The 144179-nt window shown below is 40.2% G+C and overlaps 1 protein-coding gene, 1 long non-coding RNA gene and 1 pseudogene across 3 annotated transcripts; all 3 read right to left on the reverse strand.

The window, feature by feature from the left end:
* Positions 1–2476: 2476 nt before the first annotated feature.
* Positions 2477–63715, reverse strand: LOC309807242. Its single transcript, XR_014294534.1, has 3 exons — positions 63235–63715; positions 57093–57265; positions 2477–2723 (listed from the first exon to the last, which is right to left on the reverse strand). It is a non-coding gene; the product is annotated as an uncharacterized lncRNA (long non-coding RNA).
* On the reverse strand, positions 30547–35516 carry LOC309808085 (3-hydroxyisobutyrate dehydrogenase, mitochondrial-like; annotated as a pseudogene). Its single transcript has 2 exons — positions 35505–35516; positions 30547–32466 (listed from the first exon to the last, which is right to left on the reverse strand). The product of its transcript is annotated as a 3-hydroxyisobutyrate dehydrogenase, mitochondrial-like (transcript).
* A 55756-nt stretch (positions 63716–119471) lies between the features above and the next one.
* On the reverse strand, positions 119472–124172 carry LOC309807224 (UDP-N-acetylglucosamine--peptide N-acetylglucosaminyltransferase 110 kDa subunit-like). Its single transcript, XM_082626569.1, has 2 exons — positions 120622–124172; positions 119472–119891 (listed from the first exon to the last, which is right to left on the reverse strand). The coding sequence occupies exon 1, from the start codon at positions 124001–124003 to the stop codon at positions 120863–120865; it is 3141 nt and encodes a 1046-aa protein (XP_082482695.1). The 5' UTR covers positions 124004–124172; the 3' UTR covers positions 119472–119891; positions 120622–120862.
* Between the last annotated feature and the right edge of the window lie 20007 nt (positions 124173–144179).

Raw genomic sequence — 144179 nt, forward strand, 5'->3', positions numbered from 1 at the left:
TATCTATTTTTGGCTGCGCTGGGTGTTTGATATTGCTCACGGGCTTTCTCTGCTTGCGTCGAGCAGAGCACGGGCTCTAGGTGCACAGGCTTCAGTAGTTGTGGCACGCGGGCTCAGTAGTTGTGACTCGGGGGCTCTAGAGCATAGGCTCAGTAGTCGTGGCGCACGGGCTTAGTTGCTCGGAGGCACATGGGATCTCTCCGGACCAGGGCTCGAACCCGTGTCCCCTGCACTGGCAGGCGGATTCTTAACCACTGCGCCATCAGGGAAGCCCCCTCTTAGGGTTTTGATGATTAGATTATTTAATGCCCAGGGAACTCCAGGAACAGTGCTTGACTGTAAATTGCTTTAAAAGTGATTACTCTTGGGGCTTCCCTGGTGGCGCAGTGTTTGAGAGTCCGCCTGCCGATGCAGGGGACATGGGTTCGTGCCCCGGTCCGGGAAGATCCCACATGCCGCGGAGTGGCTGGGCCCGTGAGCCGTGGCCGCTGAGCCTGCGCGTCCGGAGCCTGTGCTCCGCAACGGGAGAGGCCACAACAGTGAGAGGCCCGTGTACCACAAAAAAAGAAAAAAAAAAAAAGAAATGCAAATAGGGGAGCCTGCTTTGGTAGAGTGGGGAGCCCATTATAAAACAGTAACCTGTAGACAGAGTAATTAGTAGGTACAGTTTTTTGTAAAGACTAAATTGAAGGCAATTTTCATTGAAAATATTCGGGAATGGATAAGAATTTTCCTCTCATTTATTTTGCTGTTTTGGTAAGTTTGAATTGAAGTTATTTTTGTCTTAGACATAAAAATTATTATTAATCTTCAGGGAAGATATAGGTCAGTGGTTCTCAACTGCGAGCAATTTTGCTGAAAGAGGGAAGTGGAGATGGATAGTTGATGGAGTGGTGTTTTGTCAGTGAATGAGTTGGTATTGGGAAGGAAGGAACAAACACATTCTTGGAAACTGGAGGAAAGGTGGTAAAGAAGTGTGGGAATGGAGGTGTGACAGGCAGTGGACAGGGTGCATGGTACATATTGAAGCTGATAGTGAGACAGTGGGATGTCTCCTAGAGGATGAATCTGGAAAGGGCTGAGAATTTGGGGGAGAGAGAGGCTTGTAGTCTGGAGTAGGATGTTGACTTTTAAGATTTTAGAAGTATTTCATGACTGTAGCTCTGGGGAAATCTAAACTGCTCTTCTGTGATTCTAATAACCTTTGTCTTTTCTCCTTTCCTCCTCTGGGCCAGGCTTGGGCAGTTGGCCACAATGGCTGGTATAGATCAGTCAGATTTTCATTTACTAGGTCGTCCCCAGATGAATTATACTGTTAGTAGTCCACCTAAAGAAGGAAAGAAGGCACCTGAAGAGGAAAAATCAGAATCAAAGCAGAGTGCCCCAGGACCTACGCAAAATGTCCAAGTAAGTGGAGAGGACAGCACTTAATGATTCTAAGAGTGATTAGCAAAAAGGAAATGATCAAGTCAGAGAGAAAATAATAATGGTCAGTCTCTAATAGTTCACATGCTTGGGAGCTAGAAGACTCTGGAGTCCTCTCCAAATCTGAGATTAGTAAATGTGGGCCCATTTCATGATACTGTATTGTTGTACATAAGAAAACTGGAAGTTCTTTAGAAAATGTATGAGTTAAAGCAAACTCTCCTTAATGAAGAAAGAAAACATTACAGAAAATATTCCAAATTTTAAATTGTATAAATGTCTGTTCTATTCATATTTTATCTAGGTTTCTATTTGTATGAAGTCAGCTTACAATGAAGGAACACTAATGAAGGTACACATACTGATATAATTTTTTTTTTTTTTTTTGCGGTACGTGGGCCTCTCACTGTTGTGGCCTCTCCCGTTGCGGAGCACAGGCTCCGGACGCGCAGGCTCAGCGGCCATGGCTCACGGGCCCAGCCGCTCCGCGGCATGTGGGATCTTCCCAGACCGGGGCACGAACCCGTGTCCCCTGCATCGGCAGGCGGACTCTCAACCACTGCGCCACCAGGGAAGCCCTGATATAATTTTTAAAATAAGTAATCTTGACATAGCTGATACGTAAGATATTATAGTGACTCAACTGGTCAGGGGAATGGGAGGGGAAACCTGTCAGCTTTTCCTCCAGCCTCACTTGGAGCCCCCTTCGCCCAGCTCAGCCAGTCTCAGACTGGTCTTGGGAACTGACAGCTTGAGAACACAGTCTGGTCACAAACTATATACTGTTTACTTGTGCCTGGAGGATAGAAAAGAAATTAATCATCCTACAGAATAGGGTTTCATTTTAGAGAGGGAAAGGAAATGGGTAATAACTACCCCAATCACCAAAGTCTGAATATGTAGCGGACATAGCCTTGGATATAGCTAGGTTAAGCTGAGAATCACTTGGCAGGATATAATTAGAAAAAAACTGGCTCTGAAATCTTTTGAATAATCAATTGACTGTGTTAATAATAAGATCACAGAGTAACACTGAAGTTTTGAACTCTACTTTTTAATGGCTGGCTTTGTTCATCACTGAATTTTTGTCTTTTGTCTTCCCCTCCAGTTTCAGAAAATTACAGGTGATGCTGGGATTCCTTTGCCTGTCGACTCCTTCCATGTCCCAGTCTCTACTCAGGAGGCCTAAGAAACTTCCAAAGACAACCTGGGGGTCGCAGTCACAGAGTAGCGGCAGGAGTCTTTTGAAGATTTCATTGCTAGAACATGTTCTCCTTCAGCAGACGTCATTTCTGGAACTGGAAGTCAAAGAAAAGAAGAGGAATTATCTAGAAATAGCAGGTCTCCTTCAGAGAAAATGACCAAAGCATAATATACCAAAAACTACTCTGCTAAGAAACAACCTGGGAAGGACCTGCATTCCTGCTCTGACTCACCTGTAAAGCAGAAAAGCAAAGGAATTGGGCAAAATAATTCTTTGCTTATTGAACCAATTAGAAGTGAGTCTTCAAAAAAACACATTTCTGTTAAGAAAGAGAGTACAATAGTGACTGTTTCATCAAAGACAACTAAAAGTAAACTCAGTCTACTAGAACATTCTGAAAGTGAGACTCTTGGATCTGATTGTGAATTTCCAGAAAGCATCCATATTCCATCACGCCTAACATAGGTCTACATCTTTTAAAATCTTTTAAAATTATGTTTTTGCCTTCAAATTTTAATAAATTACTTATGTTTTTATTATAGCATATGGTGTTTTGAAATACTTGACTGGAAGACATTTGAGAAAGATTTATCTATACTTTTTTATTATAATGAAAGTTTTGGTGTATTTTTCCTTGTGACAGTTTGCACCATTCATTCAGCTAGTGTTTACTGAGGGCTTCATATGTACAGTACTTTTCTGGGTGCTATAGCTTTCATCAGTGAACAAAATAAAGCCTTTACTCTCCTGGAACTAACACTCTGTGGTGGGAGAAAACGTAAACAACAAAACAGGGTAAGGGGTAAAAAGAGATGGGAATAATAAATGGAATCGTTTTACCATTTGGTTAACTGTCAAACTATTATAAATCGTATGGCCAGAAGCCACTGACATATTTTAATTCACAATAACCAGAGAGCATCAAACATTTACAAAGGCACTTAACCGTGTTTATGGATTACAGCAACACTATGAGGTAGGGAACTATTACCATCCCCATTTTATAGATGAGGAGTCTGAGGAGACATTATGTGAGTTGCCCAGAATTACACAGCTATAACTAAGTGGGAAGCTGGGATGTGACCAGAACAGAACCCATGCTCTTTTTTTTTAATGTATGGACTTTATTATGTTTCATTTGTTTCTGATTTATGTGATTTTTTTAAGACTTTTTTTGATGTCGACTATTTTTAAAGTCTTTATGGAATTTGTTACAGTATTGCTTCTGTTTTATGTTTTGGTTTTTTGGCCGCAAGGCATGTGGGATCTTAGCTCCCCGACCAGGGATCGAACCCTCACCCCCTCCATTGGAAGGCAAAGTCTTAACCACTGGACCACCAGGGAAGTTCCCCTTATGTGATGATTTTTATGGCAGTTTTTTAAAATTTTATTTTTTTATTGACGTACACTTGAATTACAGTGTTGTGTTAATTACTGCTGCACAGGATAGTGACTCAGTTATACATTTATATACATTCTTTTTCATATTCTTTTCCATTATGGTTTATCACAGGATATTGAATATAGTTCCCTGTGCTATACAGTAGGACCTTTTTAAAATATATCCACTTTTTAAAAATAAATGTATTTATTTATTTTATTTTTGGCTGCGTTGGGTCTTCGTTGCTACACGCGGCCTTTCTGTAGTTGTGGTGAGCGGGGGCTACTCTTCTTTGCGGTGTGCAGGCTTCTCACCGTGGTGGCTTCTCTTGTTGCAGCGCACGGGCTCTAGTGCATGGACTTCAGTAGCTGTGGCACACAGGCTTCAGTAGTTGTGACTCGCAGGCTCTAGAGCGCAGGCCCAGTAGTTGTGGCGCACGGGCTTAGCTGCTCCACGGCATGTGGGATCTTCCTGGACCAGGGCTCAAACCCGTGTCCCCTGCATTGGCAGGCATATGCTTAACCACTGTGCCACCAGGGAAGTCGCATGTAGGACCTTTTTGTTTATACATCCTGTATATACACCAGTTTGCATCTGCTAATCCCAAACTCCCAATCCAACCCTCTCCCACCCCCTCCTCCTTGGCAACCGCCAGTCTATTCTCTATGTCCTTGGCTATGTTTCTGTTCACACATAGGCTGTAACCAGGCTCTTAATTACTTTGTTATCCTGTTTCCTTGTTAAGAGAAGAAGGGTTTAAGGAAGGCACTGAGAGAAGCCAGTGACCAGTAGAAGTGCAAAAACAGTGGGGCTGTCAGAAAGCACACCTGTCTCCTTCCCCCATCGTGAGCAGAATTTTTAAACGGCAGAGTATGTAAGAGTATGTGATGACACATCTCTGGATTAAATGATGTCTCCCTGGTAAAACATGTACAGATAAGTCTTTAGTTCAGTCAGAGTGAAAGGTGAGATCAGAGAAAAGCTGGAGTGTCAGATTTCTGGTAGAAGGTCCTGCCTGATTGTTACTAAGAGGGCTACTACAGTACTAGTTAGTTCCTTAGTCATGGGTTGAGTGTTAGAGGAGTGAAACAACGAGCAAGATGTAGTGTTGGCCCTTTAGCAGTGGAGTGAGAGGGGAAGACGCACAGCAGATGTCTCATCCTGCACATGACATGCTGTGACGGGCATATTCAGGGCGTTTAGTCAGTGTTTGTGGAAGAAGAGGGGGAGCCATGAGGCAAAGAAAAGTCATCAAAAGAGGCAGTCCCTAAGCTAAGTCTTAAAGGACTCGTGAGAAACTGGTGAGTCAGCCGGTGAAAGGCAAGGATACTCAAGGCAGAGTGGACAGCGGAAGTCCAGAGCCGTGAGTGTGCGAGGGGTGTGTCACAGAGCCACAGGCACAGGCTCTGGAGGATCAGTGCAGTGTCCCCAGGCAGCGGCAAGTGCCCCTAAAGGAGGCAGCGAGGAGGAGGAGAGCAGGTCTTAACCACACATGTGCGGGGAGCTGGTTTCCTCAGAAAATAGCTAAGAATGGAAAGGACAAGTTCAGGTGGCATTTTAGACCACTGACGTCAGTATGGATGAGGACTCTGAAGAAGCCTGGAGATAATTATGCCCCACTCTTCTGAGGAGCAGTGCTTTATATTTTCAAGTGGGATTTTCACGCTGCCACCTCCTCTCCTGTCCCTACTGAAAGGTTTATAGGCCGGCAGAAGGGAGAACCTGGCTTAAGTAAAGTTAATCAGGTTCCTTTACTGTACAGCTTCTCGGGGCTGCTGTAGGCTAATGTTCATTCTGGATCGTCACAGCAGGCGTATGGTACACAGCCATCCTCAAAGCTATTTGACCCTAGAGTCCTTTTCTAATAGAATGTCTAACAACTGGTTCCACCAAACAGCAATTTCGTAACTTCTAGACCAGGTAACGGCAAGAAGAAAGGGGTCTGAAATAAGGTATAGATGAAGGGAGGAAATAAGTTCTAATTGTATTTAGGAAATTACCAGCAAGACTTGACCTTGGGAAGTAAGGAAGAAGTAGGAGGCGGAGGCTGAACCCCCATCTGTGTGACTAAGGTTGGGTGGTGGTATCATTGAGTTTGGAAATAGGGGATAAAGAACTGAAGTGGGGAAAAGACTTGAGTTCTGGACATGTAGAATTTGAAAGCACCTGTAGAATTCCGAAGACAAACTGGTAGATAACTGGACATGCACGTGAAGACATGGAAAGATAAAAATTTGAATGTCATCAGCACATATCAGCAGTCATTAAAATCATGAAAATGGATGAGATTTCAGAGAATTGTGAGTACCGACAACGTTTAAGTAATAAGCAGAGAAAGAATTCTGGGAAGGAGAGAGGTGATAGAGTTTCAAGAAGGAGGAAGTAGATGACAGTGTCATCCTTCAGAGAATGTGAGCGTCCATTGGATTTGGGCAGTTAGGTCCCCAGTGACCTTAGAGCAGTTCAGTGAAGTGGTGGACAAGAAAGCCAGACTGCAATACATTGAGGGCATAGGGCTGCCTGTCGGGGCCAGGCGGGGCTAGTGAAACAGTGGGAATAGGCTACTCTCAAGGAGTTTGGATGAAAAGAGAAAATAATTAGCAATAAAGAATTTTTTAGAATGAGAAGGACTTCTATTTTATATGTTGAAATGGAGGAACTGATAAAGGAGATCCTGAAGATGTAGACAATAATTTAGAGAACTGGGGAAACACGGACATATGAATAAGAAACAAACCTTACAAAGTATATAAAAATCACTTGTATCCTTCAAGTTGGATGGATACTGGTAAGTTTGGGAGGAAATAAAGGTAAGAAGAGATAGAAGTTAAGTAAGTTTATACTGATAGCCCCAGTTTTCTTTGACCCAGATTTTTCAGAGACACATATATACACATACATAATTACAGTTTTAAAATTCTTTCGTAGTTACATGTTTTATTAATCACGTCTGAGAAAAGTCATTGATTTTCATTTTCTACAGCATTATCTTGTAAGGACAAGATACAGTGACAACTTCCAAGCCTTTTGCCTATCAGAGCTGAAACTGAAAGTATCTCCATAATTGAATGTTCACTTCTTATTTGTAATAAGTTTATCCTTAGAAGGATACTTTATAGTGTTTGATCACAGATGAGTTTGGGCATTGCTATCACTCAATAATGTTAAGCATCTGTCAGGTTCTCTCCTACGCTTTATATTAATTTTTTCTCCTTTAAGCAAATATTTATTGGCGGCCTGTGGGAATAAGATACACCTAGGTCTTCTTTCCTTGGTATATTCACAAAAGGCTCTGAAACTAAATTTCCAAGTCAGGCCATAGTAAGGCCTGGCATAATACGTTTTCATTGTTAACAGATTTTTTGTGTTTGTGGTTTTCTTTCCTTTTCTTTTTTTTTTTTTGTTGAAGCAAAGATAAGATAACTCAGTAGTTGTCCATTGATTAATAAGTCAAAGAAGACATTGATGAAGCATGGTATTTTGTATATCCTTTCCACAGAATAGGTAATGGATCGTCCTGAAACTCTGGTGAGATGCTTATCATTTTCAGATTTTGGAGTGGCAGAGAAAACCCTATTACACCTTGAATTATCACTAGAAACATGAATTCAGCCAAATAAAAACAGTGCCTCTGCCTACTGAGGTTGTCAATTTCCATCTTAACAAAAGTGAACATTTCCCCTTTAGATTAAAGTCAAGAAAATCCTCTCTGTCCAGGATGCAATAATGGGGTGCCAGAAAGAGGAAAACTGAAGGTATTCCCTCTTGACACCTGAACAGTGAATTCATTCTGATATCAACTATTTGTTATGATTCTACTATGACCAGGTGCTTTATTGTGTTTAGAGATCAAGTTACTGTTCATTCTTGGTAAGTAAGAAAAATCCATGTTTTAGGACTCTGAATAGTAACTTTATATATTTTATATATATATTTAAAATAAATATATATATATTATATATAATATATATTTCACCTATTCAACAAAACTGTAATTTTCATCATCTCTTACGAATGAACTGTATTTCCTCTTTGGAAAGGGCTTATAGTGAATTAAAGTCTCCATATACTTTTTATATAAGACCATGGAAACCAAATTCTCAATTGGGAGCAAACTTAGCTTTTGCTATGAAGGTTAATGCTTGCCTGGCCTTAGAGTGGTAGGCCAGGAACCCAAGTTGGAGTTTTTTTCCCTCTAAGTTACTTTCATTGATGCCACCCTGAAAAAATTTGGAGGGAGTATTCTTTGAAATAGCTTTATCTCAGTAACCCTTTAAATATGCTTCAAGGTATGGGGAACATAACTGTCAAAATGTTCAAGCAACTCTTGTTGATTTAAGTATAACTGATCAGGAGCAATACAGGAAAGAGCTAGGTACAAAAGACAAAAGGCGCGAGGCTATTTCATGTATTGTTTTTGGCTCATTGTACAGAACAGAGAAAGTCTCATACACTCACACAGCCAAGGTCCCCTGCTGTTCTCTCCTTTTAGTAGAAATAAAAGAGAGCTAGTTTCTCAGTAGCATCATTCTATCCTTAAGTGGGTACACAGTGATATTCTAATGGTCTCTGGAGCAGAGAATAATTCTGTGGCAGCTCTGACCTCCAGTCACCGGGTTCTCTGTAACTTAGTCTTTCATGGCCAATGACTATAATCATTATTTCGATTTATATTTAGCATCTCAAAATGGAAAGGATTCCATGGACAACAAAACAGGAAGTGATTTCATGAAGTGTTTTAGTATGGATAAAACAATAAACTATAAAAATACAAATCATCAGTAAAGCTTTTTCTTTCCGGAGAACTATATTCAGAAATTAATGTAAGCATATAAGGTGCACATGTGTGTTTTTTCACCCTTGATCATGTCTGTGTGTGTGTGTGTGTGTGCGCATTCCACTGCTACAGGAGACATGCAAAATAATATCAGATTTGCTACTATATGAAGTACTGGTTTCTCCCAAGAACTATGTGCTCGCAGGGTTCGTTCAGGAAGGTGAGTGCCCTACCACATCGCAGTCGTATCTCATCACCTTCGGCGGGAATAGTTTACACTTTAACCTCACATGCAGGCTTATTAAATTAGTATTATTCATCAGAACTTGCTTGTTAATAAAACAAGCTGAATTAGCCACTGCAGAATCATATTTGGAAATTCAATGACAATTTTACATTTTTAATAAAGGCTCAGAAATATTATTGCAGAGCAGGTGGTACAGAAAACTGTGGTCAAATTTGACATTCATTAATCATTGAAGTGTCGAACGTGACAGGTGAAAATTGATATTGAATTCTTTCCTCTAATATTTGGAAGAGTTCTAACAGGTAAATCAAATGAGATAACAAGACATATCAAGTCTCACTCATTTCTTTGATCACCTCTTCCCCACATATCACTCCTTCGCCTGCCATGTTTTGAATAATTCAATGCCCATAGTCTTTCCACTTCAGTGCATTATAAAACACACTCAAGCTGGGTTTCAATCATATTAGACTGAAAGCTGAACATTTTATGGAGGATTATTTAAAACAAAATGCGACTTGAGCCCAACAGCGTTTGAAACCAAACAATCCTGGGAGTTCAGTAAGGACATGTCAACACTGTGGAGAACTTTTGGATTCAGAAAATTCAGTAATCCTATTTGATGTATGTTAACCTTATCAATATTAACAACCTTCTGCTGGATTTCAGCACTGATTTGAGAGCTGAGTTACTACTGGTCTTATATTTTAACTAGTTGTGAAAGCACTCAGAGAGTTGTTCTTGGGTTGAACTTGACTTGCCCCTGGGAATGCTCTCTGTTCTATCCATCTTGAAAAGTTTATTCAAGTGCATTTCTCTGCCTTCCCTATTCTCATCTGTACCCCTTGGGAAAACGAAAGATGCTCAAATATAGATGTGAACACTGCAGATGCTCTGCTTGGCAATGGCGTCTTTCAGCTTCCCAATAAAAAATTATATTGCTGACCACCCATTTGACTGAAAAGTGACTCATTTTACTGACAGATATCTGGATTGAGATGCCAAAAGAAATAGGTCATTTCACATTTCCTTTTGAAGTCATAGCTTTGCGTTGCCACACTACTTGTTCAAAAGTTAGATCATGAAGGTTCCTTCCTATGACCTCCAAGTAATTAATCAAAATATTCTTCAATAGGCTATATAAAAAGCAAGCAGAATATTCCTACTTATCAATATTTCTCTTGAGTCATATAGTTCTTGTAATTTCAAGGAAGAGAAACTCAAATGGAAAGTGTTACAATAGCCAAGCATACCAGCACTGTTATCTAACCATTCAGCAATTTTCTCTGCCAAGTAACTCTGAATCTTAGACTACTGAGAATGTCTTTTTAATTAATTAAGATTCTCTTTTGAGTTAAAAAATGGTCACAATTTTATAAGTAAAATTAAAACACAAATAGACCATCTGAGATATTTCCATTAGGCATTATATATATATATATATATATATATAATTTTAATATATATACATATATAAATGCATTGGGATAAATCTCCATCTTCTGTGTCAGTCGGACATAGGTCCATTTTCTTAGGAATAGGGAACTCCTTTCACAATGGAAGTGGGGAAATTTGTTAAACCATCCTTCTAGAAAATAATTCCATGAAGCCACCATTTAAGGTTGTCTGGATCTTGGTTCCTTCTAGCAATCTACTACTCCAACAGTGTGTAGTTCATCAAATTCAGGTCTTTCTGAAGCCAGGCTAGAAAAACAGAGTGAGCTGGACGACTGAGGTAACTGACCAAACAGGAGGAGGAAGAGGAGCAAAACACTTTCCCAATTTCATTCTTTCCCAGATTCTCTGTGCTTGACAAGGGAAAAAATATTCGGGTCTGAGTGCCTTTCATTCTTAGCCATTGTTGGTTCAAAGTCAGAGAAAATAAAAGAGGTAAAAACGAAAATATGGAGTCCAGAATTCCGTTAGCTCTCTTGCATGCAATGTCACAACATCAAAGGCCTTCCCAAATGAAGGGATAAACTTTTAAAAATATAGCCCAGGGCTTCCCTGGTGGCACAGTGGTTAAGAATCCGCCTGCCAATGCAGGGGACACGGGTTCGTGCCCTGGTCCAGGAAGATCCCACATGCCACGGAGTGGCTGGGCCCATGAACCATGGCCACTGAGCCTGCGGGTCCGGAGCCTGTGCCCTGCAAGGGAGAGGCCATAACAGTGAGAGGCCCATGTACCGAAAAAAAAAAATATATATATATATATATATATTTATAATAAATATATATATATATATATATATATATATATATAGCCCAATGCTTTCAATCTAAACAAGTAAACACTAAAAATATATTTTAGAAATCCAGCAAACACACTAACCACACTCAAAGCAAAGGAAGGCTTATGGCTTACCAAATGACAGCTGCTGTCTATGAGAGAGAGAAAGAGAATACTCCAAAATTCTATCTGACCTCGCAAAGCTCAGCACAGCAACTATTCTTCTTTCCTAACATCATGGCATAACGAATTTGAATAAAACTTGCCAAAATGTCATCCGCTGCCTCCAGAAGCAGATTAAACTACGGAGTGTCCAGAAATCCAGATGAAGAAAACTGTTTAGAGAAGACCCTTCTCCTATTAGTGGACCACCAGGGTTTATCTGGGTAATAAAATGATAATAGGCCTTTTTGTCATCTTCTTTTTATAATTTATACGTTTAAATTTCAGTTAACATTTTAAAAATATCCAATCAGAATGACAGGCATTTCCAGAAGTATCAGTTATTTTCATCCATTAAACGAATGTCCCAACTTTGCTTTTTCAGGGTCGGCAACAGGGAGTTCCCTCTTCCCTCCTAAAGAAGGTTCTCTCTCATTGCCACACTATCAAGGCTGCACCAAATGTGGTTGCTTCCTGTGGGCCTGATCAGGCTAAGGGCAGATTTGACTCTTTCCTTCTCTGAGTCGGACTAAATCGTCTTAGTAACATCTCTCCACACTGTTGACCATGTTTTTCACGGGGGCTGCTGCTGAGCCTTTATCTCATCCTTTCATGGTGGAGAGAGAGAGGATTCTAATGACTTTTACTTCTAGGGGAGAGGGGACTGTAGTGATTATGTTGTCATTTTGTATTATGTCCTTTTGTCATGAATTTGTTTTCCATTTCATGTTCAAATGGGCCCACCATTCCCACTTTGTGAGGTCATTCAGCACCCTCATTTTGCACCTTTAACATCTCTCTCAGTATCACTTGGAAATGTTTGAAATGGCATGAGCTTGTCCTTATATTCCTATCAGCTGTAAACCCGGAGCCCCAACATGAACCTAACCATTGAGCAGAACACCTCTCCACTACCTGTGTAACACTGTGTAGGCTCCTTAACCTCTTGGTTTTTTTAAGTCCTCAGTTGTAGAAAATTTCAGGGTGCTATGAAATTATATTTGGGGCAGGACAAGGTTGAGAAGAGTGTGTCTTTGCTTTTATTCTTCCAAACTGGAATGTCTTTCCTCTCTTCCCCATGGGTCCAAATCTCACTTGTCCTTCAGGCCCACTGCAAAGGAACCTTCCCTGATTCCCCAGTCCACACAAATCTCTGCCTCTTAGGGTCAGTGCCATACAACCTAGCTGTCTCTTATGTTAATCTTGCCTCTCAAGCCAATCTCAGAATGTGGCTCTCTCTTGCCCTCCTGGGGCCCCTGGGGATGGGCCCGCCCACCAGCATGGCCCACGTGGGGTGTCTAGTAGACTAGGGCATTGGTGGGAAGACCCAGGTGTGAGGGGTCAGGCAGAGTACCTCTGCCTCCACCCTGCTCTCCTCCACAAAACTGCCCCTCATCCTGAAGCCTGCCCCTCAAGTCACAGGTTCCTCATATGACTTCACTGGGTAGTGATGCCCTCACAGACCTTCTCACAGTTTCCATGGCAGGGTAACTATGCAAAAGTGCTGCCCTCAGAGAAACTTCCCTACCCGGGAGGGAACTTCTTTCCTTGGAGAAAGTTCTCCACCACATAGCAATCTCTTTGGTTGTCTGAGAGAGAATGTCTGACCAGATCTTCTATATTTACTCTAACCTGTCCTTTGTTCCCCGGGAGGGCAGTGCAGCAGGTACACCGAGACCGGGCATCTGTACAAGAGGCATGGTGTACACACAACCTCCCCTGGCTGCCACATGTTCCTGAGGGGCTTGAACACCACATACACCTCAGCACTCTCCCAGCTCTAAAGAATACCAATGACCTGGGACACCTTCAGTGCCCACAGGGCTCACTGCTGAGGACAAGTGAAAGGTAATCCCTGGACAAGTGTGCAGGAAGTTTCTGATCTTTGTAAATGTAGCCTTCCTCTTTGGGCTACAGGATGCTTGCATTCAGACCCTTTCCTGATTGGCCTCTTAGCAAAAGACAAGTGCATTTTTGTTGGCAAAAGGTAAATGGAGCAGTTTGAGGAAGACGGCCACTCTTGAAGCGCACTTTCAAACCTAGGCACCTCTGTGCTGTCATGCAGACATCTCTATCGGTCCCCTCAGACACATCCCATACTGAGTTGCTGAGTACTCGGGGAGAGGGTGGTGCCATATTGATGGGAAGACCGGAAGAATGAAGGGGGGTGATGAAATGCTAGTGAGACTGGAGGGCTGAGGAGATGGTGTCCCAGGAGGCTGGGTTGATGTGAGCCTAGACTTGGTACCCAGACCCCGGTTCTTAGTCTCCTGATCACTCTGCCTCAGTATTTCGCCCTGTTCTAATCTAGATAAAAGTATCAGAGGGCTCGAGTTCAGTGTGGCTGAAACAGGCCGTATAAATGGGGCCCAAGAGGGGTTGCCAAAGTGGGAGGGGATCTTAACCAATTTATACTAGATTATTTCTTTCCAAAACGTGAAAGACATTTCCATTAAAGCCTCAGAAGTGACAGACTGCAAGAAATGTTTCCTCTCTTGTGGAAGGGAGAGATGGGGAGGATCATGATTGCAATTTTTTTCGGGTTCTAGTGTTTTCCCTGGAAACGGTGAAGAGACTTCCTCATCTGCTACAGCCGTAGGCCCTGGGGATTGCTTTTGCAGCCAGTGTCCCTTCTCTAGGGACTCATAGAGGTGATGGGCCAAGGCTGTGTTCTGGGTATCAAGTAGATTAAAGGTCTTCAGCCAGAAACTGGGAGAGACAGGAAACTGGGAAATTCTGGCAGGAGACTGTGCACAGCAGAAGTGACTGATCAGTTCTGAATTTCTCCTTTGGCCCCGCCAGCAAAGGTGGAAGCAGAGAAGCCAGTCCTCAGATGTGCTCTGAAAAGAAAGCACTCTCCGGAAATGTCGGACAAAGACCTGGGTAGCCCCAGACCACAAATCCGGCGATTGTAGCATGATGCCAGGAGGCAGACCCCACAGAACCTTGCAGGTGAGACATCCTCAAGAGAGGGCAATGCTTTAACTGCGTAAGGCAGCGAATGCCTCTTCCTGCAGTGACCCCCCACCCCACCCCAGTGCCCACGGCCACAGACTAGAACCTGCATCGTTCTGTCTGAGCCTTCCCCAGCCAGGAGCCTCCTTCCACACTAAATGGCCATAAGCCAGAAGCCTCAGAAACTGAGGTTTGTAATGAGAGTCTGCCCTGAACATCCCAGGGCAGAAGCTGGCCTGGAAGAAAACCTGACGCTCATCTCCTCAATCCTCAGGGGCCCCGTTGTGAGCTGAAGAAAGAAAAGTCTACACTCGGTGAGCCAAGGAGGATGCAGGAGCAGAGACAGGGTGCAGAGAAGCCTTAACTGTCTACACATGGGCTCCTGCCCTGAGCCATTGTCAGCGGCCACCACCACAAACCAGGGGGGAGCTGGGCTTTTTGAAAGGGAAATCCTGCCTGGGGTCTCAGGAGGCAGGATAGAGAGACACAGGTGGACCTGCTCCCTGAAGCAAGAACAGGATGGAGAGTCAAGCAGCACGCACCCTGCCCCGAGGGTCACATGCTCCTTTATTGCCAGCCCTTTCTGTCCCCAGTGGGGTCCCTTACTGCTCAATAAAATGTTTTGGTATAATATTTCTAGGGTCGCCAGTGCTCAGACTTAGGTCACTACCCCTGTGCTAGGCACTCCTGCCACCTGGGAAAGGTTCCAAAGCTGGAACAGCTCCAGGGGGTGCCAGGGATCAGAGCAAAAACTTGAGAGGCCGGGGATGAAGGAGTTTGGGCACAGTCCCTAAAGCATCTCTGTGGTTGAGCTTCTGTGAGAAGGCACATCGTGTGTGTGTGTGTGTGTGTGTGTGTGTGTGTGTGTGTGTGTGTGTGTGTGTGTGTGTGTGTGTGTGTGTGTGTGTGTGTGTGTGTGTGTGTGTGTGTGTGTGTGTGTGTGTGTGTGTGTGTGTGTGTGTTGAGGAGACGGGGTCTCTAGAGGAGGCAGCTAGGGGGAGGGCCTGAGGCTGGAAATGGGGAATGGCGTGCGGCCTCTGAGTAAGCACAGGCACTTAAGCCCTTGAGGTTTCTGGGAAAGCTAGAGCCACAAGGGCCACGAGATAAGGCAAGTGTAGCAGCAGAACCCAGGTGCCAGGTCTTTCCTCAGAACCTAGACTTCTCCACGAGGCCGGGCCTTCCACGCTGAGGTAGGAGGGATCCTGGCCAGAAGGTCAGCCAGGAGCTCTGGGAGGAAGGTTGCTGCGGTGGGGGCTCTGCTACCATGGAAATCACTTCATTTCCTTCCACTCAAATAGCCTGCTGACTGGGTTCCTGCTCTGTTGAGTAAAAGGGTCGCTGACTCTCCCCAGAAGGTCGTTCAGTTCACATCCCAAAAGTCCCTCTATTCAGGCCCTGGGGAGGTGTAGCGACTCCTGAGGGCGCTCTTTCCTGAGGCTGGCTGACAGAAGTGGGGGAGGTTCCTGAGAGTTCCCAGGCGCTGGTTGAAGTCCCCAGAGAATGGTCACGCAGGTTTGGGAGTCAAGTAGGTGGAGAGAGACGGTCGGGGGCAGAGGGCCCCTTCCGGAATCCAGAGCTCACATGGTTACTCCCCCCCATTTCCAGAAACTATCTCTTCCCCCACACCAGCCCCCATGGCCCAGTCCCGGGAATCCGGGAGCCCAGAGCACTTGTGGCCACAGAGTCACTGGCACGCAGCCCTCGGGGTGGGCGGGGCCGGCTGCAGGCAGATGGGGACGAGGTGTGCTCCCGGGAGGCCTCGGGCTGAAGGTGGCCCTCTGAGAGAAGCACCCCAGCTTGGACAGGAAGGTTACAGGCGGGGGAGAGCAACCTAGGGCGCCCCCTCGGAGCAGTGGGAGTGGGAAGAGGGGCAGGGGTGGAGGGACCCCGCGATGGGAGGCGAGTGGGCTCTCCGCAGAGGCCAGCTTAGCCCGCGGGAGCTGCCTGTGAGCAGGGGGCGGGAGGGCACTGCCGCCCGGTGGCTGCTGGGCTTCCCGGATCGCGGCTCTGCACACGAGTCACAGGGTCCTGTGACTCTGTATCCCTCCCTCAAACCGCCCCCCTCGTGAGGCCCCGCCGCTGGGTGGCCTGTGTCGACAGGCCCACTGGGGATTCAGTCTTGTTCTGAGAACCTCCATTCCCCTCCCGACCCCAGGTTCAGGGGTCGACAGGCCCACTGCCCGCCCCTCTCAGACCCGCCTCTGCCCGCCTGCCTGGCCCTGCGCAGCTTGTGGCCCGGGGGCCTCGAATGTCCCCGCACACTCAGCCAGCGGCCTCTGCTGTGTCTGCTCCTCCTGCTGGGTCTTCTGCTGCGGCCGGTAACCGTGAAGACCACGCCGGGCACCTCCAGCACCCCAAGTCTGCGGGAGCGCTCGCGGGCCCTGATGCGGGACTTCCCATTGGGGATGGGTGGCTGCAGTGTGTGCGGGCTGCTGGGGGCCGCTCGGGGCCTAGCCTGGCCCCGGGCAGGGGAAGAGGTCCGGAGCATGCAGAGCTAGTGGGGAGGCTCCCTCACACCACCCCTGGATGTCCTCTCCATCATCTATGGATGCCCTTCCCCTTCTCTGTCATCCCCTCCCTGGTGGGAACCCCTAAGCCCAGGCCTCAGCTGCTCCTAGTACAGTCTGTGTGACAGTGTGAGGTGGGGGACCCACAGGCTGGCCCAGGCCAGGCAATGTGTCCTGCCTGATCCCAAGACCTAAGGAGCCCACCTATTTGCCTTGACCTCCCTCCAGCCACAACGACATGCCCCTGGTCCTGAGGCAGTTTTACCACCACGGGCTACAGGATGTTAATCTGCGCAATTTCAGTCATGGCCAGGCCAGCTTGGACAGGCTGAAAAATGATCTCGTGGGTGCCCAGGTACCAAAGGGACACACAAGGTGCCACCATGGCTGCTGGGGAATGTGGGGCAGTTTGGGGGCCTCAGAGACCACAGGTGAGTCACATTGGAACTAAGTTACCATAGTGACCTAGAAAGTGCCATGCCATGGATGCTGGGGGCTACAGGGGTCACAGTGAGCCAACCTGACGGGCATCCACGTACCACAGAAAAAGCAACGCATTACATGTGACTTCTGGGCACAGTGAGTGCTGTGCCAGCTGAGGAGGCTATGAGAAGCCCAAGGAGCTCCAAAGCCCAAACTAAGCCCTTGCCTTCCCTCAGTTCTGGTGAGCCTACGTCCCATGCCGGACCCACGAACGCGATGCTGTGCGCCTCACCCTGGAGCAAGTTCACCTCATCTGCCTCATGTGTGCCTCCTATTCTGAGCTGGAGCTTGTGACCTCAGTTAAAGGTAGACGGGGGAATTCCCGGGTAGTCCAGAGGTGAAGACTCCATGCTTCCACTGCAGGGGGCTCGGGTTTGATCCCCGGTGGGGGAACTAAGAGCCCTCATGCTGTGCGGCACAGCCAAAAAAACAAAAAAAAATGGTCAACAGACTGGTGGTGGTAGGTGTTAGGAACTTCAGTTAGCTACCCCTGCCTCTGAAAATGATCATCTGACCTACCTGCTCCCAGCTCTCAACAATACTCAGAAGCTGGCTAGCCTCATTGGTGTGGAGGGCGGCCACTCACTGGACAGGAGCCTCTCCATCTTGCGTACCTTCTATGCGCTGGGTGTGCGCTACGTGACACTCACCCAGACCTGCAACACGCCCTGGTGAGCACAGTGCAGGTGGTAAGGGCCCAGTGAGGCAGGGATCTGCCCAAGATCACGCTGGGGCCCAAAGCAAGTTTATCCCTGGGATCCAGCCCTGAACCTGGGGTCGGGAGGGGAATGGAGGTTCGCAGAACAAGACTGAATCCCCAGAAGGGCCCTCCTACTGCCAGGCACAGCCCAGTTTGGGTCCCTCCTCTTGCACCAGGGAGTTGCAGGTGTAGACGGTTCGACAGAACCTCTTTCTACGCTCTTGTAGCCAAGTCATGGCCACCAGTCAGACTGCCTCCTGGCCATCCTGCAGGGCACAGAGCTCAGCAAAGGGTATCCACCCCTTCTACAGCAATGTCAGTCGGCTCACTGGCTTTGGCGAGGTAAGGACCCGGCTTCCATACCCTGCCCCACATGAATGTACAGCCCCGCCTGTTCCCTACAGATAAATACACACAAGATAAATGCAGCCCTCATGCCCTCTCCCCATCCTGTCCCTGCAGAAGGTGGTGGCAGAAATGAACCGCCTGGGCATGATGGTGGACTTGGCCCATGTCTCGGATGCTGCGGCACGGCGAGCCCTACAAGTGTCACAGGCACCTGTCATCTTCTCCCACTCAGCTGCCCGGGGTATGTGCAAGAACACTCGCAATGTTCCTGATGATATCCTGCACCTTCTGGTGAGAGACTAACCTGGCCCTCAAACCTAAAGCAAGAGATTCAAACCAGGAGCCCTTGAACCTGAGCCTCTTCTCCCTCCATTTCCTCAAACGCCAGGTTAAATATCTTCTGCCCGCAAAACCCACGGTCCACAGCCCCTGAACTCTTCAGCCCTAGGTGGGAGTCTAGGTGGTAAGATACTCCTCCAAACCCAGAAACCCAGGGCCAACACACCACCCAGACCAGGGCTGAGGCTCCTCCATTCACACAAACCCAGAGAGGAGACGACTCTGACCTCAAAGCCAGGGCTGAACACCTTCCTCACAGGGGCCGAGAGAGTGAACAGGCAGCTGGCTGTGCTGGGGGCCAAGCTGACTGTCCACCGGTCCACCCCTGCAGAAGAAAAACGGTGGCATCGCGATGGTGTCCTTGTCCGAGCGGGTGCTGCAGTGCAACCCGTTAGCCAACGTGTCTACTGTGGCAGGCGAGCCTCACCCTGGGCTCTCTGAAAACTCGGATTTGGAGCTGAAGCTGGGTCCAAATTTAGGGAGGACTTCAGAAGAGCCCCAGTGCTTTGACCCACCTGTTGGCAATAGGTACAGCACCCAAAAACCCAAGAATGGACAGTACACAGCACCTTGGCGCCATGTGGAACTGGAGCCACAGAATCAAAACTGCGATACTGATGGGTATCAGGGAAGCTGTCAGACACTGCTTTATGTCAAAAACATAAAGAAAATATCCACTATCAGAACCGTTGTTTGACTGACTTTTTTTCACATCTTTCTGACAAAATTCGTGAAGTTGTGAGTACCGCGTCATTACACTTCTGTTCAAGATGTAAATCTCTGGCTCACAGTCATTGTTTAGCTTCTGTATATTGCAGTGTACATGAAGGTCTGTATTAGTCTGGTTGGGCTGTTATAGTGAAATACTATAGACTGAATGACTTAAACAGCAGAAATTTATTTTCTCACAGTTCTGGAGGGTGGAAGTCCAAGATTAAGGTATTGAATACCATAAGAATTGGTTTCTGGTGAGAACAATCTTCCTGGCTTGCTGATGGCTGTCTTCTTGCCGTGTCCTCACACGGCCTTTCCTCTACGAGCAGAGGGAGAGAGATCTCTGGAATCTATTCCCCTTCTTATAAGGACACCATCAGTCCCTGTCAGATTATTACCCCACCCTTATGACTTCAGTTAACTTCAGCTACCTCCCTAAAGGACCTATCTCCTATCTTCTACAGTCAAATTAGGAGGGGTTTCAACATATAATTTTGGGGAGGACACAATTCAGTCCATAACAACAACTTAAGATAGCTTTCTCTGATTTTCAGTCTTTCACTAATACTTCCCTCTTTGTCTACGAATTATTGAAGTTTCCTTAATTAAATTTTTTAAATTTTCTTACATTATCCCTTCCCTTTAAATGCTGTCTTCACTTCTTAATTGGCATTTCTTGCAAATGAAGGCACCTTTCCTCACAATGTATTGATTACTCTCCCCACTGTAACACAGCGTCTTCTCCCATGACTTTCCTGAAATGGTTCCATTTTTGTTCATAAAAGTTTAGTCATCAAATCAGATGGTTTATTTTCAGTTCCCATAGCATTTTGCCTTTGGGAAACAACTGACTCCATTAAATGGTGCTTCTTTTAAAACTACCTTCCTTTATGTTTTATAGCAATCTTAGGATTTCTGTTGGCATACCACCTAGCTTCTTTCTGATCATTCTTTTTATTTTTATTTTTCAGTTGTTTCTCTCCTCACTCCTTAGCGTTAGATACTACATACAGTTGGCCTTCTTCTCGTCTCTTATATACTCTCTCTCTTACTCCAGCAGCTTTGTTTACCATTTAATATATTATCTGCCAGGCGCCTTCCATCTGTTACCAACATCTCTCCCTCTGTCTTTGTCATTTCAGCCTTCGCTATGCTCTCTGAGCTCTCACAGGCAGATCTATTGAACACAGGAATCTCAGTGGAAAATATGAGTACGTTATTTCTCTACTAAGTAAAGCCCTTACAGATCACATGGTCCCGATCCATCTTGCAGCCACGTCATCTGGACTATTTGACCTCCAATGTCACAATAGCACAGGACCAGACAAGAGGGACACTGGCTCCTAATGACCTCAGCTCAGAAGTGATACACTTTATTCTGCTTCTTTGCCACTGGCCACAACTAATCAAAGAAAAACAGTTTAACTACAAAGGAGGATGAAAAATGTAGATAAGCACATAGGATATTTGATGAGCGCTATCTCGAGGTGACATCACCTCCCATCAAACTTTTATTTCACAGAGAAAACACAGACTATAAAGCAAAAACACCCCTAACTAACTTTTTCTCTTTACGGACAAGAATAGCTTGTCGACATAGTTTATAAATACCTATTCTCACTTCCTCAGTATCTTCCATTCATTTTCCCACCTCATTGGTATTGTTAAGCCTTTCCTCTTTAGAGATTTTATTTTGGCCCCCTCCCATTAAAAAGCTGCCCCCCTCCCATTAAAAATTACTCTTGCTTGATGCCAAGTAATTCTCTAGTTACCTTTTCTCTCTTCCTAATTTCACAGTGCAGTTTATCAAAAATTGTATTTATTCTCATTGTATTTTCTTATCTTTATGTACCTCGTGACTCACACAATTTTGCTATTTCCTTCTTACTTATCTACACTGGAATTGCATTCACCAACATTTAATTTGTGATTAAATTGAGTGAATATTGTTTGGTCATTCTGTCACCTTTCAGCAATATTTGATTTTGTTGATCAAACTTGTCATCTCAGAAAAATCTTTCACCTTAACAACAGTAGCATCTTAACCTGCTACTTCTTCCTCCTGCCTCTGGACATCCTTCTCTCTTTCACTGGGCACTCTCACTTTGCCCTCTGCCAAGAGATGTGTATTTCTCAGAAGCTCTCTTCTGCCCTTGATAGATGGTCTCATCTACTCTTGTGATTCCAGCCATCATACATATCACAGATCTTGACCTAAAACGTACATATCTCTCTCCTGAGTCTCTTACAAACTTAACTAATTGCCAACTGAACAACTCTGCCCAAATACAACATGGACACTTAAAATTAATTATGTGATGTTACTGAACGATTAATTTTACCTTCAATACTTACTTCCACTATTCATCTCTCTACATCATTTATACCACCACTATTTGTACAGTTGTCCAAGTTGGATACTGGGTGAACGCTGAAGACTCTGGACTCTGACAACCCTCAGAATGGGAGAAAATATTTGCAAACCAAGCAACTGACAAGGGATTAATCTCCAAAAAATAGAAACATAAACAAATTTGTAAAATATATAAGCAACTCAAGCAGATCAATATCAAAAAAAAAAACAAATACCATATAATATCACTTATATGTGGAATCTAGAAATATGGTACAGATGAACTTATTCGCAAAGCAGAAATAGAGACACAGATGTAGAGAAGAAACACATGGATATCAAGGCGGGGGGAAGGTGGGGATCAATTTGGAGATTTGGATTGACATATATACACCACTATGTATAAAATAGATAACTAATGATAAACTATGGTACAGCACAGGGAACGCTACTCAATGCTCTCTGGTGACCTAAATGGTTAGAAATATTAAAAAGAGGGAATATATGTATAGGTATAACTGATTCACTTTGCTGTACAGCAGAAACTACCACAACATTGCAAAGCAACTATACTCTAATAAAAATTAATTTAAAGGAATAATAAAACTCTGGACTCTGTATAATCATCCCTCACCTTCACAATTAATTCAGTAACCAAGTACTCTCTAACCTAAATTCCTACTATCTCTCAATATTGTCTACTTTTATTCAAGCCTCTTGCCACTACTTGGTTCTGAGCTACATTTTCTCTTATTTATGGAACATAAACAGTCTCAACTTTTAACAGAATAAATCTTTTAACAGAATAAATATTCATTGAGTACCTACAACACTGGTAAATAACGACATTGTTCACATGCAGTTTACAATGTAGTAGGGGCAACGAACTATAAAATAGAACTATACCTCTCATAGGTAACTGGACAGCCAAGTTTTATAAGAACACGTAGAAAGGGAATTTAATCTCTAATGGAAGTCATGAAAAGCCAGAAATTCAATGTTTATTTTGAAACTTATATGATGAGAGTGCATTAACCGAGGATTGAATGAGTAAAGTATGATACAAATTGATGACATTACCTGGAGAAAGTTCAGCATTAAGAGAAGTCTAACCCTGAAGTCTACTGAGTATTGCTGAAAATTTATGGAAGAAGGAGATGCTAAGTAAGGATAGAGAAAGCAGATGAGGGTGGACTAGTAGGCAAGAGCACAGTGCTTGAAGCCTTTTCCCCAAAATTAAAGAGAAGCTATCAAAGAGCTCTAAGCCTTTGAGTGAAATTTAGGTTGCAATGCAGAGAATAAACAAGACAGAAATAATACTGGAGTCAGGGAAAAAGTGAACTGGGATGTTACATCCGAGTAAGAAATGTAAAAGATATGACAATGGACATAGAGAAGAATGGACATATATATGTGTGTGTGTGTGTGTGTGTATGTGTGTGTATATATGTGTGTATATATATATGTGTGTATATATATATATAGTATAATTATGACAACTCTTAGGGATTGTTCCAGAGTTTAAGGGAGGGGAGAAGAGTAAAGAATGACTCTCAGTTTCTTGCTTGATTAACTGGGTTAAAACAGTTTGCAATAAAAAAGATTTAGCTTAAGTCATTTAATCATTTTAAGTGCATTCTGAATCCTATACAAATAAGTTTGAGAAATTTAAGAAAATTGTGTTTCCTTAAGTTTTGCATATCTTTTGTTATTCCATGTAAATTCCCTTCTTTTTCATATGATTAAAGAAAAGTTATGAAAAAATGAGAGAAAATAAGATCTTATGAAAAATTATGAATGATCTTTATCTGTTTTTGTGCTTACTGTAATTTCTTATTGTTTATCTCTCTATATACATATTCTGAGATATCTTCTCAGACCTGCTGAATCGATCTGTGAGGAGTAAGTTTAACTAATCACTCAGATGAACCTAAAACTGGTTCATCTACAGGAATAACCAACATAAGAAAGTAGTCATGGTAGTCTCAAAATTAGAGAAGACTTCCCAATTATTCCCATTATGTCAAAGAGAGAATATGAGCAGGTACTTCAAGTATCCGAACTTCATATGATTAGATTCTGCAAAAGCATTTTAAATAGAAAAAATACATAGAAGAAAGGTTAAGACAAAACTTCCCCAGGATAAAATGGGTCCCATATTTTCACCAGATGCCTTTACTTAGGAAAAAGAAATGTTAAAGACTTGTAACAGTATCCAACCTGGAAAACAAAATACAGAAAATTTCACCACTAAGCCTGAGCTCTGTACAACTCTGATTTAGTGTTTTTTCAAGCCTTACACAGCAGTCTCTATTTTTAAAAGATTTATAAGTAACCCATTTTGTAGGAAAACACCTAACTTTCATCATAAGAATTATGACACTTTATACTTTTATTCCAGCCTAACTTTTATACTCTATTTTCTACCATTTGGCAACTTATACCCTACGCTCTAGTCAAAAAAATCTCATTTACAATCACTTAAATATACTGTGTTGGTTCTCAAGTCCAGGATGTTCCTTCTGCCTGGTATGCCCCTGACCTTCTCTCCACGTGGAAAATTACTACTGACATTCAAAACCTAATTAAAGACCCCCTCATTGTTGGCATTCTCTTTAATATCCCCTAGCAAGGTTATTGACTCCAAGTTCTGTTTTACAAACTTACATTTTTATGATCTATTTATTTAATAGCCTCTCCCTATTTGATTGTAATGAGTTGTTTATGCATCTCTCACACTCTCTTTTGAGTTCCTCTGGCCTTTATTTTTTCTTTTATCTCTTACCCGTAAGCACAGTGCTTGCCCCATAGTACGTGCTCAACGTGTTGGCTGAGTGAAAAAAGACACCTTTTAGCTCTTATCATTTGTGAAATTTCATTTAAAATGACATCAGATTACCCTTTGTTTCCTAACTTAATTTCTAGTACTATAGAATGTACACTCAGAACACCGTCAGCGGCCTACAGAAACAGTGTTCTCACTGGACTTCATGCATATAGTCAACTCCCTTATAACTTTCTCTGGCATACAACTGCCAGACATGTTATTAAGAAAAAAAAAAAAGATGTACCAACCCCTCACCTATTGGAAAACTTCCAGAAGCTCTCCATTCCTTATGGTATCTTTTCTACTTGATTTTTCAAATACCTCTGTCTTACTTCATCTATTCAGAACTGCCTTTTCCACCTTTGGCTTTTCATTTTCAATTTCATTCATATCATTATCTGCACTTACCCATAGAACCTAAGCATATTTCAGTATCTTAGGCAAGTTTCCTCACTAGAGGTCAAAGGGGCAAGGACTATTGTGATAAAATATTAAATAAATAGACGATAGAACTTTGTTCTATTGGTCTGGGAAAATTACTACCTGAAACAAAATAATTCTGGAAACTGAAGGGATCAGACCAGTCAGCTTTGTTTACTTCAGACTCAAATCAATGTCTTGTCTTTACCTGAGCTCTGGTTACATTTAGAAAAAAGTACTGTAAATACAGTGAATGAGCAAGGCCACTACCTGAGACGTGTCTGGGTCCTTAGTATAGTAACTGGGGGAATGGTAAGCGTTGGTCAATGTTTGCTGATTGATGACTCAATACATCTGGTTAAGCCTCACCATCAGAATTCCAGATTTTTTAACAAGCTTCTCAGTCTTTTCAACCCAAAGAAAAAACTAAAGAAAACCAGATGACAAGAATTTCAAATTGTAAAATATCCTGGTTGTCAAATTTAAATAGGGATATCCTGTGCAATGGAGAGGCTGGCTGCTGCCAATTTCACATTTTGTTCTCTAGTGTCCGGACGAAGCCTGCTCTGCCAGTGAGCTGACAGGTCGAGAGCACTCCAGCTTCCACAGACACCCGAGAACTTTCTATTTTTCATGGTCTTCCTGCCTTACCTAAGGGAAGGACTATATTCACAATGAAAAGAGTTATGATTAATCACCAATAGAGAGATTCTTCCACTTTCTGGGTGCCCACGTTAAAAGTCTGGTATAGTCAACACTCCCTCTAACATAGATCGTGTATTGAAATGAGAAAACTATCACCTAATATGGCCAGAGAGATGAAGGGACTTGGCCCAGCTGAGTCCAGGAGACACCTCTAATTCAAAACCTCAACCATTAACATAGTGATTGTGATCAAGGAGACTTACAGCACATAAGAGATTCAAAAAGCATATTAATCCACCTCCGGCAACACTGCCAGTTTAAAAGAATGATTAACCTTCTCTCCCACTTGATTCAACCTGGCTATGTATTATACCACTCTAAAGGCTAGCAGACTCTATGCTTATGGCTTCCATTAGGTAGCACTTAGTATACACGAAAACTTTCTTCAAGAAGTAATTAGTTTTGAAACCATAAACCTTTCAGTTGGGAAAAGTGAAAAAGAAAGGAGGTGCAAGTAAAGGGAACTAGGAAAAAATAAGAAAATACCCTCAAATATAAACATGTTGATTCAAAAAATAATTTAAAGGGGATTTAAACGATACTAGGTGAGCATTTATTCTGTTTCTGCTTTAAATAAAGCATTCTGTTCTATTTGTTAGGTGTTGTACTTGTTTAGTATCTAATGTCTGTTAAAAACCTCTCGAAAGAGATGTATTCATTCTGGTATCCTAAGCACCTATCTGGATGAACAGCACAAGCAATGGGAAGTCATGGGGCATAATGGACCTTGCAAAGGCTCTGGAATCCCTCTCTTACTTATGGTCTTTGAGACTCAGGCTCCTCCTCTATGTAGTGTTCATAAAACTTAGTGGAGATAGAACACTAGGGACACAGAAGGTCAAAGCAGGTATTTACTACGATTTTTCAAATATCTTCCTTTAGGAAAACAAATATATTTTATTTGCAATGAGGCTTTCTTGTGAATTTTATTCTTCTAAAGAAAAATATTTTTAGTGAACAATTGATTCGTTTGCCTCCCTGTGCTACTTTATTGACAATACTCAGGTAGGGGTGGTTTTCTCTCAAGCAGTTACCTCCATGTGATTTGTATTTCAGACCTTCCTAAAAGCATGTTTGCCTGCTCTTTCTTTCCACCCCATCCCAGCTCTACTTAAAATATTGTGATCCTCTATTAAAATGCACAGAACCCTGTAAGGAGAAGCAAAATGTTTGTCACTGCCAGCTCTGGTATGCATATATCAGAGAATAAATTATAACTGATGAAGACAGAAATGGGACCCATATCTGACTGACTTCAGAAACCAGAAGTGTAGGGCTTCCCTGGTGGCGCAGTGGTTGAGAGTCCGCCTGCCGATGCAGGGGACACGGGTTCGTGCCCCGGTCCGGGAAGATCCCACATGCCGTGGAGCGGCAAGGCACGTGAGCCATGGCCGCTAAGCCTGCGCGTCCGGAGCCTGTGCTCCGCAACGGGAGAGGCCACAACAGTGAGAGGCCCGCATACAGCAAAAAAAAAAAAAAAAAAAAAAGAAACCAGAAGTGTAGCTACTACAAGCTGATGAATTGGAACTCAGATCAAGGCCTAGAGTGGAGAGGAGTCTTCTGATCAGAAGGGGAAAGTAAACAAAGGGCAGCGTTTAATTATTTAATAATAAGTAAGAGAATGACTATGGTGTTTTTACAGAACAGGATATAATATTGAAATAAAACCCCCCAAAGTGACACAGAAACATAATGCAATCCTCTTAAGCTACAACCCTTCCTAAACCAAACCATACCATTCTCTTCACACAGCCTGGAAAGTCAAAAGAAAGGGAATACTGATCTGCATCACACTGGCATTAGAAGCAGATCTAGTTTTAATGAAGTTTTACTTCATGGACTGAAGTTTCCCCCAAAAAAGGGTAAGCTTTTTTCTCAAGAAACATCACTGTGTAATAATCAAGGAGCCAGGGATGGTGGTATTCATTGTTCTAAGTACAGGGATTTCTTTTGCAGAAAGAAGTACCAATCAGAAAGAGAACTGACCAATAATTACTTAACAAAACTGCTTCAGAAGTAGATTTCTAAATCTACTTTTAGATTGATAGTTAGAAAAATCTTACTAAGTTTATTCATTTAGAGGAAATCTGTGCAAGCCTCTGAAACCAAGAGGTATTGTATCAAAGGAGATAAGGTCACTAGACACTTATGTAAGAGCTACTTCTTCCTCAAATGGCCACCATATAGTCATTTTGACTATTACATTACCAAGAAGTAACAATGCACCTTTAGGAAACTAGTATGAAAGAAAAACATAATAAAATTTTTTGCAGGTGACTCTTTGATCTCATAGGTGTGTGTTAATTTTCCAAAGTTGGGACTGGATCCTGCCTTTACAAAATGCTCCTTGAAATATCGCATTGAAAATCTTCTCTTTTACTCCTTATTGTAAACACTGTATATGTTTTTAAGAAGACCAATAAAAAATATGGACTATGGGGCTTCCCTGGTGGCGCAGTGGTTGAGAGTCCGCCTGCCGATGCAGGGGACACGGGTTCGTGCCCCAGTCCAGGAAGATCCCACATGCCACGGAGTGGCTGGGCCCGTGAGCCAGGGCCGCTGAGCCTGCGCATGAGGAGCCTGTGCTCTGCAACAGGAAGTGCCACAGCAGTGACAGGCACGCGTACCGCAAAAAAAACAAAAAATATATATATATATACATATGTGTGTGTGTGTATATATATATATATATATATACACACATATATATATATGGACTATAAAATTATTTTTCCAGTAGTGAAATTATGGAGAATATGACTTGCATTTCTACTGTATTCCCGCAAAAAGAGGAAGTCCTTTTCCACAAAGACTGTCATCAATGTTAACTCTGGGAGCAAAGTATTTGTAGTTGTCTCATGCTTTGTGGTGAGAGACTCTCACTTTTCCCCGTCTCTATTGTGGGAAACAGGGCACACTTTGGGCTGAGAATTCATGCTGTGGTCGGAAAAGAAAGAAACGAAAACTACCCTCATTAACACTGCTCTTTAACAAGTTCAGCAAATGGGCCTCAGGCATTCTAAACAGCAGCAATTAAAAAATAACTCTAGATTTCATACATTTCTTCCAGTAGGATGAAAAGCTGAGGTATGTTAACTTTAATTTTATGGTTTGGGTGAATACAGAGTTCGATTACTCCCTGTCAAAGCAGAAATCAGCCTCTTACAGGGAATAAGTGCTAATTAAGCAAAACAGAGTAAGCATGTTATATGAAGTATATTTATTCTTTCCTGTGCACTGTGGCTGCACAAGCTCTAACCACAGTTTCCAGAGGGACCATCAGTGCTCCCTAAGAATGCCAATGCAGTGTTCCGTCCAGTTAGTGGGGTGCAGAGACCACTCAGAATGCTGATGCTTTCCACAAAGGAGATGGGGCTAGGGAGGCAAATGCAATCAGGGAGTATTACCTCTGTCTTGTGTGCCTGCTACAAAACAGTGTCCTCTCAAGACTACTCTATCCCTTCTTTGCTTTATACGTGTATGTGTAAGTTTGTGTAGGTAAGCTTTACAAGTCTCTCATAAGAGAAAACTGAAAATGCCCAGGAAAAACACAAAACTGCTTCAACAGAGAAAGGTCTCTCTGTTCCAGTTGAAGAGGATATAGAGTTAATAACAGGAAATATCCATCCCCTGAAACTGTAGGAAACATGGATGCTTCCACAATTTACTCAAGGTCTCACTGACCAGGCTGTAATTTTTATTATTATTTCTTATGATTATGGTAGATAAAAAGTCTCAGTAGTATGCTAAAACTCTTGAACACTTGTTGACCTTTTTTCTTGATAGCTTTCCTCCTGCCAGGCTCCAGCCAACAGTAGCAGTAACAGATATCCAGATCTTAAGAGGATAGAAGTATAATGGTGCACTGAATATGGAAAGGAAGAACCAGTAATGGTTCCTATACATTCATAACGCGAATCAGCATCAAACTAAGGAAAAAAGCTTCCCCAAGAAGAAGTTGACAGCAAATAGTTTCGCCTCTTAATGCACTGAGGAAACAACTTTGAAGTTATCCGTAGCCACCGCTTCTGAAGCGACCAGTAGCTTTGCGACTATTACTTTACTTGTATTAGATTAATTTATATTAGAGTTTATTTAATGTAATTGCTCACAAATTTTAAACCATTTTGTAGAGTAGTGTTCTGTATCTGTTTAAATGAAATGCTTTCCTAAGCTCAAGATCAGTGTTTTTATGTTGTGTAAATTATGAAATTACTGTGGAATATCTGGTAAACTTGATAGGAAACCCCAGATGTCAGCACTTTGCTGGGCAAGATTTAAAGTGGCCCACACCACTAACCCTCATCAGGAGCAGTAGCAGTGGGCTAAGTCATAAGGGCACGCCCATCCATTACATTCACCCAGGATACCGTGAGTGAGAATCAAAGGGCAGTGAGACAGAGACCTCTACGCTCAGATTCCACTGCCAAGAAATGGCCTAAGTCAGCTCTTGTTGTTGAAGAAAATAACCCTTTAGGAATCAGACTGAATCCTATTTTAAGTTTTAGAGGAGGAAGGATACTATTTAAACATTAATGAAATGTGCCTCTCTTTTTTTTATCAGCATAGAAATTTATTTCAATTCAAAAGAATATGGTTATATTTAGCATAGTGTAATAATTATCTAAAGCACGTATCATCGCTGGCTCTGAAACAGTTCTAAAGATGTCATTCTTTTGAAGTAAAAAATATGCAGTAAAAATGTACAAGGAAGCAAAAATATGAAAAAAACAGTTTGCTGAGTATGGGAAGTTGTTACAAGAGGGGCACACCAAGATAACTGTAAGAGTCCAAATTACATAACGTGCAGCAAGGAGTTCTCTTGCTTTAACAACTCCTAGAAAATAAACCAGTAATCTCAATGCAAGAATATCACCACTGGGATAACAGGACAAATTTTCTGAGGGACACAGGTAGTAATTCACTATACTTCCCCTTTCTCTAATACCTTTTCTCACACCAATTTCTTTTCTTTCCTCGAGGATAGATTTTATCCTGTTGAAAACAATTTTAGTTTTATTTGTAAAGTGGAGTAAATAATATCCTGAGTGAAGTAGGCAGCGTTTTAGCTGAAGATGCTCAGGAATCAAACTTTTGAAAAAGGCCAATCAGCTAGCTAGCTAGCAGTTACCATCAGTGGCTTGCAGAAAAAAAAATTACAGATGATATGTTTGTTAAATAGATAAAAAGAATAAGCAGTTTAAAATGGGTGAAAAATCCCAGGATCTATTGTGACCTAGACCAGAGGTCCCTAACCTTTTTGGAACCAGGGACCGGTTTCCTGGAAGCAAATTTTTCCAGGGAGGGGAGGCGGGGTGTGTGGGGTTCAGGCGGTAATGTGAGCCATAGGGAGCGGCAGATGAAGCTTATAGCTGGCTTGCTTGCGACTCACCTCCTGCTGTGCAGACCAGTTCCTAAGAGGCTGTGGACTGGTACCCGTCCGAGGCCAAGGGGTTGGGGACCCCTGACCTAGACACTCAAAAGCAGACAGTTGACCTTTGATTAAGCCCATTTTCCTGTGGAGTGAGCCATAAGGGGCTCCAAGACACAGTTTGGTTTCAATGTTTCAGTGTTCACAGCCAGAGGGCAAACTCAGAATGTCTCCTCCTCTTGCAAAAACTGGACCACGAATGAGAAGTCTTTTTTAGAGTAGCCCTTCACGCACAACATCCCTGCAGATCTGATGGGCTTGACTGCCCAGAAGGATTGGGCTCTTCGTGCTGGTAGCAGAGCCTCATGCTAATCCCAGATCCTTAGCCATGAGTGTTGCTCCAAATCCACCCTGATAGTAATTAGCCAGGTGAACTCCATCCATCACCCCAGGTACAGGATTTTAAGTGTCACTTGAGCAACATCGTCCTAAGCTCGTATTTAGGATTTTAGCCAAGAGTTTTGGGTCAAGCCCTAACCTGAGTCCCAGATTCATAGCTTCAGCAGTTCCAATCCTACTAATACCTAACAGCAAGTGTCTGCAGATCTACGAAGCCTGGCCAGTCCCAACAGCTCTACAATGCACCACATGGGAGCCCCTGCACCACAGCAGCTCAACCCCTCCCATCCTAAATGTGAGGTTGCCAGACCGAGCTGTTCCCACACCACCAGAAACAGGGGCATCTGAGAAAACTGCTCCCATTTTCTCAACTTCTTTGGCCAATTCTCTCAAAACCATAGGATCAACAGTACTGGAATCTATTAATAGTCTTTCTTCACTTTTTTTTGAATTCCATTTGCTTCAGTATAAGCTTCTAGCGCATTGATGCACTGTAATAATTCTGTCACCTTTTTCGGCTACATCCGCTGCAGAAGACACTACCGGGTCCACTTGCATCTAGCAGCTCTTTGCATGCATCAGGGAACACATCAGCAATAGTGAGTGGCTAGCCATGTTTCAAGAGCTCTTTTGCCATTGGATTCCCCACGTTGCCTACTCCAATGAATCCAACTGGAGTCTTGGAAGCTACTGACCTAGAACACAGCGCTGCAAGGCTGGCCACCGACGGCTGCTGTGGACGACTCCCTGTACCAGAGGCAGGAGGTGGCTCCACGGAGACGGAAGGAGGCTGACACGTTGCCCGCGCCCCTCCTTCCCACGGTGACCTCCTCGACTCCCGGCTCACCCACTGGCTGCTATAGGGTGCGTGGTGCGGAGGGCCGGCTCGGCTGTGGCGATTCTTAATACCTCTTTGGTACTAGGTTACACATACAATTTCACCTAGTGAGCGATTTAACAGAAGGAATTTTTTTCTACGGCATTTTTGTGGCACAGCAGATAGAAGCGAGGTCACTATTTCTTTGAAAAACTGAACTAAAAATGTATAGAAAGTCATGATTCATTCTACAAATATGCTGAGTCAAAGAAATGTGGAAACTGATGCGATGGAGGAAGAGCGCTAGACTTCCCTGATGCTCAACTGGGACCTTTCTTCTGGTGTCAGAACATGGTTGTGTAACTCCTTTAATCCCAGTGGATTTTCCAAAAATTCCAGAATCTTCAGATTTTGGTAGTCCCTGTTTACTGCCTTTGCCCCCGCATGCCAAACCCCCACCCCACCCCGCACACATTTATTTTTGGCCAGTTGTCCTCCGGGGGGCTTTTCTTTATATAGTCATTGCAGCAGTTTGTTAGACTACTGACCCCCAGTGAAAATGCCCCTCCCCCCCGTTTTCTCACCCTGTGTAGTTTTGTTCCACCTTGACCTGGGTTTGGTCACATGACTTGCTTTGGCCCAATGGCATATCAAGAGCTGAAGCTTGGAGAGTACTCGTGCTTTAGGGCTTGTCCTCATGGAAACCTGACATGTTAGGAAGCCTGGCTAACCTAGTGGAGAATAGGCCCAGGCCACAGCCAGCATCAATGGCCAGACATGTGAAAGCAACCAGCCCCAGTCCAGCAACCAGATGATGGCAGCCTCAGTAGTCACCTCAGGTGAAAGCAAGATAGATCCACCCAGGGGATCCCAGCCCATTCTGCTGATTCACAAATTGTGAGGAGATAAAGTGCCTGCTGTTTTAAACCACCAAGCTTAGGAGTAGTTCATCACACAGGAAGAGATATAACTATCTTCACTGTTAGATTATCTTCCCATTTTATACCATGTTTCCCCTCAAACGACTGTTCCTTTATCCAAGATTCTAGAAAAGAAATAACAACTGATGACGCTGACAGAGCCTTAACATTTTTTAAAAGCTTTATAAACTTTTAAAATAACTATGTTAATAAAATCAATATTTATTTGATCACAAAATTATTTTCTTCAGTTGCCTTAAGAAGTAATGCAGACTTGTACTAAGTTTATAAATCTGGAGGCTCTAAAAATGTCTTATTCCTTGGATTCAAGTCCTAGTGTACTTTATGTGGGCATTCACATTTGCAAAATGATTCCAGGAAATTTGCGATTTCATTTTACAACTTGGGCCTAAGGAGTCTTATGATATTTTACCTGAGAAAAATAATACATTAATTCCACTTTCAGCTATTAAACCCATGGCTTCCTGTATTTTCTAAATTCCCTATCAGTAAAGAAGACTACAGGGCCTCCCTGGTGGCGCAGTGGTTGGGAGTCCGCCTGCCGATGCAGGGGATGCGGGTTCGTGCCCCGGTCTGGGAGGATCCCATGTGCCGCGGAGCGGCTGGGCCCGTGGGCCATGGCCGCTGAGCCTGCGCGTCCGGGGCCTGTGCTCCGCAGCGGGAGAGGCCACAGCAGTGAGAGGCCCGCGTACGGAAAAAAAAAAAAAAAAAAAAAAAAAGAAGACTACATATAGCGTACAAGGCTGTCATGATTAGGAGGAAGGTAGTACAGAAAGAACCTGTCAAATTAGGCATTGCCCAGTCATGTCAGTATACTAACGTGGGAAGCCACAGGCAGCTTGAAGCCTGGAAAAAAGACAGATACAATGTAATGATTATCCTAAGGATCCGGATAATGATTCCTATGATTTTCTTTTAAATATTAATGGCAGAGGATTCTGGGGAAATGATGGTGGCTACAGAGAAGATTTTTATCCCTGAATATGCCACCCCTCCCCTCAATACACAAGCCCCCACCCCCACAAAGAAGAAAGAAAAGCATCTAGAATAGCAAGATCAAAAACCCACAGACAACATCTACAACAAGGTGTCCACATTAACTGCAACATATAGCCAGGTAGGAACAAATCAACAACAGGAAAAAGACCTACATATGTGTATCCCAAGGTGTGTGGGAGGAAGACAAGGGAAGGACTCTCTCTCTCTTTCAGGAGAGCCAAAGGTTACTATGGTTCAAGAACTCACTGAGATTGAAAAACTCACTGAGAACAGCGACAGAAACCGGGTTGCAGGCTCCACTTTGCAGCTGAGTGCAAGAACCTTGAAATGTTCTGAGGATGCCAAGTGTTCTGGGGTCTGTGAAACCTTGACACCTATCAAACCAAAGCACCATTCCAGAACAAACCCCCATACTCAACAAGGAAAAGAAAGAGGAGCCCTGGGTAAATGGGCAGAGGAGGGCCGAGGAGGAGGATTTGAGAAATTTTAAGGTCATTTTTAAAAATTATGTTGTGAAAATAATAGAAGATAGTGAGCCCTGGAGTTCTGAAGCTAGAAATTATATTCTGATCTATGATTCCCTCCTAAAGTGGAAACTTATTTCATTTAAAAATGAGTGACAGAAGAGTATTCCACTCACATCCTGTAGAAAATCAGTGAGAAAAAAAAAGAAAAAAGAGGGTGAAAAGAAAGTTCCAGCAAATCCTGAAAACGTGACAGAAAGACACGTCCACAGAACAAATGAAATTTATTGCCTGATATTGCGGAAAAAGTAAAAGAAATTTTAAAAGGAATAGAAACTGGTTTTAAGAAAAACATAAAATTAGAAAAAATCAGAAATGAAGTGATTGGAGAATAGCAAGATTTGAAAAGGTGAAAAAATTCAGTAAGTAATTTGTTTAAAAAAAAAACATGTCTCGAGAGAAGGTTAAACTAGAAGGAACACAAGTTTGAATAAACACAGTGGATAATGCCTCCTTGGAGAAATAGCTGATTTCAAATCCAGCATAAGAAACGAACTAGATGTTCCTGTTACACCTTGTCGTACAAGAGAGCTGGGAAGACTTCAAAGACTACTGTGGTTGTGTGCAAAGGACTCAGGAGCCAACTTGAACAGGATCCGTGAGCCTAAGAGGGGACAATCTCTGCATCGATATTTATAACAACCTCACTGAAAACAACAACAAAGAAAGAAAATACCTCATTAGTCATCTTTGGAAGCTACTTTGCAGTCAACCTTTCTCTCTCCTGTTTTTTCTTTTTTTTGTAAAACTGGTAAATAAAATAAAAGAAACATTTATTCTTCCTTTCCTAATTAAACTGTAACTCAGGGCAACCAAGTAGTTGATGAAATAATCTTCTAGCTAGTAAATGAATAATAATCTAATTAGTAGAATATCACCATTTGGTACCCTTAAGAAATTAATGGATCTAGACATTGATCATTAATGGCTGCAACATCACAGTAAGACAGACACTTTATAGTTCCTTTTGGAATTCATCAATATTATCTATGAAGTAAACTTGACAAAAAATCACACCTGAATTATGTCAGTGCTCTAGATCTATCTACCAACTGACAGTAAATACATGGGCCAAAGGAGCATGATAAATATATAAGCATAAAGGGGATGCAATCAGCATAATCCAGACAGTTGGGAACCCTCCTGGATGAATGCTTTGAATTCAATGACAAATACTTGCAAGAAAAATGAACAAATTGAGTTCTTTTAAACCTATACTTTAAAAGAAATTGTGTTTGGATCAGCAATCAAATAAATAATGGTTATTAAAATAAAAATACATTTATAGGACAATCAAGGAAACATGAACTGACTGGCTATTTGTTGATATTAAGGAATTATTATTATTTGCGGATGTGTGATAATGACATAGTTGAGCTTAAAAAGGGCAGTTCCTGCATTTTAGAAATATGTATACTGACGTTTTCACTGAGAAAAAGAAATCTGGGATTTGCTTTAAAATTGCTGGGGATTATGGCGGTAGTATTCAGAGAGGGTGTAGAGAAAATGTATTGGCCTGAAATGGACATTTGATGAGAACAATTGATGAAAGTTTCTACTTCTTTCTTTTTACTTCTGTAGATGTTTGAAATTTTCCATACTAAAACATGTTTTATAAATGTAGATGGCTTGCAATTTGCTCTTCTGAGCTCTCAGAAGGCAAAAAGCCATTCTTAAATTAGGAGCTTTCTTCTCTAGCCAAGAATTCTAATGATAATTGTGTCCCAACTGGCCAGTGCACTCAGATTGCTCTGAGATCTGTTGGTGGAAGAAAATAAAGAAACTCTTTAGTCTTAGAAGAAAACAACAAAGAGTAAAGGCTGCTGCTAGGTCTAGGGCAATAGTGTAGTATCAGTATAAGGCAAAATATTAGTTCCTTCCAAAATCCACTTGTTACTACTGTGTATACTTTTGCAGCAAAATATCTTTTCTACATTGTCAGCATTAAAGTAAGTTTACTATTTAGGTGGCATTTAAATTATCATATGCTCAAAGCCTAGAAAGAATCCCCTAGGCTGAAGTGACATTAAATCTTATTTTGGCCATTGTAGTGTATTCTCCAGTCCTACTTGCTTTGTCTATAACTGTCCTAAAAAGGTGTGAGGAGATCTGCCAATATTAATGCCAGGATTCAAAATGAGTTCTTTGCAGCTTGCTTCCTTCAGGATCTTCTGCCCTCAGACCCATGTATTTACTTACTGCCTCAGATTATTGTATATGTCACATCTTTCCAACTAGAAGACAAGCTCCTTTAAGGGCAGTGACTAGTCTCATCAACATCGAATTTACTCCAACACCAGTGCTTTCAAAATGTGTGTTGCTTAGTGTACGTCTGACCGTAAGAAGTTACAGAAACAATTCTACTCTGACTAAATAATAATGATACTGCTGCTACCATTTCTACTACTGCTGCTAATAAAATGTATGAAATAGAGTATACATGGGAAGATAAAGATAACACTGGAAATCCCAGACTGTAAAATGAATGACCCCAAAGCCACTGGCCAATCCATTGACTGTAAACAGTTACTTGTGAATTGGTCAACGTTTGAATGCATAATTGAGAGAAGGGTTAAAACAAATTTTATTACCAAAAAACACAATTTTTATACCTACAATTTTTGAGCTCAACTGACCTGTAGTTTTAACAGAAATAGTGAGATTCAAAGTATTCATTCAGGTTCCTAAATGATCCATTCCCTATCTTTCCTTATGAAACAATCAGTTATACCTCTAATAATTTGTCAAGGATTCACCAATCTCTACTTCCTTTATTTTCCAAGGTTTGGTATCATTACAAAATCAAGTCCTTTGGCGGAATTTAATAGTTTCAAAATCCCTCATCAGTATTATTCACTGGGATAAAATAATATGAAAATTTAACAAACACTGACTATGTGCTGAGAAATGATCCTTCAGTGATTCACTCCAGGTGGAGACTAGCATTCAGGCTGCACCTGAGGTAGAATTTGAATTCCAAAGTGGACCTTTAAACCACAGCTCAGCTTCTCTTTTTAAAACCATCAGAAATAAGCCTGTTGCCTGACCTTTGAGATTCTGCAAAGAGACCATATTTACACCTTTTGTCTCTTTTAACTTCCCTAGTCCCCTTCTCTACTTTCAGAATAGTGATTCCCAGATAAGTACAATGAGTTCAAACAGTGTGGTTAAAGGGGTAATTAGTCTGCTCTGCAGCCAAGTTACTCACAGAAGAAATAAGTTGGCTTTCACAGTTGTTAGTTTCTTCCTGGGCTTTGTTTAGAGGGGTCTCAGCTCAAGCAAGCAGCCTGTCAGCAGCCTGAAATAACTCTGTGGAAATCTAATGGCATATATGTAAAATATGTCTATGAAACCTTTTATTCAATCTTAGGTGCATAATTTTACTACTTCTTTAGGCCTGGAAAAGGATATTCAGCTACAAAAGGACAGAAAAGAAAATGTGTATAATACCTCATGCCTGCCTCACACCCTAGAACCTTATTTTACCCGTTTCATCAGAAAATGATGGGACTTCCCTGGTGGCGCAGTGGTTGAGAGTCCGCCTGCCGATGCAGAGGACGCGGGTTCGTGCCCCGGTCCGGGAAGATCCCACATGCCGCGGAGCGGCTGGGCCCGTGAGCCATGGCCGCTGAGCCTGCGTGTCCGGAGCCTGTGCTCCGCAACGGGAGAGGCCACAACACTGAGAGGCCCGCGTACCGCCAAAAAAAAAAAAAAAAAAAAGAAAGAAAATGATGTATGCTGTAAGAAACATTTTTTTAATTATTTGATCAAATATTTAAGTGCACTAAGTCTCTGTATTTATTAAAGCAAATATAGTTACCTTTCTGTCCCTTTCTAAAAGAAAGCAAAAGATACAGTTCTTTTTTCTTAAGACTCAGGGTTTATGGATATTAATTATTACACTATATTGACACCCAGACATGTTTATAGGAGGCTTTTGAGACATACAGAGCTAGTTATTCCCATACCAAATGGCACTTCTTTTTCCTCTGCCTTCTGCTTGTATTTTTTCTGTTGTGATTATATCCTACTGAGGCTGCTACATGTCTTTGTTTGATTTGAGGTTCTAAAGCTAAGACTGTATAGTCTCCTTTTTACAGAATAATAATGGGTTTTATGACTGTTTGCCTTCAGAAGCCTCCTTTTCCACTCATTCTCATTTCGTATCTATGGTGAGGTGTCTAAAACAGATGAGTTAGTTCTGAACTGGTGATATATAAATCAATTATTATTTGATTCATATTCAAAGCAGCTCCTCCTAAAATAGTGGCCTTCCTGCCTGTGGGATGTAGTCTAACCTACTGCCTGGATTTACACCCACCAACATCCATATTTTGTCTATTGTTACCTTGGACACTTGTAGGAACTGAGTGAGTTTCTGTTTCTATAGTGTCCATTGACAGACAAATGAATAAAGAAAATATGGCACATATGTAGAATGGAATGTTATTCAGCCTTAAAAAATAAGGGAATCTTGCCACTTGCAACAACTTGGATGAACCTTGAGGGAATCATGCTAAGTGAAATACGTCAGAGAGAGAAAGACAAACACTGCATAATCTCACTTTTACGTGTAATCTAAAAACGCTGCTCTCACAGAAACCGAGTAGAATGGTGGCCGTCAAGGGCTGGGGAGTGGAGGAAATGGGGAGTTGTTGGTCAAAGGGTATAACCTTCCAGTTGTAAGATGAATAAATCCTGGGAGTCTGATGTACAGCATGGTGACTATAGTTAACCTCACTCTATTGCATACTCAAAAGTTTCTGAGATAGTAGATCTTACATGTTCTCATCACACACACACACACACACACAAAAGGTAATTAATTGTGTAAGGTCATGGATGTGTTAACTAACCTTATTGTGGTAATCATTTTGCAATATATACATGTATCAAATTATGATGTTGTACACCTTATACAGTGTTACATGTCAATTACATCTCAATAAAACTGGAAAGAAGAAAAAGATTCAAATGGAGAAGGGCGAGGCTGGTAGAAAAAAGCCACTGCCTTGAGCAGTACCGAGGTGGGCGGAAAGCCATGGGGCTCTATGAGCACTGCTGGGGAGGCTCTGTTCCCACGTGTGGGGAGGGGGTAGGACAGCACAGCTGTGATCCTCATTGCAGACCCTAGGCAGCCTCAGGCAACTTTTCAAAGTTAGATGCTGAAAACCAATAAATGAAATTATAAGGAAGAATTACATAAATGCCTTTATTCTACTTCTGGTCCTCTTGGCAACCTTTTCCATCTAAAAGCTGCGCCCTGCAGTTCTCAAAGCAGGAACATTAACATGGACCAGAAGTTTCCAAACTTTTCATCCTCAACCCCTACACCAAAAGAAAAGTTGAAATTTTATGACCCCTAGTATAGGAAGTATCTTGTGTGTTTTTAATATTTATCAAGAGAACATTTAACGGTTACCTACTATGTGCCAAGAGAAAATAAAAATAAGACGCAGACTTTAACTGCAGACTTTGTTCCGGTATTATTCTTCCTTTTGACTTCAGTATAAGAACTACTGAGCTGGGCTTCCCTGGTGGCGCAGTGGTTGAGAGTCCGCCTGCCTATGCAGGGAACGCGGGTTCGTGCCCCGGTCCGGGAGGATCCCGCATGCCACGGAGTGGCTGGGCCAGTGAGCCGTTGCTGCTGGGCCTGCATGTCTGGAGCCTGTGCTCTGCAACGGGAGGGGCCCGCATACTGCAAAAAAAAAAAAAAAAAAAAAAAGAACTATTGAGCTATTTGCTGTCCCAGTAAGGGGGTAAGCAAACAATTACAGAATCCTGTGATCTCTTCCCAAGTTTGCAACTATAGCGTTGGTCCTAGAATTGCTCAATAACTTTGTATTTTGATTTAAGGGGAAACTAAAAGAACTTCCTGTCCCAAAGTAACTCTGCTTTGTGGAGACTGGAGGTGCCGTGCAATTGACTCAAGATACTGTTTATTTGTTTAAACAGTTAAATGAGTAGTTTCTATTTAACAAGTGAGCACAAATTTTCACAACACTACCTACCCCATGACATAGCTCAGACAAAAACTCTGAGGGAAAGGAAAACTATATGGGCAAAAAGTCCAGGTTCCATCCACTGTACATGGGATATTGATAGGCTTGTAAAACTTACAGAGGTACCTGGGGGTACCCAGGAACCCTGGGTATTTAGTATACAGATCAGCAAAGGATTGTGGAAAATAAGAAGACACCAGGTCAGGGGACAAATTAAGCAGGTGAAGCTGGTCCTTTATACTCTTTTCCCTTCTGATATACCACTGCTCTGTCATGTGCAGAATACGTTCTGTATCCTCAGTAGACCTGCACACACACACACACATGTGTAACACACAAACATGCACGCATGCATGCGTGTACACATACATGGAGTCCCCAGTCTTCACAGTTAAAATTCAGCTTGTAGTAACTAAAGAAAATGTATAATGCCCTATATTTTATAGATTTTAAAAATACTTGCACTTTAAGAGAAAACTTTTAATGTCTGAAAATCCCTTCTGACGAAGGAAGTTATTTCTGATATTGGAGGTTGACAGTTTCACAGAGAAAACTTCAGGAGCACAGAGACATGCCTGACCCTCTCCCCACGCACCATCTGGGGAGAATTCACCAACACAGAGGCTCAATCCCTCTGCTAAGTCAAAATCAAGTATACCAACATCATTATTTCACAGAGAATACCCTACCTCATGTTAGGCATTCATATGTATTTTATTTGTTGAAGAGAGGAAGAAGATATAAAGGAGGGAATCATCCGAAATTACAGAGGACAGCATTTAAGTCAATATAGATATTTAAATTTAAGGTAAAATTCAATGATAATTTGAAATTATATGTGGAGTTTTATTTACTAAAGAATATTTTGCAAAGTTCAACTCCTATTTTAACTTATATTTTCAGAGAAGGTATTTGGTCAAAATGAAGAATACCTTCAATTATTGTTCTTTCATTGCAAGCAAAAAAGGATTTACTTCTTTTCATGAAATATGGTTGTTTGACAACAGAAGGATAAATATTTTATATTTTTAGAAACAACAGTCAGGCTACTGATATTCTTAATTAGTTTTAATAAATATGAATGCTTCTTATCATCTACTCTTTAGCTTGTACCTGAGGAGTTGAATACCTCCGGGAAGATATGTGCTCCAGACCCGTAAATATGCAGTTCACAGAGCCCACTACCAGAGGGCAATAAAGAAGTCAAATCTTGAAACCATGGAGTGAAAATAGTGGGAGTTTAAATAAAAGCAACATTTCACAGTATGCTTTTCTGACCAACGTTATATCTAATAACTTAATGGATTGTATGTACATGGATTCTGAAAAGTCAGCAGCACACTTCACTGGTCAATATTCTATGATAAGGGGAACGTAATTGGAGTGTAGAAAAACAGTATACTTACATCTTAAAATTCCACCCCTACAGAATCTACTACTCACTATTGAAAAATGGTAAGAAGAATAGCTTTCTGTGTCTCAGTCACCAGTTAACATTTTCAAGAGTAGAATTTATCTTCCTATGATGCTCAAATATACAGGAAAAATGCATATCTAGGACAATGGATAAACTCTATATGACATGTGAAAATAATTCTTCAAATGGAAAAAGTAAAAGATCTACAAGGAACAGTTTTATATGCATTAGTGTGCATATATACATAAAGAGGCTCTAAGAAACATAAAAATCACTTCCAGGAAGTAATTTTAGGTAGAAGAGAATTAACATGGATGAGGAAGAAAAGAGAGTTGGTTTTAAGATAGTTTCATTTACTTGTTTTTTTGTGTTTATTTATTTGTTTTATTTATTTGGTCTTTGGAATATAAGGAAACAGTGGCTTTCACATCCGTATCCCAGTGGAACAAAGGGACCGAGGTCTATACTGGAGCCCAGCCATTGTTTGACTAGCTTGTAATAATACTGGTGAAATACAGCCAAATCATTTGAACTACAAGCATCCTCTCTGACAATAATCTTAAGACATCAACATTATAAATTAAAGAAAGCAAAGAGAGAATACTGTTTTCTTTAGAGAGAAAATACAGATTCTGGATCAAATCAATAATGTCAGCAAACCTCATGGCTATAAAATATTCTGCTGCCTATCATTTAGATCATGCCTCTAGAAGAGGGAAACTGGGTGATAATTTCCCCAGATTTTATATTTAATTCAAATATTTTAGATAAGAGGCATCTCTAGTAAAACACTGTATCATTGATTTTTTCCAAAATGATAGCTCACAGGAGTTCCTCTTTCCTTCTCAAATACATATGGGGAAATGGAGGTGGGTGGGTTAGAGGAACTATCTAAATAGAGCATAGTAATCAACAGTTTGTTTTTTTAAAATAGAAATTTCTATTTCAATTGTTTCCAGAGACAGAAACACACAGAGACAATTCCATGTGACAACAGTGGAAGAGACCAGAGTGATGCAGCTGCAAATCAAAAAATGCCAACACCAGTGATTGATGGCCACCACCAGAATCTGGTTAAGACAAAGAAGCATCCTCCCCTTGAGGTGTCAGAAAGAACATGGCCCTCTCAACACTCTGAGTTTGATCTTCTGGACTCTAGAGCTGTGATAAAATAAATTTCTGTTCTTTTAAGCTAACAAGTTTGTGGTATCTTGTTATGGTAGCCCTAGAGATAACAGTATTTGATTCCTGAGATGGCAACTGTATTCTGACTATGTAATGACTATTCCAAGATGATCAACAGACACAAAGATAAAGAAAGGCAAAACTGAGACTAAGCCCAGTTCTTTTTATTCCCAGAATAATAAATGATTTTTTAATTAATTTAGATCTCTTTGTCTAACCCCTCTGCTTTTCAAAAGACTATGTGCGACCAATCAAGTAGTAATATGTTATACTTTCATTTTAATTCATCTCAAAGTATTTCTAATTCCCCTTATGAGTTCTTACTTGACCCATGAATTATTTAGGAATATACTGTATAATTTCCATTTGTGATTTTCAACAAATTTCTTTCTGTTAACGATTTCTTATTGCATTCTGTTGTCATCTGAGAGCACTCTTTGTATTGTTTATATCCTTTAAAATGTACTGAAATTTGTTTTATGGCCTAGCATATAGTATATCATGTGCATTTGAAAAGAATGTATATTCTGATGCTGTTGGGTGCAATGTTTTATAGATGGCTGTTAGGTCTAGTTGATTGATAATGTTGTGCAAGTTTTTTTAATTTTCTTGTTGATTTTCTGTCTGTTCTGCTATTGAAAGAAAGGTATTAAAGTATCCAATTATTATTGTAGAACTGTCGGTTTCTCTTTTCCGTTGTGTTGATTTTGCTTCATTGTATTTGGAAGTTCTGTTGTTAGGTGCATATAAGTTTATAATTATTATACATTCTAGATGGTATAATCCTTTTATCATTTTAAAATATCTTTGTCTCTAGTAAAAATTTTCAACTTAAAATATTTTTTTCTGATATTTTCTTAGCCACTCCAGTTTTGTTGTTGTTGTCTTGTTTTGTTTTGTTGTTACTGTTGTGGTATATCTATTCCAACCCTTTTACACTTCACCTATATATTTTCTTGACTCTAAAGTGGGTCACTTTCTTGTTGATGTTATATACATATATAACTGTATATTACATTCAAAAATTACATATATAATAACAAATTATGGCAGACTTTGAACTGGACCTTTTTTTTTTTTCGATACGCGGGCCTCTCACTGTTGTGGCCTCTCCCGTTGCAGAGCACAGGCTCCGGACACGCAGGCTCAGCGGCCATGGCTCACGGGTCTAGCCGCTCCGCGGCATGTGGGATCTTCCCAAACCGGGGCACGAACCCGTGTCCTCTGCATCGGCAGGCGGACTCTCAACCACTGCGCCACCAGGGAAGCCCTGAACTTCACCTTTAAATGAGTATGATTTAGACAGTAGAGCTTCCCTACCAAATGCAAATAACTCACTTGAACTCTCTTTTTTGTAAAGGACAGACCAATTCTTCCAAGGGGAATTCTTGAACTCATTAGATATGTGATATTCATTATAATTCGTTGCATTTAACACCACAGAAAGGACTTGATCAAAGGCTATTTTACTCTTTTCTTCCTCACTGGATGATTAGCTAGGTTCATTTTTAAATGGAAGATATACTCTAGATATTTAAATGTAGGGCATCTCTTCCTTTCAAATCTCAGAAAGAAAGGTGTGCTTCAGTTTCCCTGCAGAAACCTCTAGTATCTTGCCCCCCTTTTGAAAGAGGAACTAATCTTTCTTTCTCTATTCTTCTTTGTCTTCTTCCCTTCATCAGCAATGAGCCTCTTTATCATTTTTGTCAGCCCAAAGAATAATTTTTCTCTTTCCGGGCCATTCAAAAATTGTACACTACAAAGTAAACGGAAAGAGCTTTATTTATAAAAATAAAACAGCTATGGCATTAGTTCTTAAAGAGTATAAAATGTTGATCCCTCATTCCAACAAAAAGTCTTGTTAGCATTTAGGGTTCAATGAGAGGCAATAAACAAAAATGTTTTGGTGACTCCTCTGACATCTTTACTAAAAGGTTTGAACTCATAATGGTGAATATCAGACATATTTGTGTTAGGCAATTAAAATTAAATTATATCTAGACGTATTTTAAATTACCATATTAACATTAACAAGTAATCTTAGAACTCATCTTGAAAATAAAAGGTACTTTTATACTTTATAATGAAAAAATCAATAAAATGTGCCTTTATGCAGAGAAAATGTAATTATAATACCAATTAATGTTAACTGGTCACTTTTTATTGAAGTAGAGTTGACATACAATATTATGTTAGTTTCAAGTGTTCAACATAGTGATCCAACATCTAAATACATTTGAATTGGTCACCATGATAAGTCTAGTAACCATATATCACCATACAAAATTATTACAGTATTATTGACTATATTCCTTATGTGGTATATTGCATCCCCAAGACATTTATTTTATAACTGGAAATTTGTACCACTTAATCCCCTTCACCTATTTATCTCAGTCCCCATCCCCCTTCCCCTCTAGTAATCACCAGTTTGTTCTCTGTATCTACAAGTTTGTTTCTCTTTGGTTTTCTTTTTTAGATTTCACATGTACGTGAAATCATACAGTACTTGTTCTTCTCCGTCTGACTCATTTCACTTAGCACACCTAGTACTCTAGGTCAAGCCATGTTGCTGCAAGTGAAGAGATTTCATTCTGTTTTAGGACTAAGTACTGTTTCATTATATATGTGTGTATACATACACCACATCTTCTTTATCCACTCATCTATTTATGGACACTGGTTTCTTCCATATCTTGGCTAGTATAAGTAATGCTCCAATGAACAGAGGGGTGCATACATCCTTTCTTATTAGTGTCTTTGTTTTCTTTGGATAGATACTCAGAAGTTGAATTGTTGGATCATATGGTAATTCTATTTTTAACATTTGGGGGAACCTCTGTACTGTTTTCCATAGGGGCTGCACCAATTTACATTCCCACTAACAGTGCACAAGGGTTCCCTTTTGGATGATGGCCATTCTGACAGGTGTAAGGTGATATCTCACTGTGGTTTTGATTTGCATTTCCCAGATGATGAGTGATATTGAGCATCTTTTCATGTGTCTTTTGGTCATTTGTATGTATTCCCAAAGCAATGTAACCCCTATCAAAATACCAATGGTATTTTTCACGGAATTAGAACAAATAATCCTAAAATTTGTATAGAATCATCCAAACAAACAAAAAAACTCCAATAACCAAAGCTATATTGAGAAAGAAAAACAAAGCTGGTGGTATGACATGCACTGATCTCAGACTATACTACAAAGCTATAGTAATCAAAACAGTATGGTATTAGCATAACAACAGACACATAGGTCAGTGGAATAGAATAGAGAGCCCAGAAATGAACCCACAGTTATGTGATCAATTAATCTACAACAAAGGAGGCAAGAACATACAATGAAATAAAGACAATAAATGGTGTTAGGAAAATTGGACAACTACTTGCAAAGGAGTGAAACTGAATTATTTCCTTATACCATATATAAAAAGAAACTTAAAATGGATTAAAGACTCACATTGAAGAACTGAAACCATAAAACCCCTAGGAAAAATACATTGACATCGATCTTAGCAATATTTTTTGTGGGTCTATCTCCTCAGGCATGGCCAACAGAAGTAAAATTAAACAAGTGTCATTATATCAAACTGAAAAGCTTTTGCAGAGAGGAGAAAACCATCACAAAATGAAAAGGTAACTTACTGAATGAAAGATTTTTTCAAATGATATATCTGATAAGGAGTTAATATCCAAATTATCTAAAGAAATCATACAATTTAATATCAAAAAACCCCAGATATTCCAATTTAAAAATGGGCAGAGAACCTGAACTGGTCACTTTTTAAAGTGTTTGATACAGTACTTAGATGCATTCTTTTTTCATTAGCCTTGAACATCAATACTCTTAACATCTCCGTTTATAAATGAAGAAATTAAGGAATGGAGAGATAAATGACTTGTCTAAGGTACAAAGCTTATTACAAAAAAGATTATACTAAACCAGACCTCTGATTCAGATTCCTATACTTTAATCATTATGGCTTACTGCAGAAGATTAGAGACAGAATTTGACATTGAAAGCTTAGATTCCAGTTTTTAATGAGACTTCTTCACCATGCCTTTATGTCTAAGGGAAAAAATTCTGGTCTGTACTGCCATTAATGATAATACTGCTTTAGAGAAATGTTCTGGAGGGAAAGGATATTATTCAAATTTATTTTTAAAGTTTTTCTTTGGTTTGACTTTGTTTCTTAATTTTCTCATGCTAGGATGGGAGGGCAAACAAAACCTAAACTAACAATACCAACTATACGTGTGTGTGTGTGTGAGTGTGCCTGTACTTGTAAGTATGAAAATACAACTTACAAGAAAAGGCAAGGCCAGAATCTATAAGGCTAAGGATTTTGACTTTATCTTAGATGCAAGAGAAAGCAATTAAATGAAAAGATAGTTGTGTAGATACTAGGCTGTTCAAGTAGAGCAAAGGAGAAATGGTAGTGGCTAAGATGGTGGCAATGAAGATGAAGAGAAACATTATATAAGTGATGAGAGAGAAAGAGATGAGATTCCAGAGGACCTAATGATGCAGTCTATGCAGAAAGTGAAGAAAAGGAAGGAACTGAGGATCATTCCCAGGTTTTTGCATGGAGTTACTTTTTGTGTGAATCATGGCACCATTCACTGAGGAAGAAAAGATTTGCAGGATGGAAAAGTTTGGAAGAAGGAATAATTGAAGTTTCATTTTAGATATCTTAGTTGTAGAGACGTCAAGCAGTGTTCCTCATATTTCTCCAATGAAAAGAATCACCTGGGGATCTTACTGCACATATGGATTATCACCTTTTCTGCTAGAACTTCTGGTATGGTAGTCTGAGTTGAACACAAAGTACTAGATTTTCTCACACTGCAGAAGAAAAAAAAACACACTGAAGGAGGTGGGAAAGAGCTAACCTAAGTAACTTTGGAAAACAGTATTTTAATATACTGTAATTAACCATGCACAATATATACTGAAAAGCTAAAGACAAAAAGAAATGTACACAAATACTGAACTTGTTAGTAAATTTATTTTTCACATGTGTACAGGTTAATGATTTTTAAATATTTTATGTGTATTCCAGAATTGAGCAAATGAATAGACTGCAAATAATGAGAATCAGGTTTCTAATTGTTAAAGAGTGACAAATAAGGAAAGGGTAAGGGAGGCTAGAACAAACCCTGTGCTGTTGGATTGGAATCAAGGTATCAATGTGAATTCATATATCAATTTGAAGTTATATATATATGTAGATAGACAGATGATAATGTGTGTGCGTGCACACGTGTGTGTATATACATACACACCCAGATAGATAATATGAAAATAGAGATACTTGTATATTTTTATGTATTCGTATATATATTTTTAGCTCTCTCTGATGAAAACACAATGAGGTAGCTTGGATAGTGATAAATCCACCTCATACCAAGATTCTGGTTTCTGAATACCATTATTAATGCAAGGAACAAGAACTCCATGGAGAAATGACTGATTCAAGGCTGAGACAGAGGAAAGTAAAAGATGGGTCTGGAGCATTTTGTGGTGTCAGAAAGTAAGATATTACTCCAAAAATTGTATGGCCATGTAGGAAAAATATAGGAGACAGCTGGAAGGAGTACCAGTGACCAAATATGGAACACTTTGAGAAACAAAACTATTAATGATAGTAATAAATTTTAACCCGTAGAATAAAATAATTATCCACAAGTTCATACTGATGTATGTATATATATGAACAAATAACCAGATAAATACATAAATGAAGGAGAAGAACAGCTCTTTCTTATACTCAAATTATAGTTAATAAATGTAGAGGGAATGATGGGAATAGAAAATGAACAATCATCAAACACCACAGTAATGGGTGGAGTCAAAAATTATTGATGGATGCTAAAATTAGTATGGGAAAATTAAACAAGAAGCAGAATATTTGAACAATCTCAAAAAATTACAAAGGGAAAAATAGTGATTTTGCAGCTATCATTAGAACTAAGTCATCAAAGTTAGCATCCCCAGTAGTGAGACATACAGATTTGTTTGTACCTCTAATATGTACTGAAAATGGCATAATATCTCTCCTGAAGTGTTCTTGTCAAGAAATACATATCCTCAGTCTAACCATGAGAAAATATCAAACAAACCCTATTTGAGAAAAATTCTACAAAATGACTGGCTAAGATTTTCCTTTAGTTCAAGGTCATAACAGACAAAAAAAAGACTGAGGAACTATCCTAGATTAGAGAAGAATGGGGAGATATGACAAGCAAATGCAATAAGGGATCCTAGATTTGAATCTGGACCACAAGACAATAGGCAATATTTGAATACGAGTCTATAAATCATTAGTAGCATTGTGACAATGTAAACTTTCTGCTTTCAATAATTATACTCTAGTAATAGAAAATGTTAACATTTGGGGAAGCTGAGTAAAGGGTATATGGGAACTCATACTGCTATGTTTGAAGTTTTTTGATAAATAAGATTTGATAACACAGTTTTATAAAAACTTAGTTTGGACATTTCTGAACCTCTTTTTTGTTTCCTTATGGAAGAAAGCTGCTTGTTTAGGGTTAATACTAATTCAATGGGGGTAAGATTTACACAGGACCAACCCTAACATTCATAGTGTGTGGCACAGGAAACAACTTTGAATGGCCATTTCAAGGAACAATATACTTAAGTGTATACAATGAGTAAAATGGATGAACTACACAAATTAATGAGTTGAAAAACCATAGAATCATAGAATTTTCTCACTGTAAAGGCTCTTACTTTCATAACTTTTCAGAACTTTTCCGTTCCTATGGGTAAATACCAAAGAGCAGGATTACTAGATCACTGTATGGTAAAAGTACGTTTATTTTGTAAGAAACTGCCAAGTATCCCGCTAGCCACAAATGAGAATTCCAATTGTTCTGCATCATCACCAACTTCGGTATTTCAGTTTGGGGATTTTAGCCATTTAAATAGGTGTGTAGTGGTATCTCATTATCATTCTAACTCAAAATTCACTGATGACATGGAATGTGTAGCATCTTTTCATATGCTTATTTGCCATGTGTCTATTTTCTTTGTTTAACCATAGTAGTTTTGTTGTTGTTTTTTTTTTAACCAAGGCCTGCTAACTCTTGTCCTCCTATGTCTATTTATGTTATCTTTTTTCTTTCTTTCTTTTTTTGAACTTTTGATCATTTAGTCTTTTTCCTGGTTATGTCCAATTATTTTTTATACTAAAACTGGGCTTAACTTATTTTAGGAAACTATAAAGATACCTCCACATTCTGGATGTTGTTATCTTTCTCTTGAAAAGATTTACTTTGGCCCATGACAGACAGTTACTATAGGGACTGGTAACTTTAGTCCATTCTCAGTTTGAGCTCATTCAAAGCCGTTTTTCAGTCTGTGTGAAGGTTGGTCTATTCCTGTCTTGTCCTTCCTCTACGGGTGTTGCCCTTTGGGATTACCATGTGAAAGTTTGGATTCTCCCTATTCCCAACTACCCTTGTATTTGTTAGGCTTTAAATGTAATGGTTCCCGCAGCCCTGTGAGACTAAAGATACACTTAGCTTGTCATTCCACTAGTTGTTGCCTTTAGCCTGAGCTGTTGCCCATTGGCTTCTGTGGTTAGAGTCTTTTGAACTCCTTGGCTTTTCAGTTCGTAGGCTGTAAGATTTGAATCAGCAAATGCCCAAAGGAGAAAAGCTGCACCAAATGTCAAGCTTGTGTATGTGTTTCCCTTCTCTCCACAACTTGGCCCACGTCTTGGTGTCTCTCTAACATTCAGATGGCAGCAAACAGATGTTTTCTTACTTTATCCAGCTTTTCTAAAATTTCTTTAGACTTCACCTGATCTTACGTTATTATTGAACTATCATCTCAATTACCCCTAGGAAGAAAATTTACAATTTTATGTTTTATTTTTTATTTTCTATATTACCTCAGTTTCTGTAGAGACCTTTTACCTCACTGTTCGGTCTAGTTCCTGTGTTAGCAGTAAGATGGAGATAAGCTGGAGGCTAAGAATACTGGGGGGAAATCACTGATGAATGATATGTCTCGTTCTTTTTGTTTTTCCTCTCCTTATTTATTACTCTGGCAGCCTACACCTGCCTTTCTTCATTTGACCCAGTTGCCCAGATAAGAAACCCACTCTGGTAAAGACCTGACTTTACTCTCATGAATGTCTGCATGTTAGGATTAGCTAGATGATGAACACCATGCCAGAGTTCTTTGTGTGAGACTTTTGCAGACTTTTGTTAGCCCTTTAGTTTGCCTCTTGCCAACGCTGCTCAGATTGTTGAGGTTTTCTAAGATTCTGTAGGTCAAACCTCTCTACCTGCATACCAGATGAGCCCTTCTCTCTTTCCTGACTTCACTTGTGGGAGGTTAGCCCTCGGTTCTTCTTTTTCCCCATCCAATCATAATTGTTCATGAATTCCAGAAGGCCCTCAAAGTATCTGTCGTCCCTTTCTCTCTTCTCTTTTTAATCAACACTGTTAAATATTAACCATATATTTGCATAACTCTTTCTTACTTACAGTGGAATATTGGAAGGCTCGATCATTAAGTGTGAGCCCCACCAAACTAGGACTCATACAACACTCTCCTCCAGGCCAAAACTTTTGATATCCACTGGGTTTTTTTAATACTATCTTATATGTATCTAAATTTGTAAGGATTTAGTTAATGCCTGAGTTATGTGACAATAAGAAATCAGTCAAATCAGCACTACAGAAGTGCAGCTTAGACCTAGGGACCGGAACCAAGGACCACAAAAACCTGTTAACCAATAAGTTTCACTTGTACTTCATGTTTAACAACTGCTGAGGGTGAATGGGAAGTGAGGGAAAAAGAGTTTAACTTCATATCACAGAAACTTGCACTAAAATGAAGAGGAAAATGACCCAGTTCCTGGTTCAAGTCACTGTAATCTGCTTCAAGAAATAATAACAGCACACAAGGAAAACAAACACTATATGATAGGAACAATGGATAATTAATTACCAGATCAGGGAGGACAGATTACACTTGCTATGGGATTTCATTAAAGAAGGATTCCAAAAAGTACTGGCTTCTTCTGAGAAGACTTCTCAGAACAGGTAGCATTTAAACTGAGTCTTGAACAAGTATATAGAGGGTAGGGAACAGGCCTTCCGGGCAGGGAACACGCACAGTGTCAGGAATGGCACAAAGGGCTTCTGGAATAGGGGACAAAACTGGCTGAACACAGGACTGCTACGTGTTGGGGAATATGGGGGAAGGCTGGCTGAGGTTGGTTAAATGAAACATAATTAGATGGAAGAGAAAGTAGGTGCAAAGACACACGGAAGACTGTAGAAAGCCCCTGAAGATGGAGGTCAGCATAATAATATGAAGAACTCAGTGGTACTTTGACACTGTATGAATGTCTAGGTTTAAAAAAATCAGGAAAACACAATAAAAGAATAAACTACTGATATAATGATATGTAACCAGAGGCCAGATACCAAAGAATACACACTGTGTGTTTCCACGTATGTCATATATGGTGATAGAGGTCAGCTTAGGTGTTGCCCTGGGAGAGTATGGAACAGAAAGAAGTAACAGAGAACCGTGTAGGGTGTTAGAAATATTTTATAATATCTTGATCTGGTGTTGGATACATGGGTGCACAGAGATGTAAAAACTCAGTTATTAGCAATGCAGTTAACCTACTAGAGTTTTTTTAATATATGCGTACATTAAAAAAAACTCTAGTAGGTTAATTAGGCTGTCAGTTGTGTGAAGTAAATTTTGGTCAAGGAATAGCCAAGGTAGTAATGCAGTAATAAGTTATAAATGTACTCACTGTGCTCTAGAATGTCACAATTGGAATACAAGAAATATGTGTAAGAAAAAAGACAAATATTCAATATTGATGGTTGGATGAGCTGAATAAGTTAGATCACTCTACTTTCAATTTAAGAACTTGGCCAGTGTTTGGATACCTTCGAACAAAGAAAAAAAAGAAATACAATTTTTATTACGCATATGCTATGTATCAATCCCTGACTTCTATTTTGACACATATAAACATGGGAAATATTGCACCTTGTAACTGAGACAATGAAGATGAGTGAGGTAGCTGGTTTTGACACTAGAGGCTGAGAAAACCATCAGCTCATAATCGTAAGAAGTCTGAAGTCGGAGGAAAAGAATCAAGAGGAAATAGTGGTAAGTGCCAGGAGCTTCTGGAAACTACATCAGAGATGAAGACTCCAGGATTGTTGAGCTTTCTAAGAGTCCCAATAACTCAGATAAAAACAGAGGGCTTAAAACTGAATCCTGGGGATATATGTATGCATATAGCTGATTCACTTTGTTACACAGCAGAAACTAACACAACACTGTAAAGCAATTATACTCCAATAAAGATGTAAAAAAAAAAAACTGACTCCTGCAAAGTAACAATTGTTACGACAAACAGTAAAGAATTATAAGAAGAATAATCACATGCCTGTCCCAACAAAGAAATATCCTAAGCTCCATCTCACCATTTCTCCGATTGGCCTTTCACAAAATACAGTCCCATCAGCTGAATATAGGTTTGTCAAGTAACTGTGAGTAAGACTGAATTAAACAAAAATAAATCAATTCCTTCCTCCAAAACTTTTCAGAGTATGTAATGAAACAAAGTGAAACTTGAATTTCATGTCGGGATGTAGAGTACAGTTCTTCCCAAATGCTTCTGTCTTGTAACTACATTAACATCATCTAAAACCAGTGTTCTGCAGGACAGAGATTGTGAAACGCTGCTCTCATCGTGTAAGATATCAAGTCTTTCTGAAAATCCATTCTTCCTTCTGCCCTTTCTCCTGTTGTCCCTGTCACCTGGAATGTCTGTCCTAAGCTCCACCTGCCAAAACCCTACCCATTTTTAGGATCCAAGAGATAATAAAAGGCTTACATTACTGAAAGGCAGAGAAAGAAATCCCTTCCTAGGGATCTACATTTCCTTCCTAGGGAAAAGAAAAATTGTAAAGTATACCACAGTGACCTTAAGTCTATGAATGTAACTACGTTGTGTTACTTGGAGTTCTGTAAAAGTCAATGTGCTACAATATACATGGATATGAATGTTTGATCTCTTACAAGTAGAACTTGCTGATAACTTTCATCATGAGCGAGGTTAATGATTAAGGGAGCCATTGTATTTGGCTCAGCCCTTATAACTAGGGAATATTAAAATTGGAAACGTCCCTAGATATTAGCAAATCTATCCACCTCCTATTCTAAGTAAGGAAACTGAGACCTTCATAGATTGGATACTTATATTAACAAAGGAAAAGGATATAAGATTGGCAGACCTACCTTTTAGATTAAGAATTTTGAGATTTTTATAGACTACTAGGACATTATGTCCACTGATATTGAGACAATGTGTTTCTTTTATTAATTAATTTATTTATTTTTGGCTGTGTTGGGTCTTCATTTCTGTGCGAGGGCTTTCTCTAGCTGCGGCAAGCGGGGGCCACTCTTCATCGCAGCGCGCGGGCCTCTCACTGCCGCGGCCTCTCTCGTTGTGGAGCACAGGCTCCGGATGCACAGGCTCAGCGGCCATGGCTCACTAGGCCCAGCTGCTCCGCGGCATGTGGGATCCCCCCAGACCAGGGCTCGAACCCGTGTCCCCTGCATTAGCAGGCAGACTCCCAACCACTGCGCCACCAGGGAAGCCCCGACAATGTGTTTCTTAGTCAACATTTCCTATTGCACTGACCAAGCGAGGTGCCAGTCAGTAGTTGTACAAAGGGAAAAAGAAAACTTTAGAAACTCCCAATTTATATACACAGGGAAATTCATCATTCATGTTATTTAAGCTAACTGGATGCAGTTTATCAGCTACATTGAGGAATGGTGAAGTGAAGTGTCTTTACAATTAACATGTTAGTTTGTGTCATGACCTCCCTGGTGTTCAAGTGAGTTAACGGTTAGCACTCAACTAGGCACTTAAGAGTCCATTATAAATCTGGACTAAACATTTATTTGTGGCATCTTTATTCTTCTTTGGTGCCCTTAGGCAGAATTAGCCCTCTTATGTTTTGATAAATTCAAGTATTAAACAGGACTAAGGTTTCACAAGTTCTTTGGCCTAAACATGGGGGTAAGGGAGACCAATGAGCTGGAGTACTTCTAGATTTAAGAATGGTCAGATTGAGGAAGAAGAGTCTTATGCCAGAGGTGAAAGAAGACTGATTATAATTACCTATTTTTAAAAATTCCAACCCTTTTCAATGTTCTAAAGTGATCAGGAAGTACATGGGTATGCTAGGAAGTAAGGGAGTCAAGCAAGAATATTCTCTAAGAGTTTGTGGATGGCAATGAAGAGGAAAGGAAGATAGAGACAATCCTAGAAAAGGTTTTGGTTGGCCATAATAATGAAGTCAGAAGGAGAAGAAGAAGAAGAAGAAGAATGACACATGCAATGGGAAAGAGAAAGCAAGAATAGAGAAGCAAAAGGGAGAGTAGAAAAATGAGACAAATTTGGAGAAGGAAATGAGGAAGAAAACTGGGTGAAAGAAGGAAGCACTGATGGTAGACCACTTGACACTCAAACATTAACACGATGCACATTTAAGATGTGCCATCAACGGCCATGGTCATTACCCTCAAATAGTTTACAGTATGTGTTTCAGAGACATTTATAAATTGAAAATGCCATTAAAATAAGTGCCAGGGTATAAGTATTCATGGAATTGTATGGGAGAATAAAAAGTCCCCCATCAAAGAGCCTTCTGAGACATCGGAAAAAAAGGAAAAACCTAAAAAGCATAAGACTCTTCCTATTTTCATTTCCAATGATACATCCCAATCTTGATGATCAATCAGCGATTTAAATATCAACTATAAACACAGTATTTTATGAGCTGCTATGCAGTATACTATACTAGAGCAATAGAACAGAGAGGACCTCAAACCCTCTGTTCCCTCAAATTGAAAGGCACGCTTCCTGACCTCTCCAGACCACTACTGGACACAGGGAACACACACTAATGTTTCAGGACCCCAACCAGCAGTCACCTGCTTAGTGATTACTTCCATGACACACCCTCACTAACACCACTGACTTTCCTGCTCCTACGGGACATGACACATATTTCCTATTTTAACACATACCACAGTGCATTATGATTGCAGGTAGATGTTCTAACAACTTAAAAGAGAATGATGACTTTTTTGCTCTTTACATCTTGTTATTTCCCTACTCATAATATTTCTTGAAGAGAAACCATAAAAATATAAACAAACACAAAAAACAGATAATATACAAAACGTGTGCTTTGCACCTTAACACAAACTTAAGTAAAATTAGTTCTGACAGTATCCGGCATGACAAACTTCCATGGTACAAATGAGAATGGACCAAGGTTTGAGCAGGTACAGGAGACAATCCAGGCATGAACACCACCAAGGAAAGGTAGACAGGAAGTAACATGGTGTGTAGGAAATCACGAGACCAGTCTGATGGGAAGAGACTTAAACAAGACTGAAACTCACTTTCTAAACCTCCATCTCCAACTGGACAATTCGCAAGACACAGGTGCACCAAAGTGGCCAAATATTCAATCCCTTTAATGGGGAGGAACAGTTTAAAATTTTATAAATTTAGTTCGCCCAAAAGCAACTGTCAAATGTTGGCAGGACACAATGAAGGCTTACCTTTGTTAACATAGTTCAGTCTCTCTCTCTCACAACTAGCCCACTTGGCTCCACGTTCCTTAGTGCACCCGATGCACTTACACAGCATTGATGGGCTTTACACAACTGGAAGGTCACATCTTTATTTCTTATTGCAGGAACACAACATCTGGAAACTTTATTTCTATCGGAAGCTAAAGCAAAATTATTGTAAAATGAGTCATTTAAACCATACATTTTATCACCGTTAAAAAGCATCTGCTCTGTGCTAAGGATTAGAAATGACTCCTGTCCTTAAAGCCTCATTAAGGAGGAAGATCTATAAAGTCAAAATTTCAATCACATGAGATAAAGCACAGAAGTGCCTATGGAGGCCAAAAGTTGTATCTAAGTGACGGCTTCATGATAACCCTGAAGTACAGTCTGGAAAGATGAGGCTACGCAGAGGTGGAGTAGGAGGTGCATTAACTGCACAGGGAGCACCTGTGCGAAGACACTCAAGCCTGACACCTGCTGGGCACTGTAAATGCTGCAGGTGGGGATGACTAAAGGCCAGGGGTCCAAGTGTGAGAAGAGACAGAAATAAAAATAGAGATGTTGGCCCAAGCAAGCCTGGGAGAGAGCATGGCTTGTATCCCACAGGTGATGAGGCCTGGGGCTACCACTGGCTGAGTAAGGGTGCCTCTGCTGATTAGAAAAAGGCGCCCCGCTGCTGAAGGACCAATTAGATAAAGGGAGTGATCACAAAAAGCTCCCCTTCCTCAGGGCCAAAGAGCCCCAGGAGGCTTGGCAAAGCACAGTTCAGACTACAGGCCTCTGTGTAGAGCACACGCTGGGCGGCTAGTATGCACTAACTCTGTGTGGGCAAGCCATTAGCAGCATTATTTTAGGCATATCTTGTCATGTTAGAAGATCACTCAACCCGAGTAGGCAGATGAACTTAGAGGAACTGAGACCAGGGGCCGCGAAACCACTCAGGAGTTTCTGCCATAGTCTGGGCAAAATGTAATGTGGATGAAGAAGCAAATTTAGGAGGAGGCCAAAATTTACAAGCTAGACCCACTGGATGAAAGTCATAAAGAAAGTTCAGTGAAGGAATTCTGAAGAGAATGGGCTCTACAATAAATTTTTCTTACATTCAATGTAAAATATTAGGCAAAATTAAGTACAGTGGCTTTTAAGGTCCCTTCCAGCTCTAATTTCTTATGATTTCTAACTTATTACTCTGGTTAAGTAAAGTCCCTTCAGAGGTACAGAACAGTTCCTACACCTGAATGGGATGCAAAGAATAATCTGACTTCTCTTCACCAGGGGATGAGTTGAACTGTCCTTGCAGAAGAGGTAACACATGGTGAGAACCCCAGATCCTAGAAAAGGGCCAGGCACACGATAAGTATTCAGCTTTTTGAAAACAAATGAACAATCATTTCCTCTCCTAGATCCTCACACCCTTTCTCTGCTGGCTGCTTTCTTTCAGCTTATAAACTTCCTCAGTATACCCACTTAAAAAGCCCTCAGACCTATGATTCTTTGGATCTTCTTGTGGGTAACCTAAGTCTCTCCCATGCCTTCAAACACCTCTCCTCCGCAAAAGCACAGATCTGAACCTTGGGCCCAGACCTGTCTACCAGGCCCCTCTAAAGCACTGAAGATGAAGTAAGATCCTCTTCCCACCCCCAATACCTTCCTACTGTGCTCTGTATCTCTCAAAAAGATGCAGCTGTAAACTGTCACCCACGCTTGCTGCCCTCCCTTTTCTAACTGGTCACCAGGCCCCACCCATTCTCTCTCAGATCTGCAAAATCCAGTCCAACCTTTTATAACTTAAGTGGGAACCTTAGATTACAATTCACCCTGCACCCAATCAAGTGCCTTGCACATGGAGGTCCGAGTAAGTCTCTAAACCAGAAGTCCATCTCACTGTTCTTCAGGGTTTCCCACAGCCTTCAGGATAAACATCTAAACTTCTGACAGGACAAACAAGGCCCCCTTCTCTTGGGCCCCACTAAGTTTCCAGTATCAACTCTCATTTCTTTCCCAAACCCTGAGTTCCAGTCCTATACCTTAGTTTTGCCATATTTTCTTATATTTCTCAAACTTTGACACACACTGCTCCCTCCTGCCACCCCAGGAGCTTCTACATATCCTTAGAAAGGATGGCACCTCCTCCAAGAAGCCTACCCTGAACTTTCCCTTCCAAGATTCTGTGCTCTGCAAAGGGGAAAGGTGGGGGGGAGGGATACATTAGGACTTTGGCGTTAACATAGACACACGACTCTATATCAAATAGATCATCAACAAGGACCTACCGCACAGCACAGGGAACTCTACTCCATAGCCTGGAACAAACTGTGCGGGAAAAGAATCTGAAAAGGAATGGATACATGTATAACGGAATCACTTTACTGTACACCTGAAACTAACACAATATTGTACATCAACTATCCTCCAACAGAAAATAAAAATTAAATTAAAGAAAAAAGAGATTCTGTGCTCTATAGCACCAGAACTCACTTCTTCCAGAGCACTGACTACTGTGCTTGTGTTTACCTGCCGCCCAGTAGAAGGGAAGATTACCTAGGGCAGAAGCATCGTCTCCAGCAGCCCTTGGTTCTGACAACTCATTCAAGTGCCAGGATACTTTACACACATAACCTGCTTAATTAATTCTAAGAACCCACAGAAAGAGTGGTTATTAACGTCATTTTACAAGTGTGGGGATTGCAGTTCAAAAGTAACCTGCCCAGGCCACAGACAGCATAAGCCCTGGAATTCAAACCCTAAGCTGCCTTCACACCAGTGCTCTTTCCACTATATGATACGACTACTGAAAAACAGATTTTTTTTTCCTGAGCCCTGTTTTAATGGAAAGGAAATAAAGCTGGGATATACCAATTTCCTAATCGCTTTGGCGTGTACCAGGCAAAGTCGTTCAACAGACCAGGTAATATCTGTGGAACAATTAACGATGCTCCAAACTGTCCTAAGTGTTCTACATTGTAGGGTCTACAAGCATTAACACAGTTCGACCTTGTAACCTCCAGAGAGAGTGAGTCCTGTTCAGCCCATGCTACAGATGAGAACACTGAGACCTAGAAGCCTTAGAGCACTCGGCCGGGGTCACCGAGCCGGCAGGAGTCCTAGGCCGCACGCCCCATCTAGCGCACGCACACCCGGACACTGGGCACCGGTTCTAGTGCCCACCCTCCACCTTGCACCATCTAAAACCCCGCTTCGCAGCGCCCACACAAGAGCCCCTGGAAGCGGGAAGTACAAAGCTGTCTCAAACAGATGAACCAGTTTGCAGGGCAGAAGTTGAGACACGGATGTAGAGAACAAACATATGGACACCAAGGGAGGAAAGCCGTGGGGGGTGGGGATGGTGGTGTGCTGAACTGGGCGACTCGGATTGACGTGTATACACTGATGTGTATAAAATTGATGACTAATAAGAACATGCTGTATAAAAAAATAAAATAAAATTCAAAAATCAAAAAAAAAAAAAGAATACTGTCTACTGTCCTCTGCGCCCCCTGGAACACTCACTGTAAATATCCAGGAGGTGCTTGCAGAATGAATGAATCCATGAACAAACAAGCTCACTCATTTCAAACGTGCAGTCACATGCGAAATCTGACCTTCTGACAAGTTAAGCTTCTGGAAGGAGCCCATTTTCTTAATGTATTCAGCATCGAGTCATCACAAAATATGAACTCTTATAAAGTACTGGCCCCTCACTTCCCATGAGAAAGCAAAATTCCTCAGCAGGGAAATGGGAGGGTAGCAGACATTACCCGCAAAGCTTTAGGAAGGCTGCGGCTCGCTGAGCACGTCACTAGGGCCCCTGACCGCCTGCCTGGTAGTAGGACAGACACACCAGGAACGGCTGCTGACCGGCAGAAAGAGCGCCCGGCCAGGCAGGCAGCACACCCCGCACCCTGCCAAGCGAGGTCTGGCCAGCAAGGGAAAGACGCTCTCCACTGCAGAACCGCCCATCACTAGAAAGCCAGGTCCTGCCACGGCCTGGACACACGAGGCCTTCCTTACAAGGGTTACACATCTGTGGCCTTGCTCTGCCTCGAAGAAAAGACAGTGACGGCGACAACGTGACCATCTCCAGATGAACTTTCAACTTCGTTTCAAGTGCCTGGGTGCTGGGTCACAGTGGATTTCTAAACTCTTCCAATATTCAAAAATACCAATTTCTAAGATGCAGAAGGGGTGTTAAACATACACTTAGCACAGACCCCAGTCCCACTCCTGAGTATTTTCTCAAGTGAGGTAAAAACCCAAGTTCACATGGAAACCTGCCCTGGGATGTTTACAGCAGCTTTATTCCTGATCCCCTCAAAACTGGAAACATCCCACAAGTCCTGCCACCCGCAGGCGAATGGACAAACGGAAAATGGAATACAACACAGCCAGAAAAAGGAGTGGCTTCTCATACCCGCAACAACAGGGATGACGGACTTCCCTGGTGGTCCAGTGGCTAAGACTCCACACTCCCAATGCAAGGGGCCCGGGGTCCATCCCTGCTCAGGGAACTAGATCCCCCACGCCGCAACTAAAACATACTGCACGCGGCAATGAAGATCCCATGTGCCGCAACTAAGACCCAGCACAGCCAAGTAAATAACTACCTAAATAAATATTTAAAACAACAACAACAAAAAAAACAAACCCGGGAGGAATCTCGCATAGGTTTTGCTGAGCCAAAGCAGCCAGAATCAAAAAGCTACATGCTGTTGTTCCGTTTATCTGACTTTCTGGAAAAGCCAAAACCTTCGGGACGGAGAGGAGATTAGTGGCCAAGAGGCTAGAGGCACCCTGGCGCCAAAGGGCAGCAAATGGGATGACAGGATTGCTCTGCCGCCTGATGGCGATCAAAACTCCTACAACTGTGCACTACAAGTGAACTACGCTTCACGGCTACTAAGGACACACAAATTATTACATTTTGAAAAATGCGCCGGCCAGCCATCCCCGGCATGACAAGTGCAGTAAGAGGGGCGGGGAGGCGAGGCAAGTGGATCAGCTGGAGTTCTGAAGGTTCTCCCCACTTTCAGTTTCCCTCCCCTGGCATGTCTCCCCGCCCGGCCCACTGCTGCTCAGGCCGCCTGGAGTTACCCAACCGGAAAAGCCAGAGCCCAGGCTCAGCCGCGCCTCCAGGCACAGGAAGGGCAAAAATAGAAAGCGCCAGTGCGCAGTGGAGGGCTGGAAACCCTCGGACCTCAGATAACTGCGGAGAACCGGGGCTCGGAGTCAACATCGGCTCCAGGCGGTCCCAGCGTCCCGACCCCGGCCGCGACGCACTTTCCACAAAACTGACACACACGCGCGGGTCGCGCGGGCTTCCCCGCCGGGTCGCCTGGAGGCCGGTCCCCCGCAAGCTGAGCGCACGAAAGGGCGCCGGCCCAAGCCGCCCGCTGCGTTTTCCCTCCGGAAGGTGGGCTGCGGGGCCCAAGCGTAAACCCTGAGACAAGGTACACGCGCACCACGCCGCCACAGGGGACGAGAGGCCGGGCGCCCACCTGGCCGGACACCCTGCATTTCTGCAATCACCGGACTTGTGTGTAAATTTCCCTTTGGCGTGTCATTTTCCAAAGGCCACTCAAGATCAGGGGACAGCACGCCTCCTCTCCAAGTGTCCTGCCAGCCCACCCACTCAAGATCAGAGGGACAAAATGCCTAACTAAAACAAAACAAAACAGAAACACAAAAAACTGGAGAGAGGGAGGAAAGGGTGCCCTCAAAAAAAAAAACACAAAAAACCTAAGCGCGTTGACAGCGCTAAGAATAAACTACCAGGCAAAAGAAACCCTACATGTCAAATCCTAAAGTACAGAAGGGCAAGCCCGCCGGCAGTCCAGGCCCGGGGAGACCGGGGTCCCCAGCCCTGCAGAGCCAACCGCAGACCGGCTCGGGCGCCCCTCAGAAGCGCGGGGTCCCCGCGGCCGAGTCTGCGCCCCCGGCCGGCGCCGGCTCCCCTCTGCCCACCCTGCGCGCGGGGGCTGGAAAAGGCCGCGGAGAACCACGGCGGGGCGGGAAGGGGGGCTCCAAAGAAGGTCTGGCGACTCGAGTGGCTCCGTTTCTCGGTGGGCTCAGCGCCCGCCGTGGGGGAAGAGGGGCGGGGGTCCGGGAGGAGGGGACGGGTGGCACTTACGTAGAACGGCAGCGGCCACGGGCAGACGGCGGGCTCGGCCCCCACGAGCGATTCCAGCCTCAGCTCCAGCTTCTCCCCCATGTCTTCGCGCGCCGCCCCCGCACCGTGCTAATCTGCCGGTTGGGGGAGGGGCGCGGCGCCGCCGGCGGGGGCGGAGCAAACAGGCAGGCGGGCAGTGAGGGGAGGGGGCCTGGCCTGGGCCTCAGCCGCCTCCGCCGCGCTCCTGTCCGGCCCCCGGCTCCCTCTTTGTGGTCACAGGCCCCGGGCCTCCAGCGCTGCTGCGAACTCAGGCCTGCGTGAGGCGAGCACAATGAGCCGGGGACCGGGCCGAACCACTCGCGGCGCGCGCGGCCCACCCTGTGGACACGCCCGCTCTCACGCACGCACGCACGCACGTCTTCGGCTGCCCCCAGCCACACCCACCGGCCCGAAGTGGGGACCCGAGGAGACCCCTCGGGGCCTGGGGTGGCGGGTTCGACTCCCGCCCTTGACGTACCGTGACCCCCCCCCCCAATAAGAAGACTATAATTCCTCATTAAATATGACAGCTGGAATCCCGGCTTCTGTTCACAAAAATGCCGTGTATTTAGCCTATGCTAGGCACCAGACCGCGGACGCTCAGTACTGGCAAAAAAGGAAATGCCCTGCCCTCGTGGCACTGCCATTTTAATTGGAATAGTAGGGACAATGGTCAAGGGAGAAAATAAAGTGTCATCATCGCCACGGGGATGGTTAATCTCATGTGCGCACTGCGTGGGGCCCCGGCAACCACAAACATTATTCCAGATGTGGCCAGGAAGGTATTTTTCAGAAGAGATTAACACTGAAATTGGTCCACTTTGCGTAAAGGAGACTGTCAATGCCGCGGCGTGGGTGGGCCTCGTCCATCAGTTGAAGGACTGGAGAGAAAAATGAGGTTCCCTAGAAAGAGGGAACTGTTCCTCCAGTGGCCTTGGGACATCAGCTCTTCCCTGTGTCTCCAGCCCAGAGTCCTGCCCGGACTTGCCTGCCTCACAGTCACATGAGTCAACTCCTTAAAACAAAACTATATATGTAAAAATACTGAATATATACAAGCCTATTAATTTGTATATGTGTATACATATTATATATATGTACACACATGTTTATATGTGCGTGCGTTTGTATTATATGTGTAAGTACTATATACAGTATACATACAAGCCTATATATTTGTGTGTATATATTGTATACATGTATGTATGTGTATATATATAGTATACATATTATAAATGTGAACATGCTGTATATATACACACACCCATATATTGATATATGGGTGTGTGTATATATATAGTATATGTACGCTGTACGTATGTATGTATACAGTGTATATTTATATATAGGTGGGTATATATGTTGTATACCTGTATGTGTATATGTTGCATAGGTATTATATGTATATATATATATACTATATATAGACACACTTGCATATGTATTTATATGCGTATGTACATGCGCATATTTACACATAGGTGTGTATGTGTGTGTATACATTGTGTATATGTATGTGTATATATCTTATATATATGATATATATGTATATATATGATGAATTTATATGTACAGTACATATATATTTTTATGCTACATGCTTTTATATGTAGGTGTATATATGTGTCTATATGTATGTACGTGTATTGCATATATTATATATGTATGTATACTGTATATATACACATCTAAATATCTTTGTATGTGTGTATATATGTATGATATATATGTACTAGGTGTGTCTATTGCATATGTTATATGCATGTGTACATACTGTATATATACAAACTATGCATTTTATGTGTGTATGTATAGTGTATATGTATATGTGTATTGTATGTGTGTATACATACTGTATATATACAAACGATGCATTTTACATATGTGTGTATATATGTATGTGTGTATTGCATATACTATATGTGTATATGTCTGTATGCATACTGCATATATACACAGCTGTATATTTTTGTATGCGTGTACATGTGTATGTGTGTGTGTGTGTATACACACACACACCCTATGGATTCTGTTTGTCTGGAGAAGCCTCACTGATACAGACACTTATGACAATTGAGCACCTGCTCTTTGCCAGCCAGGGAGCCAAACGCTTGTCTTTTCGGTGTCTCCCTTAAGTGTCACAAGTCCTGGGAGGGAAGGTGATGCCGCTCCTACCAGTTGAGGTGCCTCAGGGTCAGAGAGGTGCACAGGGCGGGGGGCTGGAGCCTGGTGGAGCCCAGGTGGAGTTCTAGCAGCAGTACAGCCTAGCAGTTCCACTTTCCCAGGTGCTTCTCACAAAGATGCTGAGGGAGAGACAGGGTCTGAAAGAGGGGATGAGGAAGCTTCCATGGGTCCGCAAGCCCAGACCAAGGCTGACTCGTCAAGGGTGTTAGAGGTCAGGACTGTGGTTTCCCTGGGGGTGGGGTTACACAGAGCCATTCCCATTTTGAAAAAGTATCCATTCTGCTCTTGTTTGTATGTTTACCCCCCTCCCCCAAATCTTTTAAAAACAGATTCTCTTGGCTGCTGGGAGCACACATGGGGAAGTTGTGTGTGAGGCGGTGTGATCCAGGGGACAGGGAGGATAAGCCCCCCACTCGTAGGGCCAGGAGTGGCTCAGCTTTGTGAGCTAAGGATGGCTCGCGAGGTCCCAGAGAGAAGGGTCCCTACTCCGTCCCTGCTCCGTGCATCCCATTCCCAGCCTGAGAAGCCCAGAGCTACCCACACACACACACACCAGGGAGGAGAGCCAGTCACCCTGGCTCACAGGCTGCGGCTCCAAGGCTCAGGGCACTAGGAGCTATTTTCAGCTTTCATGCCCTAGGACATGGCCAGAGCTATTGTCTCCGGAAACTCTCTGTCTGTCTCTCGCCCGCCCTCCCCCCCTCCCTCCTCTGCCTCTTCCCCTCCCGCTCCAGCTGGCCTGCCCTCCACCCTGCATTTCTACACAGGATGGCTCACAGACAGCTGCTCCCCGTTTCCACCTGCCACCATTCGATGGATGTCACAGCAAGCCCTGGGGACTTCCCTGGAGGTCCAGCGATTAAGACTCCGAGTTTCCACTGCAGGGGGCGCGGGTTCGATCCATGGGCAGGGAAATAAAATCCCACATGCCGCACGGCACGACCAAAACAATAAATGAATAAAAAATAAAGTTAGAGTGATGAAACATCCCTAGTGGTGCAAGGATGGGACGTACAGCTCTATGGTATAGAATGAAGGTCCAGAAACAGATATGTGAGAACCGGATATGACAGAAAGTGGGGAAATGAAGGAGCTTTCAATAAATGGCATTTGGACAATTGCATACCCACGTGGGAAAAAGTAAACTAGAAAAAAAAAAAAGCAAGCCCTGGTCAGGTGTGACCTTGGGCCCAGGGCCATTGGCACACGTTGTCGTGTGGGATGTTCTTCCTTAGACTCCTCCCTCCCTCCTGTGTCACTTTCCCCGCCAGGTAAAGAACTCTGCCTGGTCAGTAAGACCCTAGAGGTCCTTGGCCATTGCTATTGCAGTTGGAATTGTTACTGTTTACATAGGGTGACCAACACCCACCCCCAGTTTGCCCAGGACCGCTCAGGTTTGAGCGCTGGGACTGTGGGGAAACCCTCATTCCCGGGGAACCCCAGAGGGCTGGTCAGCCTATTTAGCACGGATCTCTCACTTGATCTCCCAACCCCCGAGAGCCAGAAAGGGAATCTCCCCCCTCCTTCCACGGTAACCTTCATTCATTCATCCACTCATCCCTTTATTCAACTCCTTTATTCAGCAAGTATTTATGAAGCATCTACTACACATCAGACACTCCTCTAGGTGCTGGGGACAGTAAACTGAGAAGGTGTGATGGATTACATGGGGATGATGTCTCGGAGACCACTGCAGGGCAGGGGAGGTGGGAGAGGGAAAGGGCAGTTCTAAATGCAGGCTCTGACGGGATTGGGGCAGACCTTGCCCTGGGCCAGGCTGGTTGCTTCAACACAGCTGTCCTCACCCAGGGCCATCCTGCCCCCGCCTCCCCCAGTTTTTTGGTGATGTCTGGGAAAATTTGTGGTGGTCACTACTGGGGTGGAGAGGCCCCTGGAATCAAATGGGTGGGGCCAGGGATGCTGCTAAACCCCACACAGTGCCCAGGAGGGGCCCCCAGCAGAGGATGACCCACCCCAAATAACCCCAGTGCCGTGGGGGAGACCCTGCACTAATATTATTCAGACCCGCTGGTGCCCCTAGATTCCTGCACAGGGAGGGACTCTAACCGGGTCACCTGGGTATCCCGAGGTGACCTAGAGTGGGGCAGCCAGGAGGGCTGAGTATCGGGGGTGAAATGATAAATCTCTGTGCCCACTCTCCCCACCACACCCCAGGGTCGATGGCCTCTATCTCCTCCCTGTGCAGGTAGCTTTTCCCTGAGCCATTTCTTCTTGTCAAGGTCCCTGTCGCAGCTTGGGTTCCCCGAAGATGACGTTGAGAGCAAGGATTGGAGTGCAGGTGGTTGATGTGAGACGTGCAGAGAACAGATACAGCTGCCATAGGGTCCCGCAATTCCACTCCTGGGCGTAGACCCGGAGAAAACTCTAATTCAAAAATATACATACAACCCTGGGATTTCCCTGGTGGTCCAGTGGTTAAGACTCCGTGCTTCCAGTGCAGGGAGCATGGGTTCCATCTCTGGCCAGGGAACTAATATCCCACATGCCTTGTGACAAGAAAAAAAGAAAGAGAGAAAGAAAGAAAAAGAAAGAAAGAAAGAAAGAAAAGATACATGCACCCCAATGTTCACTGCAGCACTATTTACAATAGCCAAGACATGGAAGCTACCTAAATGTCCACTGATGGATGAATGGATAAAGAAGATGTGGTACATATATACCATGGAATATTATTCAGCCATAAAAAGAATGAAATAACGCTATTTGCAGCAACATCGTGGATGGACTAGAGATTATCATACTAAGTGAAGTAAGTCAAAAGAGAAAGACAAATATATGATCTCACTTATATGTGAAATCTAAAATACGGCACAAATGAACTTGTCTACGAAACAAAAACAGACTCACAGACACAGAGAACAGACTGATACGGGTTTGGGTCTCTCAGGGCCTTGGCTGTTTTATCAGTTTATCAACCCTCTCATGAACCATGCTGAGTCTGAAGAGTTACTACGATACAATTTGATTTTACAGCACTATCCCCAAAATTTAAAAACAATCTCAAAAGCAAGCCAATCCCCCACTCCTAGAAGAGTGAAACTAGGCACATTTTTGTTCCCAGAATCCAGTACAGAATTTGACCAAAGAACATAGCAGAAACTCAATGGCATTTGAGAGAAAGAGAAAGTCTCTTTGGTTTTAGCCTCACTAGGATGTCCATTAGTCTATGCCATTTCTTTGAAATTTCTGACCTGCAAACCTCGAACCAGGAGGAATCTTTTAGCCTGACGTTGATTTGTCACCATGAATTTGCCATGTGCAGTGCACAGCCCTGAGCATCTATCACACGTGGACTCTTGAGCTATCCTTCCTGTTTGATGACCTTGTGGTTCATACTGCAGTACTGAACTAATTATGGGTTCTGTCTAGTGACATGACACCTCCAGTTCTGAGGCGTAGATTAGACAGTCCTATGCCGCCATGGCCATTTTCACTGCCTTCTGCTATGGAACTGCCTAGACCAAAGGCAGCTGCCTTGAAGAGAACATTTCTTTCTCCAACATAATTGACAAATCCAGTGTCAGCTTGGGTCCACATGTAAGGGGAGTCACTTGAGCCTACGGTAGACCATATGTGTCAATGCCGACAAGTTCTATAAAACATGTTTTCCTTACAATTGAGTCTTTGTCTCAGTCAAGCCTGCTTGGGAAAAACTGGACCTGAAGGGTACAGTTGGCTGTGGCTGCTATTGCAGCAGCTGGCTGATGGACAGCTGCCTGAGACGTTTCTGCCCTGTAAACTCCTGCACATTCTCAAGTCAAGTGCCAGGTATACTAAAGACCCTCCAGGTGCCTTATTCATTCCACTCCAGGTATTGCTCAGTCACCTGCAACTCCCTAATGCCCCTTTTCTTTATGTCAGACCTTTACTTAAGTGGCTCGAAAGAAACAGCCACTTTCCCACACCATAAGCTGCAGCCAGCAGCCAAAATCAAAGTATCTTACGGCTGGTAGAGTGGGTTGGATGGTGGCCCCCAAAAGGATATATCCATGTCCTCATCCTTGACGGTTACTTCATTTGAAAAAAAATGTTTTTGCAAATGTCATTAAGGATCTTGACATGGGATTTCCATCCTATATTATCTGGATGGGTCCTAAATAGGATGACAATTGTCCTTATTATACAAGAAGGGCAGAGGGACATTTGAGACACACAAAAGAGAAGATACAGACACAGAAAGGGGGTGATGTGAAGACAGAGACAAAAACTGAGTGATGTGGCCTCAAGCCAAGGAAGCTGGCAATCACCAGAAGCTGAAAGAGGCAAGGGGTAGAATCTCCCCTAAAGCATCTGTAGGGAGAGCAGCCTTGCTGACACCTTGATATCAGACTTCTGGCCTCTACAACTGTGAGATAGTAAATTTCTATTGTGTTAAGCGTCCAAGTTTGTGGTAGTATGTTACAATAAGCACGGGAGAATAATACAGCATGTCTTAAACCTTTTCTAGGCTTCAGCAGTTTACTGCACAAACTTAAATATTTTCAAACAGTCAAAGGTCCCAACATCCCACCATACATTAAAGACCAAGGCACTGGAATACCTTCCTTGGCAGTACCAAAAGATTTTCCACATGGACATTTTCCTCTCCAAAATGTCTGCTCCTTTCTTTTTATTTCTCAGTGTTCCCAAGTAATGCACCAAATGTTAGGGTCTTTTAATTACCTTTCAGCAGCTACAATGCCTTAATTCCATTTGGTTTGGCATAAATTAGAAAATAAGAGAAAAGATGGAGGGCCGAATATTCCTGTTACTGTTGATAACCCTGGCTTGAGAATCCAGTTTGAATGAAATGATCACATAACTGAACCCCAGAATGGGGCAGATTTACTAACTAGTAATACACAGAATGAGAGAAACAGAAGACACTCACTCACACTCTCAAGGGAGAGAACAGAATTAGTCAAGGCAAGCATGCTCACTTAATTCTTTTCAAGCTTTCTATATAAGTCACTTGATCACCCTGGGGCAGAGTCAGTAAAGAAGCAGCGCTGATAGGACCCTACGAGCTCTCTTGACAGGACTAAAACATCACGAGCAGGAAAGGAACATTCCCTCACTCCCCACCACCACCACCCCCAGCAGTAAAAAATGATCATCCACATTGACAATGTAAAAGAAATCAGAAGCTCCGTTAACTCTGATTTACTCTTAGTATACCAAAAGCTTATCAGGAGCCTTGTGCAAAAGCATCTTGATTGGGCTTCTCTGGTGGCGCAGTGGTCTGGGAAGATCCCACATGCCTCGGAGCGGCTGGGCCCGTGAGCCATGGTTGCTAAGCCTGCACGTCCGGAGCCTGTGCTCCGCAACGGGAGAGGCCACAACAGTGAGAGGCCCACGTACCACAAAAAAAAAAAAACCCAAAACACCCATCTTGATTAGTTGCTAATAAAAGTCTTTAGAAGCAGAATCCTCCACATGCAGCAAAGGGAAGATGCAGACCTGTATGCTTCAGGATTTTCTCACCAAAACCCCACACAATTTGTTTACTATTCCAGCCAAGTATGGCCTAGCCCTACCCTTATCCCTGTTTTTCTTGGTGTAGTAATAAAGAAACATAGATGGAAATAAAGAAGACATGTCAGGTAGAAAGATATAAAATAGTAGGGAAAATAATATGTGAAGTCAAGTACCACCACCATTTACTAGCAGTGAACTTTCAGCACCAACATTAATATTTTTTCCTGTTATATCTGTAAATGATAATAACTAATATGTACATAACAATTTTCAATTTAATCAAATCTCATTTTTATAACTAACTACTTCACAACAAGTAACATGCTAAGGCAACATCAATAGATGAAAAAAGGTAGTCCCTGGCCCCAAGGAATGTTGCCCAGGAGAAGACAGAGATATGTAAAAAATACAATTATAATACAGTGTAGCGAGTGCAGCAATCAGGCACGCAGAAGTGCAAGGGTAGCAAAAAGGAGCGTGTGATCACAACACTCAAAAGAAGACTGCACAAAAGACATAATATGTAAACTGAGGTTTGAAAACTGAAGTGGGTTTCCCAGGTGCCCCATAGGGAGAAAGGAATTCTTGGAGGAGGGAAAAGCATAAAAGAAGACAGTGAATTGTTCATATAATCCAGAAGTGAAGTAGGCAATGGCAGGAGAAATGATTGGACACAGGCGTCATGAATACTTGCAGGTCTGCATTTTAGCAAGTCCATTCTAAAGGAAACTTTGAGGATCAACTCGGGGGCGGGGGACAGTGGGGGGACAGAGCTAGTCATTCCTGCCAGAAACACTGGAACCAGTTTCTACCAACCCACCAATAGAACGACTTCAAAGGCAACATGGTATCACAGAAAGGGCTTGTTCTTTTGTTTGTTTGTTTTTAGTTCATTAGGCCTCACTTAAAATTCTGATTCCACAATGCACTTGCTTTGGGATCTTGAACAACGCTCATAACCTCTGCAAGTTTCAGTATAGTAAGTTTATGTGATTACCTTCATCTGTAATATCCCTGCGTTGCAATCTTAATGGAAACTCAAGTTCAGGTCAAAGACAAGTTTCTCTGTGACTTCTCCTCCGAATTGATTCAAAAGCCGTCTCTCCCATCCTCATATGGCTTCTCTTATGGAATCTCATAAAAACTTCTAAGACCTCTTTGGGTTTTTGTTGTTGTTGTCTGTTTGTTTGTTTTTTAATTTAAGTATAGTTGATTTACAATGTTGTGTTACTTTCAGGTGTACAGCACAGTGATTCCTTTTTCACATTCTTTTCCCTTATAAGTTATTACAAAATATTGAGTAGAGTTCCCTGTGCCATAGAGGAGATCCTTGTTGTATCTATTCTATGCCTTCTTTGAATGACCGTAGCACTTGTTGTCTGTATCATTTTTATGTCTCTGGTTGCTTTGTGACTGAAAATGAAAAATTTCTATTTGTTCATGTCCTGGCCCTTCCTTAAAAATGTGTTCATTTATGTATTTCATATTTATTGACTACATCTTAGACACCTTGTTAACTGCTGGTTCTAGATGTTAGTAAAATATAGACCTTCCTGCTCAAAAGGTCGCAGTATTTGTGGGAAAACAAAAAAATGAACAACCTATGTCTCAAAGAGCTTTGTACTTCCCAAAGAGAACACACCTAGTAGGTACAATAAATACATGTATCATACATAAATGTATAAATAGTTAATGGGATTGAAAACTAGAGATAACTGCTTTTCGATTCTGAGGAAATGATGATTATATTTCACCAGGAGCTCAACACCACTCTGAGAATGAGGGCTTAACCCCCATCCTGACTCACTGCATCGCTTTTCTGTATAAAAACACACAAGTCTGTACATACGCTCTAGAAAAAGGCTTATCTGGCATGAATTTCAGATAGCAAGAAGAAAACTTCAAGAGGTTCAGAGAAGCATCCGGAAGCTCAGATGATTGGCACTAATACAACTTGCTTGACAGGAAAATAGAGCTGTAAATCTCACAAAATTAGATGATCTTTGAAGAATTTCAAAACCTCCTGCTATTAATTGGAAATCCTAGAAGAACCGCTTCTTTTAAAGCACACTGATAATATGCTTTACAGCTTAATATTCAGAAGCCTATGTTTTGGCTAAGTGAGCTTCAGGAAAGAAGGAAACTTGTGGTTCAGTTCCGTCTACTCTGGAACCTCTGGTCAAGACATCTACTTCTGTGCTCAGCCATCTTATCACCTGTAAAATGGAGGCAACTCTAAGAACACATAGTTACACAGATGCTGCACAGTTTCACGTGTCATTGTCCTCATTTGTTTCAGAAAAACCAGTAACATCTAAGCTACGACTGCAAAGAGTGCAGTGTTCCTTGGGGTCATCTAGTGCAGCTCCGTCAAAGGAAAGAAAAGGAAAGGGGCCTAGAATAACTATAATTTTCCCAAGAGGACACTATTATTTTATGGTAAATCTGAGTCAAGAACCCTGATCTCTTTGATGCCATTCCATCGTTCTTTCATTGGGTTGTGAACAACCCAGAGAAAGAAAGAGAAATAAAACTCGTATGTGCTGTGTCACTGGTACAGGATGTGGCAAGATTGGAATTGGAGAACTACATATTAACAGGTATTTGGGAAATTCTTCAAACTAATTAAGATATATACCAGGTCCATAAAAACCAGTATGTTTTCTCAAGATGATTCTGTGGAATGAACAGAACTGGTAACTGAAGGTGTCTGTGTGCTGCAGTTCCAAACAGGATGGGTGAATGCTTATCTTCTGGCACCTTGAAGACTCCACCCCAACATACACATTAAAATAAAATTAACATTTCAACTGGGTCATAGTTAATTCTGCATGTTCTTGTAAGTCAGCAAAATATTCCATGTATCATTTAAGTTGTCACTCAGTTTTTTTTTTTTTTTTTGCGGTACGCGGGCCTCTCACTGTTGTGGCCTCTCCCGTTGCGGATCACAGGCTCCGGACGCGCAGGCTCAGTGGCCATGGCTCACGGGCCTAGCCACTCCATGGCATGTGGGATCTTCCCGGACCGGGGCACGAACCCGTGTCCCCTACATCGGAAGGCGGACTCTCAACCACTGCACCACCAGGGAAGCCCCATATCTGATTTTTGTATTAGGACTCTTCTAATTTTTTATATACATTGGAAAATAACTCATGTCTTTCTAAGGTGTATATCTTTGATTATATTTTCTATTTTCATAAAGCTTCTTGTATTCTCTACTCAAAACAGGTATAAATAATGGCTGCATGTAACTAATCAATAATCAGCCATTTTGTCCAGATTTTCAAATGTGTTCGTATAAAGCTACCATAGTATTCTTTTGTAATTAAAAAAAATTCACTCTGTTTTATAGCTAGTCCCATCTCTATCATATTTGGCAAATATTGCTTATTTTATTGGTCTTTCTAAAGAACAAGCTTTTGGTTTTATTTGTCAAGTTTACTGCTTTTCTTCTCTATTTTTGACTTTTCTCTTGATTAATTTTGTCCTTCCACTCTTTGGGATTTACCTTGTTCTTTTTCTATGTCTACTGTCCATTTCCTGTAGCTTCAAGAGCCATTTTCAACAACTCAACGAGTTCTGCCGGCTGTGTCAAGGCCACTTCATCATATGCCATTAAAACTTAATCTCATACACTGGGTGAAGACTCAGCAGTCTTATTTTGCTTTCAAAATTGTTCTATAGCCTTGGATCCTTCTTCTTCTCCTAAATTAGCACTATCATCAGGGAAAATTCTAGTGGGCCTAGAATTCTAGGCTTGCCTCTCCTGTAGTTTCATAATCAAAGAAAAAACATTTCCACCCTTTTTTTGATGTTGATCGAAAATTCAGCAACACTTCTTTGCACTGTATTCAAATCCCAAAATATAAGCAAGCCTTCATGCACACACGCTCACTGAAATGTCATAATTTTAAACTATGTATGACCTGGAACAATGACCTTTCCAAATACTCCACACTCTTCCTAGGTGTTCAGACTTTTTCATTCCTACAACATCTTTTACACATGGTCGATTTGTGTCATAAGTTCCTCCTCACTCCCACTTCTGAGTATATATCCAAAGGAAACATCATCATGATTTGAAGAGATATCTGTACTCCCATGTTCATTGTAGCATTATGCACAAGAGCCAAGGTATGGAAACAACCTAAGTGTCCATAGTAGATTAATGGATAAAGGAAATATGGTGTATATATACAATAGAATATTATTCAACCTTAGAAAAGAAGAAAATCCTATCATTTAAGTCAACATGGATAAAACTGGAGGACACTATGCTAAGTGAAATAAGACAAAGACAAATAGTGCATGATGTCACTTATATGTGGACTCTAAAAAAATAATGAAATAAATCAACTCTTCCCTCCCTGGACGTTTTCCTCAGCAGAATCTAGCAGCCTCTACTATGAGTCTTATCTTTTTTTTTTATTGTTGTACCAGATCACAACCCCAGGGAACCTATGTATTTACCGATGTATATCTACATTATAGTTTACCATTGTTCTTTTTCTTTGTAATTCATTCCTTCCACTTCTGGCATCAGAACCTCATTTTTACTTTGGAGAAGTCCTTGTGATTCACGTAGGCTGTGTGTCTCCTCCCTAGGCTGTGTGACTTGGGGCTGGCTAGACACAGTGTTTTACATATACTCTATATGTCTTAAGTACTTACTTCTCTGTTTTCCATCATTTTCCCTCCAAATTTTTGTGTAGTTATTTTTTAATTGACATTTGTATTCCTTTCTTTTGTTTGACTAAGGTACTGTTCAACCGATCTTCTGAGTGCTTAATTTCAGCTTTTTTAATTCTAGAAGTTTCTTTTGGTTGCATTTCACAGATCATTTTTGCTTAAATTGTACATGTTGTCCTTTTCTTAATACATAAATCATAATTTTAAATAATAGTTTCATTGAGATATAATTTACTTTCCATATTATTTAAAGTGTACAATTTAATGTGTTATGCATCTACCACCACAATCAATTTTAGAACTTTCATCCACCCCCCAAAAGAAAAAGAATCTATTATAGGTCACTCACTCCCCCATTTCTCCAAACCCTAGGCAGCCACTAATATACTTTGTCTCTACAGATTTGTCTAGACTGGACATTGCATACAAATGGAATCATACAATTACTTAGCATGTTTTCAAGGTTCATCCATGTTGTAGCATGCATCAGTACTTGATGTCTTTTTATGGCTGAATAATATTCCATGGTGTGGATATTATTATGTTTCATTTATCCATTCACAGTAAATGGCCATTTGGGTTATTTCCACTTTGGGGCTCTTATGAATAATGCTGCTGTGGTTGGATTTATGTGGAAGTTTTGTATGCAGGTCTAGATTTGATTTTTCAATTAACAGACTATTTCAGAGCAGTTTCTGGTTTACAGAAAAATTAAGCAGAAAGGACAGAGTTCTCATACCTCCTTACCTCTCTACCCAGTTTCCCCTATTATTAACATCTTACATTAGCGTAATACATTTGTTATAGTTACTGAACCCATATTGATACATTATTACTAACTAACGTCCATGGTTTACTTTAAACTTCATTCTTTGTTTTGTACATTATATGATTTTTTGACAAATGTGCGATAACCTGTATCCACCATTACAGAACCATACACAGGAGTTTCTTTGCCTTTAAAATTCCGTGCTTCACCCATCCTTTTCTCCCTCCCCACAACCTCTGGCAACCACTGATCTTTTGACTGTCTCCACACTTTGGCCTTTTCCTAAAGTTCATATAGCTGCAATCATATAATATGCATGTAGCCTTTGCAGATTGGCTTTTTTTTCACTTAGCAATATGCATTTAAGCTTCTTCCATGTCTTTTCATGGCTTCATAGCCTTTTCTCTTTATTGCTCAATGCTATTCCTTTGTACCGATATACCATAGTTTGTTTATCCATTCCCCTACTGAAAAACATTTGGTTGATTTCAAGTTTTGGCAATTATGGAAGAAACTGTTATAAATATCCATGTGCAGGTTTTATGCAGACATAACTTTTCAGTTCCTATGGGTAAATACCAAAGAGCATGATTACTAGATCACTGTATGGTAAAAGTATGTTTCGTTTTGTAAGAAACTGCCAAGTATCCTGCTAGCAGCAAATGAGAATTTCAGTTGTTCTGCATTGTCAACAACTTTGGTATTTCAGTATTTGGATTTTAGCCATTTGAATAGGTGTGCAGTGGTATCTCATTATTGTTCTAATTTAAAATTCCCTGATGACATGGAATGTGTAGCATCTTTTCATATGCATATTTGCGGTGTGTCTATTTTCTTTGTTTAATCATAGTTGTTTTGTTTTTTAACCAAAGCCTACTAGTCCTCCTTGTCCATTTATATTGTCTTTTTTTCTTTCTTTCTTTTATTTTTTTTTGAGCTTTTGGTCATTTAGTCTTTTTCCTGGTATGTCCAATTATTTTGTATATTAAAATTGGGCTTAACTTATTTTAGGAAACTATAAAGATACCTCCACATTCTGGATGTTGTTATTGTTCTCTTGAAAAGACTTCCTTTTGCCCATGGCACACAGTTACTATAGGGACTGGAAACCTTAGTCCATTCTCAGTTTGAGCTCATTCAAAGCTGTTTTTCAGTCTGTGTGAAGGGTGCTCTATTTCTGTCTTGTCCTTCCTCTATGGGTGTTGCCCTTTGGGATTACCATGTGAAAGTTTGTATTCTCCCTATTCCCAACTACCCTTGTATTTGTTAGGCTTTAAATGTAATGGTTCCCCCAGCCCTGTGAAACTAAGGATATGTGTAGCTTGTCATTCCATTAGTTGTTGCTTTTAGCTTGAGCTCTTGCCGTTTGGCTTCTGTGGTTACAGTCTTTTGAACTCCTTGGCTTTCCAGCTCCTAGGCTGTATGAGTTGAATCAGCAAATGCCCCAAGGAGAAAAGCTGCACCAAATGTCAAGCTTGCATCTGTGTTTCCCTTCTCTCCAGAACTTGGCCCACATGTCTTGGTGTCTCTCAAACATTCGGATGCTGGTGAACAGATGTTTTCTTACTTTATCCAAGTTTTCTAAAATTTCTTTAGACTTCCCCTGATCTTATGTTATTATTGAAGTATCATCTCAATTATCCTTAGGAAGAAAATTTACAATTTTATATTTTATTATTTTATTTTCTATATTACCTCAGCTTCTGTAGAGACCTTTTACCTGATAGTTCCGTCTAGTTCCTGTGTTACCAGTAAGATGGAGATAGGTGGAGGCTAAGAATATTGGGGGGAAAATCACTGATGAATGATATGTCTCATTCTTTTTGTTTTTCCTCTCCTTATTTACTCTGGCAGCCTACATTTGTCCTTCTTGATTGGACCCAGTTGCCCAAATAAGCAACCCACTCTGGCAAAGACCTGACTTTACTCTCATAAATGTCTGCATGTTAGGAAAAGCTAGATGATGAACACCATGCCAAAGTTCTTTGTGTGACCAGTCAGAATGGCCATCATCAAAAAATCTACAAACAAGAAATGCTGGAGAGGCTGTGGAGAAAAGGGAACCCTCTTGCACTGTTGGTGGGAATGTACATTGATACAGCCACTATGGAGTACAGTATGGAGGTTCCCTAAAAAACTAAAAATAGAACTACTGTCCGACCCAGCAATCCCACTACTGGGCATATACCCTTAAAAAAACGTAATTAGAAGAGACATGTACCACCATGTTCATTGCGGCAGTATTTACAATCGCCAGGACATGGAAACAACCTAAGTGTCCATCGACAGATGAATGATAAAGATGTGGCACATATATACAATGGAATATTACTCAGCCATAAAAAGAAACGAAATTGAGTTATTTGCAGTGAGGTGGATGGACCTAGAGACTGTCATACAGAGTGAAGTAAGTCAGAAGGAGAAAAACAAACATCATATGCTAACACAGACACATGGAATCTAAAAAAAAAATTGTTCTGAAGAACCTAGGGGCAGGACCGGAATAAAGATGCAGACATAGACAATGGACTTGAGGACACGGGGAGGGGAAAGGGTAAGCTGGGATGAAGTAACAGAGTCGCTTGGACATATATACACTCCCAAATGTAAAATAGATACCAGTGGGAAGCAGCCGCATAGCACAGGGAGATCAGCTTGGTGCTTTGTGACCACCTAGAGGGGTGGGGCAGGGAGGGTGGGAGGGAGATACAAGAGGGAGGAGATATGGGGATATATGTATATGTATAGCTGATTCACTTTGTTATAAAGCAGAAACTAACACAGCATTGTAAAGCAATTATACTCCAATGAAGATGTTAAAAAAAACAAAAAGTTAGAGAGTAAAAAAATTCAAAAGAATTGGCCACACTCCTCCAACAGATTCTCTAACCTTTAGCAGAACAGAATTCACACTGAATCTGGTTTATGAGTAAAAGACAAGTCAACTTTAAAGTGGATCAGAGATGACAACATTTCTTTTCCATGTGCCTGCTTTGGAGCCATATTTATGCTGACCACTCAAAACCTTCCTCTTGAGTATTCTGTGATATATTAGAACCAGGAATAAGGGGTGTTAGTGCTGCAAGGGTCAGCCAGTGCTCTGCGATTTAATTCACATATCCTTTCTGCACCAGACTCTTTAAGATCATTGAGTTAGCCTAAGAATTTTGAAGCTGTAGAATTCAAGACAGTACATTACAATAGGCCAATATTACTATTCTCCTGCTCTGACAGTCTCCACTGATGGACAGATGAAGGAGAAGGAAGGGCAGTCACCAGTAACTGAGAGTAAATGAAACTGGAATATTGTAATTCAGTATCATTTGAGTGACTGAATTGGCTGGCAGAGTGTTCTCCAGTTAAGGGTGAGGGAAGATTAATTCTGCACATGACACCACTACTGTATTTATACAAGTCTACTGGGACAGTTGTTTGCCTTGAATTGTTTGCTTCATTCATTTCAGACAGTTGTGTTGACTGATTTTCCTTTCTGATGTATGAAATGACTGTTTGACTGAATTTACCATTTAATTTACACTAATGCACTGTAAAAACGATACATTAGTCAAATTGGATTGGCAGGTGTGAAAATGTTTACCCCAGAACTAGACAGAAATATAATATTGCCTTCTACAGAAATGTAAGTCATATGCCCTGGATTCTGGGGAAATGTTCCAATTTTAACAATTTTACCACGTTTCAAAAATGTAGGGTCACTGATCCCATAGTAAAAATAAGATCTGTGAAGTCCAGAAAAACACAGTTTTGTGTGACTCTGACAATCACATAACACAAAAGAAAAAACTATGATGAGATAAATTTTACTGAGTTTCATACTTATCAAGAGGTGTTTCTATGTTAAACTTCTGAGTCTTATTCTAGAAGTTCTTTAGGAACAAACACTTCAAATATATTCATAGAAAACCCTCTTTATTTGTAATTTCATTCTTCCAATATTTATAGTTACTAAGACAGGCCATTTCTCCATGTCCCATCCCATGATTCTCTGCTCCTATTGAACATTTGGAAATTCGTGGTATGAGCAGGAAAGTGAAGAAGTTTTTGAGATTATTGAATAATGCTGATTTTATAAAGACTGCTTTGTTCCATAGTTGACAAACTTATAATGGTACCGATGGTTGGATACTACTCTTAGAGATGAGAAAGCTCTTAAGGAACCTTCCATATTCCATTCACCAATCTGTGTTCTTGTTCAAAGCAAAATTAATTCCTTTCAAAATTATATTACCTTAATTTTTAATCTTAAAATAAGATTAAAAATTAAAATAATTAAAAATTAAAAATAAAATTAAAAATCTTAATTTTTAATCTTAAAATAATCTATCTGTGAGAATGGGAATTTTGGGTAGGAAAAAGTGACAGAAGATGGGACAAAAAGAGAATTCATAGAAAGACAAAACAGAATTGTTTAAATGGTGGGTACAAACTTCTGTTTCCAACTATATCAGTTTACCTTAGGGAAACGTACTAGAAAGGCCAAATAAATCATAAGCAACATTGGACTGTGAGCGTTAGAAAGCTACTGAGGTAGCCATGACCTAGAAAAGTAAAATAGAGAAAGAAACTCACTGAAGTGAGAACAATATTCTGCACATGCTTTTCTAGCCCAGTCATTTAGAAACTACTGATGAAGAGCAAAAGTCTGAGAAACCAAATGTGGCTCCTAAGAGATAGAAAAGCCAGTAGATCTTAGGACAATGTCATAGGACTAAGGAAACCAGAGTTGGAATTGAGAAATAACAAGGCAGCTAGAATTTTAAGGACCAAACTCACAGAGAGAGTAAAGATTCAGAGAACAGAGCTGGATTCAGCAACAGTGTTCCCTTGCAGTATTTTCCATGTATAATAGGTAGAGAAGGCAAGATGCTAAGAAGTCAAACAAAAGCTAACTGAAGTCAAAGCAAAGACTTAGTTGGCTCATAATGCTGAAGAGACAAAATTGGGGTTCAGAACCTATGAAAGATTTGTGGCCCAATGGAAAACGAATGATATGAATTAGGACATTGAAAGTCTCTACATATGTGTGTGTGTGTGTGTCTGTGTGTGTGTCTCTGTGTGTGTGTGTGTGTGTGTGTGTTAGGAAGGTTGATGCAACATCTACACTGAACCTTATAAAGAAGGAAAATGAGTATGAAGTTGGTCCAGTGACTGAGGTGATCTTCCCCTCTGCTCCCTACCTAAGAATAGGAAATTCTCTCCTCAAGAAAATACAGTTGACCCTTGAACAAGGTAGGGGTTAGAGATGCTGACTCCCTGTACAGTCAAAAATCCACATATAACTTTATGGTCGGCCCTTCTTATCTGTGGTTCTGAATCTGAGGATTCAACCAACCACAGATCATGTAGTACTGTATTACTTCTTGAAAAACAATCCATGTATAAGTGGATCTGTGCAGTTCAAACCCAGGTTGTTCAAAGGGCAACTGTAACGTCATTCAGGTTCCCTACAACTTGTCATATCCCAAGTCTGGTATTCACTGAAGAACCACCAAGACTACCAAGAAAAGGAGAATTAGAATAAAAAACAAAACAGAATCAGAATCATAGATGACCTAAACATTAAAGTTCATACATATTTTGGTAAATATTATCAAGATCAAGAAAATAGATGACAAGGTGGAGAACTTAACTTGACAACTAGAAACTATAAACTGATTGAAGTTGAACTGATAGAATTAAAAATTATACGAAATTTAAAATTCGGTAGTGGATTGGACACAGGTAAAGAGAGGTAAGTGAACTGGAAGATAGCATAGTAACAATATTAACACTAAAACATGGGAAACGAAAAGAATAAAAAGTACACAAAAGCGCATTTGAGACATATGGGCCACAGTAAACATTTTTATCATATGTGTAAGCTGGAGTCCAAAGAAAAAAGGAGAGAGAGATTGGGATGAAAACAATATTTCAGAAATATTAACAGCTGAGAGTTCTCTAAAACTAAAAAGAATATGTGGAGCCATAAATTCAATAAGCACTAAAGAATGCAACAAGAACAAATACAAAGAAAAGCACACCTAAGATCACCACAGTACAATTCATGAATGGTAAAGAAAATCATGACATCTTAAAAGCAGCCCAAGGAAAGAGAGATTACTTTCAAAGGCACAATAGGATTAAGATTACAGCTTTCTTCTCAATGAAACTGGATACTAGAAAATAATGGAATAACATTTTTAAGTGCTAAAGAAAAGAACTGCCCACTGGGAATTCTAGAGGCAGAGAAAATGTTGTTTGGAAGGAAAGATGAAATAAGGAAATTTGCAGACAAAATTTAGAAAATATGTTCTCATCAGAACTGACTGAATTAAATTATAAAAGGAGACCCACAGGTAGAAGGAAGTTATCACAGACGAAAATAAGGAATTTATAAAGAATTATGTATAACAGAAAGGATAAATAAGTGGATAAACCTAAATAAAATCTAACAGCACAAAAGAGTAATAATAAAATATATCAAAAATTAGAATGCATTAAAACAAATGGAAGAGGAAAAGTAGTAAAAGAAATTTAAGATCTCAGCATTGCTTGAGAAGCAGTAAAAGAGCTAATAAGTCATGGTACATGTGTAACTGCTACTTATGTAAAAATAACAAGCTAATACAAGGGAAAATGGAATTTGAAGAAATCTAAAAGGAAGAAAGAAGAGCAAAAAGAACATAACAAGGTGGGACAAATAGTAAACGAGGAGTAAACGGTCTATAAGAAAATACATTAACTGTAAATACTCAAATTAAAGGACAAGGATTATTGAAACAAACAAAAAACCAAATTCTATGCCACCTACAAGAGACAAGAGTCAGATTGAAAATTAAAGGATTCAAAACTTATGTCCTAACAACAATAAGTAAAGTTGAAGAAGATTTTTTAATGTTAACATAGATTTGAAAGCAAAAAGTATCACTGGTGATAAGGCAGGATAATAAAACCCACTGTTACTTTACAAGGGATATATTATAAATCTAAACTTCAATGCAATAGATGAAGGGAAATTCCAAAAATCTAAGTAGAAATAGAAAAATCTAAATTACCTAGATCAGTAACGTAGAACCACAAGAACAAATCAGCAGATTAGAGAAGATCTGAATACCATCATTAAAAACTTCGGCCTACATTTACATAAAACACTGCACCAACAATGATGGAATATATACATTACGCAGAAATTTTTAGGTGCACATGGCACATTTATAAAATTGACTATATTCCAGTTATAAAACAAGACTCCGAATAAGCAAGAAATTTAAAAATATATAACCAATATTTTACCAAATAGTTGGATATTAAAAACATACTTCTGATCATTATGTAGGTCAAAGATAAAGTCGCAATGGGAATTAGAATTTTATTAATTGAATGATAATGAAAATATGCCATAAAAAAACCTGTGGGTTGCAAATAAAACTGTGGTCACAGAGAAGTTTATGTATTCAAATTAGATTCTCTAAATGTAAAAGGGACAGGAATAAAGCAACTAGAAGATAACCTATCACCCTGAGGTAGGCAGCTCCTGAACTGTACCTGGTGGGGAAGGCAGGGCAGAACTTCAGGAGGCCAGCTGAGAGCATGGTGAACGCCACGTCAGGAGCAGTCTCCAAGAGAGAGCACTTAATGTACAAAGGGATGACTAAAATATATTTAAGAGCTAGCACCTGACTCCTCTTAAGGATGACTTAACGTTGCTGGGGAAAAAATAAGAAGTGCTCGGTGCAGAAGGTGAATAGCTTTATAATTCCCAGGAGAATCTTGGTACCAGGACCACACAATGAAGAACTTGGAGTCCCCGTGGCTAATCCAGCAGAGAGAAAAGGAGAAACAGAGATGCGAGAGAAAATAAAGGGAACTCTTGGTGCAATTTGGTGCTGCTGCAGGCCCAAGTCCAGGTATGTGCTCTCTAGCTCCCCATCTTAAATAAAAGCCACCATGTTCCTCAGTCTTTCAGGTACTTAGAATTTCTCTTTAGAACCTGAAAATGGGGTCAGGTTTCCTGTCTGCATTGCTACAGTCCAAAATAGAGGCAAGATGGTTGAAATAGTTCTCTATCTGGCAGAGGAGGCCTTGAAGCTGTGAGCCACTCACTGCAAACCAGCAGGACATGAAGGATTCTTGAGCAGACCTGAAGCTACTGGGAGGCCTTTCAGGAGTTAAATCCCATAGTAAATACTGTACCTTCATTGGCCCCTTCTCCCTCTCTGTCCAGTCTTCCTCCACTCCCATGGGGGCCCAAAGGGGTTAAATGAGCACTATTTGACTTGTACTTGGTGGTCCCAGAACTTGACTTGGGCCTGGAGACTTCCATGAAAAGTCTACCTTCCACCTACTGGCTTGGGTTTCATGGTCTCTGTGCTCCAGGCTAATCCCTTCAATCTGCTTTTTCCATTTCTGCCAATAATCCCCCTCTCCAGACCTTCCTAATGCTCTTCTGGGGTGGGAGGAGACTTACTGAGGGCAATGTTTATTTCTAGAGGGAGAGGTGACCACATGACTTCACAGTGGTCGTCCCCTTGATTATTCAGTTTCTGTCTAGATTAGTCGTGGGTGTCTGTGCACCCCAGCCTCACCCCAGGAGGCTGTAGAACACTGTCCTTATCTCAGCCCTGAGCCGCTCTCTATCCTCCTTCCCTCTCTCTCCTTACCCTTCTTTACCCACAGACTCGAAGGCTTTCTGGACCTCTGAGGAAGATAAGCACGTCACAGAACCTCTGCTACAGAACAAAACATACTGAAACAAAGCTATTGAAACAACAGAAAAAGAATACATGAGGATTGTTTCTCCTGAGCGTTCAATTACCTAGGGGGCCTTTAGCAAACTTTGATTGATAAATCTAACCTTTCTGTCCTTGGCAATAGTTGATCACACTGTGAAGAAAACAAGTTAGGGAATGGAAAAATACTATTTGGATTTCAATGAAATAATAAAGACGCAGGGACTATCTTTGACTTTTGCAAGGTGAGAAGAGAGTTTACATTTTGATTATTGATGGCAGGAATCCCTTTTAAAACAGGGCCAGTCTGCATGATGCATTTAAAAATCAGCCTTTTCAAATATAGCCATAGCCCCCACAAGATCTGTTGATTTCTCTGGGATCAGATAAACCATCACATTTCACAGTGGTGCCCTGTATATGAAAGTGATGAACATAATCTGGAAGCATGGCAGTGGCTAAAAATATGGAGCTGGCAGCCACACGTTGCAATGATTTTTTGCTTTTAATTCATTGCATAAAATGCTAATGTCCAAATTCAGGCAGGTAGATCTTACCAACCATCAAGAGCTTCAACCCTGCTAACAGCTAAGTATGCACTTTTACTTATTTTTTTATTTTTTATTTTTTTTGGTGGTATGCAGTCCTCTCACTGTTGTGGTGTCTCCCATTGCGGAGCACAGGTCCCGGATGCGCAGGCTCAGCGGCCATGGCTCACGGGCCCAGCCGCTCCACGGCATGTGGGATCGTCCTGGACTGGGGCACGAACCCACATCCCCTGCATCGGCAGGCGGACTCTCAACCACTGCGCCACCAGGGAAGCCACTAAGTATGCACTTTTAAACCCTACTTTGACTGCTCCAGAAACTTACTGGGTTTCTTTAATGCCTCTGTTACTATTTCCTTTGTGTCATTTTGTTTTTCTTTAAAAACATAGCTGTGTGACCTTGGGGAAGTTAGATTATTTCCTTGAGACTTGGTTGCCTTCTCTGTGAATATCTGGGTATAATTTTAGTATTGCTCAATAGAATTTTGGGTGATAATGAAAATATTCTATATCTGTACTATGCAAAGCAGTATTCAATAGCTACATGGAGCTAATAAACATCTTTGAAATACGGCAAATGCAACTGAAGAACTGAATTTTTAATCTTAGTTTTAAATGTGTTTACATATAAATAATGTCACAAGCTAGCATCTGTTGACAGTACAGATCTACATAATATTTTAAGGATACTCTCCACTCAAAAACTCTACCATTCATTAACTCAATCTAAATATTTTTGCCCTCTGACAAACAGAAAATAATTTATGCTTCCCTTGAAATTATCTGTCAAGACCTTTATCAGTTTGGGGACATTATATTCTTAAAATTGACTTTGCTTTATGAAACTTTAATAATGTTGGAGTTCCCTGCCCTTGCTATCACCTTTGTGATGATGGGAAATATTGTGGATGATCAAGGACCATTTCAAGAGATCATGGAGAGAAACCTTCTGGATTTAATTTCATTATGACGATGTCAAAATGCTTAATTACTTAAAATAAAACCCATACCGTTTTTATGCTGTTATATTCTACATGTAGCTGGAAAAATGTTAAAAATATTTTTAAAGAACTGCACATCTATTTTTGAAGCTGATTTGGCTGTTCAAGGCTTGCTAGCACTTTATCCATCTCAGTACTATTTCACTTAGTAAATAAATGCAGTTGCCATAATTGCTGCACATGTGTCTGTGTTCCCTTCCAGGTTATATGTTTTTGAAGTTAGAAACTATATTTATATCACAGCCCCTATGTATAGCACAATATCCATTGCTAATTCAGATTGTGTTTTAAGATATGAGACAAAATTTAAGACTTCTATTATAGTCATAAACATCTAGCAAACCAACCAGAAAATAAAAGCTAATTTTCAATTGGTTGGCCAAGAACAAAAAAGAGAGGAATACCTAGTGGAAAACCATATCTCTAATAACTACTGTTGGATTTAGAGCATGCAGATGCTAAACTTCTTTTAAAATATCTTCTTATCAAAGATTTGAGGTTGGACCTGAAAAAATTATATCAAAAGTGAAAATAATCATGTGGTCTGACCAGCCTAGATCACACAAAGTAAGTGTATACTATATATAAAGTAGATAAACTACAAGGTCCTACTGTATAGCACAGGCAACTATATTCAATGCCTTGTAATAACCTATAATGGAAAAGGATCTGAAAAAGAAATATATATATCTGAATCACTTGGCTGTACACCTGAAACACAACATTGTCAATCAACTATACTTCAAGTAAACAAAACAAAACAAAACAAAACAAAGTAAGTGGAAAGGGAAGTATAGTTTTATAAATTCACCTCTGATATCCAATGGGCCAACTTAAAGACAACAGAAACTACAACTTTCTAGGAGACAGGACATGGCCAGCAAACCAGGCCGTTACCCTCGGCCATACCTGCCCAGAAATATACAGACTAGCCTGCATTCATGAATACATAGGAATTCTTCATTTATCTGGCATTATTAGGCAATGAGGTATTGTATGTTAGGAGAAGTTTTTTTTTAAATGACAAATTTAAGAGGAGTTATTTTAACCTTCACTCGGTAATATTTTTCTAAAATTAAGAAATGTATCCACTGGTGTATCTAATGTTTCCGTGATAACTCGGGGTCATCAGTTCAATCAACGTTTGCATGAATAATGCAAATGGAAACAAGACAGGCATGCTTACTGAAACTGAAAATGACATATCACTGGCTGGAATAACTGAGGAGAGAGCAAGAAAACAAAAATGAAAACAAACCGTGATCAAGAAACAATCAGTCAAGTTCTGACTTTCTGTACTTTGTTTCAAAAAGAGATACCACAAATCCCAGCGAGAGACTCCAGCAGCCTTAGCTGTCTTTCTCCTTTGTTTCCACCTTCCTTTCCTTTTCCTTCTACCCTAGATTGTTCCAGGAAATGGTTATAGCTGCTTCCAAGACAAATTCTAATACTTTCTCTCACACAAACTTCACAATATTTCCATGGGATAAGTAGTGTGGAGGTAAAAGACAATTCATCACAGGGACATCTCCTATGAAAATAAAATTAGAAACTAGCTTCTAAACATGCAGAGAGAAGGGCGTGGTGTCAGGCACTAATTTCCTTGAGAATTCCTCTCCATTTCTAACAGACCTTCTTATTTACCAAGATCCCTTTTTATTGGTGTCCTATTCCAGACTGTTCCACTCTGCCCATCCTCATCCTGTCAAATACATTCACACTCTTTTGTGACCCTACTTATTTGCCCATTAAATAATCAATCATAGAACTGTCGGAATTAAATATAGAGTGAAATTAAAATACTGGAGTCACTTGGAGGGTTTAAGCAGCTCCACCAGAAAATACTGGGCATGGATTTAAAGAGGCTGTGCGGGACTTGCTCTTGTCCAAGTTCTTTCTCAAGAAGTCTCTGAAATAAGCCTAAATTCAGAGTTAATCTGATTGGCCTCCTTTCTCAGGTGGACTGGAATTCACTGCTCTTTCCCCTCAACTCCCTGATGTCAGTGGCACTTTCCGGAGATGAGGTGGACTTCTCTGCCTACTGCAGAAGCTCAGTTCCCCCCGGGCCCACTCCCTGTCTGAATCCCACACTTGAGGCCAGATGCCAGCCTTCCCAGAACATTCGTGGTCTCATTTCCGTTTTTGACCTGCTCAGATTGAGTCCCTGTAGACTCTTTCTCAGCTTGAAACCTGATCTTCAACCCCTTTCCCTGACCTCGATGGTTAGCTTCCTACATTAGGCCTCAGGTGCTTTAGCTATAAAATGATATAGTTGCCCTTAATTCTAAAGTCTTCTTCCTAAAGCTCTACAATGTGCTGGCTCCTTGAAAATGTTTCTCTTTGTTGGTTTTAATTTTGTAGAGAATTAAAACCACAGCTACTCTAAAAGACAGTAAGTTACACTGGATAAGGAAAGTGTCCTTTTGTAGTTAGATTAACAGGGATGGAAGACGACTTAGTATGTTTTAAGATACTCATGATCCATTCTCGTGAGAGTCAGGGGAAGAAGGGCAAGAGAGTTAATAAAATACCAAACGATTGTGACAAATTAAGTTCACAAAGATGTAGCTGATTAGTTACTACTTGAATAAGCCACACATATCCAATTCAAGTTTTCCTTTATTTTTCTAAGAAGGGATCCCAGTGAACTGAGTCCCATGTTCAGGAACTCCACGTTCAATGGCTTAGTCTCTAAAAACTGTTCTGTTGCTGGAAGGTGAAATATTGCCCATCAGTCCTAATTGATGTTTAGCTATCACGCACATTTGAAATAAATTTATTACTTTGCCTGATCTCAGCGTAATACATTCCAAAGGGGAAAAGAGCACACGAAAATTTATGGAGTCTCCATCTTCTACAATAAAGTGTGCCATAAATTACATATTATTTGGCCATGAAATTCACAAGCCATAGAAACCACGCCATTAGCAATGTATACAGTGGTAAACAGCAGGTAATGATAATGATATAAAACAAAATAGACTGTGTATGTTGGCACAGCTGCCAATAAAGCAATCATTAAATACATTCATATGCATCTACGCTAGGTAAGCTCTTTGAGGGCAATTGCTATGAATTCTACATACCTGTCAGGATATTATATATAGCCCAGTTTCTATGGCCTTTATTCAGAGATGCTGAGAAAGGGTTACTGTGGGTAAATTCAGACCTTTTCTCAATATAGAATTTGGTCAACATGCATTCTGAACAGCAAAATTTCACACTGCTTTCAATTTTCCTACAGTAATTGCCACCTCAACAAATGCAGGATTAAGTAGAATGGATTATAAGAAGTTAGAAAGGAAAGATGGAAGAAAAGAAGGAAGGTAGAAAAAAGGTGGGTATGGAGTACTTCAACATTTACATAAAGAGTGGACCTAAAACTAACCTGAGGTTACCCTAAACTATTAGCATATGCTATAGAAACTTAAATGAAAAAATTTTAAAAACCCAGCAAGGGAAACTCAAAGATTCTTTGTTTTTTTCACTCTATTGCATATACACATCCAACTTAAACAATCTATATGCTCATGTGCAATAAGAGAGCATTGTTTTGCAAGGCTATTTGGGTTCTATCAGCATGTAAAGGTCGGACAACTCAACTTTAGCAGAGCTAGCCTTCAGGTGAATAACTGCTTCTTTCAGGCTGTGAGCATCTGAATTTTCTGGAAATATTTCCCAAAAAATGAAAACTAAAAGAGTCCTAGGACAGCGTCCTTTAGCAGTTTTATAGTATCAAAGTTTTTGGAGGAAGAGTATCTTTGTTGATTATCAACACGATGATTCCAAGCAGGTCAATTTATGCTGAGAAGATTATATAACAGAACCCACTTCACCTCCATTATACTGACAATGGTCTTCCTTACTTCAACCTTGTGCTTCTTAGTAAAGTTGAAAATACTAAGCCAAGAACAGACAGTGCCAATGCCGGAGACTCAGATGTACCTATAGGAGCCTTCAGACAACATCGCCACCCAGGCTAAAGTCCTGGTTTAAAACATCCCAACATGAATGACTCTCAAAAACCGTATGCTGAGCAAGTGAAGCCAGATCAAAAGGGCACCTACTGGGGCTTCCCTGGTGGCGCAGTGGTTGAGAGTCCGCCTGCCGATGCAGGGGACACGGGTTCGTGCCCCGGTCCGGGAGGATCCCACATGCCGCGGAGCGGCTGGGCCCATGAGCCACAGCCGCTGAGCCTGTGCATCCAGAGCCTGTGCTCCACAATGGGAGAGGCCACAACAGTGAGAGGCCCGCGTACCACAAAAAAAAAAAAAAAAAAAAAAGGGCACCTACTGTATTATTCAACTTACATGAAATTCTAAACTGGGCAAAATTCATCTCTAATGATAAAAAACAGATCTGTGGTTGCCTTGGGTTGGGAGATGGGGATACTTTGGCAAAAGCCTAGGAGGAAACTTTCTAGGGTTTTAGAATTGTTATCGATCTTTATGGGGGTGGTAGTTATACAAATGTATACATTAATTAAAAGTCACTGAACCGTTGACTAAAAATGTCTGCATTTAATTGTATGTAAATGATACCTTAATAAGGTTGATTACAAAATGAGCCAAAACCAAAACAAAGCAGAAGAAAAACCTCTCAAGACCTCAAAGGAAATACACTGTTTTCTTCCAGGGTACCAGATTGGAAATGAGGCATTGGTCTGTTCGACCTCAGATTATCCCTAGGATTATCTAGTCTATTTTAAAGCACTAGAGTCCCGTATCAGAAAAACTCACCCCATGTTTTATTACTTTGATTTCTTCTCTGCCTCTTCTCCCAACATGGTGAAGTCATTTACAGAAGAAAAACCAGCTTTTTCCAACTTTGCATCATCACATATTCTTTCCAAAGCTATTATTTATGGAATAAAATTTGGCTACACTTTGTAAAAATCTAGCTTTTTGAGCCTTACAACTCTTAACAGTTAACCTATTGCCTCCATTGGAATTTGGAAAAAATATTTTGAAAATGAATAGCTGAGATTTGACATTTTTGTTTTTTGTGATTTTCTCTTCCCCTAAGTGACAAGTGAGTAGGAATGAGAAACACATACATAAAGAAAAAAATTATCTTGCTGCCTTTGCATGGTTATAATTTATAGGAGGCCCTTTTCAACAATAATCTATTATCAGAATCAATAAAATATAATCTTCATGAAGCCCAGGCCAGGATATTTGTCTCTTTTTCAGCAGATTGCAATACAAACCACATTCATGGATTTGCTTCTTGATGATCTTTGTGATACTGTAACAGCTGACCATTTCCTCATGCCTCTTCACCTTAACTTAAACCTGGTTTTTCACTAATGACCTCACATTTCCTTCTCTATCACTTGGTTGTTGGCCTCTTTTCCAACTCCAACTCCAACTCACATTTCACTCTGGAACCAAAGGAAGACTTCCACCTTCCTGCTTTTTAGTGATACCTCAAGGTCATTACCATATTGTGATCACCCTGAAGAATAGCCAGACAATTGCTATTGCAGAGCCATCTGACAGTTTGTGGCTCTAAAAATTAACTAAGGACCACATTTGTCCAAAATATCCTAGTTTAAGATTTTGGTAATACAGCAACAGTAATTCCGAAGTCATTTATGACAATCAGTGTGGGAAGCACCCTCCTTCAGGAAGATCCTTTGCCATACAATACTCTTTCCCTGTCAGGTAATAAGGAAGCACGGCCGTGGAAAGTAACCTCCTGTGGAAAGAAATACTTGGCTTCGAGACGGCTTGAAGTTCATACATTTTTCTTGAATTAGATTCCCCATTAATTACTTTATCCACAAAGAGGTAATTATCAGAATTCTGTAAGCAATTAAGGAGATGCTACTGCACATTCTTTCAGCTTGGTGACCTTTCTCACTTTATTTCATGTGGCTATCTGAAACATCAGTGATTTACATGTCCTTCTTTTTTTTTTTTTAGCAGATTTCTGTGTGTGTGTGTGTCCCCATGATGAAAACATCATTAAAATAAGATATCATGAATAGACTCTTAAGAAGCAGAGTCTACTTAAAGTCCTGGAAAATGTGAAAGCACTAACATTCATGGACAACTCTACATTCTGAAAGTTACTCCAAATTTTATTGATCTCTATTTTGTCTAGGAGTTTTTCAAATTTTCTACCATGATCATTTGTTAGTTTTATAATTACATAATAAAGGCAATACATCATACAATCTTTTGTAATCCACTGCCGTTTTAAAACTATTTGTTTCCTTGTCCTCAGCAGATATGTCATAGATTATTAGTACACAAGCAAAGACTTTCAACATAAGAGTACTTTATAGTGAGAAGAACTATACTGAGCTATCTCTATCCTAAGACAATGCACTAGGAAAGCACTAGGAATCCTTTTTTTTTATTTTTTTTTATTTTTTTGCGGTATGTGGGCCTCTCACTGTTGTGGCCTCTCCCGTTGCGGAGCACAGGCTCCCGATGCGCAGGCTCAGCAGCCATGGCTCATGGGCCCAGCCGCTCCACGGCATGTGGGATCCTCCCGGACTGGGCCACGAACCCGCGTCCCCTGCATCGGCAGGCGGACTCTCAACCACTGCGCCACCAGGGAAGCCCACTAGGAATTCTTAAGCACTAGGAATACAGACATGATCAAGGGGCAAGTTCCTTGCCTTCGAGTATACATAATCATTATAGCAAATGCTTAAATAGCACTTAGTATATAACTCACCACAGCAGTCTTATTATACTCCTTTTTAATAGGTGAGCAGAGGAAGCCACAGGGAAGTCATAGGGTAAAGCCAGAATTTGAACCTAGGTAGACTATAGTACACTCTCCACTGCTTTAACTACTATGTTAAAATATGTATATATAAAAGTTATATATATTTATATAACTCCAAGTATTTGAAAGTTACAAAACACTTATCTACCAAAACTCAAAAAGGAGCACACAAACTTGCATAGAAAATAAACATGTAAAAGTTCATGAATAAACCACATTATAACCTGCTCCACATAATATACTGACTGCAGTGTCCTGGGCCTCTCCCATCCTTAGGTAACCGGAAATTACAACAAAATAATACTTTTCACCTTTGGAAGCCACACCATCTCTCATACCAACCAACCAATTACTTCCTTAGAGAGAATAGGAAATTAACCTGAATATCATAAATATATATATATATATATATATATATATATATGTATATGCTATATATATATATAGCATTACTGATGTAGAATCTTTGTTTAAAGACAATAACTTCAATAGCAGAGGGAACTTTACCATTGCAGGCTTCAGATAACCTCTATATTTCTCAGATTTTATGCTAAATCATGAAATGCCATATTGTGTCTGAAGCTATTTTTTCAATAGTCCATTTTCTTAAATGGACTAGCAAAGCAGTAAATACTGAGGAACATTTTGGCTCCCAAATCCTAACAAACAATAGAGCAGGGGTCAGTAAATTATGGCTAGTGGGCCAAATCTAGTCCTCTACCAGCTTTTATAAATGAAGCTTTATTGGAACACAGCCATGTTCCTCAGTATATGTATTGTTTGTGTCTGTTTTCACATCACAGCAGCAGAGTTAAGTAGTTGCAAAAGAGATTGTATGGCTTGTAAAGCCTAAAATATTGACTGTCTGACACTATGGAAAAAGGTCTCCAACGCCTGCAATAGGATATAATGAAAGTGATGCTATGTAACATCTAAGACTAGGTCATAAAAGGTCATGCAGCTTTTGCATGATTCTCAAGGAATGCTTGAACCCTGGACACTCATTCTTGGGATACTCTACCTTGAATCCTAACTACCACATTATGAGAAGTCCAAGCCACATGGGCAGCCACCTATAGGCACTCCAGTCAACAGTCCTTGTTGGGCCCAGTCTTCACGACATCCCATCTCAAGGGCCAGAAATGGGAATTAAAATTATCTAGATGATTCCAGCCCCAGCCATTTCAATCCTCATGAGCTGAGGTTTCAGACATCAGTCATGGAGTAGAGACAAGCCATCTCCTCTGTGTACTGTTTGAATTGCTGACCCACAGAATCTGGGCACATATTAACATTTTTTTTTGTTTCAACACTAAGTTTGGACTTCTTAATTATGTAGCAGTACATAACTGTGTTATCTATTAGATAACACAGTTAGATATCTATTATCTAATAGATAATATAGCACTGTGTCTGTACACAGGAGATCTACATTTCACAGAGCACATACTTTTAGATGTGAATGTTGACTGCTCAATTTCTAAGAAGAACGTATACACACATCTAGGTACAAAATGTTTATGTATATGTAAATATTAGACCTATATAAACTAATCTATATTATCCATAAAATGAGGGGCCCTTGATAATGGCTAACATTTCTTTCTGGTATTTATTGTGTTCCAAGAACCGATAAATTCTTTCATTGTATGAATTTTCTCTTTTAACCCTCATAGTAACTCACTGAGAGAAGTAATGTTATCTCTATTTTATAGGTGAGAAAACTGAGGCAAAAACAGATAACATGCTCAAGAGTACTCAACAAGTAAATTTGAGAGTCAAGATTTGAACCCAAGTTCTCAAGTTTTAGATCCCTTACTCATAGTCACTAAGCTATATACTGAGGGAGGGGATGAAAGCTGAAGCCATTACCTCATGCTCAAGAAGTTAGACAGAAACTTAGCAGGTATGGTTGAAAGAAGACAGGACTTGGAGTCGTAAGTCCAGAGCCTGAGTGATGAAATGACTTCTCCTCTCCTCTAGATGTAGGTTTGTGTTTAGAAAATGAAGAAGAGCACTGCACATGTTGATTGTTGATTTCTGGACTTCATGATGACCAGAGAGTGGAAGTTTACCAGGGAGCTATTCTGCAATGACATAAATTATTGATTCAAAATCAAACCTTTAGTATAAATTACTGATTCAAAATCAAATCTTTATCATGTCTCCCTTGCATCAGAAGTCTTTCCCACTCTTCATTTCTTTTTAAACCCTTTCCTGTCTACTCTTGGCCAAAGCTTGAAACCTGATTTAACATTTGGAAAGAAAATAATGAAATAGTCATAACACAGCAATTCCAATGCCTACTGAAACAGAAGCTCTAAATAATTTTTCAGATAATTTAGGAAATTAAAAATATTTACATCCTAGATGCAAAGACAGAAGTTACTTGTGTAATAAAATAAATGGTGAGACAAAAGGTTTCTGGTCAAGTAGATTTGTTTAAATAGGAACACTAATCTGAGTTCTACCCCTGTGCCAAAACCCAGTGACAGGTTGCATACAGCTTCTAAAGGGATAGTTCAGTGCATTGGGTCAAATTCATGCCCTAAAATGTGGTATTATTAGTAGTACTAGAAGACAGAGTGTGACTGTCTTCTTTGGGACATAGATGAAGACCCCAAGATAGACAATATCAAGGACAAGTTATGTAGAGTAAGATATTATCTCAGTCCTTGGGACATGTCATCCAGGATAGAACAAGAAGTAGATTTATTATCAAGTACATGAAGCCAGAGACAGTAAGCAATGAGTGGTAGTTGGTTCAAATAGACAGGTTTTAGAAGTAGAGGCACGGATGTAGAAAACAAACTTAGGGTTACCAGGGGATTGTGGAGGGGAGGTTAAAATGGGAGATTGGGACTGAAATATACACACTACTCTACATAAAATAGATAACTAATAAGAACCTGCTCTTCTTATTAGCACAGGGAACTCCACTCAATACTCTGTAATGGGCTATTTGGAAACGACTCTAAAAAAAAATACAAGTGGGGCTTCCGTGGTGGCGCAGTGGTTGAGAGTCCGCCTGCCGATGCAGGGGACACGGGTTTGTGCCCCAGTCCGGGAAGATCTCACATGCCGTGGAGCGGCTGGGCCCGTGAGCCATGGCCACCGAGCCTGCGCATCCGGAGCCTGTGCTCCACAACAGGAGAGGCCACAACAGTGAGAGGCCCGCGTGCCGCAAAAAAAAAAAAAAAAAAAAAAAAAAAAAAAAAAAAAAGTGGGTATATGTATATGTATAACTGTTTCACTTTTCTGTACACCTGAAACTAACACAACACTGTAAATCAACTACACTCCAATAAAATTGTTTTCAAAAATAGGTTTTAAGAACCATAGTCAGGGAGCAGTGTGGATTGGAAAGATCTGACAAGAAATACTTCTGCATCCTCAGACAGTGCTCCCCAAGCTGGCTATTGCAAGGGTGAGCATTTAAGAGATCTTTGACATAAGGAGGACATGAGATTAACAATCTATCCCAATGTGCATGAATTATTCTCCTCGGGGCTATCAGAAATCAGATGGCATCCTAGAGCAAGGGTCAGCAGATCTTTTCTGTAAAGGGTCAGAGAGTAAATATTTTGGATTTTGGGTACCATACGTATTCGTTGCAATTGCCTATCTGCTGCTGTAGCACAGAAACAGCCATGCACAATACCTTAAGGAATGGGTGTGGCTGTGTTCAAGCAAAACCAGGAGTCAAGCGAGATCTGATCAGTGGGCCAGAGTTTGCGGACCCCGGTTCTGGGTCAGTGTTCACAGCTGAATGAGTCATGAGGCCTTAAGTTCCAGTTCTCATTGTACTACTTTCTACCTGGGTGAACTTGGGTTCATCCTTTTATTTATATGGGCCACTATGTTAGTCAAGTTTCTCCAGAAAAACAGAACCAACAGCAGGTGTATACAATGTGCCCATATATATGGATAGATATAGATCTAGATATCAATATTGATACCTAGATCTATATCCATATCTATATAAAGATAGAGAAAGAGAGAGAGAGATTTTAAACAATTGGTTCACACAATAATAGAGGCTTGGTAAATTCATAATCTGCGGGTTAGGCTGTCTAGAGACTCTAGGAAGAGTTGCAGTTCAATTTCTGTAAGTCTTCTGGCAGAATTCCTTTTTGCCACAGGGAAGTCAGTCTTTGTTTTATTAGAACTTTAACTGATTGGATGAGGCCCACCCATATTATGGAGGATAATCTGCTTTACTCAAAGTCCACCACCAATTTAAATATGAATTTCATCCAAAAACACCATCACAGGGACTACCCTGGTGGCACAGTGGTTAAGGATCTGCCTGCAAATGCAGGGGACATGGGTTTGAGCCCTGGTCTGGGAAGATCCCACATGCCGTGGACCAACTAAGCCCATGCACCACAGCTACTGAGCACGTGCACCTAGAGCCCATGCTCTGCAACAAGAGAAGGCACCGCAATGAGAAGACCGTGCACCACAACGAAGAGTAGCCCTCGCTTGCTGCAAATAGAGAAAGCCCACGGGCAGCAACGAAGGCCCAACGCAGCCAAAAATAAAAAGAAAGAAAGAAGGAAAGAAAGAAAGAATTTAAAAAACACAAAAACGCCATCACAGAAATATCCAGAATAATATTTGACCAAATAACTGGGCATGGTGGCCCAGACAAATTGACATGGAAAATTTACCACCTAAGCCATAGTTTTGGCATCTTTTACTGAGAAATTTGACTTATCTGAACTATTTTCATACCTAGAAGATACCTTCTACAGGTAACATGATTTGGCGCCCAAAGCCATAAGCTAGAGTATTTCATTCCAGGTCCCTCCTCAAATATCCATGATAGGTAGAAATTGGACATCAGTAGTTCTTGAAATTTCCCCAGTGAATATAATATGCAACCAGGGCTGAGAATCTGGAGGTGTAGAGAGAATTTAAATTGAACTTTAGTTAAACAGGAAAACAAGCTCTGACTCTACTGGCTGGAGCTAGACAAGGGATATGCATTTAGTGGGATGAGAAGATAAAGAACACTAGGGAGTAAATCAAATGCTTTACACCTGTGCTTAGCTAATTGTTACTCAGATAATTCAGACAATCTTACAGCATCTGAACCCTGAAATTCCTTAGTTCTCTTTACAAAAAAGTAACTCTTCAAGTAACTGAACTCTGAGAATCATGTAAATCATAAAGAAAAAGAAGAAATCTTATTTTCTGAATTCGTTGATTTCATATATACTGTTTCACTTGCATGATATTAACTAGTTATCTTTCTTTCCATTTTATGTTTGAGGAAAGTAAGGCTTTAAAAATCTCAGTCATTTTCTCAAGGTCACTTGTTAAGGGTGTGGTAGGCAGCATAATGGCTCCTAAAAATGCCCTCACCCTAATCCCTGGAACCTATTAATATGTTACCTTACATGGTGAAGAGGGCTTTGCAGATATGACTGAAGTTATAGACCTTGAGATAGAAAGATTATCCTGGATTACCTCATGGAACAAATCTAATTGTCCTTAAAAGCAGAAAACCATTCCCAACTGTAGAAAGAGAAAGAAGCAGAATCACAGCGATGCAACATTTTGGGTTTTGTAGGTGGAGAAAGGGGACTCTGAGTCAAAGACTATAAGTGACTGCTGGCAGCAGATAAAGTCCAGGGAACAGAAACACCCCTAAGAGCCTCCAGAAAACAATGTAGCTCTGCCAACACTTTTTTTTCTTTTTTAACCATCTATATTGGAGTATAATTGCTTTACAATGGTGTGTTAGTTTCTGCTTCATAACAAAGTCAATCAGCTATACATATACATATATCTCCACATCCTCTCCCTCTTGCCTCTCCCTACCACCCTCCCTTCCCTATCCCACCCCTCTAGGTGGACACAAAGCATAGAGCTGATCTCCCTGTGCTTTGTGGCTGCTTCCCACTAGCTATCTATTTTACATTTGGTAGTGTATATATGTCCATGCCACTCTCTCACTTCATCCCAGATAACCCTTCCCCCTCCCTGTGTCCTCAAGTCCACTGTCTATGGCTGCATCTTTATTCCTGCCCTGCCCCTAGGTTCTTCATAACCATTTTTTCTTTTTTTTTATATTCCATATATATGTGTTAGCATATGGTATTTGTTTTTCCCTTTCTGACTTACTTCACTCTGTATGACAGACTCTAGGTCAATCCACCTCACTACAAAAAACTCAATTTCATTTCTTTTTATGGCTGAGTAATATTCCATTGTATATATGGGCCACTTTTTTTTTTTTTTTTTTTTTTGTGGTACGTGGGCTTCTCACTGTTGTGGCCTCTCCCGTTGCGGAGCACAGGCTCCGGACGCGCCGGCTCAGCAGCCGTGGATTATGGGCTCAGCCACTCCGCAGCATGTGGTATCTTCCTGGAGCGGGGCATGACCCGTGTCCCCTGCATCAGCAGGCGGACTCCCAACCACTGAGCCACCAGGGAATCCCTGTGCCACATCTTTATCCATTCGTCTGTCGATCCTGCCAACACTTTTACTTTACTCAATTGAGACCAATGTCAGACTTGTAAGGTAATAAATTTACCTTGTTTTGAGTCACTAAGTTTTTGGTAATTTGTATGAAAGCAATAAAAAACAAATACAGAGGTTCTACAAGAGCCAGGCTATATATTTATACTTAAGTATTTCTGAAATGAATTTAACATTGTGACTGACAGCAACAGCAGCAGCTTCCATGGGATCCCATCACACACCTGAGGAAAAGCAGCCTAATACAAAGCAGTGACAGCAGCAGGTCACTGCCCCACACTTGGAGTAGAGGGGCACTTTCTCTACTGTAGCAGCAGCATAGCCTGAATGGGAACCCATCCTCCTGTGGCACTAGTCCCATCAACATTAGTGTAATCTGCTAGCATCTGCTGAGCCAACAGGCCCCACATATACAAACCCTCCAACTCAGCAGCATTCAGTGAGCCAGGCTCAGGGTTTCCTGAAACTCATATCCAATGGCACTGGAAAGACAAGATATCACCTACACTTATGAAAACATAAAAAAACAAAAACAGAACACTGGGAACTTCAGAAAGAAAAGGGGAACAATGGAATGGGTGAAAACAAATCGGGTAAATAGAAGAGACTATCATTAGTCTCATGAGTTTCTTAAATACTATATGATGGTCCAAGCAAAAATTAGGACACCATCTGATGTGGTTCTCCGTGTAGAGAAAGGAAATACTACAGAAAATCATACTTTAAAACTGGGGAATATTAAGAGACCTAAATGGAAGTAAAATTTTGAAACTTCACTTGAAGTCATAAAACACTGATTCCAGTAGACTATGATAAGTTACATATGTATACTGTAATGCCAAAAGCAACCACTAAGAAAACTATACACACAGTATACACACATGATTATAAATAAATAAATTAAAATGGGCTTATTAAAAAATGTTTAAGTAACCCACAAGAAGGCAAAATAAGAGAAACACAAGATTGAGAAACTAAGGTAAAAGACAAAACAAAAAATAAAATGGTAGACCTAATCTTTAACATAGCAATAATTACATTCACTGTAAATGATCTAAGTAACCAAGTCAAAGGCAGAGATTGGAAGAGTAGATTAAAAAATCACAAGCATGATCCAAGTATATACTGTCTATAAGAAGCTTACTTTAAACATCCTGATATACGTAGTTCAGAGTAAAAGGATGAAAATGATATATCATGTGAACATTAATCAGAAAAAGCAGGAATGGATAAATTAATATCAGATAAAGGAGATTTCAGAGCAAAGGAAATTATTAGGGGCAAACAGGGTCATTACATAAAGATAACAGGAATAATCCACCTAGATGACCTAGTGATACGAAATGTGTGTGCACCAAACAACAGAACTTCAAAATACATGAAGCAAACACTGAAAAAGGTAGTAAAAGGAGAAAATTTTAAATCCACAATTATTATTGGAGACGTCAACACAGCAATTTATAGAACTACCAGACAGAAAAATCAGCAAGGATATGGAAGAGCTGAAAACATCATCAATCAACAGGACATAACTGACATTTAAAGAACACACTCAATAAGAGCAGAATACATATTCAAGTGTCCGTGGAACATTCACTCATACACCATATACTGGGTGATAAAAAAACATTAGCAGATTTAACAGAATTAAAATCATAGAGAGTATGTTCTCTAGCCATAATGGAATCAGACTAGAAATCAATAACAGAAAGACAACAGGAGAATCTTCAATCACATGAAAACTAAACATCACAATTCCAAAGAACTCATGGGTAAAAAAGACAGCGTCAAGGAAAAAATTTGTAATGCATAGAATAAAAGAAAATGGAGATATAACAGATCAAAGTGTGTGGAATGAAGTGAAAGTAATGCTAAAAGGGAAGTTTATAGAACTAAATTGGGAAATAAAATATTTCAAAGCAATAATCTCATTTTCTATATTACAATAGTAAAAAAGGAAGAGGAAAAAACACTAAACAAGCAGAAAGAAGGAAATAATAAAGATGAAACAGAAATCCATGAAACTGAAAACAGGAAAATGGGGGGGGGGAATCAATGAAACAAAAGGCTGGTTCTTGGAAATAAACAATTTAATCAATAAAGATCTAGCAAGACTGATAAAGGTAAAAACTGAGATGGCACAAATCACAGATATCAGATATGCAACCAGGGATACCATGACATATCCTGCAGGTTAATAAGGGACAAGTTATTATGAACAAGTCTACACTCTAAATTCAAAAATGTAGATGAAATGGGCCAATTCTTCTACACCCAAAACTACCCAAACTCAGCCAAGATGAAATAGATAATCTCAATTTTCCTGTAACCATTAGAAACACTGATTTTTCATATAAAAACTCCCAAAAGAAATATGCAGGCTTAGATGTTTCACTTTTACCCAAGACTTAAAGAATGAAAACCAATTTTACATGATTTGATAAGAAATAGAAGTAGAGGGAACCGTTCCTAATTAATTTTATGAAGCCAGTATTACCTTGATACCAAAACCAGACAGGAATAGTATAAAAAGAAGAAGACTATAGACCAATATGTTTTATGAAATTGCCTGTAAAAATCTTCAGCCAGATATTAGCAAATTAAATCCAGAAATATATAACAAGAATAATATATCATGACCAAGTGGTATTTATTCCAGTTATGCAAAGTTGGTTAAATATTTGAAAATCAAACAATGTAATCCACCATATCCAATAGATTAAGGGGGAAAAGTCATGTGATCCTATCCATTAATGCAGAGAAAGCATTTGACAAAATCCAATCCCATTCATGATTTGGCACATATATACAATGACATATTACTCAGCCATAAAAAGAAACAAAATTGAGCTATTTGTAATGAGGTGGATAGACCTAGAGTCTGTCATACAGAGTGAAGTAAGTCAGAAAGAGAAAGACAAATACCGTATGCTAACACATATATATGGAATCTAAGAAAAAATAGGTCATGAAGAACCTAGGGGTAAAACAGGAATAAAGACACAGACCTACTTGAGAATGGACTTGAGAATATGGGGAGGGGAAAGGGTAAGCTGTGACAAAGCGAGAGAGAGGCATGGACATATATACACTACCAAACGTAAGGTAGATAGCTAGTGGGAAGCAGCCTCATAGCACAGGGAGATCAGCTCGGTGCTTTGTGACTGCCTGGAGGGGTGGGATAGGGAGGGTGGGAGGGAAGGAGACGCAAGAGGGAAGAGATATGGGAACATATGTATATGTATAACTGATTCACTTTGTTATAAAACAGAAACTAACACACCATTGTGAAGCAATTATACTCCAATAAGGTTGTAAAAAAATAATAATAAAATTAAAAAATTATAAAAAAGAAGAAAAAAAACCCCAAGCAAACTAGGAATTGAAAAGGAACATACTGAAACTCATCAAGAGGATCTACAACCTATACCGACATTATATTTAACTGTGAAAGACTGAATGCTTTCTCTGTAAGATCAGAAACAAGGCACCGATATCTGCCCTCACCACTTTTATTAAATATATTAATGGAGGTTCTAGTAAGAAAATAAAGCAAAAATAAATAAATACATAAATTTAAAAGGTAAATTTTTAAAACATTTATTTAAAAGATAAAAGGACTATTCCTACTACGTTGAATAGGAAGGAATATATCCTACTGAATGTTGAATAGTAATATATACTATTATATTAAATAAGGAAAAGTAAAACGGTATCTGAAGAGGAGATGATAATCTAAATGGAGAAAATACCAAGGAATCCACAAAAAGCTTGAGAAATAATATTAGTTTGTAAATGTTGTTTTTTTTTTTTGCGGTACGTGGGCCTCTCACTTTTGTGGCCTCTCCCGTTGCTGAGCACAGGCTCCGGACACGCAGGCTCAGCGGCCATGGCTCACGGGCCCAGCCGCCCCGCGGCATGTGGGATCCTCCCGGATCGGGGCACGAACCTGCGTCCCCTGCATCGGCAGACAGACCCTCAACCACTGCGCCACCAGGGAAGCCCTTGTAAATGTTTTAGAGTACAAATCAACACAGTTTTATCAAATTATATATTAATAACAAATGTGTAGAAGCTTAAATAAAAATATGTGATGCCATTTACAACTGACCTAAATAAATACTTAAATATAAGCCCAATAAGACATTTATAGGTCCTCTATACTGAAAATTACAAAATGCTGATGAAGAAAAATGTAAAAGTCCCAAACAAATAGTGAGACATACCTTGTTCATGGATTAGAAAACACAACATAATAAAGATGTCAATTCTCCCCAAGTTAAGAGGCTTAACAGAGTTACTCTTAAAAGGCCCTCAAGGTTTTTGTGGATATAGACAAGCTTATTCTAAGATTTATATGGTAAGAAGAGGCTGAAGCATAGCTAAAACAATTTGTAAAGGAAGATTAAAATGGGAGGAATTCATCTACCCAATTTCAAGATTTTGCAGTAATGATGGAGGTTAGATACACAGATCAATGGAATGGAATAGAGAACCCAGAAATAGACTGACATAAATACATTTAACTTGTTTTTGACAGCAGTGTGAAAGCTACCAAGGAAGAATAGACTTTTCAAAAAATGGTACTGAAACAGTTGGACATCCCTCGACAAAAACAAACAAACAAAAAATGAACCTTAACCTAAACCTCCACACCTTACACAAAAATTAAATCAAAGTGGATCATAATCTTCAATGTAAAAGCAGGACATTTTTAGAAAAAAAAATAGGAGAAAATCTTTGGCATCAAGAACTACGTGAATAATTCTTAGACTTGACACCGAAAGTATGATCAATAAAAGCAAACATTGATAAATTGGATCTCATCAAAATGAGTTAAAAATGCTTCATAGAAGATCATTTTAAGTGGATGAAAACTCAAATTACACAGTGGGAAAACATATTTGAAAATCCCACATGAGACAAATGACTTGTATCTATAATATACAAAGAACTCTCCAAACAACTTAAAAAAACCCAACTAGAAAATAGGCAGAAGACAGGAACAGACATTTCATGGAAGAGAATATACACATGGCAAAGCAGCACATGAAAAGATGCTCAACATCATTAGCCATTAGGGAAATGCAAATTAAGACCATAATGAGATATCAGAGAATAACTAAAATTAAAGGATAGTGACAACATCAAATGCTGGTGAGTACATAGAAAAATGATATCACATCACTGGTGGGAAAATAAAATGGTTTAGCCACTCTGAGAAACAGCTTGACAGTCTCTTTTAATCCTAAAAGTAGATTCACCCTACAACACAGTAATTGTACTCTTGAGCATTTATCCAAAAGAAACAAAAACTTCATTAAGTTCCCACAGAAACTTACACATAAATGTTCATAGCAGTTTTATTTATAACAGCCCAAAACTGGCCACTACCCAAATGTCTTTCAATGGATGAATGTTGAAACAAATTGTGATAAAATCTTATGATAGAATACTACTGAGCAACAAAAAGGAACAAATTATTAATATGTGCAAAAATTGAAATGAACTTCAAGGGAATGATGCCGAGGGAAAAATTTTAAAAAGCCAATCTCCGAAGATGAAGTAATTCATGATGATATTTACATATTATTCTTAAAATAACAAAACTGTGGAGATGGAGAACAGATTAGAAGTTGCCAAGGTTTAGAGATGGGGGTAGAAAGTACAGCGGGGGATCTTTGTGAGGTTTTTGTGGTCCCAGTACAAATAATACAGCAATCTTGGTTTTAACCCCGAAAGATGTTTAAAAGCAATTCCTAATAAGAGGTGTCCAGATATTTAGCAATGGCAGCAGATTAGAGGTATAGCTACCCAACATGACAGCTTCAAAACAGATGGTACTAATTCAATGCATATGTTCATTTTAAAAAGGCCAATCACAATACTTAAATGGTATATATCTTAATGATATTATTCTAAGGATCCAGCTATACCAGATGGACTAGCAGGATTTTCTGTACATTCAATCTTATTTAAGACAGTAAATCTTATAATAAGACAGTTAAAAAAAGAAAAAGAAAAAAAAACAAACAAACCAACGACAGTTGGATATTCTCATAGGAAGATGAGGTGAAAATATGTAGCAGCGGTTCAAAAGCTTAAGCAGTGGCACCTAAATTTGGCTGCACATTAGAATCATCTGAAGCACTTTTTAAAAACCCTCACACCAACAGTTGGTCATCCTAAACCAATAAAATCATTTTAAATCTCCTCAGACGATGCCATTGTCTAGCCAGAAGTGAGAACCAGCGGACTAAGCAGAAGGGGATGTTTCTACAAAGATTTCTTAACAATAAGTTCTTTCACCCCATCAGATTTACCTTCCTGCAAAGGGGTAAAGAAGGCTAGATGTTGTCCATACTTGCTTAGCTTTAATGAGCACTTGTGACTTGCCCAAAACCTAGATCATGTTTCCCCTAAATTTCATGTGATTTCCTAAGTTTTTCAAATCCAGGGCTAAGGGGTTTGCCAGGATGAGATTTTAAGTGCTCACACAGGGGAAGTCCCTGGCAAACCAGGACAGAGGTCACTCTACATTGAAATGTAAAGCATCCTAAATAACCCTGCCACTGCTCCCAAATACTAGTCTGTGCCAACCAGTGGAGAAAAGGCATTCTCCATTACCACCACGGCAAATGCTGCTGTACTTGCCTTGGCTACTCCCTATCTTTTCCAGGCGTCTCTCCCCTTCACCTGCTGGTGGACGCTTTGGCAGCTGCCAATGCAGATATTTTCAAACTTTTAGGTGAATAAAAATCATCTGGAGGGCCAGTTATAACAGAGATCACTGAGCCCCACTAGAGTTGCTGATTCCATAGGGCTGGGACAGGGCCCTAAAACTTGAATATCTGACACATTATCAGGGGACGCTGGTAAAGCTGGTCAGGTTGTTACCGAATGCACGTTCGTGTGTCTGAAGCACAGTGGGGCCAAACAAACCGAAAGGTTGCAGTCTGGAGCAGAGAAAGGTTTATTGCAGGATCGAGCAAGGAGAGGGGTGGCTCGTGTTCCAAAAACCCTGAAATCTCCAAAGGATTTCAGCTAAGCATTTTTTTTTTTTTCTTTTTGCGGTATGCGGGCCTCTCACTGTTGTGGCCTCCCCCGTTGCGGGGCACAGGCTCCGGACGCGCAGGCCCAGCGGCCATGGCTCACGGGCCCAGCCGCTCCGCGGCATATGGGATCCTCCCAGACCGGGGCACGAACCCGTATCCCCTGCATCGGCAGGCGGACTCTCAAGCACTGCGCCACCAGGGAGGCCCTCAGCAAAGCATTTTTAAAGGCCACGTGAGGGAGGGACGTCCCAGGGAATGTGATCAGCTCGTGCACAATCATCTGACTGGCTGATGTTGAGGCCACAGGGCAGGTAACATTATCCATCCTTAGGTGCCAGAAGGTCTGGGGGCTGTGTGCTCATGATCATCAAAGAGTTAATTTCTTCCATTGGGTGGTGGTTTTTAGCATCTGAAAACTCAAGAAATATGCCTGAGATACTATTATCTGAGGACTTCAGAGAGGAACTACAGCAGAGGCTATGGGGGATGGGTCTGTCCTAGAAAGGCCCCATAGGGTACTGCTTGCTTACAAGGTGACCATACTTTGAGAACCACTGCTCTAGTGGCTTGGAATGTTAAAGTAATGGAAGAATCCCTTCCCAGATCTAGATTCTAGTATCACCAGCTATTTTGGTGGGGGGAAGGGTAAGTTCTGTCCTTGCTTGGACTTCTTGTTCATTTATATCAAAGCCTATTTGAGGCAGTGCACTCGGCAGTCCTGCAGATCTGTCTTTTGCTTCAACGGTGTGTGGAATGAACAGACCCAGGGACGCTCCTTGCTCCAGCCCCCGACCACCCTCCAACATTTCTTCCTGCCGCAACCTTTGGAATCAGCCACTCAGCTATCCTCAGCCTCCAGGACAGGCCAACACCATTTTTGGAGCTTAGCTCCTTATCACTGATCAACCACGAGTTCCCAGGTTTGTCAGAATTATTCCATCGAGGTGGAGGCCGCCATCCACCGCCTGTTCAACATGCATCTGTGGACACTTACCTCTCTCTAAGCTTCTATTTCCACAGCAACAGTGGGACTCTGGACAATGGGGGCCACAGTTTTCGCCAACTGGCTGAAGAGAAGTGTGAGGGCGCCCAGCGACTCTTGAAAATGCAAAACAAGTGCTGCGGCCGCGCCCTCTTCCAGGATGCGCGGAAGCCTTCTCAAGATCAGTGGGGTAAAACCCAGGACACTGTGCAAGCCGCCATTCTTAGGGAGAAGAACCTGAACCAGGCACTATCGGATCTGCGTGCCCTGGGTCCTGCCCGCGCAGACTCCCACCTCTGTGACTTCCTGGAGAGCCGCTTCCTGGACGAGCAGCTGAAACTCATCAAGAAGATGGGCAACCACCTGACCAACCTCCGCAGGCTGGCTGGTCCGCAGGCTGTGCTGGGCGAGTATCTTTTCGAAAGGCTCATGCTCGAGCACAAACAGGAGTCTCTGAAGTCCAGCGGCCTCTGAGGAGCCCCTCTGGCGTCAGAGCTTCTGCCTGAAGCCCAGCTCTGCAGCCACTAGGCAGCTTTGTAACCGCCCTGGAGCCTTCTCCCAAGCCTTGGACCAAATGGAAACAATAACACTTTTTGCAGAAGGAAAAAAAAATGCCTATTTGAAACACAAACAGAATAAAGAGAAAAAAAGAAATATATATATATATTCATGTTCTTTTAACATATGAATTGCCCCACTATATCTGTGTGAAATACGTTTGTTCCCGTTATTGGGCTGGTTCTCAAGCTTTGCTGCTCGTATGAATTACCTAAAGAGCTTTTTTTTTTTAAGTATTAAATATATTTTTAAATTAGTTTCTGCTTTATAACAAACTGAATCAGTTATACATATACATCTGTTCCCATATCCCTTCCCCTAAAGAGCTTTTAAGAGAAACTTTGGTGTCTGGGTCCCAGCCCCAGAGATTTTGATTCAGTAGGTCTAGGGAGGAGCCTGGGCACCGGGAGGTCTCAGAGTTCCCCAGGTGATTCTAATATGCAGCAACTTTGTGAACCACCTCTTGGCTTCAATCCAGCTAGTGATCAGATATTAAATCTAAGACACATGGGCTAGTGCGTGAGCTCTGCTGCTAGGCGTGTTCCATTTTCTTCCTCCTGGAAGATTCGTGCCAGGGAAAATGATTGATAGTTGTGTTACTTCTCTGAAATGGATAGAAATTTCCGATTAGCGTGAACAGGGGAGGGAGAATGGGTGAATGCAATAAGGTGTATCATTTATGTATTTCCCTATGTGTATGGCTAGAAGCTTTTGCAACTGACGTCTGCCCTACTTTTCATGCGAATGGTAATGCTTGTCCTCCTAATGTAGCTGTAAACTTTATCAGCCCATAGGTAGACAGCATCACAAAATATTTACCCCTCTCCACTGGCCCACTCTCAAGCTTCACTCCCCTTCCCCAATACACAAATGTACATCAGTGTGCTTGAGACCAGTATCAACATACTGACCTTCAATTCTTCCACTTTGCAGCTTCCCTCTTATCAGGAGATGTCAGCATTTAGTGCCCAGAGGAGGCATTTCCAGTCATCTCAGCTTAGAGGTCAAATATCCAAATATCCAAAGTAAAAAAGGTTAAAGAAAAGAAGAAGAAGAAGAAAGCAAGGAAGAAAAGAAGGAAACAATTTTCTTATCTCATAGTAATAAGGCAGTTTTCCTTAAAAAAAAATAAAGACTTAAGCCTTAAATTCTCTTTCCTAATCAAAATGTGCTTTTCCGTCTTTAGACTATTCCTCTTATATCCTGTATTATTCATGATGTTTAATTCTTGAAATAGCACATGGCTGAAAACAGAAGCTAGCCTCTTGTCCACTATGAATTAAATCTTCTTTTCCTAGGACCCTTCTACAATGTACAATTTGGGGTTTGCCAACATAATTATTTTCTCTGAAATAAGGTACAGCATTTTGCCTTTTCAATATAGAGTTATACAATATATTGTTAACACAACATAGTCAATAGAGTCAATACAACTATAACACACATGATATGATGCCACTTTGGTGGTTTTCTTCATCCATGTCATTCTGAAATTTGACAGTATAGTTTTCATATTCTAATGAGCTGAGTATTACCTTTGCAAGGATAGAAAAATAAAATAAATTCATAATATTCTTGTGTGGTTTGCCCCTGGGGTGGATTACCATAATGGGGGCATATTTGAGCCTTTCTCCAAGTCATTAAAAAACCTCCAGCGAGTAGCCCCTTGTCCTCTCCAGGAAACTGCGGGAAAGTATCTTTAATCACAATAATCCAGGGGGGAGAAATCTCGGAAATAAGACATCTGCTTCTGTGCCTTGTTGTTTTGCAGATTAGCAATGATTGCTTTAGCAGCTTCTATTGCCATATGTGTATAGTAAGTAAATGAACATAAAATTGAATGAACGCATAAAAGAAGGATAAACCCACCCAGTTTAACAAATCCACTCTCTCACCTGCTGTGTCCTGAAACGTGAAAGAAAGAATCACGGGATCATAAGGATTCATAAAATAACAGTCTCTGTTAACAATATTGACAGGAGGTATAAGGATGATTTGTCTGATGTGGGACCAACAGCTTAACTGCTTAATTCTTTTTTTTAAGGGCAAATCATTCATTTATTGTTTAAAGATCGCAAGACAACATCTGAATTTTTGTAGCACAATTTAAATGTTTTACTTTTTTGATAAAGCAGAGTATAATAGAAAAACAATTAGTTTCCAGTAATATCTCTATCTCTATTCAGAATTAAGTCTTCCACAGACATGTAACCTGGAAACAAAAGCCTGTTCCAATAAGCAAAGCTTCAACAGAGCGGCTACTTTTCGGGCCAGGGAAAGGTTCATCCCTATAGGATGATGATGTGCTGTGTAAAATGGCTGCAAGGTTACAGCCTTGAGGGCGTTGGAAGTCTGTTATCCTATTCCACATTAAGTAGTTTGGTGAACTTCAAACGACCCTTCGTCAGCAACCAAGCTGCCAACCTTTAACTGATATTTCAAACAGGTAAAAAATAAATGAAAAGAAATCCCTACACTGATGTTCCTCGATTTACACTGTTAAATGGTTCATTAACATGTAATTCTGGCTAAGAATTACATTTGAGACTCCTTGCTCAGATTCTGGTTAACAGTACTAATCTTTAGAAATTCAAGTTCTCATTCATCAATAATTTGTCAGCTAGGATACATTCAGGCATCAGCTGCAGCTACAGAACAGGTGCCCTGCCTCAGCGCTTCGGAAAGACAGAATGTACAACACCACCAGCAGACACAATACCTGTCACTAGACGGCACGTGTGCAGGACAGCAAGACACAAACGTCTATTCCGATGTGCCGCGGAGCAGCCGGAGAAAGAGGACTTCACCGCCCAGGGTCAGAAGGGACGGGGTAAGGAACCGAAGTAGCACCGACGAATGCGGTCAGAAGGACCAAGACAACTGATGGTTGCAAGGCAAGTTTTATTATGCTCCGGTTGCAGATTATATAGACTAGAAATGGAAGGTTGCCAGATGGTGGTTTACATTATCTATAGACTGTCTCGGCTCAAGGTTTACTTCCCTAACCTGCATGTGCAGGGGGGAGACAGCTTTGCTTGTCTCATTTTACTTTCTTTCTGATTTCTGGGCCCTGGTGATTTATCTCCCATGGAATGGAACAAGGAGGGGAACAAGTAGGGACAGTCCCTTCGAGCAGCGGCGGCATGCCTGGCATGTCCGTAGCCTGATCTCAAGGCTGACTGTTTCCCTCAGTTCCCCCTTTTCTATTTTTTAATTTTTGCTGCAAAATAATTCCATGAAGCGTAGTGCCGAGAGTAGTATATTGTTGCATGAGGATACGAAACAGACATGAGAAGATTATTATCAATAATAGGCAAATTATGGCCAGGGTAATAAATCCTGACAACCCTCCAGTAATCCACGACTGAGGGTTTAACCACTTTAAATGGTCCAGTAAAGTTTTAATTACATCTTCTTGCCAAATATCATCAAGATGTGCATTTTGTATATCCTGAATTTCAGCATTTAATTTCTTAAGATCAAGACTAATATTATTATCTGACCAAACACTCAGCGGATGCATTTTTACTTTTTCCCATTCCCAAATACAGTCATTGTACTTGTAAGGAGTAACACAAATCCATGTATACTTTTCATGACAAGCTAAACGCATCCTCAATTTTAATGCTGCCATCTGATCTCCAATCCCCCAAATTGCGTTTTTAAATTCATCTAACTTGTTATTCATCTGTAAATCTATGTGACTTTGTAAAGATAAAGCAAGACTGGTATTTTGAGATAATTGATCAGCAAAGTGAGCATGATTAATACTCTGTGAAAGAGCAAGACGGGCAGTAGCCGCGGTAGCAGACAGAGCAGCCAAGGCAAGTCAACTTACTATTAGCCACCCAATAAAGCGTCTCCTTCTCTGCAAGGCTTTAGAGAGTTCCACCCATGCCTGTACTCCAGTATCTTCATACCAAGGTTCTCTCAGATGTACAGGCGCCATAACATATATGGGTTACTTTAGTATAAGCACAGATTGTGTTCCTGCAGAAGGGAACATACAACTGTAAAAATACAATGAACACAGCTAATATTATATCCTCCTTGGGAAGAATTACCAATGTTAATAGAACCAATCAAAAGTGTATATGGAGGAGCAACACAAGTTATAACAGGTGTATTGGAATAAGTTAGAGCTAGTTTCCATATACCCCAGTTCTTTTGAAATGTGATAAACCTATCTATGACGGGAATAGAAGAGATAAGAATTTACCCCTTGGTATAATCTATAGTACACCATATTTGGTTATTATTCCAAGATGCATTGCAACATTCAAAATTGGATCCAGGAAAGTTAATGGTCATAAAAGGAGGAAATTGATTTTTTGATTTTCTCTTAAGAATAGTAACCATATGTCCAGCCATAAGTATCCCTTGTCCTCCAAGTAAACGCTTCATACACAAATAATTTCCTGAATCTTCACCTGTAACCTTGGCTATAGTAATAGCGGAATCCCTAAGTGGTGAGGCGTATGAGATTCGACCTCTAATATTAATAGGTTGCCCATTTTTATAGCAAATGGTGGTATCCTTAAGATCCTCTCGTCGGCTGGTAGCCGGGCATGTAAGAGTAATGTTGGTTCCTGTAAAACGAAGGATGCCTGGAGAGCCTGACAAACTAATTGATTAATCCGTTCCCTCATAAACATCTGTATGCTCATAACTAATAGCCTTTACACATCCAGTTTCCAGATTCAATGGGCTAAGACGGACAGGATAGGTACTAAACCAGTTAGTATAATTTACAGACATATTGATTTGTTTTATATTCCCAATAAGAGGCCCATAAACAGTATCATTGTAAAATACAGGAAACTCTGCTTCAGACCAAGATATGGGTTTTAATAGTGGAGGATCAGGTACATAGGCCCAGTAAGTTGCTGCATTAACAGAGGGAACACATGAAATGGTTGCCAACATAGCCAAAAATAAAGTCACAGGTGTAACAGGATTATTCTGTTGTTTCACTAACTCTTGAGCTCGTGAAACCAATTGTTTAATTTGTCCCCAAGTTGGAACATCACTCCTTTGAGTCATCCTGGCAAGTGGTCTCCTCTTCTTCTTCTTTTGCTGAATCAACACTGTCAAATTTTCGGGAGAGATGCAGAGCTTCTTCATCTTCTGAACTAGTTGTGAGCTGTGGCGAGCCATCTATTTGCTTGACTAAGCAAGCGCTCAGGAAGCCAGAGAGGTCCAGGAGCTGATCTGGGAAATATACACATGTGACCACGTCCCCAAATCAACACAGGATCAGGACCACGCCAAGTGCTGGTTAGCGGATCTTTCCCGAGGACCTCCAGAGATTGAAATGCCAATCTTGGCTCAGCCACCAACCTTTCCCCTGTCAACAGTGAGAAAATTTAAAATAAACAGAGCATGATTTATAAGGTTATGTAGTGTTGTTCTATATAATTCCCCCATTTTTATTTTTTCAATAGTTAGCTTTAAAGGTCTATTTGCATGTTGTATAATACCTTGTCCTTGAGGGTTATATGGAATGCCTGTAATATTGGTAATTTGTAATGAATTACAAAATGTTGCAAAAGCAACACTAGTGTGAGTGGGCCCATTATCTGTTTTAATAATTTTGGGAAGGTTCATGAAAGCAAAACAGTGTAATAAATGAGTGATAACATGTTTAGTAGCTTCTCGGGTCTGTGCTGTAGCACAGAGGAAACCAGAATAAGTATCAATAGTGACATGAACAAACTGTAATTTCCCAAAAGACGGGATATGAGTAACATCCATTTGCCATAAATGACTAGGTAATAATCCACGAGGATTAACACCATAATGTGGAACAGGAAGGTGAGGTAAGCACTGTGGGCATTGCTTAACAATTTGTCGGGCGGCTCCACGAGGAAGGGAAAATTGTTTGTGTAATGTAGCCGCCGATTGATGGTGTAAAGCATGCGACTGTTGTGCTGCTCGTGAAGCAGTTTGATCATAACTTACCATAATATGAGGGTGTCCAGGACATGGACCATGAGTACCAACAGTATGAAGATAATGAATGCAATACCTTAGCCATTCTTGACAGCATGACGAACGGAAAGGAGGAGGACGGTAAATTGGGATATGTCCTGCTTTAGGGAAAAGAGATTGAGGAGGAAGAGTAACTTTAACTTTATTTTTGGGAGGAAAATGCACAGGATAAAGATCACGTTTAGATCGAGTTAAAACATCTGCAGTCGCATTCATTTTAGACAATGGACCAGACAAGTTAGAATGAGCACGATATGCAGAGCTGCAACAGGACCATCGTGGGAACGAATAAGCTGTTGAAGTAAACGAAAAGAGGATGATAATTCAGGGTCATTAGTATATCCTCTGGTTGCAGTCTCCAGAAGAAATAATAAGCTAATAAGATATTTACTATCAGAAAACAAAAGATACAGAAGGCAAATGTTTAAAAGCCATAATGACAGCATACAGTTCAACACGTGGAGCTGAAGTCAAGGAAGTTTGTTTAATGAGTTTTGTTCCGTCGTCAACGATTACAGTAGCCACTCCTGAAGAAGAACCGTCTGTAAAAACCAAAGGTACATGAGGAATAGGCTGTTGCCTAATTATAGAAGGAAAGATATAAGAGTTAAGTTTGCTGAATTGGATCAATTTATCAGCAGGCTAATGGCATTCCAAGGTACCTGAAAATCCTGCAAGAACAAGACCCCATTCATTACTATGTTGAAAAAGCCAATTTTGTTGACTAACTGAATAAGGGATAATAATTTGAGAAGGTTCTATACCTATAAGTTGTAAGCATCTAGTTCTACCTTGCATTAGTAACTTAATAATAAGTTCATAATAAGGGTTAATAACTTTAGAGGATGGAGTTTTCATAGGAATCCATTCAATAATTCCAACAGTTTGCCATAAGATGGCAGTAGGCACATGAGGTGTTGGACAAACAACTAAAGACATGGGCAGGTGAGTATGTATTCGAGTTAATTGTGCAGAGCTGATAGCTCTATTAACTATTTGGAAAGCTTGAAATCCTCTGGAGTCATAGATCGTGAAGTAGAAGGATCTGAGTCACCTTTAAGAATATCAAATAAAGGCTCTAACTGAGCAGTAGTAAGTTCTAAGGAAGGCCTTAGCCAATTAATATCTCCAAGTAATTTTTGAAAATCATTTAATGTTTTTCAATTATCAACTCGAATTTGCAGTTTTTGAGGCCTAATGGTAGAGTTATCAATATATTTTCCCAAATAGAAAACTGGAGATTGTCTTTGAATTTCTTCTGAGGCAATGACCAGGCCAAATGATTGTAAGGATTGTTGTAAAAATTGAGAAGCAGTCTCTAATCAAGAAATATTATCAGTGGCTAAAAGTATATCATCCATATAATGTATGAGATATAACGTTGGAAACCTTTTTCTCACAGGAGTTAAGGCCTGAGCCACATATATTTGGCATAATGTAGGACTATTTGCCATGCCCTGAGGCAATACTTTCCATTGAAATCTCCTCATGGGTTCCTTAAAATTTAAGGAAGGCAAGCTAAAAGCAAAATGTTTTCTATCTTCAGGAAACAAAGGAATAGTGAAAAAACACTCTTTAAATCTATAACTAAAGGATGATAATTGTGTGGTATGGCTGTTGGAGAGGGTAGGCCTAGTTGAAGAGCTCCCATTATTAGCATAGTTTTATTAACAGCTCTTAGACCCTGTAATAACCTCTATTTTCCAGACTTTTTCTTGATAATAAAAATAGGAGTATTCCAAGGACTATTGCAAATTTCTAAATGCCCTAATTGTTCCAGTACTAATTGTTCTGCAGCTTCTAATTTCTCCTTTGTGAGGGGCCATTGGTCCACCCATACAGGGTCATCACTCAGCCAAGTAATTGGACCAGCAGTGAGTGGAGGAGAATCCAAAGCCCCTAAGAAAAACCCAAACCTTGTCTATCACTTTTTATTTTCACATCAATAGGATAGACAGTTCCTTTTTGATTTGTTCCCAGCCCTTTTGTGGGAAGAAATCCTTGATCCAACACCATATTAGAGACGTGAGAATTTGGACTATAAAGTAATACTCCCATTTCTTTTCATATATCTTGGCCCAAGAGGTTTAAAGGCAGCCCAGGCAAAACATAAGGCTGGAAGTATCCTGAATGGCCCTCACTATCTTGCCATAATAATAACTGACTACTTGGCATAGGAGAAGAACTCTGTCCTATTCCTTGAAGTTCTGTAATAATAGGACTAACGGGCCAATGTTTAGGCCAGTGCATCTGCGTCATAACAGAGACATCAGCTCCAGTGTCTAACAAACCTGAAAAAACCTTTCCATTCATGGCTCATTTCATTTCTGGACGTTCTTTCCCTATCTTCTGAATCCAGTAGGCAGCACTAGATGATCCAAAAGCCTTTGTTTCTCTCTTTTGATGTTGTAAAATTTGTCCATGAGGTACAAAGGGCAAAAGTAGCAATTGTGCAATTTTATCACCAGGGGAAATCGTTATTATATTTTTAATAGTTTGTGCCATGATTTTTATTTCTCCTTCGTAGTCAGAGTCTATGAGTCCTGGCATAATAGTTAAACCCTTCATGGCGACACTACTTCTTCCCAATAATAGTCCAATCAAACCCTTGGGTAAAGGTCCATAGATGCCCATAGAGAGGGCCTGAGGACCCATTGCAGGAGTTAATACATATCAGGCGGAGGTACTGAGGTCCAGTCCTGTGCTTCCTGCTGTTGCTCTGGAGAGCGAAGATATTGTATGTTTTTGTTTTTGGTTAATGTCTGATTGATAGTTTGAGGAGGATACACAGACGTTGCCCCTATTATTTGTTGGGGCCGGGGAAGGCCCCGGGAGGAGTTTCCCGACAGTGGTATCCCATCCCTGTGGGCCACTGAGCGACAATCTCATGCCCAACGTTTTCCCCTATTGCATTTAGGGCATAAACCAGGGATTTTCGGACCATCTGGAGGTTTTTGAGTAGGGAAGGAAGGAGCAGGGTTACAATGAAAAGATCCACATTCTCCAGCAAAATGACCTGCCTTTCCGCATTGAAAACTAGTCTTTGTTCTCTTTTGATTGTTTTTAAACCCCACTTTAGTTAATGCTGCAGCACCCTGTATATAAGCAGGCCCAATGTCTGCACAAAGGCGAATATAATCCTCCAGTGTTCCCCGTTTTCTCCAAGGTTGAATCGCAGCCTGACCTGCATTATTAGCGTTTTCAAAAGCAAGTTGCTTAACTACAATTGTACCAGTGAGTCCATCCACAATGAGTCTCCCCACCGCCTGTAACAATCTATCTACAAAATCAGCATATGGTTCATCAGGTCCCTGTCTCATTTTTGAAAGATCCTCAGTTTTGTGTGTAGAAGGTAATTTCCTCCAGCCTTGTAATGCCAAATGATTTATTTGAGGATAAGCAACAAAGGTATAAGTTAATTGATCTTGTAAAGAAATATATGGTCCTTCCCCAATCAGCGTATGATAATCCACTGGAATATCATGGGTAGCATTCTTTTCTGCTTGTTCAGCAGCCCGTTCATAAAAATCAAACTTCCATATTAAATAATCTCCACCATTTAAACAAGCTCGTGCAATAGACTTCCAATCAGCGGGGGAAAGAGCTTCTCCTGCAATAGTGTCAACCATAGCAGTAGTAAAAGGAGCAGTGGGCCCATACTGAGCACAAGCAGATTTTAAATCTTTCAAAACTTTAAAAGGAAGAGCCTGATGCTCCCTAATAGCCTGTTGAGGATTATTAGGATCAGGTCTTTCTATGACAGGACAACAGAAAATAGGATCTTCTCCTCGTTTTATTGCTGCTTATACAGCACGTTGCAAGAGACTGAGCATTTTTACAGATGTAGATTTTTGAGGAAGACAGTCCTTACTAATTTGCAGCTTTTTCACTGACTTATCTATCATAGCCATTAGAAAATCATCCTCAGGATGATTCTCTCTTTTATGTTTTTTTTCTCTCTCTCTTTTATGTTTAAAAGCCTCATCGGTTAAGTCAAAATGTTCCTCTTCATCTGAAATATTTAAATTAATTAGCTCTTTTGGTTTAGGAAGTGGCGACACAGTAGCTGATAATACAGTCTTGTCTTCTGTCAGAGGCTTATGTTTTTCTGACTTTACATTCAAATCAACACTATCATGAGAAGAACCTAAACATATTTTTATCAGATTCCACAAACTAAATGTAACAACAGCAGTATGAGTAGGCCCTCGAGACTCATAATAATTTTTTAAATCTTCTCCAACTTTCTGCCAGATTTCTGTGTCACAGAGCTGCCATCAGGAAACCAGGGAGATATATCATGGATATGCTGCAAAAATTCAGTCACCTGTGAGGTAGAAACTTTATTACCCCAAGCTATAAGCATGGAAAGTAAAACCTGAGCAAATAATTCACGCTCCTTTGAGCCCTTTTGCCCCATCTTCTTTTACTTCTGACTGTTGCCTTATGCCTCTATTAGTTTCACTTTTACTCGTGGCCACACATATTTTGCATAAGGGTTCTCTTACCTGCACTTTCTTTTCCTTTTAATTGCCTTCACGCTTCAGGTCCCTGTTCGGGCGCCACTTGCCATGGACCAGCCTCAGAAAGAGGATTTCACCGCCCAGGGTCAGAAGGGACGGGGTAAGGAACTGAAGTAGCACCAACGAATGGGGTCAGAAGGACCAAGACAACTGATGGTTGCAAGGTAAGTTTTATTATGCTACAGGTACAGATTATATAGACTAGAAAAGTGAAGGTTGCCAGACGGTGGTTTACATTATCTAATGACTGTCTCGGCTCAAGGTTAACTTCCCTGGGAGAAAACCCATAAACCCAGAATCATCCAAAATAACCTGCATGTGCAGGGGGAGACAGCTTTGCTTGTCTCATTTTACTTTCTTTCTGATTTCTGGGCCCTGGTGATTTATCTCCCATGGAATGGAACAAGGAGAGGAACAAGTAGGGACAGTCCCTTCGAGCAGCAGCGGCATGCCTGGCATGTCCGAAGGTGCTCTCAAGGCTGACTGCTTCCCACACATATGTTGGCTTGTTTAAGCCTCAAGCCCTCGATCCTTTGTTGAAATACAATAATTTCATTCCTATGGTTTTCAATACCAAAAACTCTACCTCCAGGAGGGTTAAAGTCTAATTTGTACTCCAAACCAAGTAGCAGTGCAGTTCGCTACTACTGAGGCTGAATCCATAAAGACTTCAAGACCACGACCAGAAGACAAGTTATTATATATAATACCCTAGAAGGCCTGAAACATAATTATCATATACATAGCTGGTCCTTCAGAGCTTTTTACCTATAACATGTTTTTTGATGAAAGTTATTTAATGTACTGGAGATAACTGTGAACTACTGATCAAATATTTGAATACTTATACTTACCTGGAATTTCATTTCTGCTGAAAGAAAAAGGAAGAACAGGACTCACCTAAAACAAAACAAACTTTAGAAATGAAAGTAAACATCTTATCACACACTATCACTTTTGGAAGCAGCATAGAGGGGCAGTCAACAGTAAAACACTGGTGAAATAGGACAAAACTCTAGGCCAAAAATCCATTATTATTATCATCAGTCACAGTACCATAACTGTGCCCTTCATAATTAATAAGCACTCCTAAGAATCTTCATTTGGCACCAGATGATGTGTTTAAGAGAAACACTCTGGGAGGTTTTGAATCAGACTTGGTTTTTGTTAGCCAAGTTACAGGAGAATTTTTAAAGTGGGGGGAAGGGAAGAAGGAAACGGACCAGAAAAAGAATTGAAGCCATCATCTACAAACCAACAAAGCACTGAGAGTTCCAAACGTTATGTCAGACACTAAAATGACTGACAAAGGCTCAAGCGGTTTATAAAACCTAGAAAAAGACTACACCAGCAAAGTCCCCATTTATCTGTAGAGTTCAGAAACTAAAACAAGGAATATTTCAGCTTAACACCCGATCTCAAGAGAATCATATACACTTCACATGAATAAAAATACCTGAAACCAAACATTTTTAAAAGCTCCAATACCCAAAATAGAAAGAAAAAAATTAATTCAGAAGACTCAATCCATCCATGATAATCACAAAACGGCTGGGCAATCTCTATCTCCCTTCCACACTAACCATCCATCCCCTGGAAGACCAAGGGAGATCAGACCTTCCAGACTTACCTTCCAGACCTTCCAGACACCTGGCTGCGGCAAAATTCGATGGAATCTCCTTGTGGAACAGCAGTTTCCCATCTCTTGTGTCTCTCCCTGTCATGATCATGCAGGAAGCAAGTCTGGCTGTGCTATTTCTTATCATTGTGTGTCACCCATCTGCAACATGATATTGAAAAAGTAGTTCCCTTTCCCCCAGAAGGCTGAGGCTCAGCTACAGGGGTAATTCTCCTGGGCACACAGTCATTATTTAGGCCGACTCAGTGACTTCAACAGGCTTAATCATGTGATCAGGCTTGTTGCCAGCTGCATAATGCTCCCACATCTGTAGATAGAGCCACTCTAGTTCCATCGTGTATTGTTTGGTGTTGAACAGAGGGCTAGATGTTCTCTGCTTCCAGACTTTGCCACGAATTTTCTTCAGGTATTCTACATCAGTTCCCAGTTTCACAGCTATCTCTTCATATTCTTGTCTATTTTTAGCAATCAGCTCAAGACAGCCTAAACAAGTGAGCTGGGAAGCTGCAACTCGGGAAGCAAGAGTCTCTCCTGGCATAGTCACCATGGGGGTCCCTGCCCAAAGGACGTCCATCCCTGTGGTGTGTCCATTACAGAGTGGAGTGTCCAAGCAGACATCAGCCAGCTGGCCTCTCCGAACATGTTCCTCTTTAGGAGCAACAGGGGAAAAAATGAGACGGTTCGGGCGAAGGCCCATATTTTGTGCGTACTGTTGAATATTAGCTTCTCCTGCTGCTGGAAAACGCAACAGCCACAGTACACTATTGGGAACACGCTTCAGAATATTTGCCCACACCTGCAAAGTAGATGGGTCAATTTTGTATAACTGATTAAAGTTACAGTACACAATGGCATCTTCCGGTAACCCGTACTGAGAACGTGTGGTTACAATAATGGTACGGGGAACCTCCTCTCCAGTGGCAGCCTTAGTGTTGATCAGGGTAGTTGCCAGTCCATTGCTAATATTGAATCCATTAATTGTAATCTGAATTTGTCCTCTGTTAATCATTTCAATAACTGCTTCTGCAACAGTATTCATAGGAATGACAGGCATATTAAGAGTTGTATTACTGCTGTCTGCGTTGTCTTCTCCATCAGGACATTTCATCTTGACTATTTGCACATCTGATAGACTATCAAGAAATGCTTGGAGGTCGATGCCATTCAGCACAATCCGATTGTCATAAATGTGCCCATTGGACTTAAAATCGATGACGGCTTTTTTCTTCAGGTGAGGGAACATATTAGCATGGTCACCAATAAAGAAAGTATGGGGCATATAAGCCAGTTTCTCAGAATACTGCTCAGCAACTTCAGCAGGTGAATTTTCCTGATCAGTGATGATATAATCCATGAAAAGCGCGCCACTAGTCCCAGGGTACCCCAGCCACATTGCCTGAATAGGAGCTGGCCTGAGAGCAAAGAGTTCATTTCGAGCACCCCTGGTATAACCATTCAGATTTACAAGGATGTGTATACCATCTTGATGGATGCAATCAGCTGCTTTCCCATTGCATGGAATCTGAGAAAGATCAATGAAATGATTGGCTTCTGCCATCACCTTCGCTCGGAAGTTTGTGCCATCATGTGGGCTCAGGGCATAACAGAATATCTCAAATGTATCAGGATTGTGCATGCCTGGAATAGACTGCATAAGATGAGAAGTAGGATGATTCCCAAAGTCAGAACTCACGTATCCTACACGCAGTCGACCATCACTGAGCTTCAAGTCTTTTGGATGTTCATACGGTGGTTTATGAAGGACACTTATATTAGCCAAGCAGAGGTTCCCATGCCTCTCAGCAATAGCCTTCCTGAAGCCATGAGAAAGAGGATAGAGCATACTATGATGAGGCTGCACAGAAGGCAACCTATTCTTCTCCAACTGGTCAGCCACAATGCTGACCAACTTCTTCATTCGCTCATCATAGTCTGTCCAATCACAGACAACCTGCAGGCAATGAGCCAAATTACAATAAGCGTCAGGAAAGTCAGGTTGAAGCTTCAGAACAGTGCGATAAGAAGCAATTGCTTCTGGAATATTCCCTGAATCGTAGTGAATGGAAGCCAGATTGCTGTGGGCATCCACAAATGCAGGGCTGATCTGAACGGCATGAGTATAACACTGCAAGGCTCCCTGAACATCCTGCATCTCCCGTAGGGTGTTTCCCATATTGCAGTAGGCATCAGCAAAGGTAGGACTGATTCGAATAGCCTCCTTATAATGCATCAGAGCTTCATGCAGTTTTCCCTGCTGCTTCAATACACTTGCTAAATTTGAATGGGCATCAGCAAAGTCTGGGCAGAGCTCTAATGCTTTACGATACAAGCGAACTGCCTCTTCACTGTTTCCCTGTTCTCCTTTGATATTGGCTAGGTTATTCAGAGAGTCTGCATGGGTGGGACACAGCCAGAGAGCTGTGTGATAACAATCTTCTGCTTCAGCAACACTGCCCTTCTCTTTGAGAGCGTTTCCTAGGTTGCAGTAAGCATCAGGGAAATGTGGTTGCAATTCAATAGCTCGCCTGTAGGTGTCTATTGCCAGATCCATCAGGCCTTGCTCATGGTATACACAAGCCAGGTTGCCATGTACCACTGCATGATTTGGACTCAAGCTTAGGGCACGAAGGTAAGCTGCCACAGCTCTGTCAAAAATCCGTGCCTCATTGAAGACATTTCCTAAATTGATATAAGCATCCAGAAAATTGGGGTCAAGGGTGACAGCCTTTTCAAAGTGATGAATTGCAAGCCAAATCTCCCCTTGCGCATTGAAAACACAGCCAAGATTACTCCAAGCTACTGCAAAGTTCGGTTGCGTCTCAATTGCTTTCAAATAACATGCCTTGGCTTCTTCTAAGCCACCCAGGGCTTTGAGCAGGTTCCCCAGGTCACTGCGAACACAGTACAAATAGGGATTGTACTGAAGAGCAGAGATGTAAGCTTGTACTGCCCCTTCCATGTCGCCTGCTGCTACCAATGCGGCTGCCAGGTTAATATAACCATCGATGAAATCTGGTTTGAGATGCAACGCATGCCGGTAATGCTCAGTTGCTTCCTGCAACTGCCCTCTTTCCTTGTACACATTCCCCAAATTCGAATAGGCTTCTGCCAGAAGAGGGTTCTGTTTAATTGCCAGAGTACTAAAGTGGGCAGATCTGTCCAGCCTTCGACACTGGAAGTGTATAGATGAAAGTAATAAAAGTACACCAGTATTGCCTGGCTCTTGTCTCCAGAGCTGCATGCAGTGTCTCTCAGCTGTCTCAAAATCTCCTGCCTGATATTCTCGATGTGCCAACTCAGCTAACCCTTGGAAGGAAAGCATACGTTTCGTTGGTTCTGTGCTGTCGGCCACGTTGCCCACGGAAGACGCCATCTGGAGCTTCTGGAGAGAGTGAAAAAAGGGGGTAATTGAGTCCCGCTGCCGCCACTACTGGCAAGAACGTTTCTAGAGGGAGCAAACACGAGCGCAGCAGCCGTACCACTGCTTTGGCAGGCTTAAGCGGCGGCAACAGTTACAGGCACCGAACCTTAGGAACTCTGGTTGGCCATCTACCTCTCATACTCTTGAAATCTTAATTCTTAACCCTGCCCTCTTCCACCATTTTTCTCCTAATCAGGGAATAAAAATTACCTATCCATTTGCCTTAGAAGAAATCAAAAGTCAGTAGTCCAAACACTTTTTAAAATATTGTTTTCTGTCCAGTTGGAAATGAAATACATGATTGACTTTTCTTCATCATTCATATAGTCAACGTGGAAAACATTAGGGCCATGAATTGCAATACAGTAAGATGAGAAAGTTTTAAATTGGCCTTCCCAAACCACTAATAAGTAACCGATGTTGTATATAATGCTAAGATCTTAGAGACTGAGTTTGATATTTTAAAAGTTCTGAAAACATTAGCTAATTTCTCCTCATCAAATTTCTCATGACTCAAACCTGAGTATTACTTTTTAAAAGATAAATCTATTTATTTTTATTTATTTATTTTTATTTTGGCTGCATTGGGTCTTCAGTGCTGCGTGCAGCCTTTCTCTAGTTGCGGCGAGTGGGGGCTACTCTTTGTTGTGGTGCCGGGGCTTCTCATCACAGTAGCTTCTATTGTTGTTCCACAACTCTATGGGTTCCTTTTTAGGTCCTACGAAGAACCCTAGAAATTAGTTCATGTAATTATAGGTTTTTGCAAAATTGTCAAAAGTGAGATATTTTAACTTCCATCAGGTAAGACCAGCGTCTATTTCTTTGCCAATTTTCCTTCTATCATAGTCCGCTATGTTGGATCATATTGGATTGGTCACAGGCTTTTTTGAAATCTGGCTAAGGACATGTTTTAAGTGAGGCTATTATGTGATTTTCAGACACCACCATATGTAACTGACTGTATAATATCCCATTACAGGAATAACTTCCAGTACTCTTACTGACTACTCTACTGACTTAACTAGCACAAGACACAGAAGCGTAAGGACAAAAACCACCTTACAGTAGAGCCATGTCTTGCACTTCACAGCTCTCAAAGCATGTGCATTTGAAGAAGAAAAAAAGAACTGAAAAATATAAAACCAGAAGTTATTCTGTGGAAAATTATTTCAATCACCAGGCATGTGAAAGATAAGTCAAAGATTCAGTTTTCTTCAATGCTTAGTCAAAACGGAAATTTCCTGCTGTCAAGAATATACTCCAGGGCTTCCCTGGTGGTGCAGTGGTTGAGAGTCCACCTGCCGATGCAGGGGACACGGGTTTGTGCCTCGGTCCGGGAAGATCCCAAATGCCGCGTAGCGGCTAGGCCCGTGAGCCATGGCCACTGATCCTGCATGTCCGGAGCCTGTGCCCCACAACGGGGAGAGGCCACAACAGTGAGAGGCCAGCATACCGCAAAAACAAAAAAACAAAAAAAAATATACTCCAGGGGCTTCCCTGATGGCACAGTGGTTAGGAAGCCACCTGCCAATGCAGGGGACACGGGTTCGAGCCCTGGTCCGGGAAGATCCCACATGCTGCGGAGCAACTAAGACCGTGTGCCACAACTCTGGAGCCTGCGCTCTAGAGCCCGTGAGCCACAACTACTGAGCCTGCGAGCCACAACTACTGAAGCTCGCGTGCCTAGAGCCCGTGCTTTGCAACAAGAGAAGCCACCGCAATAAGAAGCCTGCACACCACAACAAAGAGTATCCCCCAGTCGCTGCAACTAGAGAAAGCCTGCGCACAGCGACGAAGACACAACACAGTCAAAAATAAATAAATAAATAAATAAATAAATAAATAAAAGGATCTACCCCATCAATAATGTGTGTAATGGAATGGTGTGAATGAGTATTTTATCAGAATTCCTGTAATGCACAATCCTATAGCAGTACTGAAATCAGTAATGCATTTATAATAGTAAATATTTATGAGGAAGTAATCCATAGAGGTTTTCTCAAAGTTAACAATGAAAATTAATGTGACATTATCAATAATAAATTGTGACGCTGAAATAAACTTTTCTAAACTATTAATAACTAAAAGCAAACTCTAATCAACTATGTTAAAAGAAATCTATGTCTATAAACTACAAAGTTTATTTCTGAAAATTTTATTTCTAAAACACATAAACTGTCATATGAGGAGGCAGTTAAAGAATATATAGCTACAAGAGTGGGGAAAAAGTTTTATAGAGACACATCTGGCAGTAGTTAATTTTCAAATGTCATTTTTCTAGATTTTGTGACACCTATAGTATTGATATTTGAAAGCATTTAAAAAAATTGTAATTTGAAGATTTGCTACTTCCAGGTAGAGTAACATATTTGGAAGCAAAACAACATTTCCACTGAGAAAAATTTAAAAAGCCAAATAAAATAGTCAGCATTCAATCAAAAAGTTCTAGACATACCAAGAGATAGAATCATATGACTAAAATTCTAAGAAAGGAACAGATAATACAAAAATAGTTATATAAGATATTGTGTATCTTTATCAGGAAAAGTCTTTATCAAGAAAAGACTTTAAAATCATCAGAATTAATATTATATTTTATTTATTTGTATATTTTATTTATATATTTATATAAAGGACTTAAAGATAAAGCCCTAGTTAAGGCAGTGACAAAAGCAGTAGCAGTGGGAGTGAAAAGAAATGGTTATATTCAAGGATATTTTGTCAGTAAAAGTCCAAGATCAAATGTCTGACTGCATACATGGGATGGATAGACGGAGTGGGAAAAATCAAAGTTAACTATAGAGGTTCTAGTGAAGATGGGGTTGCAAACACCCAACCCAAGGGGTTGCGATCATCCCCAAGGTCTAGGAGACTCAAAGGGAAGGTCATGGTCGAGGAAAAGTTAATTGCTGGGAAAATAAGACTCCCAGTCTCTCCATCTCCTTATACTAGTTTTTTTTTTTAACATCTTTATTGGAGTATAATTGCTTTACAATGGTGTGTTAGTTTCTGCTTTATAACAAAGTAAATCAGTGATACATATACATATGTCCCCATATCTCTTCCCTCTTGCATCTCCCTCCCTCCCACCCTCCCTATCTCACCCCTCTAGGTGGTCACAAAGCACAGAGCTGATCTCCCTGTGCTATGCGGCTGCTTCCCACTAGCTATCTATTCCTTATACCAGTTTTGTTTTTCTGCTCATATACGTAGCAGCATTTCATTCAAGGGGAAAGTCATTGATCTGACTGGTCAAATTAAACACCATAGTTCAAGGCACATTTACAGTGGTTAGTTCCTCCACAATTTAGAAAGGAACATTCTCAATTTCCCTCTTCCTACACCGCAGAACACATTGGCCATTCCTCCAAAGTTTCCACTCCATAGAGTGGACCAGAGATGACGTTAGCCCAGAACTGAGAGCTTGGCATGAGATGGTGTCAACCCCACCTAGAGCTCTGGCATAAGTTATGACCCAACCCAGTTCTACAGAGAGCTCTGCATGGAATCTTGTCTCAGCCATAATAATGTGATTCTGCTTTTCATTTGGTTGTCTTCTTTGCTTAACTTTCCCTGGCCACTCTGACAAACAAAATTTCAGGCAATCCTGGGCCACTCACTAACTTTATTCCATCTAATGTTATCCAGATTCCTAAGAAAATTACTAACAATAAAGGGGGAAATTTGGAACATGGTGAGTTTTAGGTGCCTGAAATATACAGGTAACTGAATCCAGTTAAGTAGCAAATTATTTGGATCTCAAGTATGCCAGTAGAAGAGCAGACTAAGCTCAATTTAATGTACTCTTACTGGAGACACATGTAAATTCTGGGTCAATTTTGAAAAAGTTAAAAGCACATAGCTGAGATTAAAAGAAAGAAAGGAACACCTGCATGTTTCAGAAAGTAACAGAGAAATTAAATCCAGAGAAATAAGAGCAGACTCATGCCTATGGGTTCCGTTCCTTAGTATAGGCCTTATGTAAATAGGGGCTGGAGCTAGAAATCTAACATTACCTTGAGGCCAGGAATTTAGACTCAGGATGGAACAATATTGAGAAGTTAGTACAGATATCCTACAGAAATTTCATGAGGAACTGCTTAGTCCATTAAGAGGGCCAAGGGAGGTGGTGAGGAAGACTGATATCTCTTGAAAACCTTCAGGTACAGAAAACATCAACACCTCTGAAAAGTAGGCCTGTCCTTCCCAGAGTTGTGATGGCCAGCTTGTCACTAACCTGGAAGGCCCTGTAGGAATCAGAAACTGCAAGGAGAGTAATTCAAAGAAAAACAGATGCAGGATGGGTGTGGCAATAAATCCTAGGACCCTACCAGAAACAAAATTAAAACCACTCTAGAGGGAAATTTTAACAAACCAGGGCAGAGAGTATCCTAACCAGAATAGAATAATAATTCTGAGGAAGTTACTTTACTTATTTAAGTAATATTCAATGCATTTCCATGGCCAGGCCCTTTTGAAGAATTCTAAAACATATACAAACAATTCATTTACATCTTATATATCCCACCATCCAGAGCAAAATTCACTTAAGAACTGTACTGGTGGAAATTGGGCAGCACTATGGAGAAAATAAAATGTGTTTACCATCAAAAAACATGAAGGTAAGAAAGATAATGTCTAATTTTTTAATTATCCTGTGGTTTCTTGAAATCTTTTGAAACCCAAATTAGAGAAACCTAGGAGGAAATGAAGATTTAAATATTTAGAGATTTATCAACTCATCTCTAAAAGCTTTATTAATCTCTTCTTTTAATAACATTCCTGAGAGGTATAAATGTGTCCAGTGATAGGGTTGAATAAGCCTGAGAGAATTTCAATTGTTTACCATTCTTGGTCAGCTCTTAAGACCTTTCAGGAGCATCTTGATTTTCATGGCCTCATCCAACAAAAGCAGGATATTTTACAGAAAGTCCTGGCCCACTTTTTGGCTTGCTTTTGTGTCTATGTTTTTGGTTTTTTCACATCGGGTGGTACATTAGGCTACCTATTGCATACTCCCTCATTCATGCATGCATTCATTCAAACAATATTTACTGAGTTGAGACATTTAATTAACACTCAATAAATGATGTTTAGATGAATGGATGCGCTTTCTATCAAAGTAAGTGTAAGTACTGAGAAAAATTACAGAATGTATGATCCCAGCCCCACAAAAGCTTATAACTGTGTTGAGGATATAACAGATGCTGATGAAATAACTAATATATCATATTGGACAGTTTCTAAGTTCAAAAATGAGTTTTTATAAATAATCAGAGCCTAAGGAGGACAAAGAAGGGACAGTTCATTATGGGTTGAATCTATCAATAAATGTACATTTCAGATGAGATTTGAGATTGACCTCAAAGAAGAGGACTTAGATATATGAACAGAGAACAAAAAAGGCATGGTGATAGCATGTGCATAGATAGTGTGGCCGATATTTATGTTCTTCATTAAAGATAGTCAGAGATAACCCAAATGTAACTGTTTCCATGGGTCCATTCTCAGTATCCAAACAAAACGGCAAATCCTATCTTAGTCAAACTAATGAAAAACACAGTCTTTAACAAAGAGATTGTGAAGGAAAGGGGGAGAGAAAGGCTTGCATCCCACACCACACAACAAAACTTATTGAATTCTTTGTTTAATTTTCTCCCTCTGAAAATTTCCTCTCCCCCCTCTGTACGTGTCTCTTCTCCCACATCTGGCCACACTCTACCAGCCATCTTTCCAGATCTTTCCAGAACTCTCCATCCTAGTTTCATTAGGCCACAATTTAAACATCTCACAGGTCTCCAGGATGCATCCCCATCACTTATTCCACAAAGACAAACAAAGGACACTTCTCAGGATCACGTTTCTTTGAAGGAAGAGGTCATGAGGGTGATTATAAATAATATAAGGTGGAGAGCAGTGACTTAAAATACCATTTTTCAGCTTAGAATGTGAATACAGGGAACTTTGGGAAACTAGAAAATCTAGAAAGGATTCACTGATAATTATTTATGTTCAATGAATAAAATAAAATGTAATAATACGGCTAAACTCTGACAGATAAACTTTTTCAAAAGTTGCTTTCACACACCGTCACTATTGGGATGTTTGATAAACACACCTTTCCTTCTTTACTTTCTTCTTTCTTTGCAGATACTGGCACCAAACTTTCAAACAATAAGAACCTTCCCATAAGTCCCTTGCCAGGCAAGATTAAGGTATAACAATCCAAACAAATTTTTGAAGAAGATAACTGGTTGAAAGCATAAGAAAAGAGCTGGGTTTCTCTTATTCAACAGTCACATAATGAGTAATGTGGGAATTGGTTTAAAAAGTCTCTCTGCATGAAGGGCTAAGGTTAAGATTAGAACTTCTGAGGCCAGAAGAGCAAAATGACTACAACAATCCACATATTTTCAAGAGCCGCCCTTTGGATGTGAGGGATTGATTTTTCCCACTACTTTTTCAGCAACCCAACTGGTGTCTTTATTAAACGACATAAGAGAATACAGTGTGGCCAAGAAGGCTTAGATTTCCTTAGCCCCAAGTCAGATATTCTCCAATGACTGTCCACTCTAATTAAAAAGAGAGATTTACAGAAGGAAACTGGATACAACTGAGTGTACCTTAATTTCAACCCTTTACCTGAGTTATTTGTTTTGCTTTCAATTCTCCACTGAAGTGCCTACATTAATATATTTTTAAGAACATTTCCTTAAGTTGAAGTATTCATTCAGTATATTCATTTACTATAATTTAGAAAAGCCAAATGATTTAGGCAAATTCATTTCTATATTGCCACAGCAGTGTACTGTGAACTAAATGACACCTGGCAGTTCTTTACTCAGATACTAACTCAATTAGAAGGCAGAACAAGGATACCTACCCATTCAGGGAGGGAAAGGTCACTTAGCCTTTGTAGCTGTCTTAGGTCTCTTATCATCATAGTAACAAATTGAAGACTAAAAACCATATGATCATCTCAATAGATGAAGAAAAAGCTTTTGAAAAAAATTCAATATCCATTCATGGTAAAAACTCTCCAGAAAGTGGGCATAGAGGGAACATACCTCAACATAATAAAGGCCATATATGACAAGCTCATAGCTAACATACTCAATGGTGAAAAGCTGAAAGCATTTCCCCTAAGATCAGGAACAAGAAAAGGATGCCGACTCTCACCACTTTTATTGAAGGTAGTTTTGGAAGTCCTAGCCACAGCAATCAGACAAGAAAAGTAAATAAATAAAAGGACTCCAAAATGGAAAGGAAAAAGTAAAACTGTCACTGTTTGCAGATGGCATGATACATAGAAAATCTGAAAGACACTATCAAAAAATTATTAGAGCTCAAAAATGAACTTGGTAAATTTGCAGGATACAAAATTTATATATAGAAATCTATTGTATTTCTATACACTAACAGTGAACTATCAGAAGGAGAAATTAAGGAAACAATCCCATTTACAATCACGTAAAAAAGAATAAAATACATAAGAATAAATCTGCCTAAGGAGGTAAAAGACCTGTACCCAGGGAACTATACGACACTGATACAAGAAATTAAAGATGACACAAACAGCTGGAAAGATATACCATAGTCACGGATTGGAAGAATTAATATTGTTAAAATGACCATCATACCCAAGGAAATCTACGGATTCAATGCAGTCTGTATCAACATATCAAGGGCATTTTCCACAGACCTAGAACAAATAATTTTAAACTTTGTATGGAAACACAAAAGATCCTGAATAGTTAAAACAGTCTTGAGAAAGAAGAACACAACTGGAGGAATCATGCTCCCTGGCTTCAGACTGTGCTACAAACCTACAGTAATCAAAACAGTATGGTACTGGCACAAAAACATCGATCACTAGAACAGAATAGAGAGCCCAGAAAGAAACCCATGCACTTATGGTCAATGAATCTATGACAAAGGAGCCAAGAATATGCAATGGAGAAATGTCTGGGCTTCCTTAGGGATGGTTTCATCAATTAATTTGTTTTCTTAAATGGACCATACTTTTCCATGTCTTTGTATACCTTGTGATTTTTTTGGTTGAAAATTTGTCTTTCAAATATTATAATGTGGTATCTATGGAAATCAGATTCTCCCACTTTCCCAGGGTTTCCTGGGCTTTTGATTGTTGAAGGCTGTAGTAGTCTGTTTAGGGAGCTTTCCAAACTATTTTTGCAATGACTGTTTTCCTTATCGTATGTACGCACTGAAGTCTCTGTTCCTTTAGTTCATGTTTAGCTAATGTTTTGACAGAGATTTCCTTGAATTCCTGCACCTAAAACAAACAAAAACAAATATACACAAGCACATCCACATGCACACTCAAAACCACACACCTCTGCCCATTGTGCAGATTGCTGGATCACTCCTTCAACATTTAGCTGACCCGCATTGAGTTCAGGGCTCAGCCCATGGTCAAAGCTTAGAGACTCCTCTGGTGTTTTCAGAACATGCATCTTATCTTGAGTATGCATGTGGCTTTCTTAATTTCTCTGGACACGTGTGTACTTTTTGTAGGTTCTAATTTCCCAAAGAATCTCCCCCAACTTTGGCTCCTGCATCTTCTGTGGTCTATTGTATTTCAATGCACAGTCTTCTGCCCCAGCCATCTGTGCTTTGTTAGTTCACCTTGCACTTTCTTTGAGCAATGACCGCTGCTTTTCCAGACTGTGTTCCAAGTTAGCTAAGACAGAGATAAGCATCTTGTGTCAGTCCTTCAGGTAGCTCCCAGACAGGTTAGAACAGATACACATGATAATCTGACAGTACGGTCTCTTCTGCTCCCTCCTGAAGCAGGATTGAGGGTCCCATACTAGGAATGGTCTGCTGCTACTTTAAGACTATCACTGCATTAAGACTCCACCACTTTAAGACCATCACTACACTAACAGTGGATGGGGCAAGGGCAAGTAAAAATGCCACAAAGCTTTCCTGCCATTTTCAAATTGCCTCTTCCCTGGTTCAGTATGTGTTTGCTTGCTATAAATCTTTGGCTGATTTCAGGACTAAGAGAAACTCAAAGAACTCCACAGCAAAAAACAGTATAATCAAACTCTCAGAAGCCAAAGGACACAGAAAGAATCTTTTCTTCCAAAGGAGAAAGAAAAAAGAAATTTGTTACAAAGCAGGGATCCTCAAAAAGATTAGAGCTGGGCTTCCCTGGTGGCACAGTGGTTGAGAGTCCGCCTGCTGATGCAGGGGACACGGGTTCGTGCCCCGGTCCCAGAAGATCCCACATGCTGCGGAGCGGCTAGGCCTGTGAGCCATGGTCGCTGAGCCTGTGTGTCCAGAGCCTGTGCTCTGCAATGGGAGAGGCCACAACAGTGAGAGCCCCGCGTACCACAAAAAAAAAAAAAAAAAAAAAAAAAGATTAGAGCTAATTTCCTATATGAAACCACGGAAGCAAGAGGCCAGACATATTTAAAGTGCTGAAAGAAAAAAAATTGTCCACCAAGAATTCTATATTTGGCCAAACTGGTTTCAAAACATAGGGAGAAATTAACGCATTCCCAGATGAACAAAGGCTGAGGGCATTTATTTTACAACTTCCTACCACTGCCCTATGAGAAATGCTAAATTGAACCTTCAGGTTGAAATGAAAGGACACTAGACAGCAACTCGAAGCTGTAGAAAGAAATAGAAATCTCCAGTAAAGATAAATACATGGGCAAATACTAAAGCTAGTATTGTGTTATTGGCTTGTAACTCTACTTTTTATTTCTTACATGATTGAAAAAACAAATGCATAAAATAATCATAAATCCATGTTATTGGGCTCACAAAGTATCAAGGTGTAATTTGTGACAACAATAATGTAAAGAGGAGGAATGGAACTGTAGAGGAACAGAGTTTCTGTGTGCTACTGAAGTTGGTTTCAATTGAAATTATATTGTTTTAACTTTAGAATGGTAAATGGAATCTTCTTGAGAACCACAAAGAAAATATCAATAGACTATATGCAAAAAGAAATGAAAAGGGAATCAAGAGTTCACCACAAGAAAATCGGCTAAGCACAGAAGTCAGTAATGGAGTAAATCAGGGGCAAAAAATGCATAAGACATACAGAAAACAAGCAAGAAACAGACAGAATTAAGTTCTTCCTCATCAGTAAGTTTTGAAAAAGTAAGTGGATTAAGCTCTCCAATAAAAAGATAAACATTGGCAGAATGGACTTTAAAAACAACCATAATCCAAGTATATGCTGTCCGCAAAAAACTCACTTGATTTCAAAAGACACAAGTTGCTTGAAAGTTAAAGCATCGAATAAAATATCCCATGAAAATAGTAACAAAAAAGAAGGAAAGAGAGACAGAAAAAGAAAGGAAGGAAGGAAGGAAGGAAGATAGATCTGGGATGGCTATGTTACTATCACACAAAATAAACTTTAAATCAAAAACTATCACAAGAGGAAAAGGAGGCCACTATATGTTGATAACAAGTTCAATCTATCAAGAAGATATAACAACTATAAACATATATGTACCAAACAACCCCCAAATATGTGAAGCAAACATTGACAGAATTGAAGGAAAAATAGATAGTTCTAAAATAATAGTTGGAGATCAATACCTTGCTTTCAATAATGGAAAACACATCTAGACAGAAGATCAGTAGAGAAGTAGGGGGACTGAATGACACATTTAACCAACTAAACCTAACAGCCGTCTATAGATCACTCCACTCAACAACAGCAGAATACACATTTTTCTCAAGTACACATGGAACACTCTCCGGGAAAGACCATATTTTAGGCCACAATACAAGTACCAATACATTTTTAAGAAATTGAAATCATACAAAGTATCTTCTTTAGCCACAGTGAAATGAAGGTAGAAATCAATAACAGAACCATTGATAGCCATTTCCCATCATGCCTGCCACACATGATATAAAGCAATGAAGGGAAAAACATAATTTACCACTTAGAAAAGTGGGAAAGAGGACATACCATTGACCCAGGGTGTGTGCTGTTTCCCGTTGTCAGGGATAGAAATAAATTAGCATCATTTATTCATTAGTGTGTAAATTTCTTGGTCAATCATTGGGCAGCCAGTGTTTCTGCCTGATGGGAAGATTTCCTATACTCAGTGTTGAGTGGAGCCAACCTTGAAAGGGACATTTTAAAGGATTATACTGTGATGGGCTTCGCAGTACCCTTCCTCCTATGCCAGTATTTAGGCTGGGGTATTTCCATGGAGTGTGTACAATCGTAGGCCCCAGTTCACCAGAATTTAGTTTGACTCGTTTTGTTAATACATTCCCTCAGTACTTTGTCTTTTGTATCCTTTTGCATTTACTTCATTCTTTATTATCACTGCAAAACAACTTTGTTTCCTGTTCAGATGCCAAAAAGTGGATATCAATACCTCCTGAGTTTTACACATCACAGATCAGTTTTGGATATCAGGGACAGAGACAATAGCTATTTCCAATAACTTTGAGACATACTTTGAACATGTGATTAACATCTTGAGTGTTGAAATGTGTGTCGAGCTCATTATACGTGCTCTAAAAGGTTTCAAACTGCAAATATTTAAAAATCTCTATCTTTGAATAGTTTTCCTGTGCTGTCCCTTTGTGTCAGACTGTTAATGTGCAGTCTGGCACCTTCAAATAATGTGGCTTTGTAACCAATTACTTACATGTTGTTTTATCCACAGAGAATCTTTTTTTTAAAAATAAATTTATTTATTATTTATTTTTGGCCATGTTGGGTCTTTGTTGCTGCACAAAGGCTGTCTCTAGTTGGGGCGAGCGGGGGCTACTCTTCGTTGTGGTGTGCGGGCTCCTCATTGCTGTGGCTTCTCTTGTTGCGGAGCACGGGCTCTAGGCGCTGGGGCTTCAGTAGTTGTGGCACGTGGGCTTCAGTAGTTGTGGCTCATGGGCCCTAGAGCACAGGCTCAGTAGTTGTGGCACGTGGGCTTATTTGCTCCGCGGTATGTGGGATCTTCCCGGACTAGGCCTCGAACCCATGTCCCCTGCAGTGGCAGGCGGATTCCCAACCACTGTGCCACCAGGGAAGTCCCCACACAGAGAATCTTAAGGTCAAAACATACAACTCGATTAACTACACTTCCTCCTGTTCACATTTCCCTCATCTTTTCTTCATCTTCTGTCTATGTTTCCTTGGCCCTGTTTATATTAAGTGCTTTTGCCATTATATTTGATTGTCTGTATTCCGGTGAGTTACCACAATGCTTTATGAGACACACTAGGATATAAATGCATTTAAGTAATATGTATATATATATATATATATATATACATATATATATATATATATGTGTATATATATATATATATATATACACATATATATGTAGTTTGCTTGAGTGCAGTGTTTTTTGTTTTCTGTACTGAATTCATTAGCATGGGTCAGTATAATATTTAGCATAGGTCGATATGTAATTTGTAAACTAATAAAGTCTTAAAAGTGAGGAAATAAGTCTTTCAAATTTAATTATTTATTTTAAAGAGCAGAATAGCATACATAAACAGGTGCCTAATGAAAACTTGTATTCTAATTTGGAACTCTCATGAACACCTATTTTTTTGTTCTCCTAATGGTATGATAGTAGGCCATTTGATTATTTTTATTTTTATGGCTTTAACTTTAGAACAATGAAATATTCGTAAATTTTAGAAAGTATTTTTCTTTATTTGATGGGGTTGGGATACTGGAGAAATGAAAGGTCAAACACCTATTGAGGAATCCATACTTGTCTATATAGTGTGTACTTTTATTTCAATAACTGATTTAAAATTCCTAAAAGGATGCTATAATAAGTTATTATGCCATTTTACAGACTGAATTAAGTGAATTTCAGGGAGGTATGAAACTTGCCTAAGGCTATCCAGCTGCCAAGTGGTAGAAGTGAGAATTAAATCCAGGTATACCTATCGCCAAAGTTTCTGCTCATCTCTTTACGTCATCCACTTTTAATAGCCAATGCTTTTCTGCTTACAAATATGACTGAAGTTTCCAGACAGTCAACATTGCTTTTTAATCAGATAGAAAAATTACTGTTGCTTCTCTAAAGACATATTCCTTTTCCATTAAGTGACTTTAGTTGTTCAGATAATACTTCCAGACAGTAGTCATCATACAGTTGCAGACTAAGAACAGAACTCAGGGATGTGTCTAGCAGTCAGTAAAGACCAACTGGGCTCACTGATGGTACCTACGGTCATTTCCTCTAGACTAACATAATCTTATTAATAAGACCCTAATAATTCACAGTACTGCCCTTGCCTGATTGTTTGTTCTTCTCCCTCTATCACTCTCTCCTTCCCCATATTATTATTATTTTTGACAATTTTTGGTGAATTAAATTCAGGGATTAGTATTCAGGAGCGCTAGTCACAAAAGCAGAGAATCTTAGCTCACACCAAAGGAAGAAAATAGAGAAAAAGTATAAATTATATGAATACACACATATCACACATGTACCAAATATATGTTGCACTTCTCCAAAATCTATTCGGTATCTGCACATTTATTGTATATTAGCAGTAAGACAAGAAATGAGCGTAATGCTCTGTTTACAAGATACAGAAAACAGACCCAAATATGGAAATTACTAGCAATGAGAATGGGGAAGAAAGACTACAACAAGGAATGTAGATGATATTTTTGTTTCTTAGCAATGATGCCAAATATTGAACTTTCAACTTGAGACAAGGAGGCCATAAAAAGTTGTATTCGTTTCCTAGAGCTGCCATGACAAAGTACCAGAGACTGAGGAGGTTAAACAACAGAAATTTACTCACTCACGGGTGTAGAGGCTAGAAATCTGAGATAAGGTGTCAACAGGATTGATTTCTTCTGAGGTACCTCTTCTTGGTTTGTAGATGCCATGTTTTCCTTTTGTCTTCACATGGCCTTCTCTCTGTGCATGTCTGTGTCCTAATATTTTCTTTTTATAAGGACACCAGTCATATTGAATTAGAGCCCACCCATTTGACCTCATTTGACCTCAGTTACCTATTTAAGGGCCTTATCTCCAAATACAGTCAGATTACGAGGTATTGGGGGTTAAGACTTCCACATATGAACTTGAGCAGGACACAGTTCAGGTGATAATAGAAGATAAGAGTAATTTAAGCAAGTAAGTAACTATTGTTTACAGTGAGTTGCTTAAGGATATGAATTTACTCAAGAAAAACAAGAAGAAATTACATAACACTGCGTGTTATACAAAGATATTAAATTAATCATCATAACATCCTGTGAGATGGGCATTAAATTAGACTAAGCAAGAGTAAGCAACTTATCCAGAATTGTATAGTTGGTACTTTCCAGAATTTAACCCAGGTATTTTCCCAGTTCCATTCTACGTTATATATTCATTTCATTATTTGAAATGAATTTTGAGTCTTCATTTTGCTTAGTTCCTGAAGTTATATGGGGATAGAATGGAGTTGGATATTTTCAGTGACATTCACACATGGGGAAGGAAATTGAGTCCAGAAGCTTCAGCAATGTTTCCATGGAGAACACTAACAACAGAACCAGAAACACCATTATCCTTTTGGTTCAGTGATCTTTCCTAAAGCACTACAAGAATCAATTTTAAGAAGCCCAATGTTTTCCAAACTTTCACCAATGGGCTCTGTAGGGTCCTCTAACAATATCTAAGAGACTAACTAGTTTCACATTCCAAGCCACTTAAGACAAGGAGTTCTGATTGTTCTCTGTGAGGAAATCAAGTGACAATCATAGCTGGTAATTTAGGAGAGTTTCTTCAGGGCCCAGGCAAAACCTAATACACAAGTAATAATCATTGTTAAGTGCATCTTTGACAAGGATTCATCAAGTATCAAAGAGGTCTATAAATTGGGAGAAATTATGATCAAAGACAAACATAGACCACAGATATTTAATTAATGCTCAATTATTTATGAGTTTAACTTTGGTTAACCTCATTTTCCTTCTTCTAGACAATTTCCAATTCGTCTCCACAAAGAGACCAGAATACTTACCTTCCAAAACAAGATTTATTGTGTTCCTTTAATTCAAAGCATACAGTGACTTCTACTTTCACTCCACCAAGTTTTGCTAGGAGAGAAAAGGAGACATTATATTTTGTCTTGAACTACATATGCCACCATACTTGACTTAGCCCATCCTACTGGAAGCACTTTGACGCAGATTCTACAGTGTTGTCTTACATCCTCTACGGAATCAAGCCAAGGGAATCACACATAGTTACAGCTGGAAAAACGTTTGTTCTGGGTTGATACTTTTAGCCTTTACCACCAAGACTTTATCACCAGGATCTATCTTTACAGTCTCTGAACAGGAGACCTTCTTGCCTTCCATTTTCATATTGACAAGGAAGGTAAAGGGAAGAACTGAGAAGTACCCAAAGTCAGCTAGCAGCCAGCACAGATAAATCATCTGTGGAGATATTGTTTCTTTCCAAAGATATAAACATGAGAGGAAGTCCTAGTGTTTGAAACAATTGTGCATCATAAAATTCCATGAAAACCTAGAAATCCAGATGCAGATCAGTAACATATTGGCTAAATAAGCTGTTATGTTCATGCAATGGACAAGTGTACAGACATTAAGAAGAACGAGATACTCATTTCTATGAGATTCTCTTTTCACTGAACTCATCAGTGCTGCAAAAACAATGTTACATAATACTTTTTCTTTAACATTATATCAGGCATCCTCATCTTGTCCTGCGTTTATTGCCAGTGTTACTAAAGTTTATCATTTACCTCTTTCTCTTTTAGACATATAATTTCTTCTTATTTTGGAAGCATTCATCAATCCCTATTTTACTCTTTCTTTTAAATTACAAATGAATATTGAATTTTATAAACTATCTTTTGGGGGATATTTCAAGTGATTGTATAGTATTGCTCTCCTTGGACCTTGTTATATGGTAAATTATATTTTGTTATTTTATATATGCTATTTATTATATTTCATATTATGTTTACTAATTACATTTATTATATTATAATTACATTATAATTAAGGTAGCATTTTGTTTTAGATAGACAAAACAACCAGTGGAATAGGAAGCATCTTAAAATTAGATGCAAGAGCATAAGGGAATTGAGATTAAACTAAAATTCACATTTTGGATCAGTAGGAAAAATTATTCAACAAATGTGGGAAAATATGGCTATCATTACTAAATTCTAGATGCAGCAAGTAGTTAAAAGTTAAAAAATAATGAAACTGTAAAAGTATCAGAAACCTGGGAGACATGAAATAAAGTATTCATGAGGAATACCTTTCTAAGATACAAAGAAAAAAGGATACATTTAATTATATAAGAAATAAAATTTGCCTCATGGCAAAATGCACTACAAAGGTCAGAAAACAAGCAAAAGAAATTGGGAAATATATTAAGAAATGGGTATGCTTTCTTTACAACTTTTGAGAGAAGCACATGTTTCTTTTTCCTTTAACCTGTTATGGGGGTATTAATCTATAATGTAAGTGCATGATTCCTTTCCTTTAACCTGTAATGTGAGATTTAATCCATATAGTAAGTGCATGGTTCCTTTCCTTTCATCTGTAACGTGAGTGTCAACATGGGGCAGTGTTTCCAAGCACAGACTTTGGATGTTCCTGTACTGGTCCCATCACTGACCATCCACAAAACTTACAAATGTTGCTTCACTTTCCTGGGGGTTAGAGTCTTAGCTAAGAAATGGAAGCAAAATAGAATTTTCCCACAGGGATGATAGAAGGTTTAAAGGAGTAAATATGTAAGTGACTTAGCACAGTGCCTAGTACAAGAGAGATCAATATAAGTACTTATCAATTTTTTAAAGAGACAGATGAAAGAAATAAAATGTGGTGTTTTCAATCTATTGATATATATTCTTGACATTAAACTACCTTTTCATTCATTGGATGACCTAACTTGCTCATGCTTCTTCTTACTCTAGTGAACTTGGGTAGCTAATATCATAGTTTAAAATTTTTGCTTTTATATTTACAAGTAAATTTGACCTGTAAATTTCTTTTTCCTTACAGTCCTAATCTATTTTCAGTATTAGGATTATATAGACTTCATAAGATGAATAAAGAAGCATTCTTCCTTCGCTATCTCTAGAAGTTTTTCTTTGTTAATATTGATGTTATCTGCTTAATAGAAGTTCGATAGAATTCACCTCCCAAATGATCTGGCTGGGTCTGGTATTTTCTTGGTGAAAGATTGTAAACTATTGACTTCATTCCTTTACTGGTGAAAGAACTCCAGCTATAGATTTCCTCTTGTGTCAGTTTTGGTAAACTTTAGGAGCTAGGAAATTGTCCACTTTACAGAAATGTTCAAATTTACTGGCATTTTATATATTCTCTGTTTGTACTCTCTGCTATAACATTGTCCTGATTCTTTCTGTATATTATTTACTTATGTTTTTGTTTTGCTTAATCAAAGTGTGTTTTTTAAATCTTTTCAAAGAATATTCTTTTGACTTACTAAATCACTTCAATTTATACTTTTTTCTGTTTTATTAAGTTCTGCTCATATCTTTATTTTCTATTTTTTCTATGTTCTCAGGGTTTATTGTTTTACTCTTCGGATGTCAATTAAAACACTTGGTTATTAATTTTAAGAAATCTTTTTAGTTATAAATAGTTGAACTTTTTGAAGATTCCAGCTTAGTTGTAAGTATCTAAGGGTCAGCTCGTCCACATTGTTGCTAGCCTAAGGCTAAGTTCACCCTACCGCAATGTATATATTGACATTTTTCCCCTCGACTTTCTGTGTTTTGCTACTTCTCACTTTTCTTTGGAGAGAAGCCCTTTGAAATACCCTTAACTTATTTTACAGCCAATAAGTCTTTAAAATAATGTGTATTTTTAAAAGATAAATCTACTTATATAATTAGGCAGGGCTTCCCTGGTGGCGCAGTGGTTGAGAGTCCGCCTGCCGATGCAGGGGACACGGGTTCGTGCCCCGGTCCGGGAAGATCCCACATGCCGCGGAGCGGCTGGGCCCGTGAGCCATGGCTGCTGAGCCTGCGTGTCCGGAGCCTGTGCTCCGCAACGGGAGAGGCCACAACAGTGAGAGGCCCACACACCACAAAAAAAAAAAAAAAAAAAAAGGCAGAAAATCTGACCTGCCATATTTTTAAAAACAGCATAAATTCACTCTTCTCCATGATTAATCTGCTGTATTACACAACCTTCGAGTTTTTAGCTTTATCAATGACATGTACTTGAAAAATGTTTTAGAGATCCTACCCAGTCTTTTAAAACATCCTTGTTCCTTGTTTCAGTTCTAGTTTTATGTATATTTTCTGCCTTGCACCTGATTATTCCAACATCTGATGGATGGCCTTGGGAAATCTAATTCTGCTATTGATTGGTTTTTGCTGATTCTCTCCACTTCTAGCTGATTTCTTCATTATTGTGTAAATTTAGATCATGAGCTCATGTTTACCTAAACTTTATCTGTGGGAATGCTATAGGCCTGTGTTGAAGGTCTACCACTCCAGAAAGGGTTTAGTTTTGTGTTTGGAATACCACCGATTTGGGAGCATTTTAAGTTAATTTCTTAGCTTCTGTTTGCAAGACCGCACAAAAATTTGCAACCCAAACACTGGGAACACGGATTTGGGGTTCAGAATTCTCAAGATTTCCTACCTGTTTCCTACCCAGAGCAGAGGCCAAGAGAATTTGGTCTTAGTCTCCCTTTGCCAGCAGATATGTTTTCTCCTGGCACACCCTTTCATTGAAGGTGAAGCTAGGGATAGATAGGTTTAGTTCTAACTTCCCATCTAGTAGGGATGGAGTCTTACCTCCTGCCTCTCACGTGGTTATGGCCATTTAAAAACAAGTCTCTATGTCAGGTGTGTCATTAAACCATGGCCTGTATTACAAATCCAGACAGATGCCTATTTTTATGGCCTATGAGCTATGAATAATTTTCACATTTTAACGGGTAACGTTTTAAATGGTTACATAAGTACCTAAATAATATCCTCAATTTTGCTCTTTGGTCTACAAAGCCTAAAATATTTGCCACTTGGCTCCATAAAAACAGGATTTCCAGCTTCTGTTCTAAGCTATCAAGATCTTCAATCCACTCCTAATATAGCTATAACTCTCACACATGTACCACCCTTCTTTCATGGGTCCTGGAAATTTCTACTGCATACTTCAAAAATCAACCACACACTTAAAAATAAGTTGTGTACATTTAACCTAGCATACCTAACCCTTTTCCTTTAGGAGAGTTTTTCAAGTAATCTTGCCCACCGTATTCTTTAGAGCTTCATTAATAATGGCAAAAAAATTAAAACAACTTAACATTCAACAAATGGGAATTGTTCATAACAATTATAGAAGCACATACAGTAGAAGACTATACACTGTTATTGAAACAGTGAGACATAACTAGTTTTATTCTTAGAGAACTATGTTTATTTAGGTCCCTTTTGTTTAAATAAGTATATTTCTGTGTATGTATGTATATAGTCATGTATTTATATACACATACATTATTTGTATGATATAGTTATATAAACGTATGAAATACCTACCTATACACATACCTTTGATTTATATTTGTATACATACACAGGAATATAATTACATATATTATATAGTTATATACATTGAACTGAAAAATGGTAGTATACATATATATCGTGTATAAATGTGTGTCATCTATGTGCATGTGTAGAAAAGCAGGTTGAGAGATATGGAAGCATGAGTTAGACAGGGTTCACGATTATAAAAGTACTTATGTGTAGATAGTGAGGTTAAGGCCCATTTGATTGAAAATATTGCATATTTTTAATCAATTGTTATGATGAACAGATTCCTATGCAAATAAAATTATAAATAGCTATACATACTTGTATGTGTAATGTTTAATTAAAATATATATAGTATTATAGATGTATTATATTTATATTACATAATATAATTGTCTTATACTCATACATTATGTATTGTGTTATATAGAATATATTAACTATAGTGTATTATATCAGATAATAATAATTATATATTTATAATATATATAAATATATATTTATAATTTATATATTATGATATAGTTGTTTTATAATCAATATTACAGGATATATCATATTAATATTATGAACATACTAACCATATAAATAT

The sequence above is a fragment of the Mesoplodon mirus genome, assembly GCF_964341445.2.
Source record: "Mesoplodon mirus genome assembly, chromosome: 7".
In the NCBI taxonomy this organism is placed as follows: Eukaryota; Metazoa; Chordata; class Mammalia; order Artiodactyla; family Ziphiidae; genus Mesoplodon; species Mesoplodon mirus.

Bases quoted from the DNA above. Each gene is read 5' to 3' on its own strand.
- LOC309807224 (XM_082626569.1), bottom strand. From the start codon at position 124,003: ATGGCGTCTTCCGTGGGCAACGTGGCCGACAGCACAGAACCAACGAAA.